Source organism: Salvelinus alpinus, chromosome 4, assembly GCF_045679555.1.
Source record: "Salvelinus alpinus chromosome 4, SLU_Salpinus.1, whole genome shotgun sequence".
Taxonomy (NCBI): Eukaryota; Metazoa; Chordata; class Actinopteri; order Salmoniformes; family Salmonidae; genus Salvelinus; species Salvelinus alpinus.
In genome coordinates this window covers 88,169,837-88,282,336 of record NC_092089.1, presented here as the reverse complement: position 1 = coordinate 88,282,336, position 112,500 = coordinate 88,169,837, and the positions used below count along the sequence as shown (strand labels likewise).

The window sequence follows — 112,500 nt, the reverse complement described above, 5'->3', positions numbered from 1 at the left end:
CACGGCTCCAGCCGCAGGACGCCGACCAAAATGACGATCCCGGGGACAGTTGCGGACCGGTCACCTCTGCTGAGGCGCAGGAAACCTGTCAGTCCGGCTGAGACGTGGGAACATGGTGACCTAGAGTGCTGGAGAGAGAGCATAAGTAACGGTACCCCCTCCCCGGCGCGTTAGGCTCCAGCCACAGGATGCCAACCAAAAGGACGATCCCGGGGATCCGGGGCGGACCGGTCAGAACTGACAAATCGGCTGAGGCATGAGAGCCTGATGAGTCAGCTGAGACCTCCCCGGTTGCCTCGGTCGAGGCACAGGAACCTGTTCACCAGCTGAGGCATGGCAGCCTGTCGAGCATGTGGAGTCCAGGTGTCTGATGACTCGCAGGTGCGCGTAACGATGGTGACAGGTGTGCGCCATAACGAGCAGCCTGGTGACCTAGAGGCTGGAGATGGAGCACACGTGACATGTGCACCGAAACAGAAATATATTGTGCACCGAAACAGAAATATATTGTGCACCGAAACAGAAATATATTGTGGAATGATGACAATGTCATTTGGATTTTTTCCATGATGCAAATTCATGTGATCCTGTAGTCACCACACATCAGCCACCAGGTTGAGTTATGTGTACTGCCTCGTTGATTTACTGTATGTATACTACCTCGTTGATTTATGTGTACTACCTTGTCCCCAGAATTCCAGTACACGGATCTGAGAACATGCGGCGACAGACCAAGGTGTGTGAGTGTTAACCACAAAGTGTTGTGTCATAACTAGCATTAAACAGATGTTATGCAATACAACGTCTGTGAAGGAATTCAAATCACCAAATTGCACCTCATAGGTTTGAATGAGAATGTCAATGCAATCATTTGCTATTTTACTTTTTCCGTTTTTTTTTTCTTCCTAAGGTTTAATATGAATGTCAGTTGTCCAACGGAATGCATTCAACCAAAATGTGTCTTCCGCATTTAACCCAACCCCTCTGAATCAGAGAGGTCCAGGACATCATAGTCACCCGGGGAGTAATTTTTGGGGGTTAACTGCCTTACTCAAGGGCAGAACGGCAGATTCTTCCACTTTGTTGGCTCGGGGATTCAAACCAAAGACCTTTCGGTTACAGGCCCAATGCTCTTAACCACTAAGCTACCTGCCACCGCAGACCAGCTTTGGGGTCAGTTATTAAGTAACTTAAGTGTAATGATTGTTTGTGTCTTTAAGGTTGTTTGGCTATTCTAAGCAATGAATTAAACCAATAAACCTATTCAGAGGAAATAGCAGAATTTAAAACATTCAATATTCACAGCCTTCAGGGCTGGGACTGGTTGACATTCAAGTCCTACATGTCGCATAAATAAGAGATAGAAAAGCTTATGATGCTAGCTAGAAAGAACAATTTATTCAGTAAGATACGTGTCATTTAATTTACCGTAACGAATCAAATAAAGGTGTATTAAAGTTGCCATAACAATCTGCTCTTGAAAATAGTCTATGCTTTATATTATTGCAAATTACACAACGTATAATTGCCGTGCATCACATGTTATACAAGGACTTACTGTGCATCACATGTTATACAAGGACTTACTGTGCATCACATGTTATACAAGGACTTACTGTGCATCACATGTTATACAAGGACTTACTGTGCATCACATGTTATACAAGGACTTACTGTGCATCACATGTTATACAAGGACTTACTGTGCATCACATGTTATACAAGGACTTACTGTGCATCACATGTTATACAAGGACTTACTGTGCATCACATGTTATACAAGGACTTACTGTGCATCACATGTTATACAAGGACTTACTGTGCATCACATGTTATACAAGGACTTACTGTGCATCACATGTTATACAAGGACTTACTGTGCATCACATGTTATACAAGGACTTACTGTGCATCACATGTTATACAAGGACTTACTGTGCATCACATGTTATACAAGGACTTACTGTGCATCACATGTTATACAAGGACTTACTGTGCATCACATGTTATACAAGGACTTACTGTGCATCACATGTTATACAAGGACTTACTGTGCATCACATGTTATACAAGGACTTACTGTGCATCACATGTTATACAAGGACTTACTGTGCATCACATGTTATACAAGGACTTACTGTGCATCACATGTTATACAAGGACTTACTGTGCATCACATGTTATACAAGGACTTACTGTGCATCACATGTTATACAAGGACTTACTGTGCATCACTTTTTATACAAGGACTTACTGTGCATCACATGTTATACAAGGACTTACTGTGCATCACTTTTTATACAAGGACTTACTGTGCATCACATGTTATACAAGGACTTACTGTGCATCACATGTTATACAAGGACTTACTGTGCATCACATGTTATACAAGGACTTACTGTGCATCACTTTTTATACAAGGACTTACTGTGCATCACTTTTTATACAAGAACTTACTGTGCATCACATTTTATGCAAGGACTTACTGTGCATCACATTTTATGCAAGGACTTACTGTGCATCACATGTTATACAAGGACTTACTGTGCATCACATGTTATACAAGGACTTACTGTGCATCACATTTTATGCAAGGACTTACTGTGCATCACTTCTATACTGAAATATGACAGTATACATCCAATCAAACAATTATAATTAAATATGGGATTAGTAAAGCAACTTTTAATGCAGTAGCCTACTTCCCCTCTAAATACATTTTCTTCCATAGCAGCATTTCATAACATGTGTTTAGCATTGTGACAGAGGAAATGTGAACTCTTCTCCAGCTGTGGATTAGTGTATTAAATGCTAAAGCCATTTCATATTTTAGTTGGGTTTATAGAATTTCCAACATATCATAGGACTGACTGACATAAGTATAACATTCAAGACCGCAGACGAAACACATGGTCTTACTCTTGAAGTCTCTTATATTATAGAAACTTTAAGAGGAAAATATGAATAGGTTGTGTAGTAAAACAGATGTATTATCTTAATTTGATCCAGTTTACTACAGCGGGAAAATAATTCTGCAACAACAGGATGTGAAAAATGTGAATTACTATGTAGATTATAATGAATGTAATTTTTTGTAGGGGTTGATACATTTTTCATGAGGGCAAAACAAACTTCAGAACCCATTTTAAACCTTGAATAAACTACAAGTTTCCTCCTGTACAAGAAAATTCTCAGCAATAAAAGAGTGATCAAATTAAGATCCTACATCTGTACAAGTGTTTGTAAGAAAAGGTGTGTGTTGCCCGTGGTACGTAGGGAAGACTTCTCTGCCATCTGAAGCCAACAAGTGTTTTATAAAGTCAGGTAAACAAACAGGGGTGGCATGTCGTTTCCACGGTAATAATCCTTCGACCAGGGCCTGGTTAGCTACATGGAGTTGTCTAGGCCTTCTCTGCTGCGTTATCTAATGCACACAGCTTTAGGTTTATAAATGTTTATTTTTTTATTATATATTTTTATTTATTTATCTAGGCACGTCAGTTAAGAACACATTCTTATTTACAATGACGGGATAAATGACTGTAGCTAGCTGCAAGTTGTAGTCTACTCTGTGTTTTCTAAGCCTTATCCTGGCATGTTAAACATCTGTAGCCTAGCTAGCTGCACGGAGTCGTCTGCTTGAGTTATCTAACATAGCTACGGAGGGCTCAGCCTGGCACGTCTAAACATCTATAGCGTAGCCCTGTGATGTTGTTTTTTAATTTTTTATCTCTGATGAAGCTAGCTACACGTGGTCGTCTACTCTGCGTTGTCTAAGCCTTACCCTGGCACGTCTAAATGTATGTAGCGTAGCTAGCTGCATGGAGTCGTATACTAGTGTCTGTTATCCAATACGTGGGCTCAGCTTGGCACTTCTAAACGCAGCCCTTTCAAGTTCACAACCCGAGAAACCACAGGAAGACCCTAAACTCCTCAGAGAACACTGTGTCCTGGTTCCTCCTCGCTCTCTTTCTCTCTCTCTCCCTCTCTCTCTCTCTCTCTCTCTCTCTCTCTCTCTCTCTCTCTCTCTCTCTCTCTCTCTCTCTCTCTCTCTCTCTCTCTCTCTCTCTCTCTCTCACTTCTCTCTTTATCTCTCTCTTTATCTCTCTCTCTCTCTCTCTCTCTCTCTCTCTCTCTGTCTCTCTCTATTTCTCTCTATATATCTCTCTATATATCTCTTTCTCTCTTTCTCTCTTTATCCATCTGTCTCTCTCTCTCACTTCTCTCTTTCTCTCTCTCTTTATCTCTCTCTCTCTCTCTCTCTGTCTCTCTCTATTTCTCTCTATATATCTATCTTTCTCTCCCTGTCTCTCTCTTTCTCTCTCTCTCTCCCTTTCTCTCTCTCACACTGAGTCTCGCTCCATAGTGGGAGCCGCTGGGAGACAGGTGTGGGAGAATTATTCTCATTATAGGATGCTAAAGTGAACACACTATGTGTGTGTGTGTGTGTATGTGTGTGTGTGTGTGTGTGTGTGTGTGTGTGTGTGTGTGTGTGTGTGTGTGTGTGTGTGTGTGTGTGTGTGTGTGTGTGTGTGTGTGTGTGTGTGTGTGTGTGTGTGTGTGTGTGTGTGTGTGTGTGTGTGTGTGTGTGTGTGTGTGTGTGTCTGTGTTCCCCCACTCCCCACTCCTCTCCCACTCCTAAACCTCGCATGTAAATGCTTTACCTCTCTTCTCACTATACAATTATATGTTTTAATGGTATACCTTAGTGACAAGTAGTAAACAGATAATGATTCATTACATTTCTCTGAATGAAGTTGAATCCAAGACATTGTGTTAAATGAGATATAATGTGTCAAACAGGTATTTCTGTGTGTCATTACATTTTGATCTACCATCTTGTGATTGTAACAATCAATCCATTGTAAATAATAAAATGTGAGGACTTTGACACACTGAAAGATAACACTTACTGAATCTGTTACACAATAAGGGAGCACCACTTTCCTGGCTGAGGAGTGAGGAGTTCCTGGCTGAGGAGTCCCTGGCTGAGGAGTTCCTGGCTGAGGAGTTCCTGGCTGAGGAGTTCCTGGCTGAGGAGTCCCTAGCTGAGGAGTTCCTGGCTGAGTTCCTGGCTGAGGAGTCCCTAGCTGAGGAGTTCCTGGCTGAGTTATTGGCTGAGTTCCTGCTGAAGAGTTCCTGCTGAAGAGTTCCTGGCTGAGGAGTTCCTGGCTGAGGAGTCCCTAGCTGAGGAGTTCCTGGCTGAGTTCCTGGCTGAGTTCCTGGAACCAACATATCTGACTCTGCACCTGCAGACAAATGCTTAAAATTATTTGGGAAAGATATATTGAGACAGTGCTGTATAGTGAAATGTGACAAAGGAAAGGCATGGGACTGTGATGGAGGCATCATCCAAAATGGCACCCTATTTTGTCAAAAGTAGTGCACTAAATAGGGAATAGAGTGCCAGCTGGGTACACACAGGCCCTGGGGATAAGGTAGGCCTTACGTTGAACTGTGATGAACAGTATCATCACCATGCGTTATAATATCCTCTGGCACAGATAGGTGCCAGACTGTGAGTTATGTAACTCTGACATGCCCTAATAAGGAAACATTCACACCCATTTGTTCAATAGATAGTTTCCCTGTCCGAGGCGCCAGAGAAAGCCAGACAGAAGAGGGAAATAAACACACCAAATGGTTTTGATAATCGTCTCATTAAAAAAGAAATGTGTCATACTGTTTGCTCTGGTGGGTTTCCAGTCCAATTCAATTAAATTCAATGTAATTTAGGCTGGTGTCTAAGTGAGCATTCACACGACCTTTTCTCTTAAGGAGTTTTCTATTGAGCTAAACTGGTCTGCTGGTTTGTGACAGATTGGGATTGTTGTATGTTATATATAGGGACTAGTATAATGGGAACCCCTGTTGTGAAATAAATGCAATTTCTTTTCGAATAAATTGCTCAATCTGCCTTTGTGAGAAATATATTTGGGGAAATGTAGAATATGTTGCAAGTTTTCTAATGCTACAAAACAGGTTCTTCCCGAGGACATTCTGCCTGTGGGAAAAAGGAGCCTCTATGACTCATATACGCCAAAGCATGCATATGGTAGACTAACATGCATTTGTGTGTGTGTGTGTGTGTGTGTGTGTGTGTGTGTGTGTGTGTGTGTGTGTGTGTGTGTGTGTGTGTGTGTGTGTGTGTGTGTGTGTGTGTGTGTGTGTGTGTGTGTGTGTGTGTGTGTGTGTGTGTGTGTGTGTGTGTGTGTGTGTGTGTGTGTGTGTGTGTGTGTGTGAAATCATTTTCATTTGTATGGAAATAGATGGATCCCTGTAGACACAATATAAATGGTGTTACTATTTACCTTTGTCTGTTCTTGTCATAGATAGATTTTTGGTGTGCATATCTTCCTATGTGTTCAACTGCTCATTATAGCCTCACTGTTGTATAATAGACATCAGGACATGCCTCCAGGGCAGACACACTTTAAATAGACATAGTGGGAGAAGACATACTCTATAGACCACAGCGGGTGTCCCAAATGGCACCCTATTCCCTATGTAGTGCACTGCGTTTGACCAGAGCCCTATGGGCACTATATACGGAATAGGGTGCCATTTTGGGATGCGAAAATAGGGTAGTCTGGATCTGATCTCTGGCTGCATGACAGGAAGAGAAACTCACCGGCCTCGCCAGCTAGTCACTATATTTTTAACTTATTAGCTAGTCACTATATTTTTAACTTATTAGCTAGTCACTATATTTAGAACCTATTAGCTAGTTGCTATATTTATAAATGATTTGTGTGAAGAGGCGTCCAGTGAGTTTTTCCCAGGGGTGACTGATTTGTTCCCTGTTCCCAGTGGTGACGCCGGCCAGCAGGAAAATAAGACGAGACAGCAGAGAAAATCTGACTGAACTTGCCAATAACACATCCAGCCTTCTAGCCAGCCTTCCCCACTCAGTAACATGGTTCTTCTAGCCAGTCTTCCCCACCCAGTAACATGGTTCTTCTAGCCAGTCTTCCCCACCCAGTAACATGGTTCTTCTAGCCAGTCTTCCCCACCCAGTAACATGGTTCTTCTAGCCAGTCTTCCCCACCCAGTAACATGGTTCTTCTAGCCAGTCTTCCCCACTCAGTAACATGGTTCTTCTAGCCAGTCTTCCCCACCCAGTAACATGGTTCTTCTAGCCAGTCTTCCCCACCCAGTAACATGGTTCTTCTAGCCAGTCTTCCCCACCCAGTAACATGGTTCTTCTAGCCAGTCTTCCCCACCCAGTAACATGGTTCTTCTAGCCAGTCTTCCCCACCCAGTAACATGGTTCTTCTAGCCAGTCTTCCCCACCCAGTAACATGGTTCTTCTAGCCAGTCTTCCCCACCCAGTAACATGGTTCTTCTAGCCAGTCTTCCCCACCCAGTAACATGGTTCTTCTAGCCAGTCTTCCCCACCCAGTAACATGGTTCTTCTAGCCAGTCTTCCCCACCCATTAACATGGTTCTTCTAGCCAGTCTTCCCCACCCAGTAACATGGTTCTTCTAGACAGCCTTCCCCACTCAGTAACATGGTTCTTCTAGCCAGTCTTCCCCACCCAGTAACATGGTTCTTCTAGCCAGTCTTCCCCACCCAGTAACATGGTTCTTCTAGCCAGTCTTCCCCACCCAGTAACATGGTTCTTCTAGCCAGTCTTCCCCACCCAGTAACATGGTTCTTCTAGCCAGTCTTCCCCACTCAGTAACATGGTTCTTCTAGCCAGTCTTCCCCACCCAGTAACATGGTTCTTCTAGCCAGTCTTCCCCACCCAGTAACATGGTTCTTCTAGCCAGTCTTCCCCACTCAGTAACATGGTTCTTCTAGCCAGTCTTCCCCACCCAGTAACATGGTTCTTCTAGCCAGTCTTCCCCACCCAGTAACATGGTTCTTCTAGCCAGTCTTCCCCACCCAGTAACATGGTTCTTCTAGCCAGTCTTCCCCACCCAGTAACATGGTTCTTCTAGCCAGTCTTCCCCACTCAGTAACATGGTTCTTCTAGCCAGTCTTCCCCACCCAGTAACATGGTTCTTCTAGCCAGTCTTCCCCACCCAGTAACATGGTTCTTCTAGCCAGTCTTCCCCACCCAGTAACATGGTTCTTCTAGCCAGTCTTCCCCACCCAGTAACATGGTTCTTCTAGCCAGTCTTCCCCACCCAGTAACATGGTTCTTCTAGCCAGTCTTCCCCACCCAGTAACATGGTTCTTCTAGACAGCCTTCCCCACTCAGTAACATGGTTCTTCTAGCCAGTCTTCCCCACCCAGTAACATGGTTCTTCTAGCCAGTCTTCCCCACTCAGTAACATGGTTCTTCTAGCCAGTCTTCCCCACTCAGTAACATGGTTCTTCTAGCCAGTCTTCCCCACCCAGTAACATGGTTCTTCTAGCCAGTCTTTCCCACCCAGTAACATGGTTCTTCTAGCCAGTCTTCCCCACCCAGTAACATGGTTCTTCTAGCCAGTCTTCCCCACCCAGTAACATGGTTCTTCTAGCCAGTCTTCCCCACCCAGTAACATGGTTCTTCTAGCCAGTCTTCCCCACCCAGTAACATGGTTCTTCTAGCCAGTCTTCCCCACCCAGTAACATGGTTCTTCTAGCCAGTCTTCCCCACCCAGTAACATGGTTCTTCTAGCCAGTCTTCCCCACCCAGTAACATGGTTCTTCTAGCCAGTCTTCCCCACCCAGTAACATGGTTCTTCTAGCCAGTCTTCCCCACCCAGTAACATGGTTCTTCTAGCCAGTCTTCCCCACCCAGTAACATGGTTCTTCTAGCCAGTCTTCCCCACCCAGTAACATGGTTCTTCTAGCCAGTCTTCCCCACCCAGTAACATGGTTCTTCTAGCCAGTCTTCCCCACTCAGTAACATGGTTCTTCTAGCCAGTCTTCCCCACCCAGTAACATGGTTCTTCTAGCCAGTCTTCCCCACCCAGTAACATGGTTCTTCTAGCCAGTCTTCCCCACCCAGTAACATGGTTCTTCTAGCCAGTCTTCCCCACCCAGTAACATGGTTCTTCTAGCCAGTCTTCCCCACCCAGTAACATGGTTCTTCTAGCCAGTCTTCCCCACCCAGTAACATGGTTCTTCTAGCCAGTCTTCCCCACCCAGTAACATGGTTCTTCTAGCCAGTCTTCCCCACCCAGTAACATGGTTCTTATAGCCAGCCTTCCCCACCCAGTAACATGGTTCTTCTAGCCAGTCTTCCCCACCCAGTAACATGGTTCTTCTAGCCAGTCTTCCGCACCCAGTAACATGGTTCTTCTAGCCAGTCTTCCCCACCCAGTAACATGGTTCTTCTAGCCAGTCTTCCCCACCCAGTAACATGGTTCTTCTAGCCAGTCTTCCCCACCCAGTAACATGGTTCTTCTAGCCAGTCTTCCCCACCCAGTAACATGGTTCTTCTAGCCAGCCTTCCCCACCCAGTAACATGGTTCTTCTAGCCAGTCTTCCCCACCCAGTAACATGGTTCTTCTAGCCAGCCTTCCCCACCCAGTAACATGGTTCTTCTAGCCAGTCTTCCCCACCCAGTAACATGGTTCTTCTAGCCAGCCTTCCCCACCCAGTAACATGGTTCTTCTAGCCAGTCTTCCCCACCCAGTAACATGGTTCTTCTAGCCAGTCTTCCCCACCCAGTAACATGGTTCTTCTAGCCAGTCTTCCCCACCCAGTAACATGGTTCTTCTAGCCAGTCTTCCCCACCCAGTAACATGGTTCTTCTAGCCAGTCTTCCCCACCCAGTAACATGGTTCTTCTAGCCAGTCTTCCCCACCCAGTAACATGGTTCTTCTAGCCAGTCTTCCCCACCCAGTAACATGGTTCTTCTAGCCAGTCTTCCCCACCCAGTAACATGGTTCTTCTAGCCAGTCTTCCCCACCCAGTAACATGGTTCTTCTAGCCAGTCTTCCCCACCCAGTAACATGGTTCTTCTAGCCAGTCTTCCCCACCCAGTAACATGGTTCTTCTAGCCAGTCTTCCCCACCCAGTAACATGGTTCTTCTAGCCAGTCTTCCCCACCCAGTAACATGGTTCTTCTAGCCAGTCTTCCCCACTCAGTAACATGGTTCTTCTAGCCAGTCTTCCCCACCCAGTAACATGGTTCTTCTAGCCAGTCTTCCCCACCCAGTAACATGGTTCTTCTAGCCAGTCTTCCCCACCCAGTAACATGGTTCTTCTAGCCAGTCTTCCCCACCCAGTAACATGGTTCTTCTAGCCAGTCTTCCCCACCCAGTAACATGGTTCTTCTAGCCAGTCTTCCCCACCCAGTAACATGGTTCTTCTAGCCAGTCTTCCCCACCCAGCAACATGGTTCTTCTAGCCAGTCTTCCCCACCCAGTAACATGGTTCTTCTAGCCAGTCTTCCCCACCCAGTAACATGGTTCTTCTAGCCAGTCTTCCCCACCCAGTAACATGGTTCTTCTAGACAGCCTTCCCCACTCAGTAACATGGTTCTTCTAGCCAGTCTTCCCCACCCAGTAACATGGTTCTTCTAGCCAGTCTTCCCCACCCAGTAACATGGTTCTTCTAGCCAGTCTTCCCCACTCAGTAACATGGTTCTTCTAGCCAGTCTTCCCCACCCAGTAACATGGTTCTTCTAGCCAGTCTTCCCCACCCAGTAACATGGTTCTTCTAGCCAGTCTTCCCCACCCAGTAACATGGTTCTTCTAGCCAGTCTTCCCCACCCAGTAACATGGTTCTTCTAGCCAGTCTTCCCCACCCAGTAACATGGTTCTTCTAGCCAGTCTTCCCCACCCAGTAACATGGTTCTTCTAGCCAGTCTTCCCCACCCAGTAACATGGTTCTTCTAGCCAGTCTTCCCCACCCAGTAACATGGTTCTTCTAGCCAGTCTTCCCCACCCAGCAACATGGATCCAAACAAATCAGATTCAGATCAAGCTAGGGCTTAAGCTTCTATGAATGGTTTTTAGGGTTCTGGATCTTTCTATGGTTTTGGCTCCAAACTTATTGAAACATCGGATATCCCCCTGAAGCCTATAGAAGATAATTTATGGAGCAGTCGTCGTGTAGCCAGCTTTTTCACTATTTTAGCTACCAACCTTAATAGTATCTTCCTAGGATATATTTCAGATTGTCAATGCCATGTGCAGTCAATGTTGTTGTCACAAAACATTCAAGATATCCTTAGATTATGTCACTTTTCCACCACGTGATATAACCCAATTCTTAGTGTGTTTTTAATTGTCCTAAATATACACTACACAATAAACAAAGTGTAATTAATTCTGTAGAGAACATTAAACCACAACAACAACCCTGAAGGTAACTTCCTGTTCTCCTCTTCCCTCCGCCAACGCACAGTGAGGCTATTTACAGTACAGTACTGTCTGAAGTTCATTTACTTCCTTGTTTACATCCAGCACTTCCTGAGAACCCAGTGTCAGGTCCAGTGAAGGAATAGAACTGGAGCAGGAGGTTAACAATACAATGAGCATGGAACTAAATAACATGGAATCAAATACATTCCAAATACATTCTTTTAACAAACCAGATCATTCTAGATGAGGTCCACAAACAGTATTTGTGTGGTGCTGAGAAGAACCGAAAGTACAAGCATGTGGGATTCGTGTTGTAGTATTGGAGCTTAGTTATAGTACTACTATAGCTATAGTAAGAGCAGGGATGAATGAAGCTGCCCTGATACAGAACACATTTTGTCATTCTCAATAACACCAAGGTCAAAGTCCTACTTCCTATGCTTGTTGATATTGTTTACTGCATGAGAACATTTGCTAGCGTCAAAGTGTTTAAAAGCCCTACAAGGCAATTGGTTTCTCTTTGGTGTTGAGACCTTTGGGTCTGAAATAAGTGGAATTGTTACTTTACAGATGGCAGGTAAGTTTCACAGACTGAGGACTGAAGAGTGAATAATTTTCCTAGGGCTACGTCCCACATAGCACCCTATTCCCTATTTAGTGCACTACTTTTGACCAGAGCCTGGTCAAACTTACCTGGCACCTGTAAAGTAACAATTTGACAGACCCAAAGGTCTCAACGTCAAAGAGAAAACAACATCCTCATTCCACCTGTTAACCCTGAGCTAAGGGGCCTGGGAACTCTCATGTCATCAGTGGTTCAGTCTAAGCACTTGCTGTCACCGTAGAGTGAGTTTCTCTGTGTAAGCTACAATGCTGGGACCGAAACCCTAGATACAGTAATTCAATATTTCAACATTTCCTTATTTCATATTTGATCACAGAATTCTTTACTTTTTTATTTTACTAGGCAAGTTAGTTAAGAACAAATTCTTATTGACAATGACAGCCTAGGAACAGTGGGTTAACTGCCTTGTTCAGGGGCAGAACGACAGATTTGTACCTTGTCAGCTCGGGGATTTGATCTAGCAACCTTTCAGTTACAGGCCCAACGCTCTAACCACTAGGTTACCTCCCACTACCTAGGCTATATGAGCTTTCCCATATCCAACTGATCACCCAGATGATGTCCACTTTAACACCGTTTGAGATTGAACTCACTGATGACTTGTTCATTTAATAAAGTCCCCTTTTGTCCCCAAATCTGGGATAAGTGTGTGTGTGTGTCGGTTTACAATATCAGTGTCCAATCTATACATGTCTATACATGTCCTCAAGTACCCGTCTCATGTGCCCCAGCTTATTGCGCTCGCAAGGGCCTCTCAGTGTGTGTTTGCGTGCATAGAAAGACTGTGTTTAACAATTCCTTTCACAGGGAAACTCAAAAAGCTTCGCTGCTAACCCAAAAAAGGGCTAATTTCTGAATGTTTGGCTTTGAAAACCATGACAGTCAACAGAAACAAATAACATTTTGGGCTCTGATCCACAGTTATGTTATGGTTCAGATTGATGTGACAACATGGTGCTAGGCTATGTTATGATTCAGATTGATGTGACAACATGATGCTAGGCTATGTTATGATTCAGATTGATGTGACAACATGATGCTAGGCTATGTTATGATTCAGATTGATGTGACAACATGGTGCTAGGCTATGTTATGATTCAGATTGATGTGACAACATGATGCTAGGCTATGTTATGTTTCAGATTGATGTGACAACATGGCACTAGGCTATGTTATGATTCAGATTGATGTGACAACATGATGCTAGGCTATGTTATGTTTCAGATTGATGTGACAACATGGCGCTAGGCTATGTTATGTTTCAGATTGATGTGACAACATGGCGCTAGGCTATGTTATGATTCAGATTGATGTGACAACATGATGCTAGGCTATGTTATGTTTCAGATTGATGTGACAACATGGCGCTAGGCTATGTTATGATTCAGATTGATGTGACAACATGATGCTAGGCTATGTTATGATTCAGATTGATGTGACAACATGGTGCTAGGCTATGTTATGATTCAGATTGATGTGACAACATGGTGCTAGGCTATGTTATGTTTCAGATTGATGTGACAACATGGTGCTAGGCTATGTTATGTTTCAGATTGATGTGACAACATGGCGCTAGGCTATGTTATGATTCAGATTGATGTGACAACATGATGCTAGGCTTGGTTATGTTTCAGATTGATGTGACAACAGGGGGCTAGGCTATGTTATGTTTCAGATTGATGTGACAACATGGCGCTAGGCTATGTTATGATTCAGATTGATGTGACAACATGGTGCTAGGCTATGTTATGATTCAGATTGATGTGACAACATGATGCTAGGCTATGTTATGTAACACAGAGAGGGAGAGGCCCCTCCCCCAAACCCCATAGCTTTGACACTCCCCCTGACAACCCTTTGAAACATGTCACAGTAGAACCCTCCAGGCCTCTTTTTATGTGTGTACCCTGGCTGTACCCTCAACTGAGGCGTTACCTTGAAATCCCAACCCAAATGCCAGACACCTTTGTTCCACACTTGTATTTAGAATATGTTCTGAAGCTTGGCTGACCACATTCCTAACATGGCTGCCTTGGCTTATTCTGGCACTTGAGCCAACCAGAATAACATCACACATACAAATCTATATCATAATGACTGGTATAGCTCACCTAGACATAAATACACCCGTCCAGCCAGCCTTAAAGCAGGAATCCTTCATTGTTAAAACTGCCATGTCCGTTTGGGATACTATAATAACAAAGAAATTACTGCAAATAACGAACATTGTTGCGCGCGGAATAGAACAGCAGAATATGTACTTTGATTAGATTGCTGCCGGAGGCCCCTCTCCTTTTTCAACAACAAAACAAAAGCAATAACAAAAGTGCTGATGCGAACAGTTGCGCTGTTTCCCCCTAATGAGGATTCCATCTTCAACGCCCTTAAGTCTACATCATAATGACTTTTCTAATGAGGATTTCATCTTTAACACCCTTAAGTCTACATCATAATGACTTTTCTAATGAGGATTCCATCTTTAACGCCCTTAAGTCTACATCATAATGACTTTTCTAATGAGGATTCCATCTTTAACGCCCTTAAGTCTACATCATAATGACTTTTCTAATGAGGATTCCATCTTTAACGCCCTTAAGTCTACATCATAATGCCTTTTCTAATGAGGATTCCATCTTTAACGCCCTTAAGTCTACATCATAATGACTTTTCTAATGAGGATTCCATCTTTAACGCCCTTAAGTCTACATCATAATGACTTTTCTAATGAGGATTCCATCTTTAACGCCCTTAAGAATACATCATAATGACTTTTCTAATGAGGATTCCATCTTTAACGCCCTTAAGTCTACATCATAATGCCTTTTCTAATGAGGATTCCATCTTTAACGCCCTTAAGTCTACATCATAATGCCTTTTCTAATGAGGATTCCATCTTTAACGCCCTTAAGTCTACATCATAATGACTTTTCTAATGAGGATTCCATTTTTAACGCCCTTAAGTCTACATCATAATGACTTTTCTAATGAGGATTCCATCTTTAACGCCCTTAAGAATACATCATAATGACTTTTCTAATGAGGATTCCATCTTTAACGCCCTTAACCTATTTAATCCCATCGGTCACAATAGTGACCGTAAAAAATGTTTTTAGTTATAAGGCTCTAAAAATGTTACTGAATGATGTATCAATGCATTTCCAGCAAATATTGAAAAAGTAAAGGGTCTCAATGAAATATGTGCAGTGTCACATGTTTAGTGTAAATTGTCACATGACCAGAGCTGTTTACTTCCTGGTTGCACCATGAGAAGAGAATGGCTGCATCAAAGCTCCCAAACAAGAGGTTAGTGAAGTATGTTAACATAAAGATAGGACAAAGATTTTTGGTACACATCATCTTTAAGGTGTCTAGTATTGATATATGCATTTGCAATTACTCAACTTTGTTCAGTGTGGTCATAGAATGTGTAAACATGTTGACGGCAACAATAGTGACCGGTGGGATACCACAGTGCATCTAGGTATACACATAGTTATACACATACATAGTTCTTGTTTTACCTAACTTTCTACTCTGTTCTTTCTTTTAGTTTCACTTTGAGTCAAGTTCTGGATATGTTGGATCTAGGTGACTGCCCAGACAAGGCATGCAACATTGCAGTTATCCCTCAAAATGAGACAGATGCTGTCCTGAGTGATTGTGATAGCGATGGGTCAGATATGGACAGACCATTTGCCAGCCAGGCTGTTGAATGCATATGCTGAACCTATGCAAACAGATCATGACAGGAACAACGTTATCAAAATAGTGATGCACAAACTAATCTTGCACTTGGTTCTGAAGCCTCTATGATATATATATATACACTCATTGTGCAGTGGCGCTTTTAAAATATATATATATATATATATATATACACTGCTCAGAAAAATAAAGGGAACACTAAAATAACACATCCTAGATCTGAATGAATGAAATATTCTTATTAAATACTTTTTTCTTTACATAGTTGAATGTGCTGACAACAAAATCACACAAAAATGATCAATGGAAATTAAATTTATCAACCCATGGTGGTCTGGATTTGGAGTCACACTCAAAATTAAAGTGGAAAACCACACTACAGGCTGATCCAACTTTGATGTAATGTCCTTAAAACAAGTCAAAATGAGGCTCAGAAGTGTGTGTGGCCTCCACGTGCCTGTATGACCTCCCTACAACGCCTGGGCATGCTCCTGCTGAGGTGGCGGATGGTCTCCTGAGGGATCTCCTCCCAGACCTGGACTAAAGCATCCGCCAACTCCTGGACAGTCTGTGGTGCAACGTGGCGTTGGTGGATGGAGCGAGACATGATGTCCCAGATGTGCTCAATTGGATTCAGGTCTGGGGAACGGGCGGGCCAGTCCATAGCATCAATGCCTTCCTCTTGCAGGAACTGCTGACACACTCCAGCCACATGAGGTCTAGCATTGTCTTGCATTAGGAGGAACCCAAGGCCAACGGCACCAGCATATGGTCTCACAAGGGGTCTGAGGATCTCATCTCGGTACCTAATGGCAGTCAGGCTACCTCTGGCGAGCACATGGAGGGCATGTGCGGCCCCCCAAAGAAATGCCACCCCACACCATGACTGACCCACCGCCAAACCGGTCATGCTGGAGGATGTTGCAGGCAGCAGAACGTTCTCCACGGCGTCTCCAGACTCTGTCACGTCTGTCACATGTGCTCATGTGCTCAGTGTGAACCTGCTTTCATCTGTGAAGAGCACAGGGCGCCAGTGGCGAATTCGCCAATCTTGGTGTTCTCTGGCAAATGCCAAACGTCCTGTACGGTGTTGGGCTGTAAGCACAACCCCCACCTGTGGACGTCGGGCCCTCATACCACCCTCATGGAGTCTGTTTCTGACCGTTTGAGCAGACACATGCACATTTGTGGCCTGCTGGAGGTCATTTTGCAGGGCACTGACAGTGCTCCACCTGCTCCTCCTTGCACAAAGGCGGAGGTAGCGGTCCTGCTGCTGGGTTGTTGCCCTCCTACGGCCTCCTCCACGTCTCCTGATGTACTGGCCTGTCTCCTGGTAGCGCCTCCATGCTCTGGACACTACGCTGACAGACACAGCAAACCTTCTTGCCACAGCTCGCATTGATGTGCCATCCTGGATGAGCTGCACTACCTGAGCCACTTGTGTGGGTTGTAGACTCCGTCTCATGCTACCACTAGAGTGAAAGCACCGCCTGCATTCAAAAGGGACCAAAACATCAGCCAGGAAGCATAGGAACTGAGAAGTGGTCTGTGGTCACCACCTGCAGAACCACTCCTTTATTGGGTGTGTCTTGCTAATTGCCTATAATTTCCACCTTTTGTCTATTCCATTTGCACAACAGCATGTGAAATTTATTGTCAATCAGTGTTGCTTCCTAAGTGGACAGTTTGATTTCACAGAAGTGTGATTGACTTGGAGTTACATTGTGTTGTTTAAGTGTTCCCTTTATTTTTTTAAGCAGTGTATATATGTGTGTGTGTGTATATATATATACACACATATATACACTGCTCAAAAAAATAAAGGGAACACTTAAACAACACAATATATATATATATAATTGTTTTTTGTTCAGTGTAGGCCTCTACTTGAATGCATATTCTACAGGCTACCTCTATCCTAAATGTTACCTTTATGTTCAGTGGGAATGAATCACACGACTGCTATATAGTTGTTAGTGAATGTTGCACTAAAATATCACAATGACAATGTTACCATGAATATTGCACTAAAGTACAAGTTCAACTGTTACAATAAAGTTACAATATAAATGTTTCAATACATGTTGCACTAAAGTAACAATGTTGAAATACGTTGATGGTTGTTTTTTTGTCTTTGCTCTCAGTATTCATATCGTGTTGTATAGGGGTTTTTGAGGTGTAAAATAGTCACACTAGAATGTGACGTGGCAATGCTGGGGACTGCTAGTGACAGAGTTTTAAATGTGTTAATAACTGGGTTGGGATATATAAGAATTTTGATAACTGCATAGGAGAAATATGTTAATTCAGTGTATGTAACATTATCCCACCGGTCACAATTGTGACCGACCATAAAACACACTTTTTCACCTACTTTTCCATTAAAATGTAATAAAATAATGATTGATTACTTCAAAGGTTTACTAATGACACTTGATTTGGATATTTTCATGTCTGGGAAAAATTCGGGATTAAATGGGTTAAGTCTACATCATAATGACTTTTCGCTCACTTAGCCTAGACAACTTAATGAAGGTATAGATTCACATACACAACTTGCTAACGTTATATAGATTATTACGTTTATTTATTTGATAGTTTTACAAGACAATATTTAGTCCTCTATAGTGTTAAATGAACAGTAGCTACATTCAGCAATGATCCTTTCCTCCTGCAAGAGAGCCAATATTTTTCTATTAATTCCAGTTACACATTTGAAGATAGAAGCACGTCCTTGATGTGGCTTCAGGGAAACATACTGTAGTTTACATGGTTCACATAGGATGCTGTTGGTAGAGTGAAACTACAGTACGAATACACACTTAGACACAAATATCTGGACTTTCTAGAAACGCTCTGACATCCTACACAGTAACCTTGTTGCGTAAAAAGCAACCGATGCAAAGGTAAAATATTAAATTTGGCTTTTAGTACCAAATCCCACAGAAACGCATTGAATAACACATTCATAAATGGCCAAAAGAGACCGTCCAAACACACTGTAAATCATAAGGAAGGTTTTTAACTGTGTGTCATATATCTACAACAGGAGATGAGAAAGCTAAGATTAATTTTTTTACACATATTTAAGCCCTTTTATGGGGGTAGACATACTTCTACTAAACCATACCGGTCACCTTCAGACGAGTCCAGTGACACTTGTGTGGTTATATTAGTTTATAGGCCAAACCACTCAGACACTACAGCCGTTTTCAGGAGAACACCAATTTTCAGGATGTCTCATGGTCTGACAAACACTGCTGTAGCTCAGCCACATTCCACTGCAAATGTTTTGTTTACCTTTATTTAACTAGGCAAGTCAGTTAAGAACTAATTCTCATTTTCAATGACGGCTTAGGAATAGTGGGTTAATTAACAGCCTTGTTCAGGGACAGAACGACAGATTTTTACCTTGTCAGCTCAGGGATTCAATCTTGCAACCTTTCGGTTACTAGTCCAACGCTCTAACCACTAGGCTACCTGCCGCCTAATGCAGAATGCAAAACTGATATCAGGTTAAATTGATGGATTTTGATGGGGATTTTTATATTATGTTACTTAGATTGATGCACCGGTGTGTCAATAGACTCTTTATTAAAGTGTAATATCATGTGTTTTGACCTTTTTTTTAACCAAATACGTGCCCTCGTGCCACCCTATGGGCATGAAGCCTCTGGCTACATCTTGAGGATCGTTAGGCTACATCATAGTCGAGAGGCTGTTTGGGGAGAATACTGTAGAGAAAAAAAGAGTGGCTTTGTAAAAACCCACTGTATTGATTACTGAGGAATCATCTTTCAGGCCTCTGTGAAGCTGATGACCTATGGGATCTTTGGAGCTCGTTATTTCCATGACGATTCTATTTGGGGACGAAGATGGTAGTTGTCACTTGTCACTGTAAACACAGTCATATACTGGTCACTACTAGGATGGGTCCCAAATGCTTCCCTATTCCCTATATATTAATTCAACTACGCCTTCAAGGCACTATCCCCTTTATAGGCCTATTTGTAAATACAGTCATACTTAACATTCATAATTTATACTGTATATCCTATTGTGTACATATCAGTTGTATTACCATGCGTGTTTCTTCTACTACTTGTCATTTTTATTAGACTTTTGATTATATTGATATTGATTCTTGTACTGGCCCTGTTGAGTGAGCTTGCGAGTAAGTCTTTCACCACACCTTTTTCTACCTGTTGTAAACGGTGTACGTGACATTTGGGGCACAGACCCTAGTCTCTAAGTTACTCATCGAGGGCATAGACTCTGTGCCAGACATAAAAGCTAGGCTGGCTCGTTCACCTACGTACATATGTGGACTTTTGAAGACGGAAGAGATTGCACCAGGCATCTTTAAAACTCATTATTGCATTAATTAGGCTGACGTGCCAATGTGGGAATAATTCCTCTCTTAATAACAGCTAGTCACAATGAGGCACGTAAAACATGTCCCAAACTCAACTCACTTTTATGCAACCACACTTTACGTGACCACACTCAGTTAAAAAACGATTTGCATTAAATGATACATTTGGTTTGAAGGATCAACACAACTGGAAGGACTATTGACCCTTTGTGAAATTCACATCAACGGGGTTTCAAGCACAGCTGCGCCTTTGTTTTTGTTATTTCTGAAAAAACACACACGGTGGTAGTGTTAGCTGTGTTACTATGGCACCAACACACAGTGGTAGTGTTAGCTGTGTTACTATGGCACCAACACACAGTGGTAGTGTTAGCTGTGTTACTATGGAATCAACACACAGTGGTAGTGTTAGCTGTGTTACTATGGAATCAACACACAGTGGTAGTGTTAGTGTTAGCTGTGTTACTATGGCACCAACACACAGTGGTCGTGTTAGTGTTAGCTGTGTTACTATGGCACCAACACACAGTGGTAGTGTTAGCTGTGTTACTATGGCACCAACACACAGTGGTAGTGTTAGCTGTGTTACTATGGCACCAACACACAGTGGTAGTGTTAGCTGTGTTACTATGGCACCAACACACAGTGGTAGTGTTAGCTGTGTTACTATGGCACCAACACACAGTGGTAGTGTTAGCTGTGTTACTATGGCACCAACACACAGTGGTAGTGTTAGCTGTGTTACTATGGAATCAACACACAGTGGTAGTGTTAGCTGTGTTACTATGGCACCAACACACAGTGGTAGTGTTAGCTGTGTTACTATGGCACCAACACACAGTGGTAGTGTTAGCTGTGTTACTATGGCACCAACACACAGTGGTAGTGTTAGCTGTGTTACTATGGCACCAACACACAGTGGTAGTGTTAGCTGTGTTACTATGGCACCAACACACAGTGGTAGTGTTAGCTGTGTTACTATGGCACCAACACACAGTGGTAGTGTTAGCTGTGTTACTATGGCACCAACACACAGTGGTAGTGTTAGCTGTGTTACTATGGCATCAACACACAGTGGTAGTGTTAGCTGTGTTACTATGGCACCAACACACAGTGGTAGTGTTAGCTGTGTTACTATGGAATCAACACACAGTGGTAGTGTTAGCTGTGTTACTATGGAATCAACACACAGTGGTAGTGTTAGCTGTGTTACTATGGAATCAACACACAGTGGTAGTGTTAGCTGTGTTACTATGGCACCAACACACAGTGGTAGTGTTAGCTGTGTTACTATGGCAACCAACACACAGTGGTAGTGTTAGCTGTGTTACTATGGAATCAACACACAGTGGTAGTGTTAGCTGTGTTACTATGGCACCAACACACAGTGGTAGTGTTAGCTGTGTTACTATGGCACCAACACACAGTGGTAGTGTTAGCTGTGTTACTATGGCACCAACACACAGTGGTAGTGTTAGCTGTGTTACTATGGTACCAACACACAGTGGTAGTGTTAGCTGTGTTACTATTGAATCAACACACAGTGGTAGTGTTAGCTGTGTTACTATGGCACCAACACACAGAGGTAGTGTTAGCTGCGTTACTATGGCATCAACACACAGTGGTAGTGTTAGCTGTGTTACTATGGCACCAACACACAGTGGTAGTGTTAGCTGTGTTACTATGGCACCAACACACAGTGGTAGTGTTAGCTGTGTTACTATGGCACCAACACACAGTGGTAGTGTTAGCTGTGTTACTATGGCACCAACACACAGTGGTAGTGTTAGCTGTGTTACTATGGCACCAACACACAGTGGTAGTGTTAGCTGTGTTACTATGGAATCAACACACAGTGGTAGTGTTAGCTGCGTTACTATGGAATCAACACACAGTGGTAGTGTTAGCTGTGTTACTATGGAATCAACACACAGTGGTAGTGTTAGCTGTGTTACTATGGAATCAACACACAGTGGTAGTGTTAGCTGTGTTACTATGGAATCAACACACAGTGGTAGTGTTAGCTGTGTTACTATGGAATCAACACACAGTGGTAGTGTTAGCTGTGTTACTATGGCACCAACACACAGTGGTAGTGTTAGCTGTGTTACTATGGCACCAACACACAGTGGTAGTGTTAGCTGCGTTACTATGGCAACCAACACACAGTGGTAGTGTTAAATGGGTTACAAAGCTGGAGGGGCAGTAAATACTGATTAACTTGACAGATTGTGACCAGTCTCAGCATGGTACCATGCATTGTTCTGCCTTCTATCCCCTTTCTTGGCAGTGTCCCAAATTCCCTATATAGTGGGGTTCCTGGTCAACAGTTCTGCCCTATATAGAGGATAGGGTGCATTTTGGGACACAAACCCTTGAGTGATTTTAGGGATTTGCACTCAGTTTATACAGTAGACCTCACCATGTAGTTCTGTGTCAAGAGAAATGTGAATGAAGGTGCTGATAAAGGGCTGTCATGGAATACCTTGTCTTTGTCTTTATCTGTAACTTTCTGATGGAGATAAAATGTCATTTTCATATTTTCAATGGAGATTCCATCAACAAAACAGTCATCTGATAGGCCTCGTTTTTTCATGGAAAGAATAAATAATAGTGAAGTTGCATTGAGTTCCCATAATAGCCAACTTCAATCAGTGTTCTGTCATTACCACCCTGGTAAACCAAGCAGAGGGTTGACATTCAGAATACACAGCTATCAGAGACGGACAAACATGTTGTATATGTCTGCAGAAAGCCAAGGCATGCGAACGAGGGCAAATGATCTCTTTGCATGCAAACCCTAACCACATTTAGGCTGGGCCCGACTCACACTGCACACACAGCCACCATATTTCCAACTTAAACAGATGTGTTCCCGTTGCATAACCCCAGAACTCCTGACAACCAATCACAGACTCCCATGCAGGCAGGAAATCATCCTGTAGCTCCAATCAAAAGTAACATGAAAGTAACATTCCGTTCCATAGGCCAAGCCCTGGTCATTAAAATGTAACAGTATTGGTGGAAAATACAGGAATTGTTAGTGAGTCGACTTGTTGCACATCGTGTTATGTTTGGACTGGAGTGTCCGGTGAAATTCCACTGTGATGCGTGTCTGTACTCATTAACATAGACGATTCCCTCTGGCACATATTCCCTGTCCAATGTGTATTTTGCTTTCGTAAGAAGAGTGTTTCGTAGGATCAATAACTCCAAATGTATATGTAGCGTGGTTCGTTCTGCGTTGTGTAATTTAATGAGGCCACTGCCACAACTGGAGGTCGGCTGGTTGGGTTTTTATTTGTCCTGCGCACGAAGAGACAACGTACAATATGTTAGCCCCTGGCGCAGTCACAGCTCTCAGGCACCTCGCTAGCTGAAGGTCAAGCAAGAGAGAACAATAGGAGTGTATGGTAACACAGATACCCCCACGATGGACCAAACCAAAATATACACAACTTTTACAATCATGTGTATTTACAATATAGATATGAAAAAGTGTTTGCACAAACAAACAAAAATAACATTAGTTATGCAGTTATAATGAAATAAAAACACACTGAGTTATTATTATCAAATGATTAACATCCCCTCTTGACCTGGCCTTTTTGAACTGGTCCTTGTCTGCAACTTGGTGCATAACTGAGGGCAGGGCTGCCCAACCGTCTTCCTGGAGATCTACTGTCCTGTAGGTTATCAGCCCAACCGTCTTCCTGGAGATCTACTGTCCTGTAGGTTTTCAGTCCAACCCTAATTTAGCATATCTGATTCAGCTAGTTAAGGTCTTGTTGAGCAGCTAACTAGGAAGAGGGTTGGACTGAAGAGGGTTGGACTGAGAACCTACAGGACAGTAGATCTGCAGGAAGAGGGTTGGCCTGATAACCTACAGGACGGTAGATCTCCAGGAAGAGGGTTGGACTGAAAACCCACAGGATGGTAGATCTCCAGGAAGAGGGTTGGACTGAAAACCTACAGGACGTTAGATCTCCAGGAAGAGGGTTGGACTGAAAACCCACAGGATGGTAGATCTCCAGGAAGAGGGTTGGACTGAAAACCTACAGGACGTTAGATCTCCAGGAAGAGGGTTGGACTGACAACCTACAGGACGGTAGATCTCCAGGAAGAGGGTTGAGCTGTAAACCTACAGGACGGTAGATCTCAAGGAAGAGGGTTGAGCAGCCCTGGTCTAGGGGAACAGCATCACACTACCACATATATATATTTTGGGGGGGATTCTGCATTGTTGGGAAGGATCCATAAGTAAGCATTTCAATGTTAATATACACCTGTTGTTTACGAAGCATGTGACAATAAACATTTGATTTGAAATATTTTCCAAACAAAATGAACTGTCATTCAGATCCTGAAGCATTCCAGGCCTTATCCACACTATATCAAAGACCAATATGTGAACTAAGGGAAACTAACCCTGGACCGCACCATTCATACTGGACCTGATGGTCAGTCAAGGACAGGACCCAAGTACCAGCTTGTGAAATTGAGAATGAAGTCAGTTGGATTTACAACTCTATAAAAACAAGCAAGCAGCCCAACACCATGTAAATGTGGTCTCGTAAACCAAGCAGCCCAAAACCATGTAAATGTGGTCTCGTAAACCAAGCAGCCCAAAACCATGTAAATGTGGTCTCGTAAACCAAGCAGCCCAAAACCATGTAAATGTGGTGTCATAAACCAAGCAGCCCAAAACCATGTAAATGTGGTCTCGTAAACCAAGCAGCCCAAAACCATGTAAATGTGGTCTCGTAAACCAAGCATCCCAAAACCATGTAAATGTGGTCTTATAAGCCAAGCAGCTCAAAACCATGTAAATGTGGTCTCGTAAACCAAGCAGCCCAAAACCATGTAAATGTGGTGTCATAAACCTTGACACAGGTCTATCAGTTCTTGTGACACTTTTGGTGTTTCAGTCACCCGGAGACTAGGCCCAACAAATTCTGTTTTGAGAACATCCTCAGATTCTCGAAAAACTGGACATTGATTCACCTCAGTAGTTCCTGCTTAGTGTTCCTTAACGAAGGACTCAATGATAGGTTAACACAACAAATTGTCACTGGGACACTTTAATTGGTTGAACCAGTCTAGACTAGTTTTATCACTATAGATCTGGAGAAGACATAGTCTATCATTATCTTCATGCTGCCTGTGTTACTAGCCTGAGTACCATGCTGTTTGTGCTATCATACTAACAGCTTGTCATGCCAAACAACCAGTATGCTACACTAATTATATTACTTTAATGGAGACCATAGCTCTAGTAAAAAAGAAAACAACCGTTATTGCACACAGTCCTTACGCAAAAGCATCGTAACCAACCATGATAAATAACGTCAAAATAGAATAAGAGAACTGGTACCACAATGTGATATAAGCCTATAGAGACAAGCCTCATCAAAATGGCCAACCAATAACATACAGGTACAGTAATGGAAATAATAATACATGCCAGCAATGCATTATTCTTACTGTAAGACCAGGGACCTGATGTAACCTCAGCCTCTATGTAAGTCCAGGGACCTGATGTAACCTCAGCCTCTATGTAAGCCCAGGGACCTGATGTAACCTCAGCCTCTATGTAAGACTAGGGACCTGATGTAACCTCAGCCTCTATGTAAGACTAGAGACCTGATGTAACCTCAGCCTCTATGTAAGTCCAGGGACCTGATGTAACCTCAGCCTCTATGTAAGACCAGGGACCTGATGTAACCTCAGCCTCTATGTAAGACCAGGGACCTGATGTAACCTCAGCCTCTATGTAAGACCAGGGACCTGATGTAACCTCAGCCTCTATGTAAGACCAGGGACCTGATGTAACCTCAGCCTCTATGTAAGACCAGGGACCTGATGTAACCTCAGCCTCTATGTAAGACCAGGGACCTGATGTAACCTCAGCCTCTGTGTAAGACTAGAGACCTGATGTAACCTCAGCCTCTATGTAAGACTAGAGGCCTGATGTAACCTCAGCCTCTATGTAAGACTAGAGACCTGATGTAACCTCAGCCTCTATGTAAGACCAGGGACCTGATGTAACCTCAGCCTCTATGTAAGACCAGGGACCTGATGTAACCTCAGCCTCTATGTAAGACCAGGGACCTGATGTAACCTCAGCCTGTATGTAAGACTAGAGACCTGATGTAACCTCAGCCTCTATGTAAGACTAGAGACCTGATGTAACCTCAGCCTCTATGTAAGCCCAGGGACCTGATGTAACCTCAGCCTCTATGTAAGACTAGAGACCTGATGTAACCTCAGCCTCTATGTAAGAACCGGGACCTGATGTAACCTCAGCCTCTATGTAAGACTAGAGACCTGATGTAACCTCAGCCTCTATGTAAGACTAGAGACCTGATGTAACCTCAGCCTCTATGTAAGACCAGGGACCTGATGTAACCTCAGCCTCTATGTAAGAGTAGAGACCTGATGTAACCTCAGCCTCTATGTAAGACTAGAGACCTGATGTAACCTCAGCCTCTATGTAAGACTAGAGTCCTGATGTAACCTCAGCCTCTATGTAAGACCAGGGACCTGATGTAACCTCAGCCTCTATGTAAACTAGGCACCTGATGTAATCTCAACCTAAATAAGATGACTCATTTCATGTGTTCTGTCATATGGAAAAACAGGGCTGAGACCTGTTGGTTTACCCATCATGCTACCAGATATGTACTGTGTGTCGACTGAGACCTGTTGGTTTACCCATCATGCTACCAGATATGTACTGTTAGTGGACTGAGACCTGTTGGTTTACCCATCATGCTACCAGATATGTACTGTGAGTCGACTGAGACCTGTTGGTTTACCCATCATGCTACCAGATATGTACTGTTAGTGGACTGAGACCTGTTGGTTTACCCATCATGCTACCAGATATGTACTGTGAGTGACTGAGACCTGTTGGTTTACCCATCATGCTACCAGATATGTACTGTTAGTGGACTGAGACCTGTTGGTTTACCCATCATGCTACCAGATATGTACTGTGAGTCGACTGAGACCTGTTGGTTTACCCATCATGCTACCAGATATGTACTGTTAGTGGACTGAGACCTGTTGGTTTACCCATCATGCTACCAGATATGTACTGTTAGTGGACTGAGACCTGTTGGTTTACCCATCATGCTGTCCTAACCTAATATACCCACTCCTGTTGGTTTTGCCTATCATGCTGTCCTAACCTAATATACCCACTCCTGTTGGTTTACCCATCATGCTGTCCTAACCTAATATACTCACTCCTGTTGGTTTACCCATCATGCTGTCCTAACCTAATATACCCACTCCTGTTGGTTTACCCATCATGCTGTCCTAACCTAATATACTCACTCCTGTTGGTTTACCCATCATGCTGTCCTAACCTAATATACCCACTCCTGTTGGTTTACCCATCATGCTGTCCTAACCTAATATACCGACTCCTGTTGGTTTACCCATCATGCTGTCCTAACCTAATATACCCACTCCTGTTGGTTTACCCATCATGCTGTCCTCACCTAATATACCCACTCCTGTTGGTTTACCCATCATGCTGTCCTAACCTAATATACTCACTCCTGTTGGTTTACCCATCATGCTGTCCTAACCTACTATACCCACTCCTGTTGGTTTACCCATCATGCTGTCCTAACCTACTATACCCACTCCTGTTGGTTTACACATCATGCTGTCATTGCTGGTAATGCTGTCCTAACCTAATATACCCACTCCTTTTCTCATTTCATGGGTGTAGCCCTGAGCTCCCAGACCAGGACAGTAGAGAACCCACAAACCAACACAGACACGCGCCATTAACACACTAGCTGCCAATATGGCGGAAGGATTTGTTTTTTTGGGACAAAGTATTTTTTCATCTACCAGGCTAGCTACCCCTTGGACAACCATTATTACATACTTAGTTGTTTGAAAAGTTCAGATGTGCTGCTTTGGACAAAGATTTAAGGAAATGTTGTGGATTTTCATTTGACCTACACATGTAAGCTACATTTAGTTTGTCTGTTAAATGATCATTGGTTAGATGTCCAATGTTTTCTTGCAAAAACATCATTAAGCTTCAACATGTAAGCCTACGTATAAATCCTTTACTTTTACATAATTACTCTCAAATCTTAGATAACTTAAACACAATAGCAGTGGGTCTTGAAGCTCGTGTTGTTGCGAGTGGTCACTGTATGCTAAATAGTTCATTATATATTCTTGTTACTCTCCATGTAGATTGCAATACCCTTGTGAGTAAGAACAACTGAAGGGGAAACAAGATGGCGTTTGTGTAAACAGAAGGGAAACAACATGGCGTTAGTGTAAACAGAAGGTTTATTGCAAATGGATATTGTACATCCATCATTACAAATACCTGTTTCATGGACACAATACAGCAACAATACCCAACGTTTATAAAAAAAAAATAAAACACACGCTAACAAGAGTTCTCTCTGTGAACGATGTACACATGGTCCAGGTTGCTTGGTGTCGTTTGGAGTAGTAATGAGACAAAGTCTTTGGTAGTTAGAAAACTACCGAAAGTCAAATTGTGGAAATGTTGGTATTCCTCTTCTGGAGATAGGCACTATAGTCACGCCATTGATTCAAGTTGAGGTTGGCATCTGAACACGCAGAACATGCCTGCTAGGTCAGGATCACATTCACAGCCTTTAGAAGACAAATCAGCTGCTCAAATTCATCTCCAGCCCACTACTCTGAACACGTTAGTCAAATGTACAGAGCTAGGCATACTGGGTAGTACATACTTCCATCCCCATAATACATCATTTAACTGAACAGTTACAATGCTCCTATTAACAAGTATTCCATTTTGTTCAGAATCACAAAACAACTGTAAAATAGCAGGATTTTCCCCCATAAGCAGCACACCCCAACTGCAGAGAATACAAGCAATGATGTTCTGAATCATGATTATGGTAATCAGTTATCACCAGCGAGGTTGAGATAGAGAAGCAACAGGCCTCTCTCTCCCAGCAACAGTCCAGGATCTCCTATCACCAGCGAGGTTGAGATAGAGAAGCAACAGGCCTCTCTCTCCCAGCAACAGTCCAGGATCTCCTATCACCAGCGAGGTTGAGATAGAGAAGCAACAGGCCTCTCTCTCCCAGCAACAGTCCAGGATCTCCTATCACCAGCGAGGTTGAGATAGAGAAGCAACAGGCCTCTCTCTCCCAGCAACAGTCCAGGATCTCCTATCACCAGCAAGGTTGAGATAGAGAAGCAACAGGCCTCTCTCTCCCAGCAACAGTCCAGGATCTCCTATCACCAGCGAGGTTGAGCTAGAGAGGCCTGTTGCTTCTCTCTCCCAGCAACAGTCCAGGATCTCCTAGATCCTCCTCCTCTACTCGTTCAACTGGAGCTCAGGTTTGGTTTCCTAAAGACTCGTTGCTTCTTAATAAGGAATATTGACAGAGAATATCAGTAGATGGTGGCAGGTGGAAACAGTCACAAGATGGTTGAGATATTTTCTAACTACTCAGAGCTTGTACTATCAGCAGTTAGAAGAAGAAATCCCCCTGGATTTCAGGTAGCAGGTAGCCTAGTGGTTAGAGCATTGGGCCAGTAACTGAAAGGTTGCTGGATTGAATCCCCGAGCTGACAAGGTACAAAATCTGTCGTTCTGCTCCTGAACAAGGGAGCTAACCCACTGTTCCCCGATAGGCCGTCATTGTAAATAAGAATTTGTTCTTAACTGACTTGCCTGGTTAAATGGGGGGATCTAGTGGAGACTGGAGGGCCATCTGTCTTGATAAAAGATTTTCCGTGGCTGGACCAGGAGAGGTATGGAGAGGCATCCACAGGATCAGATCCCCGGGCCAGCCCTGTCTCTTAGCCCTCTCCCCCCTCTGTAGCAGGGGTGGTAGAGAATGGCCGAAGGGTTGGCCCTCCTGGCCCCAGAAGGCCGGAGCCTCCCCTCTGTCCCAATGCAAGCGTTCTCCGGCTGGCTACACGTGAGCCCTCTCGTTTAGCGCTTTTGTCTAAAGAGAAAGAGTCTAGATGTCGTAGGACGGGCTTATCTTAGCGTATAGCTTCAGCCTATAGCCGCTAGTTAGAGCGTCTTTTCGTGTGCTTTTCATCAATTGTGTGTTTCATCATCTGTTACAGACAGCTTCACTGAAGTTGGCAGCGACGATCAGTTTACAACTGGAGGTCAAAGGCAGAACCACCTATACAGCAGAGCCAGCACTGAAGGGGCAGGACTGGTCAGGGTTATGGAGTCCCATCTGGGCCTGCTGCTGGTACTGGTTGTCCAGCTGCAGGGGGACCAGAGCGTCTGAGTCGGACGGAACCCGTTCGCGGAAGCTCTCCATCTGTTCTGGACTGGCCAGGTTCTTCAGAAGGCTGTTCTCACGTTCTAGCTGGTTGTTCTTCTCAGCCAGCTCTCTGATCTGCTCCTTGAGGATCTCAACCTCCTCCCTGACTGCGTACATCAGGTGGTTCTTCACCAGATCCTAACATAGGAGAGAAGGAATGAGATCTACTGTTAGAGACGTCTATTTAGAGAGAGAGAGAGTTCTGTGCAACTCATACAAACCGACCACAAATCTATCCATGTAATGTGATTCATAGTTTAAGCTTAACCTAGCGTGCCTTACAAACACTTGTAGTAACATGTAGTAACAGGCCATGTGGTTACAGAGACTTGTACCCATATGGCCAGGATTAAGGTTTAAAAGTTGATCTGTAAACTAAATAGGTAATAGTCTGACTGCTATTGTGCACATCTGTAGCTTCCTCCCTGTCTGACTCAGAATGCAGCAGAAGGAACATAGTCCCATGCCACATCACATGTATTGAGCGTGCAGTACTGTAGCCACCCAAAGCTGCAGGCACATACAGACTACCATGCTTCTACGGTACTACAGTATACTAGTACTTGACTGAAGCCTAGTCTACTATGATTATCAACATATAGAAAATGATGACTATGGGCAAAGTGCATGAATGTGGTGGGATATGGAATAGCCCAGAGTGACTGGGCTACTATGAGTGATGATGTGTATAATTCTGCCGCTGATACATACCATTGCCTGTTCTATCTTGTTGTCAATGGCAACAACGCTAGCACCCGAGGCACTGTGGAGGAGAGAAGAAGAGAAGCCATAAGTCAACATATCAGATCAGAGCATTGGATCAAAAGGAACAAGTGTTCTAGAACGTACCGGCAGGTTATGATGCGCTCATATAGATGCTGACACCTGACTGCCTTTACGGCACAAGGATAACTTATTTTGAGTCTTTTGAGATGCAATTGCCACGTAATGCCATCATCACAAATGTTTATTTAATTTGTGTTCAGGCTTTTTTGTGTCTATGAATGAACCTTGCTACAAGTCTTAACCTATTTGAGATTGGACATGTGTATGAAACACCAGCATGCCTGCCTACCATTCTCCTACAATTCAGCCTTTTTTTTGCAAGCTGGCTAGATATATTGTTGCGCGCTGCAAACTATGACATGAAATTGATTACTTTGTATCGACATTGTTTCAAGATACTCCACTTTTATGCGTTTGAAAAGGCACCCGTAGGAGACACGCGGCGGGTTGGAGTCAAATTGCATTACTCAAAGTCTGCACAGCATTAGACATGTATAATACGGTACTTCCACTTATATCATAACGAATACCAGCATAACCTTACTTTGCTTAATCTATTTGTAAAGAAAGAAATATGACTATGTCGAATTATAACAATTTAGATGAAATATTTGAATGAAATATATAACGCATCAATAACACACAGAATCCAGAGCGGTTTTTCTATTTACCTGTTGTCGAGTTTTACAGACACCACATCTCCTCCTACTAACGAGGAGAAGAATGAGATGCTGAAGTTATGCAACTGATAGACTGCAACCTCCATTGGCGTTTTGAAGATCTCCGTACTCAAATTTAGCAGCAGACTCGTTTGGATAATGCTTCTCGCCACGTTTGCGATTGGTTGAGTAGATAAATCTACCTGTCTAGATACACTTCTAGGTTACTGTATTCAGCTTAAATCACTCGACTGACTCGATTCGGTTGCTTCTGTGGTGAGTGTAGTGCGGTAGGTTAATGCCGATGATGTGAGCCACGTTATGTTTCTGCGAATGGGTCTATTTCTGCTACCGGCGGCGCTTATAGCCGAACTGTCTCCTGACGTCATCTGACGCGGAGAATCATTTATGCAAATACGCCTTATGGCATGATTTCCCCTCTGCCCCTTTTCTGAACTCCTACAAACACAATAAGCACTCAGTTGACCCGGAGACCCAATTCATTTACACCCTGAAGCAAACAGGCAACAAACAAACAAAAAAACTGCACCAAAACGTGTGTGCTTGTGGGTCTTTCCCCGCGCATTTCTTTTGAGTAAAAGGGTTTAGGTTACGTGACATGTCAAGTGCATACTAGGAATTACTGTTGGTTTGGTTTTTTCTCGTTGTTGTTTTGCATCAGCTGATAATATTTTTAAGGAAACGCTACAACGGAATTGTGTAGAATTATTATCGGCCTAATACATCTATTATGTTGCTCTTTTTCATTAAATGATTCATTTGTCAGGGACCACGTGCAACAGTAAAGCGAGATTATGAAACAGATAGCCTATAGAGGCCAACTAGAATCTGGATGTATGGAATGCATTAATAATTGCATGTGTTATTGGTTTATAACAGGATGTCTACATAATGTTTGTTGTTTTGAGTCGGTGTTATCTGCAGGTGCAATAGTAGAAGACATTGCAGCCAGTTGCAAACAGAAGTTTTGGGGAAGCCCTTCTTCATAAGGGTACTTTTCCACCCACTGCAAGGCTCTGGTTATTTCCCTTCCTCTCCTTTAGAGCTCTGCTACCATCTGGTGGCGAGAGTTGAAATGTCACTTAACAAGTCTACTTGATGAGCATTTAGGATTTTGATGCATGGAATTTAAAAAATATATTATAATTAATTTGTAATATGCACTGTGGTTTTGTTGTCCTTAATAGGCTCTCACTATCAGGCAAGAGTTTCAGCATAAGAACATCTTATAGGGGCCAATGCTGTCATCCATAGATAGACCTACCTAGTTACATGCACCATCACAGCTGCCTTGTTGCTATGTGCAGTCACTGTATAGCAACACAGTTAAAAGTTGAACGCCTCCAACACCCCTTTGTGTCGCTATTTTAGCTCATATAAGAAAAGTAAGTTGCACTGCACTCCGTTTTGTGAGGAAGGAATTATTCTGTAACCCATCGGATCCGATTAGCTAGGTGAGACTCCAGTTTGGTCTGTACACTAACCAGATCTAACACCACCACGTTGAACGTATTAGTATCAATAGTCCTTGTCACTTGTGATTCCACACTGTGCTGTGGAGCTGCCAGGCAGGGCTGTAGAAAGGGCTAGACTGCATCCTAGATGGCACCCTATTCCCCATTTAGTGCACTACTTTTGACCTGGGGCCCATAGGGTAGTGCACTACTTTTGACCAGGGGCCCATAGGGTAGTGCACTACTTTTGACCAGGGGCCCATAGGGTAGTGCACTACTTTTGACCTAGGGCCCATAGGGTAGTGCACTACTTTTGACCAGGGGCCCATAGGGTAGTGCACTACTTTTGACCGGGGGCCCATAGGGTAGTGCACTACTTTTGACCTGGGGCCCATAGGGTAGTGCACTACTTTTGACCTGGGGCCCATAGGGTAGTGCACTACTTTTGACCTGGGGCCCATAGGGTAGTGCACTACTTTTGACCTGGGGCCCATAGGGTAGTACACTACTTTTGACCTGGGGCCCATAGGGTAGTGCACTACTTTTGACCAGGGGCCCATAGGGTAGTGCACTGCTTTTGACCAGGGGCCCATAGGGTAGTGCACTACTTTTGACCAGGGGCCCATAGGGTAGTGCACTACTTTTGACCTGGGGCCCATAGGGTAGTGCACTACTTTTGACCAGGGGCCCATAGGGTAGTGCACTACTTTTGACCTGGGGCTCATAGGGTAGTGCACTACTTTTGACCAGGGGCCCATAGGGTAGTGCACTACTTTTGACCTGGGGCTCATAGGGTAGTGCACTACTTTTGACCTGGGGCTCATAGGGTAGTGCACTACTTTTGACCAGGGGCCCATAGGGTAGTGCACTACTTTTGACCTGGGGCTCATAGGGTAGTGCACTACTTTTGACCTGGGGCTCATAGGGTAGTGCACTACTTTTGACCTGGGGCTCATAGGGTAGTGCATAGGGAATAAAGTGCCAGTTGGAAAGAGTATTACATCTATTGTCTCTGGTTGGAAACTCTCTGGGGTAGGGTTACAGTGGTCATGGCTTAGTACTGGTATTCAAAAAAGTGTATTGTACTGTTTCCTATCTAAATACTGGAGAGAGAGAGAGAGAGAGAGAGAGAGAGAGAGAGAGAGAGAGAGAGAGAGAGAGAGAGAGAGAGAGAGAGAGAGAGAGAGAGAGAGAGAGAGAGAGAGAGAGAGAGGGAGAGGGAGAGAGAGGGACATGGAAGAAGATAGAGAGAGAGAGAGAGAGAGAGAGAGAGAGAGAGAGAGAGAGAGAGAGAGAGAGAGAGAGAGAGAGAGAGGGAGAGAGAGAGAGAGAGAGAAGCACCGCTAACCATGACAATGTAAACAAAGTACTTGTATTTGAACAACAATGTTTGGCCATATTATATTAACCTGAGTCCTCCTGTTAATTTTCTCTTCAGCCATATTACCCTCAGTCCTCTTATCGTTTATACGCTACAAGGGAAACTGTCAGCCAGAGTCCATTGAGCTACGTGTGCTCCAGCCTAAAGGGTCCAGCAGGATATATGACTCATTACAGTCTCCCAAATGGAACCATATTCTCCCCATAATGCACTATTTATGACCAGGGCACATAGCACTCTGGTCATAAATAGAGCACTATACAGGGACAAGGGTGCCATTTGGTACACACCCCTGGATCTATGAGTCATGATACAACCAATTAGGCGTTGAACCAGACTTTCCATCAGATGTCCTGGTCTGAGAGCCAAACAAAACACATTCTAACAGATCTAGTCTTTCTGTATCTCTCATCTGGATCCCCATAGTGACCTCCTGAGGCACATGGCTTTGGATCCCCATGGTGACCTCCAGAGGCACATGGCTTTGGATCCCCATGGTGACCAGAGGCCCAAGGCTTTGGATCCCCATGGTGACCAGAGGCCCAAGGCTTTGGATCCCCATGGTGACCAGAGGCCCAAGGCTTTGGATCCCCATGGTGACCTCCAGAGGCACATGGCTTTGGATCCCCATGGTGACCTCCTGAGGCCCAAGGCTTTGGATCCCCATGGTGACCTCCAGAGGCACATGGCTTTGGATCCCCATGGTGACCAGAGGCCCAAGGCTTTGGATCCCCATGGTGACCTCCAGAGGCCCAAGGCTTTGGATCCCCATGGTGACCTCCAGAGGCCCAAGGCTTTGGATCCCCATGGTGACCAGAGGCACATGGCTTTGGATCCCCATGGTGACCAGAGTCCCAAGGCTTTGGATCCCCATGGTGACCAGAGTCCCAAGGCTTTGGATCCCCATGGTGACCTCCAGAGGCACATGGCTTTGGATCCCCACGGTGACCTCCAGAGGCACATGGCTTTGGATCCCCATGGTGACCTCCAGAGGCCCAAGGCTTTGGATCCCCATGGTGACCAGAGGCCCAAGGCTTTGGATCCCCACGGTGACCTCCAGAGGCACATGGCTTTGGATCCCCATGGTGACCAGAGGCCCAAGGCTTTGGATCCCCATGGTGACCTCCAGAGGCCCAAGACTTTGGATCCCCATAGTGACCAGAGGCCCAAGGCTTTGGATCCCCATGGTGACCAGAGGCCCAAGGCTTTGGATCCCCATGGTGACCAGAGGCCCAAGGCTTTGGATCCCCATAGTGACCTCCAGAGGCACATGGCTTTGGATCCCCATGGTGACCTCCAGAGACCCAAGGCTTTGGATCCCCATGGTGACCAGAGGCCCAAGGCTTTGGATCCCCATGGTGACTTCCAGAGTCCCTAGGCTTTGGATCCACATTGTGGCCTCCTGAGGCACATGGCTTTGCGACCCCATGGTGACCTCCAGAGCCCAAGGCTTTGCGACCCCATGGTGACCTCCAGAGGCCCAAGGCTTAGACACTGTACTTCCCTAAATACTACACTACTTTTGCCCAGCACATGGCTTTGTTCAAAAATTGTGCACTGTTATATTTAGGACATAGTCTACAGTATGTATTCACCTCTGTAGCTCAGAGGGAACTAGGAGTTTTACATTATGTGCATAATAGACATACAGACCTATTCAATAGACAGACAGACCTATTCCCAGGTCAATTGACTGACAACACATTCTCATTTACAGCAACGTTCTTGGGAATAGTTACAGGGGAGAGGAGGGGGGATGAATGAACCAATTGGAAGCTGGGGATGATTAGGTGACCATGATAGTATGAGGACCAGATTGGGAAATGTAGCCAGGACACCGGGGTTAACACCCCTACTCTTACGATAAGTGCCATGGGATCTTTAGTGACCACAGAGATTCAGGACACTCCCCTTTAACGTCCCATCCGAACGACGGCACCCTACACCGGGCAATGTCCCCAATCACTGCCCTTGGGCATTGGGATATTATAATTTTATTTTAGACCAGAGGAAAAAGTGCCTCCTGCTGGCCATCCAACACCACTTCCAGCAGCACCTGGTCTCCCATCCAGGGACCGACCAGAACCAAGCCTGCTTACTGTAGCTTCAGAGGCAAGCCAGCAGTGGGATGCAGGGTGCTGTGCTGCTAAAGGTAAGCCTCTACGATGCAGAGAATAGCAGAAATACATGGACTGACAAGCGGGAGTGAGACATACAATGAAAACCAAATCACAAGCCATCAGTTTGTCACTCAGAGAAGAGGGGAGATGTCTCTGACAGACTCTTCTTCGCTCTAAACACAATGCATGTTCTTCACCCATAGACAATGGACCCACTGTCCTACTGGCAGCAAAACAAGGGTCTAAGAAAGAATGATAATGACAGTTGTTCCCTTATCAAACAGAATGATTCAGTATTTTATATACAGACAGAAGTATTTTACTACAGTATACATTGACTTCCAGACCAATTTTATTTAATGTTATAGAGGAATATAACTTCCCTAGTGTTTATTAACCAGTTACAAATCAACCAAATGTCAATATTCCCTACTATTCCTGCCTGTCCCTGTACCTTCTCAACAAACCAACCAATCCCTTTCTCTTGACAATGTAATGACAACATTCAACCATCCACACACATGTTCCGAACACCCTCCGACCACGCTCTGAAAACGCTCCGAACACACGCCGAACGTGCTCCAACCACCACTTACCGCCGATACCCCCTCTGAGACAGACTAGGTGAGTAGGGGGGTTGGTAGTGGTAGTTCATGGCTCTCGCAACGCTGCTCAGACGTCTCTGTGTCTGCAGTGGGGCCGGGACGGCAGCAGGCGGCTCGGCTAGTCGCTGCATGGTTTGCTGGGCTGGCCCAGGGGTTGGGAGTGGTGGTCTGCTTCTGGCCTGGCTAGGGAGTGGGACAACGCAGGGACGCGACCAACAGGCTCCCATTCCAACGAATGAGAGGATAGTGGAGAGACAGGGATGCTTTCACTGTTCTGTTATTCACCGTTGTTTCTGTTTTCTTCAGCGATCTCTCTCTCTCTCTCTCTCTCTCAAAACACAAAGAGAAAACTGACGAGGATACCTCTGGATGTGGGCCAAGGCCTACGCACAACGCAGCACACAGTGGCACTCGTCATGTGACTTTCCAAGGCCGTATTAGGACCATACCATCGGCAACCGTTCTCACGCAACACCTGTCCATGCACAGAATATGAACCTCATTCACAAATGAGGAGGAATTATTTAAATTGAAACATTTCTCAAATGTTTTATCTATTGATTACTGATGGAATCTTGTCCATACTAAGACACTAGTCTGCCATTGTTCTGTAACTCGGAACATGAATCCAACCTCTTATCGTCATACCTACGGTATGTTCTTATGTCAAAACGCCTGAGTTTTCTCAACAGATGAGTCAATCCAGTTTATTTGGCAGTCTTTTGTACCTGGGCAAAATGCTAACAGAAATATTGAGAGATCTAGTGAACTGTAGATCTGTTACAGTTGTTGTTGTTGATGTCAACAACTACAGACCAGTATCCCTTCTTTCTTTTCTCTCCAAAACTCTTGAACGTGCCGTCCTTGGCCAGCTCTCCTGCTATCTCTCTCAGAATGACCTTCTTGATCCAAATCAGTCAGGTTTCAAGACTAGTCATTCAACTGAGACTGCTCTTCTCTGTATCACGGAGGCGCTCCGCACTGCTAAAGCTAACTCTCTCTCCTCTGCTCTCATCCTTCTAGACCTATCGGCTGCCTTCGATACTGTGAACCATCAGATCCTCCTCTCCACCCTCTCCGAGTTGGGCATCTCCGGCGCGGCCCACGCTTGGATTGCGTCCTACCTGACAGGTCGCTCCTACCAGGTGGTGTGGCGAGAATCTGTCTCCTCACCACGTGCTCTCACCACTGGTGTCCCCCAGGGCTCTGTTCTAGGCCCTCTCCTATTCTCGCTATACACCAAGTCACTTGGCTCTGTCATAACCTCATATGGTCTCTCCTATCATTGCTATGCAGACGACACACAATTAATCTTCTCCTTTCCCCCTTCTGATGACCAGGTGGCGAATCGCATCTCTGCATGTCTGGCAGACATATCAGTGTGGATGACGGATCACCACCTCAAGCTGAACCTCGGCAAGACGGAGCTGCTCTTCCTCCCGGGGAAGGACTGCCCGTTCCATGATCTCGCCATCACGGTTGACAACTCCATTGTGTCCTCCTCCCAGAGCGCTAAGAACCTTGGCGTGATCCTGGACAACACCCTGTCGTTCCCAACTAACATCAAGGCGGTGGCCCGTTCCTGTAGGTTCATGCTCTACAACATCCGCAGAGTACGACCCTGCCTCACACAGGAAGCGGCGCAGGTCCTAATCCAGGCACTTGTCATCTCCCGTCTGGATTACTGCAACTCGCTGTTGGCTGGGCTCCCTGCCTGTGCCATTAAACCCCTACAACTCATCCAGAACGCCGCAGCCCGTCTGGTGTTCAACCTTCCCAAGTTCTCTCACGTCACCCCGCTCCTCCGCTCTCTCCACTGGCTTCCAGTTGAAGCTCGCATCCGCTACAAGACCATGGTGCTTGCCTACGGAGCTGTGAGGGGAACGGCACCTCAGTACCTTCAGGCTCTGATCAGGCCCTACACCCAAACAAGGGCACTGCGTTCATCCACCTCTGGCCTGCTCGCCTCCCTACCACTGAGGAAGTACAGTTCCCGCTCAGCCCAGTCAAAACTGTTCGCTGCTCTGGCCCCCCAATGGTGGAACAAACTCCCTCACGACGCCAGGACAGCGGAGTCAATCACCACCTTCCGGAGACACCTGAAACCCCACCTCTTTAAGGAATACCTAGGATAGGATAAAGTAATCCTTCTGACCCCCCCCCCTTAAAAGATTTAGATGCACTATTGTAAAGTGGCTGTTCCACTGGATGTCATAAGGTGAATGCACCAATTTGTAAGTCGCTCTGGATAAGAGCGTCTGCTAAATGACTTAAATGTAATGTAATGTAATGTTGTTCACATTTAAAACAAGTTGAAGCAGGACATCATGTCGAAAACAAAAGGTGCATCACATGACATAAGGTTTGAAGATGAAACGTGTGTCAGTATTAGTCCATAGAGTAGCTGTAGAAACCACTGACTGAGCTGTTGCAAGTCAACAAGACTTTCATTTCATACCTAGCTAGATAGAGATTTGACACATCATTCTGAATGATGATGATCCCACAAATCCAACACAATGCAGACTAATTAAACAGATATCCATGCAGATATGTCCTGACATGGTGGGAACACAGAGACAGATCAATGGTAACACCCTGAAACCAGTCAATCTCATCTCCCTGTTAAATCCTTCTCTCTGTCGCTGGTCCGTCAATACGGCTGGGAACAGTCCTTGTAATTTCTCCTCTAAACTCTACGTATGTATGCCAAATGGTACCCTATTCCCTATATAGTGCACTACTTTTGACCAGAGCCCTATGGAAGATGTCCAAAAGTAGTGACACTATATAGAGAATAGGGAGCCATTAGGGACGCAAAACCACTGTCAACTCCCCTGTAAACTCTACCAGGAAGTCAGGGCAGAACACTGTAGGTCTGGGCAGCTCAATGACAGCTGATCTCACTCCCTTTGTAGAACTCATGGAATTAGAATCAATTCCGAATTAGAATAGAATGAGAAGTTGTTTCTACGATGAGTTCTAGAGCCCTTCTCAGAGACAGGGTCATAATGGAGAGTATTAGTTGATAAGAGAGTGCATTAAACACGATGAGACTGTCACCACCAGAGGGGGTCTGATTACCAGCACTAACTAGGACATACAGCATCTTTCATGGGAGTGGACTCATCCTGATATCTGTAGATGTTAGTAGATATTATCTAATAGATAACCTTTCTAAGAACTGGGAAGAATGGAGGCCATTCAAATTCCATGGTTCACTGGGCAGATGGCCAGGTGTAGCCTACTCAACACGGCCACAAAAGGTGATTCTTCATCTGCTTGCCAAGTGGCACCCTATTCCCTATTACAGTGCACTTCTTTTGACCATGGCCTATCTGTTATGCTGATGAATGAGGACCCAAAAGCGACGTAATAGTAACAGAGTCTTTATTCCAGTATTAAACAAATAATGATTCTCCTGGATATAATCAATGGTAATCCAAAACAGGAAACTGAAATCCTCTCGTCAATAGAGAGGAACGCCTGGAGACGCGACCACAGACTGCAGGTCGCTTCGGGAAGGCACTGGCCGTAGCTGACATAGACACCTGCTCACACGCAGCATCTGAAGAAGGCAAAGAACACGACAGGGCGAAACAAGGACACAGGAACAGCAAACATCAAACAAGAATCCGACAAGGACAGGAGCGGAAAACAGAGGAAGAAATAGGGACTCTAATCAGAGGGCAAAACAGGGGACAGGTGTGAAAGAGTAAATGAGGTCGTAGGGAGAATGAGAAACAGCTGGGAGCAGGAACGGAACGATAGAGAGAGAGAAAGAGAAAGAACCTAATAAGACCAGCAGAGGGAAGCACAGGGACAAGACATGATCAAAGACAAAACATGACAGTACCCCCCCACTCACCGAGCGCCTCCTGGCGCACTCGAGGAGGAACCCTGGCGGCAACGAAGGAAATCATCAATCAACGAACGGTCCAGCACGTCCCGAGATGGAACCCAACTCCTCTCCTCAGGACCGTAACCCTCCCAATCCACTAAGTACTGGTGACCACGTCCCCGAGAACGCATGTCCATGATCTTCCGTACCTTGTAAATAGGAGCGCCCTCGACAAGGACGGGGGGGGGGGGAGGGAAGACGAACGGGGGCGCGAAGAAAAGGCTTGACACAGGAGACATGGAAGACAGGGTGGACGCGACGAAGATGTTGCGGAAGAAGCAGTCGCACAGCGACAGGATTGACGACCTGAGAGACACGGAACGGACCAATGAACCGCGGAGTCAACTTGCGAGAAGCTGTCGTAAGGGGAAGGTTACGAGTGGAAAGCCACACTCTCTGACCGCGACAATACCTAGGACTCTTAATCCTACGTTTATTGGCGGCTCTCACAGTCTGCGCCCTGTAACGGCAAAGTGCAGACCTGACCCTCCTCCAGGTGCGCTCACAACGTTGGACAAAAGCCTGAGCGGAGGGAACGCTGGACTCGGCGAGCTGGGACGAAAACAGAGGAGGCTGGTAGCCAAGACTACTCTGAAACGGGGACAGCCCGGTAGCAGACGAAGGAAGCGAGTTGTGAGCGTACTCAGCCCAGGGGAGCTGTTCTGCCCAAGACGCAGGGTTTCGAAACGAAAGGCTGCGTAAAATGCGACCAATCGACTGATTGGCCCTTTCTGCTTGACCGTTAGACTGGGGATGAAACCCGGAAGAGAGACTGACGGAAGCACCAATCAAACGACAGAACTCCCTCCAAAACTGTGACGTGAATTGCGGACCTCTGTCTGAAACGGCGTCTAACGGGAGGCCATGAATTCTGAACACATTCTCAATGATGATTTGTGCCGTCTCCTTAGCGGAAGGAAGCTTAGCGAGGGGAATGAAATGTGCCGCCTTAGAGAACCTATCGATAACCGTAAGAATCACAGTCTTCCCCGCAGACGAAGGCAGACCGGTAATAAAGTCTAAGGCGATGTGAGACCATGGTCGAGAAGGAATGGGAAGCGGTCTGAGACGACCGGCAGGAGGAGAGTTACCTGACTTAGTCTGCGCGCAGTCCGAACAAGCAGCCACGAAACGACGCGTGTCCCGCTCCTGAGTAGGCCACCAAAACCGCTGGCGAATAGAAGCAAGCGTACCCCGAACGCCGGGGTGGCCAGCTAACTTGGCAGAGTGAGCCCACTGAAGAACAGCCAGACGAGTAGAGACAGGAACGAACAGAAGGTTACTAGGACAAGCGCGCGGCGACGCAGTGTGAGTGAGTGCTTGCTTTACCTGTCTCTCAATTCCCCAGACAGTCAACCCGACAACACGCCCTTCAGGGAGAATCCCCTCGGGGTCGGTAGAAGCCACAGAAGAACTAAAGAGACGGGATAAGGCATCAGGCTTGGTGTTCTTATTTCCCGGACGATAGGAAATCACGAACTCGAAACGAGCGAAAAACAACGCCCAACGAGCTTGACGTGCATTAAGTCGTTTGGCCGAACGGATGTACTCAAGGTTCTTATGGTCAGTCCAAACGACAAAAGGGACGGTCGCCCCCTCCAACCACTGTCGCCATTCGCCTATGGCTAAGCGGATGGCGAGCAGTTCGCGGTTACCCACATCATAGTTGCGTTCCGATGGCGACAGGCGATGAGAAAAGTAAGCGCAAGGATGGACCTTATCGTCAGACTGGAAGCGCTGAGACAGAATGGCTCCCACGCCCACCTCTGAAGCGTCAACCTCGACAATGAATTGTTTAGTGACGTCAGGAGTAACAAGGATAGGGGCGGATGTAAAACGCTTCTTGAGGAGATCAAAAGCTCCCTGGGCGGAACCGGACCACTTAAAGCAAGTCTTGACAGAAGTCAGAGCTGTGAGAGGGGCAGCCACTTGACCGAAATTACGAATGAAACGCCGATAGAAATTAGCGAAACCGAGAAAGCGCTGCAACTCGACACGTGACTTAGGGACGGGCCAATCGCTGACAGCCTGGACCTTAGCGGGATCCATCTGAATGCCTTCAGCGGAAATAACAGAACCGAGAAAAGTGACAGAGGAGACATGAAAGGCGCACTTCTCAGCCTTCACGTAGAGACAATTCTCTAAAAGGCGCTGGAGTACACGTCGAACGTGCTGAACATGAATCTCGAGTGACGGTGAAAAAATCAGGATATCGTCAAGGTAAACGAAAACAAAAATGTTCAGCATGTCTCTCAGTACATCATTAACTAATGCCTGAAAGACAGCTGGAGCATTAGCGAGACCGAACGGCAGAACCCGGTATTCAAAATGCCCTAACGGAGTGTTAAACGCCGTTTTCCACTCGTCCCCCTCTCTGATGCGTACGAGATGGTAAGCGTTACGAAGGTCCAACTTAGTAAAGCACCTGGCTCCCTGCAAAATCTCGAAGGCTGACGACATAAGGGGAAGCGGATAACGATTCTTAACCGTTATGTCATTCAGCCCTCGATAATCCACGCAGGGGCGCAGAGTACCGTCCTTCTTCTTAACAAAGAAAAATCCCGCTCCGGCGGGAGAGGAAGAAGGCACCACGGTACCGGCGTCGAGAGAAACAGACAGATAATCCTCGAGAGCCTTACGTTCGGGAGCCGACAGAGAGTATAGTCTACCCCGAGGGGGAGTGGTCCCCGGAAGGAGATCAATACAACAATCATACGACCGGTGAGGAGGAAGGGAGCTGGCTCTGGACCGACTGAAGACCGTGCGCAGATCATGATATTCCTCCGGCACTCCTGTCAAATCACCAGGTTCCTCCTGAGTAGAGGGGACAGAAGACACAGGAGGGATAGCAGACATTAAACACTTCACATGACAAGAAACGTTCCAAGATAGGATAGAATTACTAGACCAATTAATAGAAGGATTATGACATACTAGCCAGGGATGACCCAAAACAACAGGTGTAAAAGGTGAACGAAAAATCAAAAAGGAAATGGTCTCACTGTGGTTACCAGATACTGTGAGGGTTAAAGGTAGTGTCTCACATCTGATACTGGGGAGAAGACTACCATCTAAGGCGAACATGGGCGTGGGCTTCCCTAACTGTCTGAGAGGAATGTCATGTTTCCGAGCCCATGCTTCGTCCATAAAACAACCCTCAGCCCCTGAGTCTATCAAGGCACTGCAGGAAGCAGCCGAACCGGTCCAGCGTAGATGGACCGACAAGGTAGTACAGGATCTTGATGGAGAGACCTGAGTAGTAGCGCTCACCAGTAGCCCTCCGCTTACTGATGAGCTCTGGCTTTTACTGGACATGACATGACAAAATGTCCAGCAGAACCGCAATAGAGGCAAAGGCGGTTGGTGATTCTCCGTTCCCTCTCCTTAGTCGAGATGCGAATACCTCCCAGCTGCATGGGCTCAGTCTCTGAGCCGGTGGGAGGAGATGGTTGAGATGCGGAGAGGGGAAGCACCGTTAACGCGAGCTCTCTTCCACGAGCTCGATGACGAAGATCTATCCGTCGTTCTATGCGGATGGCGAGTGCAATCAAAGAGTCCACGCTGGAAGGAACCTCCCGGGAGAGAATCTCATCCTTAACCTCAGCGTGAAGTCCCTCCAGAAAACGAGCGAGCAACGCCGGCTCGTTCCAGTCACTGGAGGCAGCAAGAGTGCGAAACTCTATAGAGTAATCCGTTATGGATCGATCACCTTGACATAGGGAAGCCAGGGCCCTGGAAGCCTCCTTCCCAAAAACTGAACGATCAAAAACCCGTATCATCTCCTCTTTAAAGTTCTGATAATCGTTAGAACACTCAGCCCTTGCCTCCCAGATAGCTGTGCCCCACTCCCGAGCCCGACCAGTAAGGAGTGATATGACGTAAGCGATCCGAGCTCTCTCTCTTGAGTACGTGTTGGGCTGGAGAGAGAACACAATATCACACTGGGTGAGAAAGGAGCGACACTCAGTGGGCTGCCCAGAGTAACATGGTGGGTTATTAACCCTAGGTTCCGGAGACTCGGAAGACCAGGAAGTAGCTGGTGGCACGAGACGAAGACTCTGAAACTGTCCAGAGAGATCGGAGACCTGAGCGGCCAGGGTCTCAACGGCATGACGAGCAGCAAACAATTCCTGCTCGTGTCTGCCGAGCATTGCTCCCTGGAACTCGACGGCAGTGTTGAGAGAATCCATAGTCGCTGGGTCCATCTTGGTCGGATTCTTCTGTTATGCTGATGAATGAGGACCCAAAAGCGACGTAATAGTAACAGAGTCTTTATTCCAGTATTAAACAAATAATGATTCTCCTGGATATAATCAATGGTAATCCAAAACAGGAAACTGAAATCCTCTCGTCAATAGAGAGGAACGCCTGGAGACGCGACCACAGACTGCAGGTCGCTTCGGGAAGGCACTGGCCGTAGCTGACATAGACACCTGCTCACACGCAGCATCTGAAGAAGGCAAAGAACACGACAGGGCGAAACAAGGACACAGGAACAGCAAACATCAAACAAGAATCCGACAAGGACAGGAGCGGAAAACAGAGGAAGAAATAGGGACTCTAATCAGAGGGCAAAACAGGGGACAGGTGTGAAAGAGTAAATGAGGTCGTAGGGAGAATGAGAAACAGCTGGGAGCAGGAACGGAACGATAGAGAGAGAGAAAGAGAAAGAACCTAATAAGACCAGCAGAGGGAAGCACAGGGACAAGACATGATCAAAGACAAAACATGACACTATCGGTCTCTGGTGAAAAATAGAGCACTATGTAGGGAATAGGGTGCCATTTGGGCTGCAGTTCACGTGTCTGATGGCCCACATGCGACTAACTAACATGTATACTGTGCTGCTGGAGCCCCGAGATCAATGAGCCTTACAGAAAAACATATATTATTCTGTTTCTGTTGCGCCCACGCCACTCCTTTACTTTCATGTCATTATGTAGTCAGGTCTCCTCTGCAGCTCTCGTCTCCTCACACCATCCATGTTAGCCTGTTATCTGGTGCCACTGAAGAGAAGCTTATATAAGTCGGCTGGTTGAATAATTACAACCCCGGCAGACAGACAGACAGGCACCGTGCAGTGTTTTCACTAGCGTAATGGGGCTATGCTGAACACACCCCTCCCGTGGTCTATACCTGAGTGAGTTATGAGTATGTGTTCCATAACATTAGACTAGACAGTGAACCGTTCTGTACCTGAGTGAGTTATGAGTATGTGTTCCATAACATTAGACTAGACAGTGAACCGTTCTGTACCTGAGTGAGTTATGAGTATGTGTTCCATAACATTAGACTAGACAGTGAACCGTTCTGGTTGATGAAACATCTTTGCTAACAACGCCCAAGTCGCTCTTTACAAGAGACGCAGTCTGAGTGGTGTCTGGTTACACAGCAACCACAACAAGCCACCCAGTCCATATTATAGATGCCCTGCCACAGCCTCCACCGTTCACGTGGAAACACATGCAGTAGGCCAATGTAGTGTGTCATGTTGTCATTCGATGACATTCAAAGACAAATAGTACGCTTTTTTTTTGTTGATATGTGAATTATTAAATGATGGTCAGTTCCACACCAGCAGAACGGGACACCTTATTGTAACCCCCAGGCATGTATGCTCAGACACACGCACAAACACGTACCCACACCCACAAACACACACCCACACACATAAACACTCCCACTGACCCCCCCCCCTCCCCCTACAAACACACACACACACACACACACACACACACACACACACACACACACACACACACACACACACACACACACACACACACACACACACACACACACACACACACACACACACACACACACACACACACACACACAGCTCTCTGAGGGCTCTTTGTCATTCGGAGCCTCCTCCTCTCTCTCCATGTTGCCTGATTTTCACACCCTCATGAGAACCGTGTTATCCAGGAAGTAGAGACATCTGTCTTTTAATGTCATGTTCCTCTGTATGATCCGGTCAGTTAATGTCATGTTCCTCTGTACGATCCGGTCAGTTAATGTCATGTTCCTCTGTACGATCCGGTCAGTTAATGTCATGTTCCTCTGTATGATCCGGTCAGTTAATGTCATGTTCCTCTGTATGATCCGGTCAGTTAATGTCATGTTCCTCTGTATGATCCGGTCAGTTAATGTCATGTTCCTCTGTATGATCCGGTCAGTTAATGTCATGTTCCTCTGTATGATCCGGTCAGTTAATGTCATGTTCCTCTGTATGATCCGGTCAGTTAATGTCATGTTCCTCTGTATGATCCGGTCAGTTAATGTCATGTTCCTCTGTATGATCCGGTCAGTTAATGTCATGTTCCTCTGTACGATCCGGTCAGTTAATGTCATGTTCCTCTGTATGATCCGGTCAGTTAATGTCATGTTCCTCTGTACGATCCGGTCAGTTAATGTCATGTTCCTCTGTATGATCCGGTCAGTTAATGTCATGTTCCTCTGTACGATCCGGTCAGTTAATGTCATGTTCCTCTGTATGATCCGGTCAGTTAATGTCATGTTCCTCTGTACGATCCGGTCAGTTAATGTCATGTTCCTCTGTACGATCCGGTCAGTTAATGTCATGTTCCTCTGTATGATCCGGTCAGTTAATGTCATGTTCCTCTGTATGATCCGGTCAGTTAATGTCATGTTCCTCTGTATGATCCGGTCAGTTAATGTCATGTTCCTCTGTATGATCCGGTCAGTTAATGTCATGTTCCTCTGTATGATCCGGTCAGTTAATGTCATGTTCCTCTGTATGATCCGGTCAGTTAATGTCATGTTCCTCTGTATGATCCGGTCAGTTAATGTCATGTTCCTCTGTATGATCCGGTCAGTTAATGGCATGTTCCTCTGTATGATCCGGTCAGTTAATGTCATGTTCCTCTGTATGATCCGGTCAGTTAATGTCATGTTCCTCTGTATGATCCGGTCAGTTAATGTCATGTTCCTCTGTATGATCCGGTCAGTTAATGTCATGTTCCTCTGTATGATCCGGTCAGTTAATGTCATGTTCCTCTGTATGATCCGGTCAGTTAATGTCATGTTCCTCTGTATGATCCGGTCAGTTAATGTCATGTTCCTCTGTATGATCCGGTCAGTTAATGTCATGTTCCTCTGTACGATCCGGTCAGTTAATGTCATGTTCCTCTGTATGATCCGGTCAGTTAATGTCATGTTCCTCTGTATGATCCGGTCAGTTAATGGCATGTTCCTCTGTATGATCCGGTCAGTTAATGTCATGTTCCTCTGTATGATCCGGTCAGTTAATGGCATGTTCCTCTGTATGATCCGGTCAGTTAATTTCATGTTCCTCTGTATGATCCGGTCAGTTAATGTCATGTTCCTCTGTATGATCCGGTCAGTTAATGGCATGTTCCTCTGTATGATCCGGTCAGTTAATGTCATGTTCCTCTGTATGATCCGGTCAGTTAATGTCATGTTCCTCTGTATGATCCGGTCAGTTAATGTCATGTTCCTCTGTAATGATAACTAACATGGTCCATGTCCTATGAGACAGTAATGATAATTAACATGGTCCATGCCCTATGAGACAGTCATGTATTCACAGGGGTTGTATTTAAAATGGCTATTTCAGTAATTTGATTGAGTTGTTTTGCTTGTCTTTTAAATACAAACATCTACCACTGGGAATGAATTACAACTTTATCTTCCTAGTTTGTTTTCTAAATAAAAAAATATAAACAGTGGAGTCACTCTCCTATACATTGACAGTGGAGTCACTCTCCTATACACTGACAGTGGAGTCACTCTCCTATACATTGACAGTGGAGTCACTCTCCTATACACTGACAGTGGAGTCACTCTCCTATACACTGACAGTGGAGTCACTCTCCTATACATTGACAGTGGAGTCACTCTCCTATACATTGACAGTGGAGTCACTCTCCTATACACTGACAGTGGAGTCACTCTCCTATACATTGACAGTGGAGTCACTCTCCTATACATTGACAGTGGAGTCACTCTCCTATACATTGACAGTGGAGTCACTCTCCTATACACTGACAGTGGAGTCACTCTCCTATACACTGACAGTGGAGTCACTCTCCTATACATTGACAGTGGAGTCACTCTCCTATACACTGACAGTGGAGTCACTCTCCTATACATTGACAGTGGAGTCACTCTCCTATACACTGACAGTGGAGTCACTCTCCTATACATTGACAGTGGAGTCACTCTCCTATACATTGACAGTGGAGTCACTCTCCTATACACTGACAGTGGAGTCACTCTCCTATACACTGACAGTGGAGTCACTCTCCTATACATTGACAGTGGAGTCACTCTCCTATACATTGACAGTGGAGTCACTCTCCTATACACTGACAGTGGTGTCGTGCAAAGCAAGACTCTTCCATGACAACTGGATCTGAAAACATGAAAAGCTGAAATGTAATGGCCTTCAGCCTTCCTCCTTAGGAAGTATCTTCGTGGCGCTTTGGGAAAAAAAACATGAGCTGCCTTGAGTTGAGTCATGTACCAGAACAAAAGGTTACAGAGGTCAAAGTCACCCGTTTGTGTTTGTCTGTTCACACACAGTACAGATTTACCTCAGATGTGGATGCCTTCTCTGAACAGGAGGCTTCACAAGTGCTGACATCATAGTGAGTGGTACAAAGCGTGCTAAGACCATTCAGACCTGTCTCTCTACTCTATACCGGTCCCTCTCTACTCTATACCGGTCCCTCTCTACTCTATACCGGTCCCTCTCTACTCTATACCGGTCCCTCTCTACTCTATACCGGTCCCTCTCTACTCTATACCGGTCCCTCTCTACTCTATACCGGTCCCCCTCTACTCTATACCGGTCCCTCTCTACTCTATACCGGTCCCTCTCTACTCTATACCGGTCCCTCTCTACTCTATACCGGTCCCTCTCTACTCTATACCGGTCCCTCTCTACTCTATACCGGTCCCCCTCTACTCTATACCGGTCCCTCTCTACTCTATACCGGTCCCTCTCTACTCTATACCGGTCCCTCTCTACTCTATACCGGTCCCCCTCTACTCTATACCGGTCCCTCTCTACTCTATACCGGTCCCTCTCTACTCTATACCGGTCCCCCTCTACTCTATACCGGTCCCCCTCTACTCTATACCGGTCCCTCTCTACTCTATACCGGTCCCTCTCTACTCTATACCGGTCCCTCTCTACTCTATACCGGTCCCTCTCTACTCTATACCGGTCCCTCTCTACTTTATACCGGTCCCTCTCTACTCTATACCGGTCCCTCTCTACTCTATACCGGTCCCCCTCTACTCTATACCGGTCCCTCTCTACTCTATACCGTTCCCTCTCTACTCTATACCGGTCCCTCTCTACTCTATACCGGTCCCTCTCTACTCTATACCGGTCCCTCTCTACTCTATACCGGTCCTCTCTACTCTATACCGGTCCCCCTCTACTCTATACCGGTCCCTCTCTACTCTATACCGGTCCCTCTCTACTCTATACCGGTCCCTCTCTACTCTATACCGGTCCCCCTCTACTCTATACCGGTCCCTCTCTACTCTATACCGGTCCCCCTCTACTCTATACCGGTCCCCCTCTACTCTATACCGGTCCCTCTCTACTCTATACCGGTCCCTCTCTACTCTATACCGGTCCCTCTCTACTCTATACCGGTCCCTCTCTACTCTATACCGGTCCCTCTCTAATCTATACCGGTCCTCTCTACTCTACACCGGTCCCCCTCTACTCTATACCGGTCCCTCTCTACTCTATACCGGTCCCCCTCTACTCTATACCGGTCCCCCTCTACTCTATACCGGTCCCCCTCTACTCTATACCGGCCCCTCTCTACTCTATACCGGCCCCTCTCTACTCTATACCGGTCCCTCTCTACTCTATACCGGTCCCTCTCTACTCTACACCGGTCCCCCTCTACTCTATACCGGTCCCTCTCTACTCTATACCGGTCCCCCTCTACTCTATACCGGTCCCCCTCTACTCTATACCGGTCCCTCTCTACTCTATACCGGTCCCTCTCTACTCTATACCGGTCCCTCTCTACTCTATACCGGTCCCTCTCTACTCTATACCGGTCCCTCTCTACTCTATACCGGTCCCTCTCTACTCTATACCGGTCCCCCTCTACTCTATACCGGTCCCTCTCTACTCTATACCGGTCCCTCTCTACTCTATACCGGTCCCTCTCTACTCTATACCGTTCCCTCTCTACTCTATACCGGTCCCTCTCTACTCTATACCGGTCCCTCTCTACTCTATACCGGTCCCTCTCTACTCTATACCGGTCCCTCTCTACTCTATACCGGTCCCTCTCTACTCTATACCGGTCCCTCTCTACTCTATACCGGTCCCTCTCTACTCTATACCGGTCCCTCTCTACTCTATACCGGTCCCTCTCTACTCTATACCGGTCCCTCTCTACTCTATACCGGCCCCTCTCAACTCTATACCGGCCCCTCTCTACTCTATACCGGTCCCTCTCTACTCTATACCGGTCCCTCTCTACTCTATACCGGTCCCCCTCTACTCTATACCGGTCCCTCTCTACTCTATACCGGTCCCTCTCTACTCTATACCGGTCCCTCTCTACTCTATACCGGTCCCTCTCTACTCTATACCGGTCCCTCTCTACTCTATACCGGTCCCCCTCTACTCTATACCGGTCCCCCTCTACTCTATACCGGTCCCCCTCTACTCTATACCGGTCCCTCTCTACTCTATACCGGTCCCCCTCTACTCTATACCGGTCCCCCTCTACTCTATACCGGTCCCTCTCTACTCTATACCGGTCCCTCTCTACTCTATACCGGTCCCTCTCTACTCTATACCGGTCCCTCTCTACTCAATACCGGTCCCCCTCTACTCTATACCGGTCCCTCTCTACTCTATACCGGTCCCTCTCTACTCTATACCGGTCCCTCTCTACTCTATACCGGTCCCTCTCTACTCTATACCGGTCCCTCTCTACTCTATACCGGTCCCTCTCTACTCTATACCGGTCCCTCTCTACTCTATACCGGTCCCTCTCTACTCTATACCGGTCCCTCTCTACTCTATACCGGTCCCTCTCTACTCTATATCGGTCCCTCTCTACTCTATACCGGTCCCTCTCTACTCTATACCGGCCCCTCTCTACTCTATACCGGTCCCTCTCTACTCTATACCGGTCCCTCTCTACTCTATACCGGTCCCTCTCTACTCTATACCGGTCCCTCTCTACTCTATACCGGTCCCCCTCTACTCTATACCGGTCCCTCTCTACTCTATACCGGTCCCTCTCTACTCTATACCGGTCCCTCTCTACTCTATCCCGGTCCCTCTCTACTCTATACCGGTCCCTCTCTACTCTATACTGGTCCCTCTCTACTCTATACCGGTCCCTCTCTACTCTATACCGGTCCCCCTCTACTCTATACCGGTCCCTCTCTACTCTATACCGGTCCCTCTCTACTCTATACCGGTCCCTCTCTACTCTATACCGGTCCCCCTCTACTCTATACCGGTCCCTCTCTACTCTATACCGGTCCCTCTCTACTCTATACCGGTCCCTCTCTACTCTATCCCGGTCCCTCTCTACTCTATACCGGTCCCTCTCTACTCTATACCGGTCCCTTTCTACTCTATACCGGTCCCTCTCTACTCTATACCGGTCCCTCTCTACTCTATACCGGTCCCTCTCTACTCTATACCGGTCCCTCTCTACTCTATACCAGTCCCTCTCTACTCTATACCGGTCCCTCTCTACTCTATACCGGTCCCTCTCTACTCTATACCGGTCCCTCTTTACTCTATCCCGGTCCCTCTCTACTCTATACCGGTCCCTCTCTACTCTATACCGGTCCCTTTCTACTCTATACCGGTCCCTCTCTACTCTATACCGGCCCCTCTCTACTCTATACCGGCCCCTCTCTATACTGGCTCTTTCTTGCATTTGTTTTCAGAGTTGGTGTATATTATGTAGAGTAATCTGCAACATTCTAACAATCAATGAACCACCTCTGTTTCATTAATTTGGTGAAAAACGTACACCCTATCCCACCAGTCCCCCGTAGCCTGCAGATGTGAGGTTGTGCCCCCTCTCCGGTACCTCTCTGAACAGCTGTGACCTGTGACCTGTGACATGAGGACTGGGACAGGGCAGGACTGAGACTGGAGGATCCCCCTCTCCTTCCATCCTACCCTCTAGTAGGGTGCCTCTCTGAACAGCTGTGACCTGTGACCTGTGACCTGTGACATGAGGACTGGGATAGGGCAGGACTGAGACTGGAGGATCCCCCTCTCTGTCTAGTCAGCAGAAGATCTAGATCAAACCGTCTGACAAAGACAAAAAACTGTCCTTCGATGTCAGTGTAGTGTCTGGATGGAACAATCCCAGGGTTTCCCCTTGGCTCTGACTGGCTCACGTGTCATCACTACAACCTTACCACAGGAGGCTGCTGAGGGGAGAATGTCTTATAATAGTGGAGCCACTACAATCTCACAATCACCCAACATAATTCATGAATCTGTCCCCATTCAAGCAAGTTCCAATCTACCGCTGTGTCCTGTAATAAGTTACTTGACATCTTACTATCTCTGATAAACACCACCTCAGGTCACGACAGATTGGACGCTAAACTGGCTAAAGAAATGGTTGATTTCATTATCACACCTCTTGCCCACGTTTTCAATCTATAATTTGCTAAGGGCATTGTGCCCTATGAACTGAAAATGGCCAAAAGTTTTCCAATTCATAAAGTTGATCAAACTTTAAAAATGACAACTTTTGCCGTCTACCTCGACCATTTTAGAGAAGCTTGCATATAACAGATTAATAAAATATCTTAAAAAGTCAAGTCTCTTATACAAACATCAGTATGGCTTCAGAAAAATCTCACTCTACTTATTTAATTGACGAAATACATAAGGAAAATGATCGCATTCAGTATTTTTCTGGCTCTCTCAAAAGCATTCGGGAGATTAAGTGTGGTGTGCCGCAGGGATCAATTCTTGGTCCCCTATTATGTGTGTTTTACTCTCACAGAGACCTCAATGATCGTATTAATATCGTTCATGATAAACTGCAATATCTCCAAGTGATTTAAAATCAACAAATTGTCACTGAATTTATTATTTGGTCCAAGAATAGAGAATCCAATCCAGACTATGTAGGTGTCCATTTTGATAATATACCTGTTGGTTAGGGAAAGGGGGGATACTTAGTCAGTTGTACAACTGAATGAACATCCACGTCTTCGGCGCCCGGGAAACAGTGGGTTTACTGCCTTGCTCAGTGGCAGTACAACAGATTTTTACCTTGATAGCTCGGGGATTCGATCCAGCAACCTTTCGGTTACTGGCCCAACGCTCTAAGCCTGTACAACATACTTTCTTGGTGAATCCAATAGGGATCCATATTGATGATACACCAGTTGATCAAGCCTGTACAACACACTTTCTTGGTGAATCCAATAGGGATCCATATTGATAATACACCAGTTGATCAAGCCTGTACAACACACTTTCTTGGTCTTTTTATTGATGATAAATTGTCATGGAAACCACACATAACGACAATAATCTCTAAGATCAATAAAAATCCAATCCAGACTATAATAGGGATCCATATTGATGATACACCAGTTGATCAAGCCTGTACAACACACTTTCTTGGTCTTTTTATTGATGATAAATTGTCATGGAAACCACACATAACGACAATAATCTCTAAAATCAATAAAAATCCAATCCAGACTATAATAGGGATCCATATTGATGATACACCAGTTGATCAAGCCTGTACAACACACTTTCTTGGTCTTTTTATTGATGATAAATTGTCATGGAAACCACACATAACGACAATAATCTCTAAGATCAATAAAAATCCAATCCAGACTATAATAGGGATCCATATTGATGATACACCAGTTGATCAAGCCTGTACAACACACTTTCTTGGTCTTTTTATTGATGATAAATTGTCATGGAAACCACACATAACGACAATAATCTCTAAGATCAATAAAAATAAGCACACCTACTGTAACATTATATGGACCAGCACACAACATACCAAACTACTATCAATCTATCGCCTGCAGAAACGCTCAGTAATAATAAAATCATCTGATGGTTTAAGAGACCATTCAGCTCCACTTTTCAAACAATTAGGACTCCTGAATATTTATCAAATGAATTATCTTCAAGTTGTTCAATTTATTTACAGCTCTTTAACTCACTTATTACAATCTTTCTTCAAAAACAACTATTTCACCACCACATATGAATTCCATAACTACTCAACAAGAAACAGACAACAGCTACGCTCACCCACATTCAACAACAACCAATTCTCAATTCAATCAACTACAGAGGCCCTATGATCGGGAACTCAATCCCGCCCTGATTTTGGCAAACTATCCCCATCATTGTTAAAAACATGCTGTAACTGTCCATTACAGCTCTACACCCCCAGTTGTAACTGTCCATTACAGCGCTACACCCCCAGTTGTAACTGTCCATTACAGCTCTACACCCCCAGTTGTAACTGTCAATTAACAGCTCTACACCCCCAATTGTAACGGTCCATTACAGCTCTACACCCCCAATTGTAACTGTCCATTACAGCTCTACAGCCCCAGTTGTAATTGTCCATTACAGCTCTACACCCCCAGTTGTAACTGTCCATTAACAGCTCTACACCCCCAGTTGTAACTGTCCATTAACTGCTCTACACCCCCAGTTGTAACTGTCCATTAACAGCTCTACGCCCCCAGTTGTAACTGTCCATTACAGCTCTACACCCCCAGTTGTAACTGTCAATTAACAGCTGTACACCCCCAGTTGTAACTGTCAATTAGCAGCTATACACCCCCAATTGTAACTGTCCATTAACAGCTATACACCCCCAGTTGTAACTGTCAATTAACTGCTCTACACCCCCAGTTGTAACTGTCCATTAACAGCTCTACACCCCCAGTTGTAACTGTCCATTAACAGCTCTACACCCCCAGTTGTAACTGTCCATTACAGCTCTACACCCCCAGTTGTAACTGTCAATTAACAGCTCTACACCCCCAGTTGTAACCGTCAATTAACAGCTCTACACCCCCAATTGTAACTGTCCATTACAGCTCTATACCCCCAGTTGTAACTGTCCATTACAGCGCTACACCCCCAGTTGTAATTGTCCATTAACAGCTCTACACCCCCAGTTGTAACTGTCCATTAACAGCTCTACACCCCCAGTTGTAACTGTCCATTAACAGCTCTACACCCCCAGTTGTAACTGTCCATTAACAGCGCAACACCCCCAGTTGTAACTGTCCATTACAGCGCTACACCCCCATTTTATTTTATTTGACCTCTTTTACCAGACTTGATTTTCCCTAACGAAAAATGTATCAACCCCTAAAAAAATATCCATTAATTATTATCTACATAATAATCAACATTTCATGTTGCTGTAGGATTCTTTTCCTGCCCTAGCAAACTGGCTCAAATTAAGATGCTACATCTGTAGTGCACTATATAGGGAATAAGGTGCCATTTTGGACGCATAAATATACTGTAGCTGCTATGATTGTCATTGTCTTTTCCCTACCAACTGAGAGCATTTGTCCCCAAGGTGAAACAGAAGCCATGGACTGGAGGGAGCCCAAACAAAAAATGAGCTCAATGAGATTTAAATCATATTACCATCCGTCTACAGTACCACAATGATTGTTATATTTGCAACAAATTGAGTCAGTCCTTTCCCGATCCAATGTGGACGTGTTCCGACTAACAAGGAAGTCACCGTAGTTGATGATGACATTTTTACTGTGACCCAAACAGCACACTATTCCCTATATAGTGCACTACTTTTCACAAAAAGTAGTGCACTAAACAGGGAATAGCCTTCCATTTGGGACTGAGTTGGTGAAATTTTATCAGCAAAATTGAATTGTGGGTTTTATCTGCATCAATTTCTCTTTTACAAATGTAATTTCCTGGCAGTAAATTAGGTAAAGAGCTTCATCAGAGTATAAGATTCATTGATATGGTTTCACTTCTGGTAGCAGAGGAATAATAGCTACTGTACTAAGTGGAATGAAATAGCCATTTTCTGGTGTAGACATATTTGGTAAGCTTCAGTCTTACTGTATAGCCAGTCCAAGGCACAAAAGGTTCTCAGAGTGGTAGTGCTTAATCAGGTTCCCTCCCAGTCAATGTAAGCTTCTTCATTATGATCTAAAAGGCAAAACTGGTCCTAGATCAGTACTCCTACTCTGAGACACTTTATGAATACAGGCCCATATTTTCTAGTTCTATAGAACCGCTTCTTCATTCCAGACAGGCTACTCTGGGCCATAGGGGAATCTGATACAGCTATGAACATTGTTGTTCACATTGCATGTGAGTACAGTAACGTTAGGGTCTCAGAGAAAAGCACTGTTCAGCATGTGCAGCACCCACAGCCTGCATGGAAACCAACTCAGTGGAGCACCGAAGACAGAGGCTGTGTGGCTGTGTCCTAAATCGCATCCTTTTTTCAAATGTTTTATTATTTCACCTTTATTTAACCTGGTAGGTCAGCTGAGAACAAGTTCTCATTTACAACTGCGACCTGGCCAAGATAAAACAAAGCACTGCGACACAAACAACACAGAGTTACACATGGGATAAACAAACCCACAGTCAATAACACAATAGAAAAGTTTATATACAGTTTGTGCAAATGTAGTAAGATTAGGGAGGTAAGGCAATAAATAGGCCATAGAGGCGAAATAATTACAATTTAGCAATTAAACACTGGAGTGATAGAAGTGCAGAAGATGAATGTGCAAGTAGAGATACTGGGGTGCAAAGGAGCACAAAAATAAATAACAATATGTGGATGAGGTAGTTGGGTGGACTATTTACAGATGGGCTGTGTACAGTGCAATGATCGGTAAGCTGCTCTGACAGCTGATGCTTGAAGTTAGTGAGAGAGATATAAGACTCCAGCTTCAGTGATTTTTGCAATTCGTTCCAGTTATTGGCAGCAGAGAAGTGGAAGGAAAAGTGGCCAAAGAGGAGTTGGCTTTGGGGATGACCAGTGAAATATACCTGCTGGAGTGCGTGCTACAGGTGGGTGCTGCATTCGGTGACCAGTGAGCTGAGATAAGGCGTGGCTTTACCTAGCGAAGACTTATAGATGACCTGGAGCCAGTGGGTTTGGCGACGAATATGAAGCGAGGGCCAGCCAACGAGAGCATATTTTAGAAAAGCAGGGTAGGATAGATATAGGTCTGTAACAGTTTGGGTCTAGAGTATCACCCCCTTTGAAGAGGGGGATGACCACGGCAGCTTTCCAATCTTTGGGGATCTCAGACGATACGAAAGAGAGGCTGAACAGGCTAGTAATAGAGTTTGCAACATTTGCGGTGGATTATTTTAGAAAGAGAGGGTCCAGATTGTCTAGCCCAGCTGATTTGTAGGGGTCCAGATTTTGCAGCTCTTTCAGAAGATCAGCTATCTGGATTTAGGTGAAGGAGAAATGGGGGAGGCTTGGGAAAGTTGCTGTGGGGAGCGCAGGGCTGTTGACCGGGGTAGGGGTAGCCAGGTGGAAAGCATGGCCAGCCGTAGAAAAATGCTTGTTGAAATGTTCATTTATCGTAGATTTATCGGTGGTGACAGTGTTTACTAGCCTCAGTGCAGTAGGCAGCTTGGAGGAAGTGATCTTATTCTCCATGGACTTTACAGTGTCCCAGAACTTTTTGGAGTTTGTGCTGCAGAATGCAAATTTCTGTTTGAAAAAGCTAGCCTTTGCTTTCTTAACTGGCTGTGTATATTGTTTCCTAACTCCCTCAAAAGTTTAATATCGCGGGGGCTATTCGATGCTAATGCTGTACGCCACAGGATGTTTTTGTGCTGGTCAAGGGCAGTCAAGTCTTGAGTGAACCACGGGCTATATCTGTTCCTGGTTCTACATTTTTTGAATGGGGCAAGCTTATTTAAGATGGTGAGGAAAGCACTTTTGAAGAATAACCAGGCATCCTCTACTGACGGGATGAGGTCAATATCCTTCCAGGATACCTAGGCCAGGTCGATTAGAAAGGCCTGCTCGCTGAAGTGTTTTAGGGAGCGTTTGACTGTGATGAGGGGTGGTCGTTTGACCGCGGACCCATTACGGATGCAGGCAATGAGGCAGTGATCGCTGAGATCCTGGTTGAAGACAGCAGAGGTGTATTTAGAGGGCAGGTTGGTCAGGATGATATCTATGAGGGTGCCCGTGTTTACGGATTTTGGGTTGTACCTGGTAGGTTCCATGATAATTTGTGTGAGATTGAGGGCATCTAGCTTAGATTGTAGGACAGCCGGGGTGTTAAGCATATCCCAGTTTAGGTCACCTAAGATAAATGGAGGGCAAATAATTCACATATGGTGTCCAGGGCACAGCTGGGGGCTGAGGGGGGTCTATAACAAATGGAAACAGTGAGAGACTTATTTCTGGAAAGGTGTATTTTTAAAAATAGAAGCTCGAACTGTTTGGGCACAGACCTGGATAGCATGACAGAACTCTGCAGGCTATCTCTGTAGTAGATTGCAATTCCACCCCGTTTGACAGTTCTATCTTTGTGGAAAATGTTGTAGTTGGGGATGGAAATTTCTGAATTTTTGGTGGCCTACCTAAGCCAGTATTCAGACACGGCTAGGACATCAGGGTTGGCGGAGTGTGCTAAAGCAGTGAATAAAACAAACTTAGGGAGGAGGCTTCTGATGTTAACATGCATGAAACCAAGGCTTTCATGGTTACAGAAGTCAACAAATGATAGCGCCTGGGGAATAGGAGTGGAACAGGGGGCTACAGGGCCTGGGTTAAGCTCTACATCACCAGAGGAACAGAGGAGGAGTAGGATAAGGACACTTCTAAAGGTTATAAGAACTGGTTGTCTAGTGCGTTGGGGACAGCGAATAAAAGAAGCAGATTTCTGGGCATGGTAGAATAGATTCAAGGCATAATGTACAGACAAGGGTATGGTAGGATATGAGTACAGTGGAGGTAAACCTAGGCGTTGAGTGACAATGAGAGAGGTTTGGTCTCTGGAGGGACAAGTTATGTTAGGTGATGTCTCCACATGTGTGTTGTGTGGGACGAAAGAGCTATCTAAAGCATTTTGAGCGGAACTGAAGGCTCTGCAGTGAAATAAAACAGTAAAAACTAGCCAAGACAGCAGTAGACAAGGCATATTGACATTAGAGAGGTGCATAAAGCAATCACAGTTGTTGTTCAGGAGAGCTAAGACAACAACAGGTAAAAAGTGATGAATGGGCAGAGCGGGTCAGTTAGGTTCACACAGGACCTGAGTTTGAGGCTGGTGCCGACAGGTAAACAAAATGAGGTACTGTGTTATTGAAACAGTCCAGGGGGCATTAGCTGTGTAGCCGAATACGTGAGTCAGGGTGCTGTTCGGTAGTCACTACTATGCTAGGCGAGCAGGGGACACAGCGTTCAGAAAAGCTAGCGGGCCGGGCTAGTAGATGGTTCTTCGGCGACATCGTAACAGAATAGCCTGTTGAGACCACATCGGGTGACCACGTCGGCAGTCCAGTCGTGATGGATCGGCGGGGCTCCGTGTCGACAATAAAGGGTCCAGACCAATTAGCGCAAGAGGTATTGTAGCCCTAGAATTATCTGGTATATGGGCCTAGCTCCAGGCTAGCTCAAGGCTAGCTGGTGCTTGCTTCGTGACAGGCGGTAGCTAACAGTAGCCACTTGTTTGCAGCTAGCTAGCTGAGATGATCCGGAGTAACGATCTGGTGTAATGATCCAGAGCAGCAGGAATCCGGTGCTATGGTAGAGAGAAGCAGTCCGATATGCTCTGGGTTGATATCGCGCTGTGCAGACTGGCAGGTGTTGTCCGAGCTAAGGCTGGCTGACGACGGGGGAAAAAAGGCGAGGACCGCTAGCCGTGGCTAACAAAGACTAGTAACTAGTTAGCTGGCTAGCTCCTGATGGAAGTTCCAGTTATAAGGAACAAAAATAGCAGATCCGTACCACATTGGGTGAGGCGGGTTGCAGGAAAGTATATTTAGTTCGTAGATAGAAAGTGAGATTAAGATATATACGAAAAACACCGGCTATTTACACGTGATAAGACAAAGACAGATACACACATCCTACTGCAGCACCATCTTGGATTCTACCACTATTCCCTATTTAGTGCACTAGTTTGGACCAAAGTCCCATAGGCACTGGTCAAAAGTAGTGCACTGTATAGGGAATAGGGTATCATTTGAGACGCACCCAGTCACAACTGTTCCAGATGTGCCTGATTCCTCCATGTGCTGTGGACGTGGTTCCGTTAACCATACTAACTCATTAATAATGTACTGTTTTCTACAGAGAACCCCAAATCTGTCTGTGTGTGTTATTCACGGCCGGCTGGTCATAGCTAGGCCGGAGACAATCAATGCTTCCAATTACACAACAGTCTCCCATAACGATGTGGGAGGTGTGTGTGTGTGTGTGTGTGTGTGTGTGTGTGTGTGTGTGTGTGTGTGTGTGTGTGTGTGTGTGTGTGTGTGTGTGTGTGTGTGTGTGTGTGTGTGTGTGTGTGTGTGTGTGTGTGTGTTGTCTGTATGGATGTATGTGTGTGTGTTGTCCTTATGGATGTGTGCGTCTGTGTGTATGTGTGATGGGGGAATAACAGAGCAAAGCGAGGACTCTCTGTCACGGAAGGTTTATATTACCAAGTCCATCTGCAGTGGGGAGAGGAGTGGGGTGCAGGGCAGTGTCGAAAAAGAGAGGCACTACACACACACATGCGCACACACACACATGCGCACACACACACATGCGCACACACACATGCGCACACACACACACACACACACACACACACACACACACACACACACACACACACACACACACACACACACACACACACACACACACACACACACACACACACACACACACACACACACACACACACACACACACACACACACACACACACACACTTCCTCGCCCCAATTTACTGCCTGACTGCCCCAGATCCACTTCCTCCTAACACAGGCTGATAAAACATATAAATGGACTTTACATAAGGCTCTGCAGTGCTTTAAGTCTCACTTCCTCCTAACACAGGCTGATAACACATATAAATGGACTTTACATAAGGCTCTGCAGTGCTTTAAGTCTCACTTCCTCCTAACACAGGCTGATAACACATATAAATGGACTTTACATAAGGCTCTGCAGTGCTTTAAGTCTCACTTCCTCCTAACACAGGCTGATAACACATATAAATGGACTTTACATAAGGCTCTGCAGTGCTTTAAGTCTCACTGATGACTGACTGTGTCAGCTCTGCCACTCTCTCTTTTCCGCTAATATCTACGTCAACTGTGACAGAGGGCTCTGTCCTCACCAACTGTGGAAGAGGGCTCTGTCCTCACCAACTGTGAAAGTGAGCTCTGTCCTCACCAACTGTGAAAGAGGGCTCTGTCCTCACCAACTGTGAAAGAGGCCTCTGTCCTCTGTCCTCACCAACTGTGAAAGAGGGCTCTGTCCTCACCAACTGAGTTCCCCTTTACTTTACTGTATAGTCTCACATTCCCCTTTACTTTACGGTACAGTTTCACATTCCTCTTTACTTTACTGTACAGTCTCACATTCCCCTTTACTTTACGGTACAGTTTCACATTCTCCTTTACTTTACTGTACAGTCTCACATTCCCCTTTACTTTACGGTACAGTCTCACAGATAGTGATCAGTGATCATCTCACAGGGGAGAGACTACAAATACCAGAAACGCGGAAGACAAACATGGGACCCTGAATGTCCAATTAAATTGCATTTACGGTATTTCATGAGTACCGTTTTGGGACTCGACACATTTGGCACTCGGGGGGGGGAAATAAATTGGCATCTAACACTGCTGCCACGTCACGTAAAGACATTCCTGTAAGAGCTCGACGGGGAGGTAGGCTGTTTGGGAGTTTACAGCAACCGTGAGTCTCCTTTCCTGAGTTCAAAGCCCCTCTGATGCACTCCTCATTCCTCAATAAGGTTTAAATTGTACGGGGCTTCAGGTAAACAATCAAGTTTAAATTGTACAGGGCTTCAGGTAAACAATCAAGTTTAAATTGTACGGGGCTTCAGGTAAACAATAAAGTTTAAATTGTATGGGGCTTCAGGTAAACAATAAAGTTTAAATTGTACGGGGCTTCAGGTAAACAATAAAGTTTAAATTGTACGGGGCTTCAGGTAAACAATAAAGTTTAAATTGTACGGGGCTTCAGGTAAACAATAAAGTTTAAATTGTACGGAGCTTCAGGTGAACAATACAGTTTAAATTGTATGGGGCTTCAGGTAAACAATAAAGTTTAAATTGTACGGGGCTTCAGGTAAACAATAAAGTTTAAATTGTACGGGGCTTCAGGTAAACAATAAAGTTTAAATTGTACGTGGCTTCAGGTAAACAATAAAGTTTAGAAGAAAAAGAAACGCACATCTATTTAGGCGAGGTGCTGGCTAGTGAAGTAGAAAACTTGAAAATAAAGGAGAGCCGCACACTCTAGGAGCTTAGATGCAAAAATGTAATATCCAACGTTTCGACAGCCAAGCTGTCTTCATCAGGGTATAACAATAAAGCTTAAATTGTACGGGGCATCAGGTAAACAATAAAGCTTAACTTGTACGGGGCATCAGGTAAACAATAAAGTTTAAATTGTATGGGGCTTCAGGTAAACAATAAGGTTTAAATTGTATGGGGCTTCAGGTAAACAATAAAGTTTAAATTGTACGGGGCTTCAGGTAAACAATAAAGTTTAAATTGTACAGGGCTTCAGGTAAACAATAAAGTTTAAATTGTACGGGGCTTCAGGTAAACAAAAAGGTTAAATTGCTCACTTTCCTCTCCACCACTAGGAGAATGGGTCTAAAGTCCAACTACTGTTCTACAGAACAGCGTATCACCTCTGGAGCCCACCAATAGCTCACGCCATATACACACACACACGCACATGTAAACACACACACCCACACTCACACGCTGGAGCTGTAGTAGCTCGATGGGGAGGGAGCTTTGTTTGGGAGTTTACAGGAACAGGGACTGTGCCTTTACTTTCCTGAGTTCAAAGCCCCTCTGCTGCACCCCTCAGCCCTCAGACACAGGGGGCTCCCAAATGGCACCCTATTCCCAATTTAGTGCACTACTTTTGACCAGGGCTCATAGGGCTTTGATGCAAAGTAGGGCATTTATGTAGAGCATTTAGTGCTATTGGAGACACAGTCAAGGTGCTGTCTCTGCCGATTGGTGGACGTGCAGAATTGTTGGGGGGGCGTGTGGTGGGAGAGGCAACTGCTTTAGTTCTGATGTAGAAAAGTACACTAACGACCATTGAACAGAATACAATTACAACAACAAAAAATAAATACTGATGATAAATTCATACAGTACATTTCTCTCGACACATCGTTTCAATGGGATAACAAGATATGACTTGGAGACTGTGTTGTTTTGAAGGTTAAACAGATTAGAGCATGTCATTCCTTAATCAGATTGTCTTGGCGATGTGTCACTGAGTCTGTCCCAAATGGCACCCTATTTCATTTGAAGTGCACTACTTTTGACCTGGGCCCAATTGGGAAGACAACTTCTTATTGGCTTAAAATCAATGAGTTTTGAAATGAATATAAATGTATCCACATTTTATCGATTTTTCTTCCCCCCCCCCATGTAGTTTTCCTTGACAATCTTATCTTTAGTAAATAAATCACCTTCACTTTCAGAATATGATTATCATAATTGCCTAAAAGTCTGGGGGGGGATGAAAAACAACAAGGTGCTGTACGCTTGGAGGAGTTTCTCCTTCATGTCTGGGTCTAAAGGAACACAGCTGACATTGATATCCTGCCTAGTCGAGGAGTTCGCTTTGCGGTATAAATTGATGTTGACCTCTTCAGGCTTTAAGACGTAGATTCAATGACATTACTGATGTTTGGCATCAAGGCTCTGCATAATTGTGGGACTTCTCACAACAAAAGGACAGGAAAGGGAAATACGTATATTCAGAGATAAGTGCAGGAAATGCGTCCTCACCCAATTCTCTTTAAACCTGAGGACATAAAAACAAATGGTCCTTTGGGACTTCTTTCTCCGGGTTTTAAAAGTATCAGAGCAAAGTAAGTCAACATCAAGCCCCTGTACTGCTCCTGTATGGGGAGTAAACAAGTGAACAATAACCTCTAAATTGTATGGGGCTTCAGGTAAACAATAAGGTCTAAATTGTACAGGGCTTCAGGTAAACGGTCATTTCTAAATTGTACGGGGCTTCAGGTAAACGGTAAGGTCTAAATTGTATGGGGCTTCAGGTAAACGGTAAGGTCTAAATTGTACGGTGCTTCAGACAGTGTATATTTACAGTACCTGGCTGGCACTCCCTCACCTGCTCCTTCACTTTGCTTTAATTAATTACATTTAACTTCATCATCTGTACCTATACACATTTCATTTGAATGATTCCATGGACATTGCTTCAGTGTGCATATTCACAGACTCATAGTGATATGGAATGTACTGTAGCTCGTTCCTTTACCTCTCCTGACCCTCTCTGTAGTGTAGCTTGTTCCTTTACCTCTCCTGACCCTCTCTGTAGAGTGTAGCTCGTTCCTTTACCTCTCATGACCCTCTCTGTAGACTGTAGCTCATTCCTTTACCTCTCATGACCCTCTCTGTAGACTGTAGCTCGTTCCTTTACCTCTCATGACCCTCTCTGTAGAGTGTAGCTCGTTCCTTTACCTCTCCTGGCCCTCTCTGTGGAGTGTAGCTCGTTCCTTTACCTCTCCTGGCCCTCTCTGTAGAGTGTAGCTCGTTCCTTTACATCTCCTGACCCTCTCTGTAGACTGTAGCTCGTTCCTTTACCTCTCCTGACCCTCTCTGTAGAGTGTAGCTCGTTCCTTTACCTCTCCTGACCCTCTCTGTAGAGTGTAGCTCGTTCCTTTACCTCTCCTGACCCTCTCTGTAGACTGTAGCTCGTTCCTTTACCTCTCCTGACCCTCTCTGTAGAGTGTAGCTCGTTCCTTTACCTCTCCTGACCCTCTCTGTAGAGTGTAGCTAGTTCCTTTACCTCTCCTGGCCCTCTCTGTAGACTGTAGCTCGTTCCTTTACCTCTCCTGACCCTCTCTGTAGACTGTAGCTCGTTCCTTTACCTCTCCTGGCCCTCTCTGTAGACTGTAGCTCGTTCCTTTACCTCTCCTGACCCTCTCTGTAGAGTGTAGCTCGTTCCTTTACCTCTCCTGACCCTCTCTGTAGAGTGTAGCTCGTTCCTTTACCTCTCCTGACCCTCTCTGTAGAGTGTAGCTCGTTCCTTTACCTCTCCTGACCCTCTCTGTAGAGTGTAGCTCGTTCCTTTACCTCTCCTGACCCTCTCTGTAGACTGTAGCTCTTTCCTTTACCTCTCCTGACCCTCTCTGTAGAGTGTAGCTCGTTCCTTTACCTCTCCTGACCCTCTCTGTAGACTGTAGCTCGTTCCTTTACCTCTCATGACCCTCTCTGTAGAGTGTAGCTCGTTCCTTTACCTCTCCTGACCCTCTCTGTAGACTGTAGCTAGTTCCTTTACCTCTCCTGACCCTCTCTGTAGAGTGTAGCTAGTTCCTTTACCTCTCATGACCCTCTCTGTAGACTGTAGCTAGTTCCTTTACCTCTCCTGACCCTCTCTGTAGACTGTAGCTCGTTCCTTTACCTCTCCTGGCCCTCTCTGTAGAGTGTAGCTAGCATGTCTGTCGTGCTCTGGAATCCTGCCAATCTCCTGACATGTTTGTGTGAACCACAGACAGAGCTCTCCGATGCTGGGGGAAGATAAGGAAGCCGTGTCCCAAATGGCATTATACTCTCTATGTAGTGAACTACTTTTGACCAGAGCTGGTATAGGTATAGCTGATATAGTGAATAAGGTGTCCTTTGGGACTCAAACATGGTGACAGCTAGCTGGCTTTCAGTTCTGCCTACGTGGCCAAATATCTCAGAAATATATCTCAACAAATCATCGCTACTTGTCCTGCGCACGTCCTCTCTTGGTTGGCTCACTATGATATAGAGATTTTGTGTCATCACTTTTTCATACCCGCAGCGTTATTTGCACATATTGAACTTTTTTTTTAAATGGGAGACAATTGCAGACATGCTATTATTAAGTTGTCCAGATGAAGTCTAGCAAAAACAGTATAAGGCTGGGCAGATTTTGTTGAGTGATTAAAACAGCAAACAGAGGGCCAGAACCTCTTATCGTGTTGACATTGGATCAGAACCCGGGGTCATAGATGTGATTTTTAACATTGCATAAGCGTATTTTACTGCCAATGCAATTGTAGAATGTGGCCTTATTAAGTCATTTATTAGAGCACCGAGTTCTGAACACCAAGTTTAAATGACTTGATAAATGAATTGATAAATACTAAATGAATTGATAAATGTATACTAATGAAAAAGTTAATCTAATACGTAACTAAATATGGGTTGAGTGCCAGGGAGACTAGCTGCTTGGATGAACTTTCTGAGCACCATTGCACAGACACGCACAACATTGCGTAATCTGAAGTGACTTGCGTCTATTCCAAACCCGCCTTAAAGGGGAGGTGATAAATGAGTACATAACACAACTCACCTTAAAGGGGAGGTCACATGAAAACATAAACCAACCCACCTTAAAGGGGAGGTGATACATGAAAACATAACACAACCTGCGTTAAAGGGGAGGTGATGCATGAAAACATAACACAACTCGCCTTAAAGGGGAGTTCACATGAAAACATAACACAACCCGCCTTAAAGGGGAGGTCACATGAAAACATAACACAACCCACCTTAAAGGGGAGGTGATACATGAAAACATAACACAACCCACCTTAAAGGGGAGGTGATACATGAAAACATAACACAACCCGCCTTAAAGGGGAGGTGATACATCAAAACATAACACAACCCGCCTTAAAGTGGAGGTGATACATGAAAACATAACACAACCCACCTTAAAGGGGAGGTGATACATGAAAACATAACACAACCCACCTTAAAGGGGAGGTGATACATGAAAACATAACACAACCTACCTTAAAGGGGAGGTGATACATGAAAACATAATACAACCTGCGTTAAAGGGGAGGTGATGCATGAAAACATAACACAACCCGCCTTAAAGGGGAGGTGATACATGAAAACATAACACAACCCGCCTTAAAGGGGAGGTGATACATGAAAACATAACACAACCCGCCTTAAAGGGGAGGTGATACATGAAAACATAACACATCCCACCGTAAAACGGGAGGTGATACATGAAAACATAACACAACCCACCTTAAAGGGGAGGTGATACATGAAAACATAACACAACCTGCCTTAAAGGGGAGGTGATACATGAAAACATAACAAAACCACTTGGTTTATGAGCACTTCATGGATTAACTGTTTATTTTTGCACAACTGAGAACCAGGTGGGGAGATTTTTAAGCCAAACCCATTTTGCTACTCAGTGACCCCGCTCACCCAAAGCCTCAAGTCAAATCTCAAAGAGATGTATGATTTCAGTCCCAAATGACACCCTCTGGCTTATTTAGTTCACTACTTTCGACCTATGTTTGTCAACACAGGAGGGTATCACAGCATGCAGCCTGTCAGTCATTCCTGTTATGTAACTAATTGTCTGAACATCAATGGTATCCAGAGACAGTGAGCAGCCAGGCAGCGTGTGGTTTGGTGAGTCTGGTGGTAATCTTTCTGACAAGACTGTAATGATGGTTCCACCACACAGGAAAATTACACAGCTGGGTGTCTCTGCTGCCTCAGAGCCAACAGAGCCCAGAGACAGTCACAGGCTTATTCTACAGGGACAACACCAAGACCAGAGAACAGTCAGACAGGTTTATTCTACCGGGACAACACCAAGACCAGAGAACAGTCAGACAGGTTTATTCTACCGGGACAACACCAAGACCAGAGAACAGTCAGACAGGTTTATTCTACCGGGACAACACCAAGACCAGAGAACAGTCAGACAGGTTTAATCTACAGGGACAACATCAAGACCAGAGAACAGTCAGACAGGTTTAATCTGCAGGGACAACACCAGGACCAGAGAACAGTCAGACAGGTTTATTCTACAGGGACAACACCAAGACCAGAGAACAGTCAGACAGGTTTAATCTACAGGGACAACACCAGAACCAGAGAAGAGTCAGACAGGTTTAATCTACAGGGACAACACCAGAACCAGAGAAGAGTCAGACAGGTTTAATCTACAGGGACAACACCAAGACCAGAGAACAGTCAGACAGGTTTAATCTGCAGGGACAACACCAGAACCAGAGAAGAGTCAGACAGGTTTAATCTACAGGGACAACATCAAGACCAGAGAACAGTCAGACAGGTTTAATCTGCAGGGACAACACCAGAACCAGAGAACAGTCAGACAGGTTTATTCTACAGGGACAACACCAAGACCAGAGAACAGTCAGACAGGTTTAATCTACAGGGACAACACCAAGACCAGAGAACAGTCAGACAGGTTTAATCTGCAGGGACAACACCAAGACCAGAGAACAGTCAGACGGGTTTATTCTGCAGGGACAACACCAAGACCAGAGAACAGTCAGACAGGTTTAATCTGCAGGGACAACACCAGAACCAGAGAAGAGTCAGACAGGTTTAATCTACAGGGACAACACAAAGACCAGAGAACAGTCAGACAGGTTTTTTCTACAGGGACAACACCAAGACCAGAGAACAGTCAGACAGGTTTATTCTACAGGGACAACACCAGGACCAGAGAACAGTCAGACAGGTTTATTCTACAGGGACAACACCAAGACCAGAGAACAGTCAGGAAAAACACCAGGACCTCCGTGGACATTTAGCTACCTCTGACAGCCTGCTTAATTTTATAAATGGAGTAATAACATTTACAGAATCTGTATTGTGTCAATGGTAAGCACTGCAAAGCCATATTGACACTCCTCTACCATGCCATTCCTTTCTGTTCCATACCTTTACACATTCTTTTTCTTTTAACAGTCTGTGAACACCAGCTAAATCTCATCTGGCCCACTTAAGCAGTCGGTCAGTGTACCCCTGCCCTGCCTGCGCTTGATAATTAGTACGTCTGTCACTTGTCTGCATCACATACTCTGTGGCGTTTGGTTAAGGTCTATTTCAGGCTCAGGTGAAGAGTATTATGTTATCTAATAATGTTGACAGTCAGAATGCCTACGGCAGGGTGAAACAAGGTGAGTTAGTCAGTTGGCCTGTAGAATGTAGAATGTTAGCCTGTTCCTTCATACCATTCTTTACTCTGCAGCCGACCTTATCTTCCATGTCTGCTCTCTAGCCCTCCCTCACAAAGAATTTTGCTGAACTGCCCTGGTTCTCATTTGCCCTTTGTTTTAACAGACAGGCACCACTAAAACACCCTGTCCTCAAACCACCTGCTTAGTCACACACTGTTGGAAAGATAAAGGAACCAGTGCAGCCACCGGGACAACCAACAGCCACCCGGACAGCCAACAGCCACCCGGACAGCCAACAGCCAACCGGACAGCCAACAGCCACCTGGACAACCAACAGCCACCTGGACAGCCAACAGCCAACCGGACAGCCAACAGCCACCCGGACAACCAACAGCCACCCGGACAGCCAACAGCCAACCGGACAGCCAACAGCCACCTGGACAACCAACAGCCACCTGGACAACCAACAGCCACCCGGACAACCAACAGCCACCAAACACAACCAACAGCCACCAAACACAACCAACAGCCACCCGGACAGCCAACAGCCACCCGGACAGCCAACAGCCACCCGGACAGCCAACAGCCACCCGGACAACCAACAGCCACCCGGACAACCAACAGCCACCCGGACAGCCAACAGCCAACCGGACAGCCAACAGCCACCTGGACAACCAACAGCCACCTGGACAACCAACAGCCACCCGGACAACCAACAGCCACCAAACACAACCAACAGCCACCCGGACACCCAACAGCTACCAAACACAACCAACAGCCAACAGCCACTAAACACAACCAACAGCCACCCAACACAACCAACTTAGTGTGACCATGTCGTAGTTACAGAGAGAAAGGCCACTATTATTAGACAGACCTTGGATAAACACAGGGTCAGAGAAGTGGCATATTATTCTATTTTCAAGATATTACTGACCACATTCTGTCACTGAAGTTCCTGTTTATGTTACACAATGATTTTGGTTATTATCAGTACATTTTCAGGATATTGTGTTTGTCACTTGTGGAGCTGGTGAAAACCGAAGGCAACACTTCTACAAGATAATTGTTGTATCAAACAGATAGACTAGGGCTCTCCTCTATACAGACATGCACAAACACTAGTATTATACCAATACAATCCCATTTTACAGAGACATAGATCATCTGATAAACCCAGTAGCAGCAGTGTCTGCTAGAGAAGCCAGGAGAGCCCTTGCCCTGTATCTTGAAGGTGCCTGACAGGGCAGCAAAATTAACACCGAAATAGAGAAATGAAAAAAGAGGAATAGAAAGACGGAGGAGGAGGAGGAGGAGGAGGAGAGGGAGGGAGGGAGGGAGGGAGGGAGGGAGGGACGAGAGGGAGGGAAGGAAGGAGGGAGGGAGGGAGGGAGGGAGGGAGGGAGGGAGGGAGGGAGGGAGGGAGGGAGGGAGGGAGGGAGGGAGGGAGGGAGGGAGGGAGGGAGGGAGGGAGGGATCACCACACACAGCTGTTATTCTGCTGTCCTTCCTCTGATAGTAGTGGTCTTGGCTGTACTCCCAGTTCATAAGGTGAACTGGCTTACTCACTGACTGACTCCACAAAACACACGTGTCTTGTGATGTGACGGCCTCTCTACCAAGAGAAAGGTGCCAGTGTAGACTAGGGACTGCATGCAAAACATGCACCCTATGCACCCTATTTAGTGCACCACTTTTGGATATAGGGAATAACGGTGCCATTTGGGACTCACCCTAGGCCTATACAATGATGCCTGGACATGAAGCAGAAAGCCTGTACAACTGCTTTTCATTTCCATCTGAGAGTCTTGTCTAAGCTGGTATTGTTTTCTTGAATGTGTTTTTTGCTGAAAACGGCACATTTTAGCTAATGGTGTATCATTAAACGTTTAGAAGTTAATTTGAGGGAAGTAATGGAACGTTCAAGTTTTCTTTGTTATCTGCACCACCGCCTTTGTGATTGTTGGAATCATTTTAGATTCATTATTATAAATTAATACAAATATACAGATGTAGGATCTCTTGTTGCTGAGAATTTTCCTGCACAGCACGATATGCAAAATTGGAGTGTAATCGAGGTCTACAAAGGCTTCTGTTATGTGTAATTTCCACTTTAAAATTGTCAGATCTGATTTGTCACATCACAATTCACTTTTCCTGTTCCTGCAGGATTATTTTCCAGCTATAGCAAACTGGCTCAAATTAAGATACTACATCTGTATATATTTTTTTTAGGTGGGTATCTTCTGAAGGAAGAACTTTACTTATTGTAGTCTATTGTTAACTGAGTATCGCCCATTGGGTCTATGTGACATATCACATAATGCATTATCACCTGAATCCGATCATGTCTGCTTAAACTACACATGATTTGTTCATGAATTAGCAAGAAGAAGATGTGTTTGTCTTGACATCGACAAGCTTTGTGCCCCAGATGATTATTGTTATTTCTCCATTGTGGACAGGACAGACAGGCTCCTACTTGTTGGTACGGTAATAGATATCTTGTCTTGATGGTTATTATGAGTATAAAAGGCAGGGAACTATCAGAGCTTTCTGAGTCTAAAAGCATATCCTGAAACCAGGCCCCATTATCTGTTTATTGGCCAAAAGTTACCAGGGGAACAAGCTCTTCTACAGTATTCACTTTTGGCATTTATTAGATTTTCTAGAAGTCTAAGACAAGGATGTCCTGTATTACCATATCTATTTGTTATGGTGAATTAAACAATGTTAATCAAATTCAGCTATGTACAGTAGCTGAATGTTATATAATTCAAATTATACTGAGGATTCAGGTAAGAAGCCTAAAGTATGGTGTGATTGCTTTGTTGGTTGTATGTTTCCAGTCCATTATCACCTTGATTGTTACCTAACCGAGAAAGAACAACACTGTCTGAGACTATGCTTCACCAGTCAGCCAAAACACAGCCCACTCGCATGAGAACCACATACACCCTCAGGTGCTTTACCCTTAGACTGCGTCCCAAATGGTGCCCTCATTCCTTAAGGAAACTGGTCAAAATATGTTTACTACATAGGGAATAGGGTGCCATTTGGCAGCACCGCCTTATATGCAGGGTTTCTTGGGGTGTGCTCTACTGTAGTATACATGTCTTACATACTATAAGGTCTGGTGCACACATGGTAATTAGTGTAAGTTACAACTATACTGACAGGTCTATTAAAGTCATACTCTCACCTACTTTTTGAAACCTGAATTGAGTCCAAGTCCTGCTGACGTGACGTACAAAGGATAGTGCCTTTGATGTATTCTCTTTGCATGCAACGTATCCAATGCAAACTGTGTTGACAGATGTCTTTTTCAAAGAGTAAAAGAAAATATGGAAAAACAACAGTGATATTCACGCTGTTTAAACGGGCCATGCACTTTGACTACATCAAATCATCATTAACGTCAACATTTATTAGGACCATTACTCTGTGAGGACTTTCACCCAGTTTCAGCTGGAGTTCATCCCAAATTGCACCCTATTCCCTACATAGTGGACTGAGTACAAGTCAAAATTAGTGCACTATATAGGGAATAGAGTGCCATTTGGGAAACATATCACAGTTTCCTCTTATACAATAACTGTCACCTCATAAACACATCGATTAAACTGTAAGTAAAACGTGTTGACAACAAAACCCAGACCAAAATACTGGTCTCCTTTAGCTTGGTGTTGAAATCTAGCAGACGGAGGAAAGAAGAAGTTAAAAGCAAATAACGTATTATTATAATTTCCTCGTCTCCATTCGTGAGGACAAGATACTCTTCTGTGCTACTTAGTAACTGTTTACAACGTCTGTTTAATACACCGATTTATTCAGCACTGTGTTTTCAATCACAGCTGTAATACCAACATGTTTCAAGCAGACCCCCATGGACCCTGTACTCAAAAACGCCATGGTAACCTGTCTAAATGACTATTGTCTCGTAGCAATCACATCTGTAGCCATGAAGGGCTTTGAAAGGCCGGTCATGGTGCACATCGACACCGTCATCCCAGAGACCATAGACCTATTCCAATTCACATACCGTCCCAACAGATACACAGATGAAGCAATCTCCACACTGCCCTTTCCCACCTGGACAAAAGGAACACCTATGTGAGAATGCTGTTCATTGACTACAGCTCAGCGTTCAACAGCCTAGTGCCCTCCAAGCTCATCACTAAGCTAAGGACACTAGGACTAAACACCTCCCCTCTGCAACTGGATCCTGGACTTCCTGACGGGTCGCCCCCAGGTGGTAAGGGTAGGCAACAACACATCTGCCACGCTGATCCTTAACACGGGGCCCCTCAGGGGTGCGTGCTTAGTCCCCTCCTGTACTCCCTGTTCACCCACGACTGCGTGGACGCGCACGACTCCAACACCATCATTAAGTTTGCAGACGACACAACACTGGTAGGCCTGATCACTGACAACGATGAGACAGCCTATAGGGAGGAGGTCAGAGACCTGGCAGTGTGGTTCCAGGACAACAACTTATACCTCAGCGTCAGCAAGACGAAGGAACTGATCGTGGACTACAGGTGGCCAGAGCAAGCCCCAATTCACATCGACGGGGCTGTAGTGGAGCAGGTCGAGAGTTTCAAGTTCCTCTGTGTCCACATCACTAAAGATCTATCATGATCCAAACACACCAACACAGTTGTGAAAAGGGCACGATAATGCCTCTTCCATACTCTGAAAAGATTTGACATGGGCCCTCAGATCCTCAAAACGTTCTGCAGCTGCAGAAAGTATCTCTGCTAGCTGCATCACCGCTTGGTACGGAAACTCTGTAGAATCTGTTCAAGATGGAACCCAAAAGGGTTCTACCTGGAACCATAAAGGGTTCTACCTGGAACCATAAAGGGTTCTTCAAAGGATTCTCCTATGGGGACACCCGAGAATTACTGTTACATTCTAGATAGCACTAATTTTCTAAGAGTGTAGTGGGACTGGAGACCTTAGTTGACCCCTATAAGGCCCCACTTTACAGGTGAAGTTAGGGGTCATCTGTTACCTTGTCAAAGCAGATTAGGCATCCAGAGCAAGAAGCCAATAACCCTTAGAGCTAAGCCAGAGGGGGACATACCCCTGGCAGGTGCAACCAAACGGGACAGATCGGAGGGTAGGAGGGAGATCAAGCAACCCCTGGTCTTGCAGGTTGGAGGTTCTGTGTAGGGCTAACACCCTACACCCGCAACACATACAATGAGCTAGTAAAATACATATTTACTAATGAAAGAGACAGACTGGATCAAAGGCAATGACCCAGGGCAGAAAGTGACAGACGAAGGTTAGTGCTGTTTCCCTACATTTCTCTACCGTAGAAACATTCATGATCTCACCTCATCCTAAACCGTCTTTCACCATCAGATTGAGAATAGTTACATCATTCTCCTCTATCAACTGAAATGTTAGATAACTCCCCTCCCCATGTAACTACTGCCCCATCAACTTAATGTCTCTGTATGACACCTTTCATCCAGTTATGTGATAGAAAGGTATTTGTGTGCACTGCAGCCTGGCCTGAGAAACTCTCTCTCCTGGATCACCCCAGCCGTAGAAATGCAAGTCATTATAGAGCTATGTGGATGAGAGAGAGAGAGAGAGAGACATATTTTACATTCCTGCATCAGTGTCTTGCAATTGGCTTTCTTTGCAAAGTAATCCCTCTCTACCTCCTAACCTAGCTTGTACTATTAGCCAGTCTCTCTATGTCTCTGTGTTCCTTCCAGAGCTCTACTCTCTGTGTCTCTGTGTTCCTTCTAGAGCTCTACTCTCTGTGTCTGTGTTCCTTCCAGACCTCTACTCTCTGTGTCTCTGTGTTCCTTCCAGAGCTCTACTCTCTGTGTCTCTGTGTTCCTTCCAGAGCTCTACTCTCTGTGTCTGTGTTCCTTCCAGACCTCTACTCTCTGTGTCTCTGTGTTCCTTCCAGAGCTCTACTCTCTGTGTCTCTGTGTTCCTTCCAGAGTTCTACTCTCTGTGTCTCTGTGTTCCTTCTAGAGCTCTACTCTCTGTGTCTCTGTGTTCCTTCCAGAGCTCTACTCTCTGTGTCTCTGTGTTCCTTCCAGAGCTCTACTCTCTGTGTTCCTTCCAGAGCTCTACTCTCTGTGTTCCTTCCAGAGCTCTACTCTCTGTGTTCCTTCCAGAGCTCTACTCTCTGTGTCTCTGTGTTCCTTCTAGAGCTCTACTCTCTGTGTCTCTGTGTTCCTTCCAGAGCTCTACTCTCTGTGTCTCTGTGTTCCTTCCAGAGTTATACTCTCTGTGTCTCTGTGTTCCTTCCAGAGCTCTACTCTCTGTGTTCCTTCCAGAGTTATACTCTCTGTGTCTCTGTGTTCCTTCCAGAGCTCTACTCTCTGTGTCTCTGTGTTCCTTCCAGAGTTATACTCTCTGTGTTCCTTCCAGAGCTCTACTCTCTGTGTTCCTTCCAGAGCTCTACTCTCTGTGTCTCTGTGTTCCTTCCAGTGCTCTACTCTCTGTTCCTTCCAGAGCTCTACTCTCTGTGTCTCTGTGTTCCTTCCAGAGCTCTACTCTCTGTGTCTGTGCTCCTTCCAGAGCTCTACTCTCTGTGTCTCTGTGTTCCTTCCAGACCTCTACTCTCTGTGTCTCTGTGTTCCTTCCAGACCTCTACTCTCTGTGTCTCTGTGTTCCTTCCAGAGTTCTACTCTCTGTGTTCCTTCCAGAGTTCTACTCTCTGTGTTCCTTCCAGACCTCTACTCTCTGTGTTTCTGTGTTCCTTCCAGAGCTCTACTCTCTGTGTCTCTGTGTTCCTTCCAGAGCTCTACTATCTGTGTTCCTTCCAGAGTTATACTCTCTGTGTCTCTGTGTTCCTTCCAGAACTCTACTCTCTGTGTCTCTGTGTTCCTTCCAGAGCTCTACTTTCCGTGTTCCTTCCAGAGCTCTACTCTCTGTGTCTATGTGTTCCTTCCAGAGTTCTACTCTCTGTGTTCCTTCCAGAGCTCTACTCTCTGTGTTCCTTCCAGAGCTCTACTCTCTGTGTCTCTGTGTTCCTTCTAGAGCTCTACTCTCTGTGTTCCTTCCAGAGCTCTACTCTATGTGTCTCTGTGTTCCTTCCAGAGCTCTACTCTCTGTGTTCCTTCCAGAGCTTTACTCTCTGTGTCTCTGTGTTCCTTCCAGAGCTCTACTCTCTGTGTTCCTTCCAGAGTTATACTCTCTGTGTTCCTTCCAGAGCTCTACTCTCTGTGTTCCTTCCAGAGTTATACTCTCTGTGTCTCTGTGTTCCTTCCAGAGCTCTACTCTCTGTGTCTCTGTGTTCCTTCCAGAGTTATACTCTCTGTGTTCCTTCCAGAAATCTACTCTCTGTGTTCCTTCCAGAGCTCTACTCTCTGTGTCTCTGTATTCCTTCCAGTGCTCTACTCTCTGTTCCTTCCAGAGCTCTACTCTCTGTGTCTCTGTGTTCCTTCCAGAGCTCTACTCTCTGTGTCTGTGCTCCTTCCAGAGCTCTACTCTCTGTGTCTCTGTGTTCCTTCCAGACCTCTACTCTCTGTGTCTCTGTGTTCCTTCCAGACCTCTACTCTCTGTGTCTCTGTGTTCCTTCCAGAGTTCTACTCTCTGTGTTCCTTCCAGAGTTCTACTCTCTGTGTTCCTTCCAGAGCTCTACTCTCTGTGTTTCTGTGTTCCTTCCAGAGCTCTACTCTCTGTGTCTCTGTGTTCCTTCCAGAGTTCTACTCTCTGTGTTCCTTCCAGAGCTCTACTCTCTGTGTTCCTTCCAGAGCTCTACTCTCTGTGTCTCTGTGTTCCTTCCAGTGCTCTACTCTCTGTTCCTTCCAGAGCTCTACTCTCTGTGTCTCTGTGTTCCTTCCAGAGCTCTACTCTCTGTGTTCCTTCCAGACCTCTACTTTCTGTGTCTCTGTGTTCCTTCCAGAGTTCTACTCTCTGTGTTCCTTCCAGAGCTCTACTCTCTGTGTCTCTGTGTTCTTTCCAGAGCTCTACTCTCTGTGTCTCTGTGTTCCTTCCAGAGCTCTACTCTCTGTGTTTCTGTGTTCCTTCCAGAGCTCTACTCTCTGTGTCTCTGTGTTCCTTCTAGAGCTCTACTCTCTGTGTCTCTGTGTTCCTTCCAGAGCTCTACTCTCTGTGTCTCTGTGTTCCTTCCAGTGCTCTACTCTCTGTTCCTTCCAGAGCTCTACTCTCTGTGTCTGTGTTCCTTCCAGAGCTCTACTCTCTGTGTTCCTTCCAGAGCTCCGCTCTCTGTGTCTCTGTGTTCCTTCCAGAGTTCTACTCTCGGTGTCTCTGTATTCCTTCCAGAGCTCTACTCTCTGTGTCTCTGTGCTCCTTCCAGAGCTCTACCCTCTGTGTTCCTTCCAGATATCTACTCTCTGTGTCTCTTTGTTCCTTCCAGAGTTCTACTCTCTGTGTCTCTGTGTTCCTTCTAGAGCTCTACTCTCTGTGTCTCTGTGCTCCTTCCAGAGTTCTACTCTCTGTGTTCCTTCCAGAGCTCTACTCTCTGTGTCTCTGTGCTCCTTCCAGAGCTCTATTCTCTGTGTCTATGTGTTCCTTCCAGAGTTCTACTCTCTGTGTTCCTTCCAGAGCTCTACTCTCTGTGTATCTGTATTCCTTCCAGAGCTCTACTCTCTGTGTTCCTTCCAGAGCTCTACTCTCTGTGTATCTGTGTTCCTTCCATAGCTCTACTCTCTGTGTTCCTTCCAGAGCTCTACTCTCTGTGTCTGTGCTCCTTCCAGAGCTCTACTCTCTGTGTCTCTGTGTTCCTTCCAGAGCTCTACTCTCTGTGTTCCTTCCAGAGCTCTACTCTCTGTGTATCTGTGTTCCTTCCATAGCTCTACTCTCTGTGTTCCTTCCAGAGCTCTACTCTCTGTGTCTGTGCTCCTTCCAGAGCTCTACTCTCTGTGTCTCTGTGTTCCTTCCAGAGCTCTACTCTCTGTGTTCCTTCCAGAGCTCTACTCTCTGTGTATCTGTGTTCCTTCCAGAGGTCTACTCTCTGTGTCTCTGTGTTCCTTCCAGAGCTCTGCTCTCTGTCCTGTTTACTCCTCATTCCGTCTGTTTAACCTCTGTTGCACGTAAACAAACTAAATGACCATCACCATGCATCGCTGTATTGGTGAATCACTGCCATGACATCTCAGTGGAAAGAATGCAGCCAGCCCACCAGTCAGCCAGCCCACCAGTCAGCCAGCCCACCAGTCAGTCAGCCATCCAGTACAGGCTAAATGGCATCACCAATTAGTGTACATAGTTGTTGTAAAAAGATTGGATTAGTCTCAAATGACACTCTATTCCCTATATAGTGCACTACTTCTGATCAGGGCCCACAGGGCTGCACTATTTATGGAATAGGACACAGACATGGCAACAGAGACACGCATAGGAGTATAGTGTACATACCAACACTCCCACATGCCTAATGCTGCCCCAATGCAACCTGTACCCACCCTGTACCCACCCTGTACCCGCCCTGTACCCGCCCTCTACCCGCCCTGTTCCCATGGCACGACTTGCTCTTGTTATTTTCTCTCATCTAGCCCTGTCAAGTTTTTATTTTAAATCGACAGAAACAATCACAGGCTTAAAAAAAAAATTGGCAAACAACCGAATCCCTGTTCTCCAGCACTCTGTGGTCTGTACGGAAGGGCCTGGAATAAGAGGAGCTTGACAGGACAAATAACTGGCTTCAATCTCAGAGAGAGTCAAACGGCTGAAGTTGGAGCCCTGCCTAATCTGCCTCGTCGTTACTGTTACTGGGCTGAAGTTGGAGCCCTGCCTAATCTGCCTCGTCGTTACTGTTACTGGGGAAATTAAAACTGGACTTGGTCTCGGTGGGGGTTGGATGGTATCCTATGATCATAATCAAACTTTATTTGTCACATGTAGACCGTACAGTGAAATGGTTACTGACAAGCCCTTAACCAACAGTAGTAGACCGTACAGTGAAATGGTTACTGACAAGCCCTTAACCAACAGTAGTAGACCGTACAGTGAAATGGTTACTGACAAGCCCTTAACCGACAGTAGTAGACCGTACAGTGAAATGGTTACTGACAAGCCCTTAACCAACAGTAGTAGACCGTACAGTGAAATGGTTACTGACAAGCCCTTAACCGACAGTAGTAGACCGTACAGTGAAATGGTTACTGACAAGCCCTTAATTAACCAACAGTAGTAGACCTTACAGTGAAATGGTTACTGACAATGCAAATAGTCTGGGTAGCCATTTGATTAGCTGTTCAGGAGTCTTATGGCTTGGGGGTAGAAGCTGTTGAGAAGCCTTTTGGTCCTAGACTTGGCGCTCCTGTACCGCTTGCCATGTGTTAGCAGAGAGAACAGTCTATGACTGGGGTGGGTGGAGTCTTTGACAATTTTTAGGGCCTTCCTCTGACACCGCCTGGCATAGAGGTCCTTGATGGGAGGAAGCTGGGCCCCAGTGATGTACTGGGCCGTACGCACTACCCTCTGTAGTGCCTTGCGGTCAGAGGCCGAACAGTTGCCATACCAGGCAGTGATGCAACCAGTCAGGATGCCCTCGATGGTGCAGCTGTAGAAGCTTTTGAGAATCTGAGGACACATGGCAAATCTTTTCAGTCTCCTGAGGGGGAATAGGTTTCGTCGTGCCCTCTTCACGACTGTCTTGGTGTGCTTGGACCATGTTAGTTTGTTGGTGATGTGGACGCCAAGGAACTTGAAGCTCTCAACCTGCTCCACTACAGCCCCACCGATGAGAATGGGGTGTGCTCGATCCTCCTTTTCCTGTAGTCAACAATCACCTCCTATGATGAATAACAGATTGAACCAGGACATTGTAATATAGAGTAGACTCTCTCGTCCTGGTCCAGATCAACACTAGACTTGGTGGGGGTTTAATGGGGGGGTGACCAAGAACTTGGTGGGTTTTATTTGGGTTGGGTGGTGTCCTGTTCGCTATGATGAGTGATGCATTCCAGGAGGGCAACAGGAAAGTAGGAGGCTATGGAACTGTGGAAGAACAACAAGAATGTGCTTCTACCCCTGCATTGCTTGCTGTTTGGGGTTTTAGGCTGGGTTTCTGTACAGCACTTCGAGATATTAGCTGATGTACGAAGGGCTATATAAAATAAACTTGATTTGATTTGATTTGATTTGAATGTAGGAAGCTATGGAACTGTGGAAGGACCCTTTTCACCCACTGCTGTCCCGTCGATGTGGATAAGGGGGTGTTCCCTCTGCTGTTTCCTGAAGTCCACGATAATTTCCTTTGTTTAGTTGACGTTCAGTGAGAGGTTGTTTTCCTGACACCACACTCCAAGTGCCCTCACCTCCTCCCTGTAGGCCGTCTCGTCGTTTTTGATAATCAAACCCACTACTGCTGTGTCGTCTGCAAACTTGATGGTTGAGTTGGAGGCGTGCATGGCCATGCAGTCGTAGGTGAACAGGGAGTACAGGAGGGGGCTGAGCACGCACCCTTGTCGAGACTCAGTGTTGAGGATCAGCGAAGTGGAGATGTTGTTTCCTACATTCACCACCTGGGGGCGGCCCGGCAGAAAGTCCATGACCCAATTGCACAGGGCGGGGTTGAGACCCAGGGCCTCAAGCTTGACGATGAGCTTGGAGGGTACTATTGTGTTGAATGCTGAGCTGTAGTCAATGAACAGCATTCTTACATAGGTATTCCTCTTGTCCAAATGGGATAGGGCAGATTGCAGTTTGATGGCGATTGCAGTTTGATGGCGATTGCATCGTCTGTGGACCTGTTGGGGCAGTATGCAAACTGAAGTGGGTCTAGGGTGGATGGTAAGGTGGAGGTGATATGATCCTTGACTAGTCTCTCAAAGCACTTCATGATGAAAGAAGTGAGTGCTCTGGGGCGGTAGTCATTTAGTTCAGTTATCGTTGCCTTCTTGGGAACAGGAACAATGGTGGCCATCTTGAAGCATGTGGGGACAGCAGACTGGGATGGGAGGTGGGATGGGAGGTGGATGGGAGGTGGGATGGGAGGTGGGATGGGAGTGGGATGGGAGGTGGGATGGGAGGTGGGATGGGAGGTGGGGTGGGAGGTGGGATGGGCTGAGGGAAGCTGAGGGTTAGGATGTGGAATTGGAGACAAGTGGGAGTGGAGTTGCTGGCCAGGGGATAGAATGATGGTCAAAGATAAAAGTATAAAAAATAAAGTCAAAATAAAACATAATCAAAAGTATGTTTGAATGACACTGAGGGGCAGTGTTTTTACAGCTGATGCTGGTTTGCCTGAGGCTGATGCCGTACAGGTGTTTGTACGCATGCATATACACACACTGTCATTCAAATGCACACATGGTTACCCGGACTAATTGCCTTGTGTGCCCCCCCCAACCCCTCTTTTACGCTGCTGCTACTCTCTGTTTATCATATATGCATAGTCACTTTAACTATACATTCATGTACATACTACCTCAATTGGGCCGACCAACCAGTGCTCCCGCTCATTGGCTAACCGGGCTATCTGGATTGTGTCCCGCCATACCCACCACCCGCCAACCCCTCTTTTACGCTACTGCTACTCTCTGTTCATCATGTATGCATAGACACTTTAACCATATCTACATGTACATACTACCTCAATCAGCCTGACTAACCGGTGTCTGTATGTACTCGCTACTTTTATAGCCTCTCTACTGTATGTAGCCTGTCTTTTTACTGTTGTTTTATTTCTTTACCTACCTATTGTCACCTAATACCTTTTGCACTATTGGTTAGTGCCTATAAGTAAGCATTTCACTGTAAGGTCTACTACACCTGTTGTATTCAGCGCAAGTGACAAATAAACTTTGATTTAATTTGATTTGACATACATGACACACACACACATGTAAATAGTGCCAGACTCACTCAAACATATACAGTTGGCCTGTTGTGTGTGTTGACAGGGGTGTGTTGTGTTTACAGCCTGGATGGCTGGTGTTGTGTATGTTGACAGGGGTGTGTTGTGTTTACAGCCTGGATGGCTGGTGTTGTGTGTGTTGACAGGGGTGTGTTGTGTTTACAGCCTGGATGGCTGGTGTTGTGTGTGTTGACAGGGGTGTGTTGTGTGTACAGCCAGGATGGCTGGTGTTGTGTGTGTTGACAGGGGTGTGTTGTGTTTACAGCCTGTTTTATTATCTTTAATACGTGCCAGACTGAGCCTGAGTACAAGCAGATAAGACTGGCGTATGGGCCAGTATTACAGCCAGCTATCACCACTCTACCACTACACACACACACACACACACACACACACACACACACACACACACACACACACACACACACACACACACACACACACACACACACACACACTACAGCCAGCTATCACCACTCAACCTCTGAATCTAAATAACACGCTCCCTTCCATGCCAACTAGAAACCCCTAGCTAGATGGGTAGACCTAATACATTAACAAATGGATGGGTGGTGGTGGCACTCCCTTGTCTCTTTCGAAGTTGGCCAATTTTTTTTTTTTTTTTTTTGTATCTGTTTGGCTAATTGATCTGGTGTGGAAGATTTGTCGCTGGCATGCAATGCTGATTAATATTACATCTGAGGGTGTTGGCTTCGTACTATGCTTGTTGGGTAAATGACTGTACCAATGGGTGGGGACTGTTTTTGGTTAATCGTTTTGTGGAATTCTGCCCAACACTGAAGTCATATTAGTATGACAGAGTTGAGCCATTCCAGATTTTGTTTTCAAGAAAAAATAAATAAATCGGCACTATAGTCCTGCTGAAAAAAAAGAAGTCATCTGTGTCCTCAAAAAGACAGAAGTTTATGGACCACATAGGGAGATAACACGTTCTTCACAGTGATAATGAGTGCAACTCATTCTGTCGGTTTTGACCTCAGTAATGGACTCTCTCTCTCTACTACCTCCCTCCTGCTCTACCAGTCTATTCTAAGAATCTATACATCTTTTTTTTTTTTTGTCAGGCCTTTTTATATCAACGGAGCAAGACGCGGAGAGTTTGTCATTCTTTGATGTAAACAGGAAGTTTATTCAACGAGTGACCTGGCCCATGGTGAGACGTCAACGCAGAGCTGAGATCCGTAGACCTGGGTCACAAGGCAGTGAAGGCTCTGCAACAATTACACCGAACAGTAGGAGCAGCAGCTGATTCATTCAATGACCCTTGGAGCTTAATACTGTCTCGGATAATTAGGTTCATCTCTTCAAGGACAAAAGAATGGTGAGGTCAGCATATCAGTAATCTCCTTTGTTCTATTTACAGTATCTACTCAGTACTTTATTTAACCTTCATTTAACGAGGCAAGTCAGTGAAAGAACAAATTCTTATTTACAATGACGGCCTAGCCCGGCAAAACCCAAACCCGGACGACGCTGGGCCAATTGTGCGCCGCCCTATGGTACTCCCAATCACGGCCGGATGTGATACAGCCTGGATTTGATCCAGGGACTGTAGTGACGCCGCTTGCACTGAGATGCAGTGCCTTCGACAGTATCTACTCAGTACTACTCAGTACTACTATTGACAGTATCTACTCAGTACTACTATTGACAGTACTACTCTACTACTCTTGACAGTATCTACTCAGTACTACTCTACTACTATTGACAGTATCTACTCAGTACTACTCTACTACTATTGACAGTATCTACTCAGTACTACTCTACTACTATTGACAGTATTTATTTAGTACTACTCTACTACTATTGACAGTCTCTACTCAGTACTACTCAGTACTACTATTGACAGTATTTACTCAGTACTACTCTACTACTATTGACAGTCTCTACTCAGTACTACTCAGTACTACTATTGACAGTATTTACTCAGTACTACTCTACTACTATTGACAGTATCTACTCAGTACTACTCAGTACTACTATTGACAGTATTTACTCAGTACTACTCTACTACTATTGACAGTCTCTACTCAGTACTACTCAGTACTACTATTGACAGTATTTACTCAGTACTACTCTACTACTATTGACAGTCTCTACTCAGTACTACTCAGTACTACTATTGACAGTATTTACTCAGTACTACTCTACTACTATTGACAGTCTCTACTCAGTACTACTCAGTACTACTATTGACAGTATTTACTCAGTACTACTCTACTACTATTGACAGTCTCTACTCAGTACTACTCAGTACTACTATTGACAGTATTTACTCAGTACTACTCTACTACTATTGACAGTATCTACTCATGACATTACCATTGACTTCCTTCATGGCCTAACAAGCCCAGAGTGGCTGCTACACAACACAGCCCAATGCCTGTTCCTAGATGGACAGTTACTGTAGGAACGTACTGGACTTGTTGAATCAGTTTCAGTCAGTTGCCTGTGTGAGGCCGCATCTCTGTCTGACTGTCTGCCTGTGATTCTTAACTGGATCTCTGTATGAGTCGACCTCTGTATGAGTAGATCTCTGTATGAAAAGATCTATGTATGAGTAGATCTCTGTATGAGTGGATCTCGGCATGAGTAGATCTCTGCATGAGTGGATCTCTGTATGAGTAGATCTCTGTATGAGTAGATCTCTTCATGAGTAGATCGCTGTAAGAAAGATCTCTGTATGAGTAGATCTCTGTATGAGCGGATCTCTGTTTTAGTAGATTTCTGCATGAGTAGATCTCTTCATGAGTAGATCTCTGTATGAGTGGATCTCTGTATGAGTGGATCTCTGTATGAGTGGATCTCCGTATGAGTGGATCTCTGTATGAGTAGATCTCTGTATGAGTAGATCTCTGTATGAGTAGATCTCTGTATGAGTGGATCTCTGTATGACTAGATCTCTTCATAAGTAGATCGCTGTATGAGTAGATCTCTGTATGAGTATATCTCTGTATGAGTGGATCTCTGTATGAGTAGATCTCTGTATGAGTAGATCTCTGTATGAGTGGATCTCTGTATGAGTGGATCTCTGTATGAGTAGATCTCTGTATGAGTGGATCTCTGTATGACTAGATCTCTTCATAAGTAGATCGCTGTATGAGTAGATCTCTGTATGAGTAGATCTCTGTATGAGTAGATCTCTGTATGAAAAGATCTCTGTATGAAAAGATCTCTGTATGACTAGATCTCTTCATAAGTAGATCTCTTCATAAGTAGATCTCTTCATGAGTAGATAAATAATGAATCATGTCCTTGTTGGTAGTTCCTCTGGTGATGTGGTGATGCACTGACAGAGCCTGGCTGGTGATGTGGTGATGTGGTGATGTGGTGATGGCCCCACTGACAGAGCCTGGCTGGTGATGTGGTGATGTGGTGATGGCCCCACTGACAGAGCCTGGCTGGTGATGTGGTGATGGCCCCACTGACAGAGCCTTGCTGGTGATGTGGTGATGGCCCCACTGACAGAGCCTGGCTGGTGATGTGGTGATGTGGTGATGGCCCCACTGACAGAGCCTGGCTGGTGATGTGGTGATGGCCCCACTGACAGAGCCTGGCTGGTGATGTGGTGATGTGGTGATGGCCCCACTGACAGAGCCTGGCTGGTGATGTGGTGATGTGGTGATGGCCCCACTGACAGAGCCTGGCTGGTGATGTGGTGAAGAGGTCCACAGCGACAGCTGTCCCCCCACTGAGAGTGACTCCGTTTGGGTCGGAGAGAGAGCATGTACAGATGACTCCTGATGGTCCCCTGAACCAGACATACAGACAACAGGGGAACACCTCTCACACACACACACACACACCACCATATAACAAGGACACTACACTGTTGCCAGACATCTCCTGGCGGAGCACCAAAACCCATTCACACAGTCACAACAATGCTGTAACTCAACAAGTCCATTAAAACACCATTACTGTATCTCTCTGCACTGTTCTGAGTCGGTCTCACCAAGCTCCTCTCTATCTCTGTCTCTCTTGACTCATAATGGACTTCCTAAAGAGTTCACCTTCAGTAGCTATCTATGTCTGAATCCCATAGCAGTATAGTGAATAGGGTGTAAATTGGGACATCATCTGTCTGAATCCAACAGTAGCATAGTGAATATGGTGTAATTTTGGGACATCATCTGTCTGAATCCAACAGTAGCATAGTGAATATGGTGTAATTTGGGACATCATCTGTCTGAATCCAACAGTAGCATAGTGAATATGGTGTAATTTGGGACATCATCTGTCTGAATCCAACAGTAGCATAGTGAATAGGGTGTAATTTGGGACATCATCTGTCTGAATCCAACAGTAGCATAGTGAATAGGGTGTAATTTGGGACATCATCTGTCTGAATCCTGAGTCTATTCTGAGCGGCACTATCGTTTTATTTTGTCTTCAATTGTTTGCTAAATGGTCCAACAACTTATTTGCTGTCCCTGTGTGTGTGTGTGTGTGTGTGTGTGTGTGTGTGTGTGTGTGTGTGTGTGTGTGTGTGTGTGTGTGTGTGTGTGTGTGTGTGTGTGTGTGTGTGTGTGTGTGTGTGTGTGTGTGTGTGTGTGTGTGTGTGTGTGTGTGTGTGTGTGTGTGTGTGTTATTCCTCTTTTGTTACTATTTGTAACAGTTTTGTAACAGGGAGGGAGGGAGGGAGGGAGGGAGGGAGGGAGGGAGGTTGAGAAAAAACGGTTCTATTTTAATCTTTCGTATCATTCTATTGGTATGGTAGAATACATATATTTTGCAGATGTTATCGCAGGTGCAGCAAAATGCTTATGTTTCTAGCTCCAATAGTGCAGTAATACCCACAATACAAAACAATACACACACATCCTCTGTATGAAAAGATCTCTGTATGAGTAGATCTATGTATGAGTAGATCTCTGTATGAGTAGATCTTTGTATGAGTAGATCTTTGTATGAGTAGATCTATGTATGAGTAGATCTCTGTATGAGTAGATCTCTGTATGAGTAGATCTCTGTATGAGTAGATCTCTGTATGAAAATATCTCTGTATGAGTAGATCTCTGTATGAGTGGATCTCTGTATGAGTAGATCTCTGTCGGAGACACAGTTAATGTGGACAAATGCCAGGGTGCACAAACTACCCAAGCCAGTTCCTGTTCCAGAGGCCAGGGTGGTACACTTTCCCCAAGCCAGTTCTTGTTCCAAATACCAGGTTTTTATCTAGCCATCTGTGATTGGCCTAGAGGTATAGGGAGGTGCCAGGTAGAAGGCTGAGCATTCTGTCAGCTGACTGGTGTCCTCGTTACAACTACCCCCCTGCCTCCGTCTTACACCAACCCATTACAATCCAGACCGTTGCGTATGGCCGTCCTGCAGCGTTTAACGACCACACCGCTTCATCATACCCAACTACAAATCATGTGTTTTACTATTCATCCAATTAATGAATTAAGCACTGGCTGGCATAAACACGTATCATGGTTTCTGCAGGGAATTTGCTCAGCTTTACAGAGGGAGGAAGGACCAGTAGACCACAGTGGCCTTGGCCAAAAGGTTTTTGACCCCTGTTCTGCAATAGTCCTATCAGCACAACACACCCACGCTATCATAAATACATCGACAACAGAGTATTCCCTTTGCAAACAACACACACACACACACACACACACACACACACACACACACACACACACACACACACACACACACACACACACACACACACACACACACACACACACACACACACACACACACACACACAGGAATGTGGAATGGTGATAGGTCCGCCGATGTACTCTGCGTTTATCTCTGTGATTTACATATCATCACAAGAGATTAACATCCAGAGCCTTCAGAAACGTTTCACACTCATTGACTTTCTCCACATTTTGTTGTGTTTCAGCCTGAATTTAAAATGGATGAAATTTAGATATTTGGTCACTGGCCTATGCAAAATACCCCATGTGGTCAAAGTGGAATTATGTTTCACTAAATGTTTACAAAAAATGTATAAAAAATCTAAAGCTGAAATGTCTTGAGTCAATAAAGTTTTTAACCCCTTTGTTACAGCGAGACTAAATAAGTTCAGGAGTAAACCTTTGATGAACAAGTCACATAATACGTTGCATGGATTTTAAAATATATGGCAGCACCTGAAAATTGGTTGTCTAGCAACGATCAACAACCAATAATGACAGAGCTAGAAGAATTTAGAAAATAATAAATGGGAAAATGTTACACAATCCAGGTGTGGAAAGCTCTTAGAGACTTACCCAGAAAGACTCACAGCTGTAAATACTGCCAAAGTCGTTTCTACAAAGTATTGACTCAGGGGTATGAATATTTATGTAAATGAGATATATCTGTATTTAATTTCTAAAAACATGTTTTCACTTTGTCATTATGGGGTATTGTGTGTAAATGGGTGAGAGAAAAACATTAATTTAATCAATTTTAGAATTAGGCTGTAACGTAACACAATGTGGACTAAGTCAATGGGTCTGAATAGTTTTCGAATGCACTGTATATGGAAGTCAAAGGTGGCGTCTCCGTTGATAACGACGCTCGTTGTCGACATAGTGTCTTCCTCCCGGTCCTAGTTCAGATATTTCTCAGTAGGCCTTCACATTTTACTGCTCAGAAACCAAACATGCCACTTGTAATGTGTACCTTTAAAAGTGTGTACAGACAGTACTGTTAGTCCTAACAAAGTGTGTACAGACAGTACTGTTAGTCCTAACAAAGTGTGTACAGACAGTACTGTTAGTCCTAACAAAGTGTGTACAGACAGTACTGTTAGTCCTAACAAAGTGTGTACAGACAGTACTGTTAGTCCTAACAAAGCGTGTACAGACAGTACTGTTAGTCCTAACAAAGCGTGTACAGACAGTACTGTTAGTCCTAACAAAGCGTGTACAGACAGTACTGTTAGTCCTAACAAAGTGTGTACAGACAGTACTGTTAGTCCTAACAAAGCGTGTACAGACAGTACTGTTAGTCCTAACAAAGTGTGTACAGACAGTACTGTTAGTCCGTTCAAAGTGTGTACAGACAGTACTGTTAGTCCTAACAAAGTGTGTACAGACAGTACTGTTAGTCCTTTCAAAGTGTGTACAGACAGTACTGTTAGTCCTAACAAAGCGTGTACAGACAGTACTGTTAGTCCTAACAAAGTGTGTACAGACAGTACTGTTAGTCCTAACAAAGTGTGTACAGACAGTACTGTTAGTCCTAACAAAGTGTGTACAGACAGTACTGTTAGTCCTAACAAAGTGTGTACAGACAGTACTGTTAGTCCTAACAAAGCGTGTACAGACAGTACTGTTAGTCCGTTCAAAGTGTGTACAGACAGTACTGTTAGTCCTAACAAAGTGTGTACAGACAGTACTGTTAGTCCAAACAAAGTGTGTACAGACAGTACTGTTAGTCCGTTCAAAGTGTGTACAGACAGTACTGTTAGTCCTTTCAAAGTGTGTACAGACAGTACTGTTAGTCCTAACAAAGTGTGCACAGACAGTACTGTTAGTCCTAACAAAGTGTGTACAGACAGTACTGTTAGTCCTAACAAAGTGTGTACAGACAGTACTGTTAGTCCTAACAAAGTGTGTACAGACAGTACTGTTAGTCCTAACAAAGCGTGTACAGACAGTACTGTTAGTCCTAACAAAGTGTGCACAGACAGTACTGTTAGTCCTAACAAAGTGTGTACAGACAGTACTGTTAGTCCTAACAAAGTGTGTACAGACAGTACTGTTAGTCCTAACAAAGTGTGTACAGACAGTACTGTTAGTCCTAACAAAGCGTGTACAGACAGTACTGTTAGTCCTAACAAAGTGTGCACAGACAGTACTGTTAGTCCTAACAAAGTGTGCACAGACAGTACTGTTAGTCCTAACAAAGTGTGTACAGACAGTACTGTTAAACCTTTCATAAATCAGAAGTACAGCAGTGATGGCTGCTGAAGCTATGGAAGAGTTTTAATGGAAAACTGTTAACTCTAATTTGAACTTAGTCGTCCCTAGGGTTGGTTAGTGCTGCCAAAGGGAGATGCGAACTGGCAGTAATCAGTTGCATATCATCTTTAATCCCAACGAACACGTCAGCATGTTTCCAAACAAACTTGTGGTTTACATTTACGATTTGGCCACGATGAGAGAGGACTATATTTGGATTTTAAAAAGCCTTTAAAACGCGTCCAATATGACAAGCTGCCTTGTGAGGTTTGTGATGCGTCGTGTTTACAGTGACCTCTAGAGGTTTGTGATGCGTTGTGTTTACAGTGACGTCTAGGGGTTTTGTGATGCGTCGTGTTTACAGTGACCTCTAGGGGTTTTGTGATGCGTCGTGTTTACAGTGACCTCTAGGGGTTTTGTGATGCGTCGTGTTTACAGTGACGTCTAGGGGTTTTGTGATGCGTCGTGTTTACAGTGACGTCTAGAGGTTTGTGATGCGTCGTGTTTACAGTGACGTCTAGGGGTTTTGTGATGCGTCGTGTTTACAGTGACGTCTAGGGGTTTTGTGATGCTTCGTGTTTACAGTGACGTCTAGGGGTTTTGTGTTGCGTCGTGTTTACAGTGACGTCTAGGGGTTTTGTGATGCGTCGTGTTTACAGTGACGTCTAGAGGGTTTGTGATGCTTCGTGTTTACAGTGACCTCTAGAGGTTTGTGATGCGTCGTGTTTACAGTGACGTCTAGGGGTTTGTGATGCGTCGTGTTTACAGTGACCTCTAGGGGTTTTGTGATGCGTCGTGTTTACAGTGACGTCTAGAGGGTTTGTGATGCGTCGTGTTTACAGTGACCTCTAGAGGGTTTGTGATGCGTCGTGTTTACAGTGACGTCTAGGGGTTTTGTGATGCGTCGTGTTTACAGTGACGTCTAGGGGTTTTGTGATGCGTCGTGTTTACAGTGACCTCTAGAGGGTTTGTGATGCGTTGTGTTTACAGTGACGTCTAGGGGTTTTGTGATGCGTTGTGTTTACAGTGACGTCTAGGGGTTTGTGATGCGTCGTGTTTACAGTGACCTCTAGAGGGTTTGTGATGCGTCGTGTTTACAGTGACGTCTAGGGGTTTTGTGATGCGTCGTGTTTACAGTGACGTCTAGAGGTTTTGTGATGCGTCGTGTTTACAGTGACGTCTAGGGGTTTGTGATGCGTCGTGTTTACAGTGACGTCTAGAGGTTTGTGATGCGTCGTGTTTACAGTGACGTCTAGAGGTTTTGTGATGCGTCATGTTTACAGTGACGTCTAGAGGATTTGTGATGCGTCGTGTTTACAGTGACGTCTAGAGGTTTTGTGATGCGTCGTGTTTACAGTGACGTCTAGAGGGTTTGTGATGCTTCGTGTTTACAGTGACGTCTAGGGGTTTTGTGATGCGTCGTGTTTACAGTGACGTCTAGAGGTTTTGTGATGCGTCGTGTTTACAGTGACGTCTAGAGGTTTTGTGATGCGTCGTGTTTACAGTGACGTCTAGAGGTTTTGTGATGCGTCGTGTTTACAGTGACGTCTAGAGGTTTTGTGATGCGTCGTGTTTACAGTGACGTCTAGAGGTTTTGTGATGCGTCGTGTTTACAGTGACGTCTAGAGGTTTTGTGATGCGTCGTGTTTACAGTGACGTCTAGGGGTTTTGTGATGCGTCGTGTTTACAGTGACGTCTAGAGGTTTTGTGATGCGTCGTGTTTACAGTGACGTCTAGGGGTTTTGTGATGCGTCGTGTTTACAGTGACGTCTAGAGGTTTGTGTTGTTTTTCTGAAGGGCTTACTGGTGCTCTACCATGCCGTCCCTAGGAGAGGGGTGCGTCACGCAGTGCCAGGCTTTTTTCCCCGCTATACTCAACTTGAGTGGGTTGAGTCACTGACGTGAAGTTCCTGTCCGGTTTTGCCGTACAGGAAGCCCCTTTTGTGGGCTATAATTAGCCTTGTCTCAGGGTAGTAAGTTGGTGGTCTGTTGATATACATTTAGTTGTGTGGGGGCTGTGCTTTGACAAAGTGAGTGGGGTTATATCCTGCCTGGTTGGCCCGGTCCGGGGGTAGCGTCAGATAGGGCCACTGTGTCCCCCGACCCCTCCTGTCTCAGACTCCAGTATCTATGCCGCAGTAGTCTCTGTGCCGGGGGGCTATGGTCAGTCTGTTATATATGGTGTAATTCTCCTGTCTTATCTGTCATCCTGTGTGAACTTAAGTATGCTCCCCCTAATTTTCCTCTCTCTCTCTCTCTCTCTCTCTCTCTCTCTCTCTCTCTCTCTCTCTCTCTCTCTCTCTCTCTCTCTCTCTCTCTCTCTCTCTCTCTCTCTCTCTCTCTCTCTCTCTCTCTCTCTCTCTCTCTCTCTCTCTCTCTCTCTCTCTCTCTCTCTCTCTCTCTCTCTCTCTCTCTCTCTCTCTCTCTCTCTCTCTCTCTCTCTCTCTCTCTCTCTCTCTCTCTCTCTCTCTCTCTCTCTCTCTCTTCCATCCCGGAGGACCTGAGCCCTGGACCATGCCTCAGGACTACCTGGCCTGATGACTCTTGGCATTTCACGTCCCCAGTCCACCTGGTCGTGCTGCTGATCCAGTTTCTGCTGTTTTGCCTGTGGCTATGGAACCCTGACCTGTACACCAGACGTGCTACCTTGTACCGGACCTGCTGTCTCAGTCTCTAACTCTCGCTTTCTCTCTCTCCCTCCCTCTCTCTCTCTCTCTCTCCTTCTCTCCCTCCCTCTCCCTCCCTCTCTCTCCTTCTCTACCGCACCTGCTGCCTCGACTTCTGAATGCTCGGCTATGAAAAGCCAACTGACATTTACTCCTGAGGTGCTGACCTGTTGCACCCTCTACAACCACTGTGATTATTATTATTTGCTGCTGGTCATCTATTAACATTTGAACATCTTGGCCATGTTCTGTTATAATCTCCACCCGGCACAGCCAGAAGAGGACTGGCCACCTCTCAGAGCCTGGTTCCTCTCTAGGTTTCTTCCTAGGTTCCTCCTCTTTCTAGGGAGTTTTTCATGGCCACCGTCCTTCTACATGTGCATTGCTTGCTCTCTGGGGTTTTAGGCTGGGTTTCTGTATTAGCTCTTTGTGACATATGCTGATGAAAAAAGGACTTTATAAATTCATTGATTGTGATTCTTCTGTCTTTTGACTGAGTCATTTGAAAAGTTATCATTATACATTGGAGAGGGAAATGCATAATTGTATCTTCATATGTAAAAATGAGGGGTAATGAAAACTAGTTGACTTCCTAGGGATGTCATTCAGCTCTCAAATCATAAACATTCTTAGCATGTCAGTTTTTAAACAACCTAATTGGTCGAATGTGATGTTTGATTAAGGTAGAATAGTCACGTTATTAGTTTTCATTAGGTTGATGATATTATTGTGATGCATTTGTGGTTATGACAGGGATATCACTAATACATTGAAAAAGTACATCATCAGAAAGTTAAACAGAAAGGTGGAATGGAAGGTAACGATGACCTAACAACTTTCAGTACAGGTGAGTAGGAGGAGGAGGGGTATGTCTTTGCGTTACAGTCCCTGGGTTATTACCTGTCCTGTAAGTACAGTGACAATATTGAAGGTGTATTACCTGTCCTGTAAGTACAGTGAAGGTATTGAATGTGTATTTTCTGTCCTGTAAGTACAGTGACGGTATTGAAGTTAGTCATTGACACATTACACTTAACCAGCCCTACACCTTGCCATAACCCAGGTACAGTGTAAGATTACTGCTGTAAGCACAATATAACAATGAGTAATCACAATAATTATTACAATGTACAATACTTACAAAAATAATGACACTGTAATGTTTAGTGAGATAATGTGAAACTAGAGATATTTTGAGGTGTTTCATGTATCAGCAACTTAACAGGATGAGATAAAGGTGGAGATGTAAATGAGGATGAGAGATATAGGTGAAGTACAGTACCTGTGGAAGAACAGCAGGATGGACAGAGTGGTCTGGTCGATGTTGCTGTTGCAGATGCCCTCGTTGAGCAGGTAACAGGGGTCTTTGACCACCGACTCCAGAGAGTCCAGTCTCATCATGCTGTTCAGCTTGTCCGTGTTCACGTTCTGGTTCTGGAACGTCAGCTGCTCCCGGAACTGGCGGAAGTGGCTGAGCGACGTGGGGCTGCCCATCAGAGGGGTGCTGTGGCCTCTGCCCTCACCCCCACCCCCAGCTGGGTCGTCACAGTTGGCCAGGTCCAGGCAGCAGGAGCAGCAGTCCAGACCGATGGGAGAGAGACACTCCTCTCCATCTGACATGATGACAGCAGATCAGTCAATCCGGTCGGGCAGAACACCTTGAGGGACTGGAGAGACGAGCTCCACAGCAGGAGAGAGAGAGGTAGAGAGAGAGAAAGACCTTGGTGCTGGTCTCTCTTCTACTTCTCTACTTCTCAGGCTTGTAGTCGTTGTTGTGTGTTCCTCAGCGTATGCAGAGGGAAGGATTTCCTCCCTCCAGGTGCTCTGGATGAGGGTGTCGGGAAGTCAAGTGTCCCCAGCTTCCTCCTCTTCCCTGAGAGTAGACAGTCAGTCGTGTCTCCCCGAGTCTCCCTCTCGTCACGTTAATACGGCTATGTTTGCTTTGGTTGTGAGACACTCGCTGGCTTCTGTGTCTGTGGGGGAGAGAGAGCTAGCCAATGCTGTGCTGTCTGCGTCTGTGTCGAACACACACACCCTGATTCAGCGGGAATGTGTTTCAAAGCTGCTTATCACTTTTTTCTCTGCCCAGCACTTTTTCCTCCCCCAACATGCTTAGAGACTGAGGGAGGGAGGTGGGGAAACCCTTGTGATTGGTAAACGACTGGCCCTCCTCTTTCTACTCTCTCACAGTCTCTCTCAGCCGCTGCATCACAATTAGGGGATGGACAGATGCAATGCATGTGCTTGGTGATGCTCACTGTTCTAGAGAGAGAGAGAGGGAGACAGAGAGAGAGAGAGGGAGAGAGAGAGAGAGAGAGAGAGAGAGAGAGAGAGAGAGAGAGAGAGAGAGAGAGAGAGAGAGAGAGAGAGAGAGAGAGAGAGAGAGAGAGAGAGAGGGAGACAGAGAGAGAGAGGGAGAGAGAGAGGGAGAGAGAGAGAGGGAGAGAGAGAGAAAGAGAGAGAGAGATGCAGAGAGACAGACGGAAAGAGGGACAGAGAGAGAGACGCAGAGAGAGAGACAGACGGAAAGAGGGACAGAGAGAGAGAGAGAGAGACGCAGAGAGAGAGACATAGGGAGATAGGGAGAGAGAGAGAAAGAGAGAGTGACGCAGAGAGGGAGAGAGGGAGAGAGGGAGAGAGGGAGAGAGAGAGAGAGAGAGAGAGCATGAACACATATGGAGCTGCTGCTGCCTGTTAAAGGGAATGATTTTAACTCCCTCTGTTTCCACCTCCATGCTTTGTACACATGACACGATTATACCTCGTGCTCTGTCTGAAGCATACTGTAGGCTACCTCTCTTTGGGCTGAGTGCTCAGTCTGAAGCATACTGTAGGCTACCTCTCATTGGGCTGAGTGCTCTGTCTGAAGCATACTGTACGCTACCTCTCTTTGGGCTGAGTGCTCTGTCTGAAGCATACTGTAGGCTACCTCTCTTTGGGCTGAGTGCTCTGTCTGAAGCATACTGTAGGCTAGCTCTCTTTGGACTGAGTGTTCTGTCTGAAGCATACTGTAGGCCAACTCTCTTTGGGCTGAGTGCTCTGTCTGAAGCATACTGTAGGCTACCTCTCTTTGGGCTGAGTGCTCTGTCTGAGGCATACTGTAGGCCAACTCTCTTTGGGCTGAGTGCTCTGTCTGAAGCATACTGTAGGCTACCTCTCTTTGGGCTGAGTGCTCTGTCTGAAGCATACTGTAGGCCAACTCTCTTTGGGCTGAGTGCTCTGTCTGAAGCATACTGTAGGCTACCTCTCTTTGGGCTGAGTGCTCTGTCTGAAGCATACTGTAGGCTTTCTCTCTTTAGGCTGAGTGCTCTGTCTGAGGCATACTGTAGGCTTTCTCTCTTTAGTCTGAGTGCTCTGTCTGAAGCATACTGTAGGCTACCTCTCTTTGGGCTAGAAAACATTATTTCATTACATTCACACAATTTGAATTGAACTGGAACTGGTTTCATGTAGGCCATGGCTGCGAGCCTGCAACACTATAAAATCTCATTTTTATTGAATTAAATTAGGTGAATTTATCTATCCTGAGCCCGATTTAAGATATGTGAACCTCTCGATCGCAAGTGTGATTAAGTTGGGGTAACTTATCTATCCTGAGCCTGATTAAGATAAGACAGCTTTGCAGTGCAGACAGAATGGAACGCTAAGAAGATAGCATGGCTTATTGAAGGCAGGGCATCAATACAACATGTTTTATTGCATTGTGTTCAGTGGGATCAGGTAAGCAGTGAAAATGACTGTCTGTTGTTTTACTGAGTGTCTGAGGATGTCCTCTGGCAGGGGAGCCCTTGTATGCCTCCCAAATGGCATCCTATTCCCTATATAGTGCACTTCTTTAGACCAGAGTCCTATGGCACCCTATTCCCTATATAGTGCACTACTTTTGACCAGAGCCCAATAGCATGCCATTTGGGACATACTCCTTTTTGGTTGGGAAATCAGGTAGAAGCTGTGGATGAAGTGAAGTGAAAGAAACACTGCCCTCTACTGGTGCTGAGAAAATACAGCACTTCTGTGATGACGTGTTTTAATTTTTTATTTTATTTAACCTTTATTTAACTAGGCAAGTCAGTTAAGAACAAATGATGATAAAGTGACTTAGCCTGACACCAACTTGGTCCGTTGCTCTGTCGTTCGCTACGTACTTCAGTCTGAGACGACCATCATTGAAGTAGTTTGTGGAACCGAGGGGCACGACGGGCGTTGTCCAAAACTAAGTCATCGTCTCTAACCAATCAGAGTATCAAAGCCAATTACTAATTTAAAAAATGCCGCTTTATGTGTTCTGGCTCTGGCAAAACCCATTGGTTTCTGGACCAATCAGACTGCCCCAAATGTGTTTGTATTTGGTGACGGGTTGGGCAGGTACTCAGATCCAGACTCCCTGAGGAGGATAAACTAATGTCTGTTGCCATGGCGTACAGTGGCGTAGCGCAGTTTCCCAGCCCCCCCCCTGAGCCAGAGAGAAAAATGTGCAGTTTTAAAGCAAATTTTATGCTACTTTACATTTTGCCCTGAGGCTGAGAGAAGATTTAGCTGTTTTAGAGCTCAGCGATTCTTGAAAGGAAGGCACAATGTCAAATATTTGTCTTAATATTAACAAATATATATTTTGATAAAGTATGACCTTTCACAACAAAAAGGAACGACCTCCTATATATATATTGTTTTCTTCATAAAATGCAACTAATTGGATTCATTTCAAGTCCGTCAGAGACCATAAAAGGCATTTAATTTTTTATGGTTATTGTCCAACAAGTGTTTAAAAAGGCTTTGATTGTTAAATTCTAACATTAGATAATTAAAATATTTAGTACAAATCTCCAAACATATTTTTTGTTTTTTTTGTTTTGTAGCACTATTGAATGTTCCAGGGCTAATTCCATTAGCATTTTGGCATATTTTTCTAGATTTATAACATAAAACAATGTTATTAAAGCAAAAATTATCCCTTAGGTCTAACACAGAAAATACTTCCATTGTTTCAGCATATGTTGCAGAACAACGATTAAAAATCGATATATTTTTCTGAATATTTACAACAACAAAAAAAGATCTTAAGGGCCATCAGTGACAGAGTTGACAACAGATACTCAAAACACATCTTGTCTGTGTGTCTGCCAACGTTTGCAGTCCACACCTAGAGAAGGTTGTCTGGTGCTGTGGGTTACCTAATGTGTCTTTAGAGGAGAAACTCTGGCATGGCCCTCTGATGTAACAGTGTGAAGTATCAACAACCATACATTACTGTCTTAGACTCTCTGGTGTACTGGAGCCAGACTGTGTGTGTGTGTGTGTGTGTGTGTTCATACTGCCTGCTGTAATAAGAGCTGCCTTTGTTCCACACAGTTCCTGCCAATCTCTAGGGTCACCATCCCACAACAGAGAGAAGCTGCTAAGAATGTACACCATTACCTGTCACACTGAGGTGACAGGACAGTAACATTACCCCTCATACTGAGGTGACAGGACCGTAACATTACCCCTCATACCGAGGTGACAGGACCGTAACATTACCCCTCACACTGAGGTGACAGGACCGTAACATTACCCCTCATACTGAGGTGACAGGACCGTAACATTACCCCTCATACTGAGGTGACAGGATAATAACATTACCCCTCATACTGAGGTGACAGGACCGTAACATTACCCCTCATACTGAGGTGACAGGACAATAACGTTACCCCTCATACTGAGGTGACAGGACTGTAACATTACCCCTCATACTGAGGTGACAGGACAGTAACATTACCCCTCATACTGAGGTGACAGGACCGTAACATTACCCCTCATACTGAAGTGACAGGACCGTAACATTACCCCTCATACTGAGGTGACAGGACAGTAACATTACCCCTCATACTGAGGTGACAGGACAGTAACATTACCCCTCATACTGAGGTGACAGGACCGTAACATTACCCCTCATACTGAGGTGACAGGACCGTAACATTACCCCTCATACTGAGGTGACAGGACAATAACGTTACCCCTCATACTGAGGTGACAGGACTGTAACATTACCCCTCACACTGAAGTGACAGGACAATAACATTACCCCTCACACTGAGGTGACAGGACCGTAACATTACCCCTCATACTGAGGTGACAGGACAATAACATTACCCCTCATACTGAGGTGACAGGACCGTAACGTTACCCCTCATACTGAGGTGACAGGACAATAACATTACCCCTCATACTGAGGTGACAGGACCGTAACATTACCCCTCATACTGAGGTGACAGGACAGTAACATTACCCCTCATACTGAGGTGACAGGACAGTAACATTACCCCTCATACTGAGGTGACAGGACCGTAACATTACCCCTCATACTGAGGTGACAGGACAGTAACGTTACCCCTCATACTGAGGTGACAGGACTGTAACATTACCCCTCATACTGAGGTGACAGGACAGTAACATTACCCCTCATACTGAGGTGACAGGACAGTAACATTACCCCTCATACTGAGGTGACAGGACCGTAACATTACCCCTCACACTGAGGTGACAGGACCGTAACATTACCCCTCATACTGAGGTGACAGGACCGTAACATTACCCCTCATACTGAGGTGACAGGACAGTAACATTACCCCTCATACTGAGGTGACAGGACCGTAACATTACCCCTCACACTGAGGTGACAGGACCGTAACATTACCCCTCATACTGAGGTGACAGGACAGTAACATTACCCCTCATACTGAGGTGACAGGACAGTAACATTACCCCTCACACTGAGGTGACAGGACAGTAACATTACCCCTCATACTGAGGTGACAGGACAGTAACATTACCCCTCATACTGAGGTGACAGGACCGTAACATTACCCCTCATACTGAGGTGACAGGACAGTAACATTACCCCTCACACTGAGGTGAAAGGACCGTAACATTACCCCTCACACTGAGGTGAAAGGACCGTAACATTACCCCTCATACTGAGGTGACAGGACAGTAACATTACCCCTCATACTGAGGTGACAGGACCGTAACATTACCCCTCACACTGAGGTGAAAGGACCGTAACATTACCCCTCATACTGAGGTGACAGGACAGTAACATTACCCCTCACACTGAGGTGACAGGACAGTAACAGAACTGTTTAATGCTTTGACCCAGTTATGAAGGCTCAGCCAAAGTCCTCCTAGCTATACGCTGAGTGTACAAAACACCTTTCCATGACATAGGCTGACAAGGGTAATCCAGGTGAAACCTATTATCCCTTATTGATGCCACTTGTTAAATCCACTTTAATCAGTGTAGATGAAGGGGAGGAGACAGGTTAAAGAAGGATTTTAAACCTTGAGACAACTGAGACATGAATTGTAAATGTGTGCCGTTCAGAGGGTGAATGGGCAAGACAAAAGATTTAAGTGACTTTGAACGGGGTATGGTAGTAGGTGCAAGGTGAACCGGTTTGAGTTTGTCAAGAACTGCAATGCTGCTGGGTTTTTCACGCCCAACAGTTTCCTGTGTGTATCAAGAATGGTCCATCACCCAATGGACATCCAGCCAACTGGACACAACTGTGGGAAGCATTGAAGTCAACATGGGCCAGCGTCCCTGTGGAACGCATTCAACACCTTGTTGAATGAGCCGACGAATTGAATATTGAGCCTACGAATTGAATATTTTGAAGGTGTTTCTAATTTTGTACAATCAGTGTTTCTACGCCAATTATATCACATCATCACAGATAGACTACCCTGTCTGTGTGTGTGGTAGTCTCTCTCACCTCACATCATCACATATAGACTACCCTGTCTGTCTGTGTGGTAGTCTCTCTCACCTCACATCATCACATATAGACTACCCTGTCTGTCTGTGTGGTAGCCTCTCCTGATAGACTATATCAATGGCTAGTGCACGTGAGACATGGTTCTGGGATCTGAGACTCGGTTTTGAGCTTCGGTTTTGTCCACAACATGTCACGAGCTACGGAGTTGGCTCAGGCACCAAATTGCCTATTCAGGGCCCTACTTTTGAGCCCTATTGGTACCATTTGGTGACACGTGGAACGCAACCCATGATCTGTAGAAGGACTCTTGTCTCACCTCTTCCCAATCAGACTCTGTGGCAGAAAGCTACCTAAACCAGCCTGTTGACCAACTACAATCAGACTCTGTGGCAGAAAGCTACCTAAACCAGCCTGTTGACCAACTACAATCAGACTCTGTGGCAGAAAGCTACCTAAACCAGCCTGTTGACCAACTACAATCAGACTCTGTGGCAGAAAGCTACCTAAACCAGCCTGTTGACCAACTACAATCAGACTCTGTGGCAGAAAGCTACCTAAACCAGCCTGTTGACCAACTACAATAAGACTCTGTGGCAGAAAGCTACCTAAACCAGCCTGTTGACCAACTACAATCAGACTCTGTGGCAGAAAGCTACCTAAACCAGCCTGTTGACCAACTACAATCAGACTCTGTGGCAGAAAGCTACCTAAACCAGCCTGTTGACCAACTACAATAAGACTCTGTGGCAGAAAGCTACCTAAACCAGCCTGTTGACCAACTACAATCAGACTCTGTGGCAGAAAGCTACCTAAACCAGCCTGTTGACCAACTACAATCAGACTCTGTGGCAGAAAGCTACCTAAACCAGCCTGTTGACCAACTACAATCAGACTCTGTGGCAGAAAGCTACCTAAACCAGCCTGTTGACCAACTACATGTGATGTTTAAATGACATTTGAAAAGGTACAATGATAAATGTTAACTACATTCAAACGTTCTGCCACCAGGTTGTTATAATAACACCACAGTCCCATTATGGAACCTGTCTTCTGATTGGGGATGTGTCCCAAATCGCTCCCTATGCCCTATATAGTGCACTACTACCATTACCATGTGGGACGTAGCTCCAGGGGTTTTCCAGTACAATGTGGAGGAGTGGATCATGTGGATGTTTGTTGTTATTGTCTTAAATCCCCAACAGTATGGAACATAGGTGACTTTTCCACTAGTTCTCTCAGCTACTTGAGTTTTGACTGCCCCCCTTTGGAAAGAAAGGTGTACTGCTGGTGTTGAGGCTTGGCACACAAAAAGGATTCTGAAGCTGAAAACACACTAGAGTGTGGACTAAGCAAGCATCAACACATTAGAGGGTGTATGAAACTGAGGAGTATTTGTGTCTGTAATAAAGACCTTTTGTGTGGGAAAAAAAACAAATTCTGATTGGCTGGTCCTGGCTCCCCAGTGGGTGGTCCTGGCTCCCCAGTGGGTGGTCCTGGCTCCCCAGTGGCTGGTCCTGGCTCCCCAGTGGGTGGTCCTGGCTCCCCAGTGGCTGGTCCTGGCTCCCCAGTGGGTGGTCCTGGCTCCCCAGTGGCTGGTCCTGGCTCCCCAGTGGCTGGTCCTGGCTCCCCAGTGGCTGGTCCTGGCTCCCCAGTGGCTGGTCCTGGCTCCCCAGTGGCTGGTCCTGGCTCCCCAGTGGCTGGTCCTGGCTCCCCAGTGGCTGGTCCTGGCTCCCCAGTGGCTGGTCCTGGCTCCCCAGTGGGTGGTCCTGGCTCCCTAGTGGGTGGTCCTGGCTCCCCAGTGGCTGGTCCTGGCTCCCCAGTGGCTGGTCCTGGCTCCCCAGTGGCTGGTCCTGGCTCCCCAGTGGCTGGTCCTGGCTCCCCAGTGGCTGGTCCTGAATCCCCAGTGGCTGGTCCTGGCTCCCCAGTGGCTGGTCCTGGCTCCCCAGTGGCTGGTCCTGGCTCCCCAGTGGCTGGTCCTGGCTCCCCAGTGGCTGGTCCTGGCTCCCCAGTGGCTGGTCCTGGCTCCCCAGTGGCTGGTCCTGGCTCCCCAGTGGCTGGTCCTGGCTCCCCAGTGGCTGGTCCTGGCTCCCCAGTGGCTGGTCCTGGCTCCCCAGTGGCTGGTCCTGGCTCCCCAGTGGCTGGTCCTGGCTCCCCAGTGGCTGGTCCTGGCTCCCCAGTGGGTGGTCCTGGCTCCCCAGTGGCTGGTCCTGGCTCCCCAGTGGCTGGTCCTGGCTCCCCAGTGGCTGGTCCTGGCTCCCCAGTGGCTGGTCCTGGCTCCCCAGTGGGTGGTCCTGGCTCCCTAGTGGGTGGTCCTGGCTCCCTAGTGGGTGGTCCTGGCTCCCTAGTGGGTGGTCCTGGCTCCCTAGTGGGTGGTCCTGGCTCCCTAGTGGGTGGTCCTGGCTCCCCAGTGGCTGGTCCTGGCTACCCAGTGGCTGGTCCTGGCTCCCTAGTGGGTGGGCCTATGGCTATGCCCTCCCAGGCCACCTGTGGCTGCGCCCCCTGTCCAGTCATGTGAAATCCATAGATTAGGGCCTAATGAATTTATTTCTATTGACTGATTTCCTTATATGAACTGTAACTCAGTAAAATCATTGAAATTGTTGCATGTTACGTTTATATTTTTGTTCATTATACTTCAGGATAAAGGAGCATCAGTTAGATGAGACACAATATAAAATCTAACATCTATTTTCTACAACCCTTATGAACCACACTACTGTTCTGTGAACTACACAGCTTTTTAACTTGAAAATGACGCAGCAGCCCACTAACTAACTACTAACTTACCCCAGAGCCTAGGCAGGACTCACTCACTGGCTGAGCTAAAACCAGTCACATTGTGTTCTGTTACCCACTAACTTACCCCAGAGCCTAGGCAGGACTCACTCACTGGCTGAGCTAAAACCAGTCACATTGTGTTTGGTTACCCACTAACTTACCCCAGAGCCTAGGCAGGACTCACTCACTGGCTGAGCTAAAACCAGTCACATTGTGTTCTGTTACCCACTAACTTACCCCAGAGCCTAGGCAGGACTCACTCACTGGCTGAGCTAAAACCAGTCACATTGTGTTCTGTTACCCACTAACTTACCCCAGAGCCTAGGCAGGACTCACTCACTGGCTGAGCTAAAACCAGTCACATTGTGTTCTGTTGCCCACTAACTTACCCCAGAGCCTAGGCAGGACTCACTCACTGGCTGAGCTAAAACCAGTCACATTGTGTTCTGTTACCCACTAACTTACCCCAGAGCCTAGGCAGTACTCACTCACTGGCTGAGCTAAAAACCAGTCACATTGTGTTCTGTTACCCACTAACTTACCCCAGAGCCTAGGCAGGACTCACTCACTGGCTGACCTAAAACCAGTCACATTGTGTTCGGTTACTCAAGGTACTCATACATCAAAGCTGTGGGATTGGACAGCCACAGCAGCAAGTGGCATCAAGCTGAACATGGGTAGGTTGGGCTGAACACGGGTAGGTAGAGCTGAACACGGGTAGGGTCATCTGAACACGGATAGGGTCAGCTGAACACGGGTAGGGTCATCTGAACACGGGTAGGGTAAGCTGAACACGGGTAGGATCATCTGAACACGGGTAGGGTCATCTGAACATGGGTAGGGTCATCTGAACACGGGTAGGATCATCTGAACACGGGTAGGGTCATCTGAACACGGGTAGGGTCATCTGAACACGGGTAGGGTCATCTGAACACGGGTAGGGTCATCTGAACACGGGTAGGTTCATCTGAACACGGGTAGGTCAATCTGAACACGGATAGGGTCATCTGAACACGGGTAGGGTCATCTGAACACGGATAGGGTCATCTGAACACGGATAGGGTCATCTGAACACGGGTAGGGTCAGCTGAACACGGGTAGGGTCATCTGAACACGGATAGGGTCATCTGAACACGGGTAGGGTCAGCTTAACACGGGTAGGGTCAGCTGAACACGGGTAGGGTCATCTGAACACGGATAGGGTCATCTGAACACGGATAGGGTCAGCTGAACACGGGTAGGGTCATCTGAACACGGATAGGGTCATCTGAACACGGGTAGGGTCATCTGAACACGGATAGGGTCAGCTGAACACGGGTAGGGTCATCTGAACACGGGTAGGGTCATCTGAACACGGATAGGGTCAGCTGAACACGGGTAGGGTCAGAGTAGCAGTAGTGTAAAAGTGGGGTTGGGGAGGGACAAACACGCACACACACACAATGCAAATAGTCCAGGTAGCCATTTGATTACCTGTTCAGGAGTCTTATGGCTTGGGGGTAAAAGCTGTTGAGAAGCTTTTTTGTCCTAGACTTGGGTCTCCGGTACCGCTTGCCATGCGGTAGCAGAAAGAACAGTCTATGACTGGGGATTTTTAGGGCCTTCCTCTGACACCGCCTGGTGTAGAGGTCCTGGATGGCAGGCAGCTTAGCCCCAGTGATGTTCTGGGCCGTACGCATTACCCTCTGTAGTGCCTTGCGGTCGGAGGCCGATTAGTTGCCGTACCAGGCAGTGATGCAACCAGTCAGGATGCTCTCGATGTTGCAGCTGTAGAACCTTTTGAGGATCTGAGGACCCATGCCAAATCTTTTTAGTTTCCTGAGGGGGAATAGGCTTTGTCGTGCCCTCTTCACGACTGTCTTGGTGTGTTTGGACCATTCTAGTTTGTTGTTGAGGACACCAAGGAACATGAAGCTCTCAACCTGCTCCACTACAGCCCCGTCGATGAGAATGGGGGCGTGCTCAGTCCTCCTTTTCCTGTAGTCCACAATCATCTCCTTAGTCTTGGTTACGTTGAGGGATAGGTTGTTATTCTGGCACCACCCGGCCAGGTCTCTGACCTCCTCCCTATAGGCTGTCTTATCATTATCGGTGATCAGGCCTACCACTGTTGTGTTGACTGCAAACTCAATGTTGGTGTTGGAGTCGTGCCTGGCCACGCAGTCATGGGTGAACAGGGAGTACAGGAGGGGACTGAGCACGCACCCCTGAGGTGCTCCAGTGTTGAGGATCAGCGTGGCAGATGTGTTGCTACCTATCCTCACCACCTGGGGCGGCCCGTCAGGAAGTCCAGGATCCAGTTGCAGAGGGAGGTGTTTAGTCCCAGGATCCTTAGCTTAGTGATGAGCTTTGAGGGTACTATGGTGTTGAACGCTGAGCTGTAGTCAATGAATAGCATTCTCACGTAGGTGTTCCTTTTGTCCAGGTGGGAAAGGGCAGTGTGGAGTGCAATAGACATTGCATTATCTGTGGATCTGTTTGAGAAGTATGCAAATTTGAGTGGGTCTAGGGTTTCTGGGATAATGGTGTTAATGTGAGCCATTACCAGCCTTTCAAAGCACTTCATGGCTACGGACGTGAGTGCTACGGGTCTGTAGTCATTTAGGCAGGTTGCCTTAGTGTTCTTGGGCACAGGGACTATGGTGGTCTGCTTGAAACATGTTGGTATTACAGACTCATTCAGGGACATGATGAAAACGCCAGTGAAGACACCTGCCAATTGGTCAGCACTTGCCCGGAGCACATGTCCTGGTAATCTGGCCTTGTGAATGTTGACCTGCTTAAAGGTCTTACTCATGTCGGCTACGGAGAGCGTGATCACACAGTCATCCGGAACAGCTGATGCTCTCATGTATGCCTCAGTGTTGCTTGCCTTGAAGCGAGCATAGAAGTGATTTAGCTCGTCTGGTAGGCTCGTGTCACTGGGCAGCTCGTGGCTGTGCATCCCTTTGTAGTCTGTAATAGTTAACAACATAAGACGTGCGTCGGAGCCGGTGTGGTACAATTCAATCTTAGCCCTGTATTGGCGCTTTGCCTGTTTGATGGTTCGTCGGAGGGCATAGCATGATTTCTTATACGCTTCCGGGTTAGAGTCCTGCACCTTGAAAGCGGCAGCTCTACCCTTTAGCTCAGTGCGAATGTTGCCTGTAATCCATGGCTTCTGGCTGGGGTATGTACGTACAGTCACTGTGGGGACGACGTCATCGATGCACTTATTGATGAAGCCAGTGACTGATGTGGTGTACTCCTGAATGCCATCGGAAGAATCCCAGAACATGTTCCAGTCTGTGATTGCAAAACAGTCCTGTAGCTTAGCATCTGCTTCATCTGACCACTTTTTTATAGACCGAGTCACTGGTGCTTCCTGCTTTAATTTTTGCTTGTAAGCAGGAATCAAGAGGATAGAATTGTGGTCATTTTTACCAAATGGAGGGTGAGGGAGAGCTTTGTACGCGTCTCTGTGTGTGGAATACAGATGATCTAGAATTTTTCCCCCTCTGGTTGCGCATATAACATGTTGATAGAAGTTAGGTAAAACTGATTTAAGTTTCCCTGCATTAAAGTCCCCGGCCACTAGGAGCGCCGCCTTTGGGTGAGCAGTTTCCTATTTGCTTACTTCCTTATACAGCTGACTGAGTCTTAGTGCCGGCATCCGTCTGTGGTGGTAAATAAACAGCCACGAAAAGTTTAGATGAAAACTCTCTTGGCAAATAGTGTGGTCTACAGTTTAACATAACATACTCTACTTCGTCTAGACACTTCCTTAAATTTCGTGGACCAACTGTTGTTTACAAATATGCACAGACCATCCCCCCCCCCCCCCCCCCCCCCCCCCGTCTTACCGGAGTGTGCTGTTCTATCTTGCCGGTGCAGCGTATATCCCGCTAGCTGAATATCCATATCGTCATTCAGCCACGATTCCGTGAAACATAAGATATTACAGTTTTGATGTTCCATTGGTAGGATATTCGTGATCGTCCCTCGTCTAATTTATTGTCCAATGATTGCACGTTGGCAAGTAATATTGACGGTAACGGCAGCTTTCCCACTCGCCTTTTGCGGATCCTTACGAGGCACCCCGCTCTGTGTCCTCTGTACCTGCGTCTCTTTCTCTTGCAATGATGGGGATGTTGGCCTTGTCGGGTGATTGAAGTACATCCTGCTTGTTGAAGAAAAAATCTTTGTCTAATCCGAGGTGAGTGATCGCTTTCCTGATATCCAGAAGCTCTTTTTTACTGTAAGATACGGTGGTAGAAACATAATGTACAAAATAAGTTACAAATAAAGCGACAAAAAACACATAATAGCAGAATTGGTTAGGCGCCCGACCAGTGGAGTAAAAGATGGACTGTCTGAGAAGAGGAGAGGACAGGAGAGGACAGGAGAAGAGAGGAGAGGACAGGACAGGAGAAGAGAGGAGAGGAGAAGAGAGGAGAGGACAGGAGAGGACAGGAGAAGAGTGGAGAGGACAGGAGAAGAGTGGAGAGGACAGGAGAAGAAAGGAGAGGACAGGAGATGAGAGAAGAGGACAGGATATGAGAGGAGAGGAGAGGACAGGAGAAGAGAGGAGAGGACAGGAGATGAGAGGAGAGGAGAGGACAGGAGAAGAGTGGAGAGGACAGGAGAAGAAAGGAGAGGACAGGAGATGAGAGAAGAGGACAGGATATGAGAGGAGAGGAGAGGACAGGAGAAGAGAGGAGAGGACAGGAGATGAGAGAAGAGGACAGGAGATGAGAGAAGAGGACAGGATATGAGAGGAGAGGAGAGGACAGGAGAAGAGAGGAGAGGACAGGAGAAGAGAGGAGAGGACAGGAGAAGAGAGGAGAGGACAGGAGAAGAGAGGAGAGGACAGGAGATGAGAGGAGAGGAGAGGACAGGATATGAGAGGAGAGGAGAGGACAGGAGAAGAGAGGAGAGGACAGGAGATGAGAGGAGAGGACAGGAGATGAAAGGAGAGGACAGGAGAAGAGAGGAGAGGACAGGAGACGAGAGGAGAGGACAGGAGAAGAGGAGAGGACAGGAGAAGAGAGGAGAGGACAGGAGAAGAGAGGAGAGGACAGGAGAAGAGAGGAGAGGACAGGAGAAGAGAGGAGAGGACAGGAGATGAGAGGAGAGGACAGAAGATGAGAGGAGAGGACAGGAGATGAGAGGAGAGGACAGGAGATGAGAGGAGATGACAGGAGATGAAAGGAGAGGACAGGAGAAGAGAGGAGAGGACAGGAGACGAGAGGAGAGGACAGGAGAAGAGGGAGAGGACAGGAGAAGAGAGGAGAGGACAGGAGAAGAGAGGAGAGGACAGGAGAAGAGAGGAGAGGACAGGAGATGAGAGGAGAGGACAGGAGAAGAGAGAAGAGGACAGGAGATGAGAGGAGAGGACAGAAGATGAGAGGAGAGGACAGGAGAAGAGAGGAGAGGACAGGAGAAGAGAGGAGAGGACAGAAGATGAGAGGAGAGGACAGGAGAAGAGAGAAGAGGACAGGAGATGAGAGGAGAGGACAGGAGAAGAGAGGAGAGGACAGGAGAAGAGAGGAGAGGACAGGAGAAGAGAGGAGAGGACAGGAGAAGAGAGGAGAGGACAGGAGAAGAGAGGAGAGGACACAAGATGAGAGGCCAGGACAGGAGAAGAGAGGAGAGGACAGGAGAAGAGAGGAGAGGACAGGAGAAGAGAGGAGAGGACAGGAGATGAGAGGAGAGAACAGGAGAAGAGAGAAGAGGACAGGGGATGAGAGGAGAGGACAGGAGAAGAGAGGAGAGGACATGAGAAGAGAGAAGAGGACAGGAGAAGAGAGAAGAGGACAGGAGAAGAGAGGAGAGGACAGGAGATGAGAGGAGAGGACAGGAGAAGAGAGGAGACGACAGGAGAAGAGAGGAGACGACAGGAGAAGAGAGAAGAGGACAGGAGAAGAGAGGAGAGGACAGGAGATGAGAGGAGAGGACAGGAGATGAGAGGAGAGGACAGAAGATGAGAGGAGAGGACAGAAGATGAGAGGAGAGGACAGGAGAAGAGAGGAGAGGACAGGAGAAGAGAGGAGAGGACAGGAGATGAGAGGAGAGGACAGGAGATGAGAGGAGAGGACAGGAGAAGAGAGGAGAGGACAGGAGATGAGAGGAGAGGACAGGAGATGAGAGGAGAGGACAGGAGAAGAGAGGAGAGGACAGGAGATGAGAGGAAAGGAAAGGACAGGAGAAGAGAGGAGAGGAGTGGGTTCATGCTCGGTTCCCAAAATGTGATAATTGCCTCACTGGCTTAACTCAGGCTTGAATATCCTATAAGAATCCCACCCAACACTCCCTCCACTTGGCATGTTGATCATTATATCATGGCACGGTGCCAGTTAAGGGTTAGTGCCAGCGTCTCGCTGGAAGAGGGCACACATCTACAGGATGAGAGAAACCTGACTGTTTCCATACACACACTCACCACTTCAGAACTTTACTTCCGCTGTGAAGGCTAGGAGACGTTGGAGAGTCCGAGAGGAACTCAGGGTGAGACTGTGATATCTCCTCCCAGACCAATGAGAGGATTAGACACTGCTGTATAATCCTGAGCGTCTGCCCAGGCACAGCAGGGAAGGGATCAGTCACTTTAAAATGTAACATGACAGGAGAAATATATACTCTCTACGCAGCTATGAATGAATAGTATTACTACCGGGATCATAGAACAGACAGATAAACTGATGTAAGAAAAATATGCTCTATTTGCAGTGATTCATATTATTACTGGAGTGAACGTGTAACAGAATCAGATACATTTCCTTATTTCATATTTGATCATTAAATTAAAAAAAATAATAACTAGTCAAGTCAGTTTAGAACAAATTCTTATTTACAATGACGGCCTACCGGGGAACAATGGGTTAACTGCCTCGTTCAGGGGAACAGTGGGTTAACTGCCTCGTTCAGGGGAACAGTGGGTTAACTGCCTCGTTCAGGGGAACAGTGGGTTAACTGCCTCGTTCAGGGGAACAGTGGGTTAACTGCCTCGTTCAGGGGAACAGTGGGTTAACTGCCTCGTTCAGGGGAACAGTGGGTTAACTGCCTCGTTCAGGGGAACAATGGGTTAACTGCCATGTTCAGGGGAGCAGTGGGTTAACTGCCTCGTTCAGGGGAACAGTGGGTTAACTGCCTCGTTCAGGGGAACAGTGGGTTAACTGCCTCGTTCAGGGGAACAGTGGGTTAACTGCCTCGTTCAGGGGAACAGTGGGTTAACTGCCTCGTTCAGGGGAACAGTGGGTTATTTAACCTTTATTTGACTAGGCAAGTCAGTTAAGAACAAATTCTTATTTACAATGACGGCCTACTGGTGAACAGTGGGTTAACTGCCTTGTTCAGGAGCAGAACGACAGATTTTTACCTTGTCAGCTCGGGGATTTGATCTTGCAACCTTTCGGTCACTAGTCCAACGCTCTAACCACTAGGCTACCCAGCAAAAATTAACAGTAAACATTACACTCACAGAAGTTCAAAAATAATGAAGACATTTCAAATGTCATATTATGTCTATTTACACTGTTGTAACAATGTGCCAATAGAGTACAAAAGGGAAAATAAATAAACATAATAAATAAACACGCGAGTAAATTGATTTATACTCACATGCAGCAAATGTGTTATTCATTGCTAGTTTAAAAGCTTCCATGTCATGAAATAGCCCAACTGTCTCTCTGCCTCTCTCTCTCTCTCTCTCTCTCTCTCTCTCTCTCTCTCTCTCTCTCTCTCTCTCTCTCTCTCTCTCTCTCTCTCTCTCTCTCTCTCTCTCTCTCTCTCTCTCTCTCTCTCTGCCTCTCTCTCTCTCTCTATCTATCTGCCTCACTCTCTCTCTCTCTATATGCCTCTCTCTCTCTCTCTGCCTCTCTCTCTATCCGCCTCTCTCTCTCTCTCTCTCTCTCTCTGCCTCTCTCTCTATCCGCCTCTCTCTCTCTCTCTCTCTCTCTCTCTCTCTCTCTCTCTCTCTCTCTCTCTGCCTCTCTCTCTCTATCTGCCTCTCTCCTTCTCTCTATCTCTATCTGCCTCTCTCTCTCTTTCTGCTTCTCTCTCTCCCTCTGAGAGGTTGTGTCTCAGTGTTGAGTGAGGCATGCGAGTAAATTGATTCATACTCACATGCAGCAA

The 112,500-nt window shown here is 45.8% G+C and overlaps 1 protein-coding gene across 2 annotated transcripts; it reads right to left on the bottom strand.

Annotated features, from left to right (window-relative positions):
* Nucleotides 1-28,259: 28,259 nt before the first annotated feature.
* Nucleotides 28,260-95,906, bottom strand: LOC139574646 (TSC22 domain family protein 1-like). 2 transcript variants are annotated; one of them, XM_071399403.1, is made up of 3 exons: nucleotides 95,139-95,906; nucleotides 30,992-31,043; nucleotides 28,260-30,418 (listed from the first exon to the last, which is right to left on the bottom strand). In XM_071399403.1, exons 1-3 carry the CDS (start codon nucleotides 95,474-95,476, stop codon nucleotides 30,134-30,136), a joined length of 675 nt encoding a protein of 224 aa, XP_071255504.1. In that variant the 5' UTR covers nucleotides 95,477-95,906; the 3' UTR covers nucleotides 28,260-30,133. The 2 variants fall into 2 exon arrangements, with proteins under 2 accessions (XP_071255504.1, XP_071255505.1); XM_071399404.1 differs by lacking the exon at nucleotides 95,139-95,906 and adding an exon at nucleotides 37,298-37,548.
* Nucleotides 95,907-112,500: the final 16,594 nt, after the last annotated feature.

What these genes read in the sequence shown, in the direction of transcription:
- LOC139574646 (XM_071399403.1), bottom strand. Translation starts at nt 95,476, where the DNA reads ATGTCAGATGGAGAGGAGTGTCTCTCTCCCATCGGTCTGGACTGCTGC. An exon ending in ATCCTGCTGTTCTTCCACAG is followed by an intron (nt 31,044 to 95,138) that starts GTACTGTACTTC and finishes TCTCCTCCACAG; the next exon opens with TGCCTCGGGTGCTAGCGTTG. An exon ending in ACAAGATAGAACAGGCAATG is followed by an intron (nt 30,419 to 30,991) that starts GTATGTATCAGC and finishes CTCCTATGTTAG; the next exon opens with GATCTGGTGAAGAACCACCT.